The following is a 126192-nucleotide window of genomic DNA, read 5'->3' on the forward strand; positions in this document are numbered from 1 at the left end:
ATCTTATTTTCCTTTTTCTTTTCTTTTTTTTTTTTTTTAAATTTTTATTTATTTATGATAGTCACAGAGAGAGAGAGAGAGGCAGAGACACAGGCAGAGGGAGAAGCAGGCTCCATGCACCGGGAGCCCGACGTGGGATTCGATCCCGGGTCTCCAAGATCGCGCCCTGGGCCAAAGGCAGGCGCCAAACCGCTGCGCCACCCAGGGATCCCTATTTTCCTTTTTCATATCATTATAAAGCACAGCTCAAAAGTTGTGCAGCTGGGAGTTGTCTTTGACCCCAGTAGGAGCAAACTTAACTGTTTATCTTATAAAATCTATTAGTTTGGCTACTATTAACTCTTGTTTCCTTAATTAGGGCTGTGCCGTGACTACAGCAATTACTCTAGTTCAACATGAGTAAAATAATGGAAATGTACACAAGATAGCCATGCCCATGGAAAATCTGTTCTTATAAATGGGTAAATGTCAGATTAAAAATAAAAGTCACCAGTTTTTGAACTTGGAAATTGCAAAGCAAGGCTGGGGCAATAATTTATAACAATTAAAAATTTGAGATCAGACTATTATCTGATGGGATGGATCACCTTTAAAAGAATTTTAGTGGTGATAGTTTTTATAATCTGTTGACTATTCAAAATCACTCATCTTATGGCTAATGGTTGATGTAATTAATCTGATTCCAAATCAAGCAATAAGAAATCCTTGAGAATAAGCTATCCTTTCAAGTATTATAATACAGTATTTTTCTAGTCTGCAGGTGCATGTGTGCATGTGCACATGCCTAACACATTTTACTGGGAATTCGTGTACTGTTGCTAACAATGCAATCATCTCTGTAAATGCTCTGACTATAACATCTTAGGATATTGTATGAAAATAGAAAATGTTACTATCTCTGGTAATATACCATGAAGGACAATGATCAGACTCTAATTCTTATTTATTTGCTTAAGTAAAGTCACTTCATCAAACAGGTTACCTAAGTCTTGTCCTGTGACTGTGATGACAAATTAAAAATGGAACTGCTTAAACCTCCAAAATATGCATAACGGTAACTGAAAGAACGTCACTGTAATGACAGTTAAAACCATCCATCTTCATGGGCTAAATGTAGATTCAACTGGAAGCTAACCTTGGCTTTCAGGCTTGAGGTTAGGCTAGCAGGACTTGTATTGTCATCTGGACAGGTGGCAATAACCTTAGCCGGGGATGTCAGAGCCTCCCCAGTCTTCTTTTAGATCTTACATCAAGCCACAATGAAACCTGGCTTCAGAACAAATTCTGAATGCCAGAAAGCAAAGGTGAAAGGTTAACCGCTTGTTATTTTTTATTTCTCAAATGCTAAAATATTTTAAAAAGCAAGGACAGCTCAATTTAGATTACAAAAAGGCGCTCTGATGAAAAGCAAATGTGTTTCTAAATGTACTTTGAAATAGATGGTTAGAAAGCTAACATAGAGTTTGTGGTCTAAATATATCATTCTTTTAGAGGCAGAACATATCGCTGGAGGGGGGGGGAAATCCTCCATCATAGGACTTATGGCATATAGTAACTAAAATGTTTTTCCATCCTTTGAATTTTCAACGTTGGGAAATATTCAGTGGACCCAGAGAGAAGTCCTACATTGGAAAAGCAGCTGCATCCAAGGTCATCTCTCTTGTTTCCAAATATATCTTGAAACAAATGCAAGAAGGGCACTTTGCTGAGTGTTATCTGGACATATATAGTTTCAATCAAATTCTTCAAGAAGTGTCAGAATAAAAGTTGAACATTTGTTTGACATTGCCAAGTCACTAGCAAGTGGGTCTCGTCAAGGGTGGAGGCTTTCCTTGGTGACTTGGCAATTAACTACAACAAAAAGGAGTTCTTTTTCCTACTCCCAAGAAAAAGAAATCAAGCACAGTTCTACATCAGCTCTGAATTCTTTCTCACATTTTTTAATATAGAGAAAATCATGTAAACTTATAAAAATGCCTCTCAACAGACGTATAACTCTTAAATATACTGTTTCAAAACCTGATTCCTTGGAATTATCAATTTTTTTTCACACCTCTGAAAATGTTACACGGAACAAAAGAGTGATGGTAGAGAGGACACAGTGTTGTAACCTGAATCAAAGAATAAAAGGCTGATTTTCTGAATTAGTGTAAAAAAAAAAAAATCCCCCTAAATGCAAAGAAATAAGTAACTGGCTTATTGCCTCTCCTCTGTCATGAAAAACAAAACAAAACAAAACAAAACAAAAACAAACTTAGTCCATGATAGCAGTCTCCTGGGGGCAGTGATCAGTTTGTCATTCTCTACAATGTAGCAAGTCTCTCATTTCACCAAGTGTCCAAGGAGAAGCAGGGATATTAACAACTCCTGATTATCATACACCATAAGGACATGACTCCCAATTGCACCACCTCAAAACCTTCAACAATTTGGTTTCCATCTCCAAATTAGTCCCAGTTCCCTCTAGTATTGCCTGGCTAGCACTCGAGGGGCATTCCTTTCTCACTTCCTCTTCCTCACGGAATTCTTGCTTCCTCCCTGAGCCACATTCTGCCCTTGTGTCCAGAAGGATTTTAACTTGTACCTGCATCTCCTTCTCCAGCCTGCCCGAACTGTTCCAGCCCAAAGTGTTTTCTCCTTTTGCCCTTAGGTCTGTTAACTCCTAATCCTATTCCAGAAAGCTGCATTGAAACTTTTAGAGATCCTAAACCCTGAGACAAGTGTAAGGAAGTCTAATAGTTCAGATTTTTCTTTTTTTCTCCCCGAAGATTTATATTTCTTTGAGAGAGATTGAGAAAGCACAAGCAGGGGGAGTGGAAGGCACAGGGAGGGCAAAAAGCAGACTCCTCACTAAACAGAGAGCCTGATGTGGGACTCGATCCCAAGACCCTGGGATCATGACCTGAGCTGAAGGCAGACACTTCAGCTGAATGAGCCACCCAGGTGCCCCACTTATTATTTTTCTAAAGAAAACTTCTTTGATCTCTGAAATATTAAACACTTTCAGAAAATTCAGTGTGTCTCAGTTTGCCTACTGGATGATCCAGTGCTAAAAACTGCTTCAGTTGTTGGTTACATTTCTCATCTTGATAACTAGACTTCAAGTTCCTGAAAGGGGAGGCTATGCCTTTTCCTGCTTGATGTGCTTGATACGGAGTTGGATGCAGGAAAGGGCCAATGAGCACCTGCTGGTTTCATCCATCTGCGTTCCTCACCTGTCCAAATCCTCATCTTTTCAGGCCCCCATCATTCTTCCTTCTTGAATGAGACTTCCTGGGACTCCACTTTGACCCTTTAGTCCTCTTTAGGTCTCTGTTGTGATTGAACTTTGATAGCACCACAGAATGTAGCACTTGATTATTGGGTTCTAATATGTTTGCTGCCATTCAATGTATTGTTAGTCCTGTTAATGATGGGGCCATGTCTTATACACTTATTGTACCTTTTCAGAGAGTCTAGCTGAGTACCCAGCACATCAAATTACAGAGCTTGGCACATGATAGAAGTTCCTTCCTCTCCCTCATGCACCTGGGTTACTTTCTGAGCCATACTAGATTTCTTGTCATTTCCTGAGCATGCCATGTTCTTACACACCTTTATGTCTTTCTCCTCTCCCATGACTATCAGAATCTTAACTTATCCTTACAAACCCAGCTGGAGTCCTACCTCTTCCATTAATAGTCTTTCCTCAGCCCCCCATGTCAGAATTAGTTGCTTCTTCCTCTGAGCTCCTTGTTTTTTTTTTTTAAACATAAAAGATCTTTAATTTTTGTCTTCTAGACAGTGAGCTCTTTGAAAGTCAAAACAGGTCACATTCACGTTAGATTTTAGCACTGAGCACAATGTCAGGCACACAGAAGGTAATATTTGCAAATAAATAAATGAATGAATTTACAATTTCATTCTTCAGTTAATCAAGTAAAATCTTGCTAACTTCTTTGGTTTAGCCTTGGCATTTTCACTGAGGAAGGCAAGAAATGTCTATAAAACAATTCAATGGGGGCGCTGGCATGGCTCAGTCAGTTAAGCATCTATCTGCCTTTGGCTCAGGTCATGATCCCAGGGTCCTGGGATGGAGCCCCATGTGGGGCTCCCTGCTCAGTGGGGAGCCTGTTCCTCTTTCTCACTCTGACCTCTGCTCATGCTCTCTCTCTCAAATGAATAAATAAAATCTTAAAAAAACACAACAGCTCACAATTCACTGGATTCTGGATTCGACTAAATCAAATAAATTTAGTGGTTTTGCTTAATATTGTATTTCAAATTAAGTACTGTATTCAATTTTTAAGTTCCATTGCAGCATTATTCATAAAATAAAAAACTGGAATCTATCTATATGTCAGCAACAAGACATATATGATTTTAACACTTCTACGGAGATTTAAATTATAACCTATAAAGCTTACATTTGTTCTATATCTAAAACTATTACTCCTTTCTTTTATGTATTTACTTGACATTCATTTTTAGCATAATTCCCAAATCTGGATGGTAGTTTATTTTCACTCATTTACTAAAATTTTTTCTTAGGTACATTAAGTGAACAGATTTTTTAAAGAAGAATCATAATTTCACACACATTATAGTTCTTTAAATGGACATCAAGCTGCCTGCACATATTCAACCAGTATATACAGGGGTCACACTGTAGTTCATAGAGCAGAGGAGTGAAGAGCATAGGTTTCCAGTCCTGGCTCTGCCCACAGTGATTAGCTGTGTAATACTGTGAAAGCCTATCTGTGCCTGTTTCCTCTTCTATTGAATGGATATAATAGTATGTACCTCCTAGGGTTATTGTGAGAGTTACATTAGTTCAGACCCAGAAAGCACTTAGGACAGTATCTGGTCCATATTAAGTGCTCAATAATGATTATAGTTACAAAGCTTCATAGAGTAAAATTGGTTCAATCTTGCTTTGCCTAAATGATATTTAAATTTTTTTCCCCTCTCTCTATAAGTTTGATTCATTTTTAGAACCCAGAAACTAATCAGTGCTCTTTAACAATGAAACAGGCTCCCTCGTGAGGAGTGAGCCGCATTGCGGTTACTCCACTGAGGCTGGAAAGTGATTTGCTATAAGTGGTGCAGTTCTGATTTCTGCACTGTTGAGAGGATGAAAGAGAGCTCTCAAAGGTCCCAATTTGATAAATGACTACACAAATCATCCTGAGGTTCCTTGCAAGCTCCAAAATTCTATGGCTATTTACCAGGTTACCACGTGCAGTACTAAGCAGCAGCCCTGCCAGGAACTTGCTGCTACACTCTGAACTGAGGTGGAAACCAATACTTTCGCTGAAAAACAGAAATCTTTAATTTCCTCCTGTGTTCTGTCTGAAGAGTGAATTTCCATAGCAGTAAACCGAGTTTGGTGACTCAAAGTCTCTCAGTAATCCTAGAGAGGAAATTGTGAAATTAACTGTTTGCAGAGAAAGTACTTCCACTTTGCCAAAAGAGGGAGCATGGGAGCAGAAAGCATATGTTTGTCCAAGTCTTTTAAAAAATACTTGCTTGGATTCTGTGTTTTAGTTTTTTATTTCTTTTGCAAGGATGGGATGGGACTGAATGACTGTTACAGCCAACTTTCTCTTTTTTATATTATCTTAAGATGGGAGAGTCAAAGATCAAAAATATACAGATAACTTTGGATGGTCTCTATCCGTCCTGGACAAAATGCTCACCTCATGCTGGGCTGCCATATACTAAACAGCTCTAATTAAAATGTTATCATTAAAAGGAAAGGGAAAAGGAGCCGAGCCAGTAGCTCCTTCTGGATAGAGAAACAATTTTATATTTAATAAAAGTGCAACTTAAAAAAAAAATCTCCTGGCTGCTACAGATTGTTTAAAAAAGGATTTATTATATATACAATCTAGATCTTACTTTCACTACAACAATGGATAAGTTATTGAAATAACTAAGTTTAATGGAAGTTAATCATCAGGTTGCTTACTTACCCACTCCCTAGGGCTAAACACTCCTTCATGCCAAACAAGAGGAATGATGTAAGTGCCTAGAATCATTTGTAGAAACAAACCTTTGATTCATACTCATTAGTCACTAATGTAGGGTAAATGCCTGTGTATGACAAGGAGATTTCTATAAGACACACATCTCCATAGGAAGTCATTTTTCAATACAAATTGGATTTTGCCTTTGTAAAGGCAGCTTTGTCAAGTTATTCATTTGTGCATATTTTCAAATTCAATTCAGAAGAATTCACTATATTTACACATTTTTAGTTTAAACAATATATTCATTGTCTTATTTTTACTCCAATTACCAAAAGCTGCTCTTATCATGTTAGCTTAAAAGTTAAGAAATAATCAAACTTGGAAAATGCACAGAGCTTAAAATTTTCCAGAAAATTTATATATATTATATAAATAAGGCAGAGTGATACATTTGGATTTGATATAGTTTAATGAAATGGCATATTTTATTATTGCTGCCCATTGAAACGAAGCAAAATGATAAAAAGTATTAATCTAAAGAAGGTTAAGTGTTCTGTAACTTCCTGAGATCTGGTTTGATTTCCACAAGCCTTTAAACAATGTTCTAACTAACATTTTTCTGGTACACTCTCTGGACCGGAAAAATACAGAATCTTGGATTTAATTGTTAATAGACTTAGAAAAGACATTATCCTATTATAAGATTGTTCTTAAAGGAAAACCTTTAAAGTCGGATTATTTCCTGAGCTAATATAGAAAGGAAGATAAGCAGTGGCCTTTTGAAATTTACAGTTTATACAGTCAGTCCCATGCAATAGTTGGCAACACCATGTCCTAGGACAAGCAAATCCATGAACGCAAAAGCAGATTTCACAGGCTACATTTTTCTTCTTTATTTGGGCCATCATGTGGAAGACAGATTATTTTCCAAAACAATTAAGTACTCTCATCAATTAGCCAGCTAGAGTATCAATCCTGAAGGAAAAATGTAATAGGCTCTTCTGTAAGTGCCAGTTGTCAAAAACTGTCAGAGTTAGTCAAACCTTTTTCGTGTTCCAATCAAATCACAAAATGAGTGGAAAGTCACTGTATAAAACCCATAAAGATGCATTACTAAATGTCCAATGTTACATAAAAACTATAAATAACTCTGTACTTTTAGGGTTTGCTTTTTTTTTTTTCCAGCTTGCTTTTCTTGAAGTAATAATGATGTTCTGCTTCAGTTAATAAAGTAATTTTGGAGCTGCCTAGCGTTTAATCCACATATACTTTCTGTGTGGACTAAAGATGGCAAGTAATAATCAAATCAGAATTATAAGCATTCCTTGGAGTATCTGTCATTAACAATTTTTAAAATTAAGAGAAGAGTATCAAGGATAGTGAAGGCTAAAAAAAGTAATCACCAAGCTTAATAATCTTACAAATTGATTTTCCTTAGGGGAATAAAATGTTGTTTCTGTGAGGGACATCTAGTCTTTTTCAAATATTTGAAAAGGAATTCATACTCTGGTTAAAGGAACATCACTTGCTACTAGCTTAAAAATAACAAGCCAGTAGCCAACACTGAGCAAATGCATCTACCTTAATGTTCAAAAACTGATTTGTTGAATTAAGAAAGGTTTGTTTCCAAACTGAAACACAGCCTTTCCTCTTTTAGTATCTAGTGGATCTAATTGTTGATCTAAAGGCACAAATGATGGGCAGCCTGGGTGGCTCAGCGGTTTAGTGTTGCCTTCCGCCCAGGGCGTGATACTGGAGTCCCAGGATCAAGTCCCACATTGGGCTCCCTGCATGGAGCCTACCTCTCTCTCTCTGTCTCTCATGAATAAATAAATAAAACCTTTAAAAAAAATAAAGGCACAAATAAGAATTCTGGTAGCTGATACTTGTCCAAATAGGAGGATAAAGTAACCTAAGGACCAGATTCAAACCACATAATAATAATATTAAAATGCTTCTTTTTTTCTTGAAATTAATTAAAAGAAGTTTCTTTTTTTTCCCTAACATTTTATTTATTTACTTGAGAAAGAGAGTGAGCGGGAGGGAGAGAGTGAGAGGGAGGGAGAGCTCAGGGAGAGGGGCAGAGGTAGAGGGAGAAGCAGGCTCCCTGCTGGTTAGTAAGCTCTACTGGATGCCAGGTCTCCATCCCAGGACTCCGGGATCATGACCTGACCCAATGTTAGATGCTTAATTGACTGAGCCACCCAGGCGCCCCAAGAAGTTTCTTTCCACACTTTATTGGTAAGTTCTTCCTTGCTCTGATGGATCCCATCTCTTCTTGCCATAGCTCCCAGAGTTACCAATAGTCTCCCATGCTGTAAGTTTCTCTGATGACCAAGAAAGAAGCTTTCAAACAAAAAGTAAGAGTAGAACATACTTGGAAACAAAGAGATCCCATAATCAAGTTTGTATGTTTTGTACAGGGTAGAAACAACTTTCTTCATTGAAATGTTTTTTGCCTCTTACTGCCATCCCAGGATAGAGAACTAACCCAAGACTGACATGCTAATAATCTAAAATAATCTGAAATCTGAGTTTTCAAATCTAAAGGGAAGACACTTCATTTTTTAAAAAAGATTTATTTATTTCGCTTTTTTTTTAAAGATTTATTTATTTATGATAGACAGAGAGAGAGAGAGAGAGAGAGAGAGGCAGAGACACAGGAGGAGGGAGAAGCAGGCTCCATGCCGGGAGCCCGATGTGGGACTCGATCCTGGGACTCCAGGATCGCGCCCCGGGTCAAAGGCAGGCGCTAAACCGCTGAGCCACCCAGGGATCCCAGATTTATTTATTTTAGAGAGAGAAAATAAGCATCGGGCAGAGGGACAGAGGGAGAAGTCTCAGGCAGACTCTGTGCGGAGCGTGGAGGCTGATGAGAGCTCAGGACCCTAAGAACATGACCTGAGCCCAAATCAAGATTTGGATACTTAACCAACTGTGCCACCCAGGCACACCTAAGGGAAAGACATTTAAAAAAATACAATGAAACTGAAATGAAAGGTACCATATGAATTTCATCTTTCTTTAAGGAAAAATCAAAGAAGTTTTCAAGTACTCTGTCCAAATGAAGCAGAAATTAGAAGCACTTTGGACTCTTGAACTTTACTTGGAATCCTATTGTAGTTTTTTAGCACATGATAATTTCTATATTCTATTACTATTTTTTATATTTAAAATAACAGTCCATAAGACCTAAATACTATAATAGATTTTGAATGAAAATAAGTAAAAATCCTTAAATTTAATACTAGAACATGAATAGTTAAAAAATAATTTGACACAATTATATAATTAAAAAATAAATAGCCATCATATGTGCACCAAGTTTTATTTGCTTTAAATAATACAGACAGAACAAATATGCTATTTAAAATAGTAAATTTTCTTGAATTTTACAGAAGAAAGAGAAACTGAAGTGAAACTGTAGGAATTGCTGAACTTCAGATAAATGTTTCTTCAAAACAAGAGATACTAGTTCCTAAAAGATTCCTCTAAAGTTAAAAAAAAGATTAAGAAGAACATTAAGCCATTGGGTTATTACATTAAAAAGAAAACTACATGCTTCTTAATGGACATATGCTTACATTTATGGAGAGTAAACGTAGTCTCCTGTCTCATAAAACTCCTAAGACACCATTGATATCTAAACTAAGCAAAACAATAAAAGTTGTTTTTCATTTTAAAAAACTTTAAAACCTAGATCTAACTTATTAACATTTTCTTCCAAGGAAACTTAACAGGGAATGCTAATCTGAAAGCAAAATGTTGTACAAATTACTTTCCAGAAAATAAATACATTATGGGATTGTGCTTACATCTAGTAATATCAACTAAAACCTCAAATGATGGCACATGAATTCAGAGTATCAGCCGGTCCTCTCCTCCCTCCTGAATTACCTGACCAATGGAAGTTTGGCTTTGTTGTTTCAGAAAGCACTGTTTCTTACATTCCATCAACTGTTCAAAATCACGCCACATTTTTGCTTGTTTCATGTTTGGACCATGACTTTCTCGTACAGCTTTTTGTTTTTCTCGGAGTTTCTACCATTAAAAACAAAACAAAGCAAGAATGATTAAATCTCAGTTACAGGGATTTACTTCTATTGTGGTCATCACAAGAATATGATATGGTATACATCTGATGAATAACAGTTAATGAAACCAGGTTCTCCTGAAGATGTATGAAGACTAAGATGATAAAAATTAAACTGATTATAGACGTAGGAAGCCTTAAGTTAAAAAGAATATGAAAATAGAAAGGGAGGGAAAAATTAAAGGAAATCAGCAAAGTGAACAGTATCATGATATGTTAAAAAGAATGAGAAGTTTGGAAGTCAGAAGACTTTGGTTTCAAATGTGGCTTTGTCACCAGCTGGTATTACTTCCAACAAATGGAAGTAATACCATTTCTCTGGAACTCAGTTTTCTCAATTGTCAATTAAGGTTGATAATAGGGGATAATTATAAAATTATCTGCCTTATAAGATTATTTTTTCACATGACATAATAGATCTGGAAATACTTGATAAACTATCATATATGTTGTTATTATTATTAAATATTGTATTCTCTCTTGAATCTGTGTGTGCTCTGTATGCGTCCAAATAAATCAAATTGTATGCATATATTCCTCAGGAAGAAGGTTTTGTGATTTTTAAAAAAAGTACAGTACTAAATAGGCCAAATCCTTCTCAGAATTTCTTTTTTTTTAATTTATGATAGTCACACACAGAGAGAGAGAGAGAGAGAGAGGCATAGACATAGGCAGAGGGAGAAGCAGGCTCCATGCACCGGGAGCCCGACGTGGGATTCGATCCCGGGGTCTCCAGGATCGCGCCCTGGGCCAAAGGCAGGCGCTAAACCGCTGCGCCACCCTGGGATCCCCTGTTTTTATTTATTTTTAAGTAGGCTCCATGCCCAGCATGGGTTCGAATTCATGACCTTGAGATTCAGAGTCTCATGCTCTATCAACTAAGTGAGCCAGTTGCCCCCAGAATTGTGTTACTAATAGCCTATATGATTCCCTTTGTCAAACCTGTTCTACTCAGACTCTAAAATTATAAACAAGAAAAACTTCAATAAATTGTAAATATATACTTTGGTTCAATCTCAGGGCAAATTCAGAAAGGGTGACTGAAAGGAGGCACAGCAGAAAGTCAGAGGCAATGAGAGGAAGGAAAGAAGAGGAGAAAGTAGGCAGGTAAGCAGAGGAAAACAGAGAAGATGATAGTGCACACATCAGGAAACGCAGTGTGACAGAAATGCACACAGTGACACTGAACGTGAGAAACCCCCAAGCACAGAAAAACAAGCAAAGACATGGAAACAGGTAAGAAAGAAACCTCCCCATCCTTTCCTCTCTTGGCATATGATTGATCTCATAGTTAGTTGATTTAAGGGCACAAATGAGAAGTCTGGTCATTGGTACTTGCCCAGATAATAGGCTAAACTAAGCTGAGGACTAGATTCAAAACACTCTACTGAAGACTGCCTTCCCCAGCTATGGCTAATATCAGCAAATAGCAACAGAAAGCAGAGCAGAATTAAGAAAACAGAATTTGGGGGTACCTGGGTGGCTCAGTCAGTTAAGCACTTGCCTTCAGCTCAGGTAGTGGTCCCGTGGTACTGGGACCAGGGGTCCAGTCCCTGCTTAGTGGGGAGTCTGCTTTTCCCTCTCCTTCTGCCCCTCCCCCATGCTTGTGCTCCCTCTCTCTAAAAAAAAAAAAAAACTTAAAAAAAATAGAATTTAAATATAGCCAGCAAATTTTTAACACAATACCTGGCATGCAAATACATCTATTTAAGTCTATGTTACAAAAGAGAGAGAGAGAGAGAGAGAGAGAGAGAAACCAAGAAACAGACTGAACTATAGAGAACACAGAGGGTTACCAGAGGGCAGATGGGTGGGAGGATGGGTTAAATAGTTGATGTGATGGGGACTATGGAGTGCACTTGTGAGGAGCACCAGGTAGTGTATGCAGTGCTGAATCATTGTTGCACACCTAAAACTAATGTTACACTGTATGTTAACTGGAATTTAAATAAAAACTTAAAGTATCTGACAAATATTTTTATCCTAATGAACTAAAACAAAAGTGGTAAGTCAGATCAAGAATTTTAAGAGTTCTTAGAATGATTTTAAGATTAAGGTACTACTTAGCTATAAATGTTCTTATGTTATTGGAATAATTCTTTGCCAAAAATCCCAACAACCTGTAAGTTATTTAAAGAAACCAAAGACAGGATGTGGGTACTGTCTGTGTCAGAAACATTAAATTTAATGTGCTTCATAACCATGTGTATTTGAAACCTTTAAATTTATGAATGCAATTGCCTTAGTATATAATTTATTTTTAATATTACTGTTTTGTTGATAGCTGTACAAAAATACTCGTCACAGATTTCATTGCTCTTTAAAGAGGAGGCGGTATAATAGGGGTGAGGGAATTTATAACTTTCAGTACAGTATTCCACAGTACTTGATAAGGCAAATTCTAGTATATGGTAGTGTGAATCGTAGCACTATTGGCTGGTATAATTCCAAAAACTCGGCATGAGGAGGGCTGTGGATGTCCAGTCTATGCTGGTTTCAAAGACTTTGGCTATCATGACTTTGAAAGGCTAGGTTTGGTGTTTTAGATCTACTCTAGCAAGGAGAGGATTGAGGAACTGTTTCTTAAACGATACAGACTGACAATTGGGGGATGAGCTAATCAATGGCTCCTTTTGCTAAAATATACTTGTCAGACTGCTGCTACCACTTTTGCAAAGATCCTGCAGTAAAACACCACACTGTAATTAGCAATTACATTTGGGTCTTTGAAAGGATTCAGGTTTGATAAATATTTCTCTACACAAAGCATCTATCCACATACTTTTCAAAACAAAAGAGAGGAACGTTTTCATATGAGAAAATATATTACCTAACATATGAAATGTTTGGATGAAAGCTAATTCTTGATAATCACACTAAATCTTAAAACCCAAAAATCTCTAGTGATTGTTTACCACTTGATTAAAATATATGCTTTCAAACATGAAATTATTTCTTTTTTTCCTTTTGAGTGTGACATGTCATCCCATAAATGGAAGAAGGTGCACAGAACTCACAATATCTCTGATAGAATGAAGGAATCAGCTTTAAGGTTTCCTTTCATTTTTTATTTACATTAACATGATGGGCATTTATTCACAAATCACAAAGACAGAACAGATGAACACTTTTTTAGAGAAATGTCCAATTCCAGGTTTGGAACAAGACATGTGCAGGACGACTCTGGAATGTTTTGTCATACCAGAAAATAAGCCATCAAAGTCTAGCAGGATAGTTTCAAAAAGATTTCAAAAGGATTCAAGAGACTTCCAGTAGCCAAACATGGTACAATTTGAGCACTGACAGGAATAGTAATTAAAATAGATCAACACATATCTAATAAGTTAAATCTAAGATTCATAAAGATACTTGTCAAGGATGTTTAAAAAAAACTCATCATTTTGAAAAGCAGCAAATAAGCAAATCAAGCAGTTATTCTGCCTTTCTTATATGAACTGTACCTTAGGGTAATTAGATAGTTGATAAGGAGTTGTTCTTTACAGAATTATTCCAGCCAATAAATGAAGAAGGAACAACATAATTAGAAAGTCATCCTTTTGCAATCTCTAATGACTTAATGGATCTAGGAAGTGATTTCATTGGCTGCCTACATTATAAAAACAGAGCTTCTGGACAGAGTATATACTACCACCTATAAAGTATGTTTTCCAAATATTGAATCATATTTAATCAAGCCTATAGATCTACCTACCAATTCACAGGACATACTGGGGACAGAAGAATATGTAGTTGACACCACAGGGATGCATTAGCAAAGTTCAGGATGTTGGAAACTCATCAGGACAATAACCAGTTTTTTTTTTTCAACTTTCCAAAAAATAAATTGTAAAGAAAAAGGATGAAAGAGTAACCTAGAGAAAGAGACTTAAGAGCTATATTAACTAATAGCACTGTATGAACTCTTATTAGGATCCTGATTCAAACATATATACCATTAAGAAATTGTGAGATAATTAGGGAAATTTCAACATTGGGCATTTGGTATTATGCAATTATGTTAAATTATTTTTGGCATGATAATGGCATGTGGTTATGTTCAAAAACAGCCTTTATGATACAAACTGAAATATGACCAAAAAAAATAATAATAAGATCTCTGAGATTCACCTAAAAATGAGTTGGGGTGGGAATGGATGGGACTATAGAAAAAACAAGACTGGTCATGAGTTTAATTACTGAAGTTGACTGATGGTTACACATAAATTTATTACATTATTTCTCTACTTTTATACAGACTTGAAATTTTCCATAATAAATGTCTTCATATGGTTTTCTAGAGATTTTATTTATTTGAAAGAGCATGAGAGCGAGAAAGATCATAGAGGGAGAGGGAGAGGGAGCAGAAGAAGCAGACTCCCTGCTGAGCAGAGAGCCGGATGTGGGGCTCGATTCCAGGACCCTGAGGTCATGACCTGAGCAAAGGCAGGCACTTAATCGATGGAGCCACCCAAGTGCCCCCATTTTTTAGTTTTTAAAGGAGTCTTTTTCAAAAGACTTTACAAGAGTCTATTTAGTAATTATGTTATTGTTTTCCATACCATTTATTTTCTAAAGTTTAACTTTAGAATATTACTTAATAGGTTTATGGGAGCCAATTCAGTGCTTATGTAAAAGCAGAGATACATGTATATTTTTTAATTAACAATTTAAACCAGCAAATGTAAATAAAGGGGCATCTGGGTAGCACAGCTGGTTGAGCAACCGACTCTTGGTTTTGGCTCAGGTTGTGATTTCAGAGTCATGAGAATGAGCCCCACATTGGGCTTTGCATTCTGCGTGGAGCCTGTTTTAAGACTTTTTCTCTTTCTCCCTCTGCCTCTCTCTGCTCCCTCTAAAATAAATAAATAAATAAATAAATAAATAAATAAATAAATAAATAAATAAATCTAAAAACCAAAATGAGGAGTGCCTGGGTAACTCAAGTAGGTTGAGGTTCTGACTCTTGATTTCAGCTCAGGTCACAATCTCAGAGTCATGAGATCGAGTCCCACTTGGGCTTTGTGCTGAGCGTGGAGCCTGCTTAAGATACTCTCTCTCCTCCCCCTCTGTTCCATACCCCTGCTTGCACTCTCTCAAAAAAAGAAAAAAGAAAATGTAAATAAGGATGAATAATTTTGCCATCAATCCAGTCAGACCAAGAGCTTAATTATACAATGCATTAAAAATGAAACAAAGCCTTATTTTTCATTTGTATTTCAGAATGGGCAAGCTTCAGACTCATGATCATTTGAATAGAAATTCCATATATAGCCATTACTTTTAAAGAAAAACTACAGCTAAACAATCCCTAACTAGGGTGCTACAAATTTGACTTTCTTCTTAGAAAAACTAATAAGAAATCTGGGATCCCTGGGTGGCGCAGCGGTTTGGCGCCTGCCTTTGGCCCAGGGCGTGATCCTGGAGACTCGGGATCGAATCCCACATCGGGCTCCCGGTGCATGGAGCCTGCTTCTCCCTCTGCCTGTGTCTCTGCCCCTCTCTCTCTCTCTCACTGTGTGCCTATCATAAATAAATAAAATTAAAAAAAAAAAAAAAAAAGAAAAACTAATAAGAAATCTCAATTTTCAATAGTGAAACTAAGAAACATAAAATGGTGTTTAGTGAAGTGTGGTTAGCCTTCACTATGCAACTCAGATTTAAAATCATTGAAGATAATCTTAGAACTCATGTAGGTAATTTAATTGAAAAATTTTAAACTACCTATTTCAGTTTGAATATGAGGAAGTGAACTCCAAAGTGGTTAAGGGGCTTGTTCAGAACTACAAACCTAGGACTGAAGCTAGCCTACTTGATGACTGGTCCTGAGTTGTTGATAAATATAGATTTTTTAAAAAAGATTTTATTTATTCATGAGAGACACACAGAGAGAGAGAGAGAGAGAGCGAGAGAGAGTGAGAGAGAGAGAAGTGCAGAGGGAGAAGCAGGTTCCATGCAGGGAGCCTGATGTGGGACTCGATCCCGGGACTCCAGGATCGAGCCCACACCCTGGGCTGAAGCAGGCGCTAAACCACTGAGCCACCCAGGGATCCCCATAGATGTTTCTTTTTAAAAAAAGAATGACAGAGCTGGCATTTTTAAAATTAATGTCAAATGTGTTGCTTTATGAAGTCAATTAAAATAATCAATGAATTAGGTCATTTAAGTCCTGGTGGTCAAGGCCTTTACTATCTACCACCTCTTCTACTAGGAGTGTCTTAGAGAACTGAGAAAACAAGACTTAATCACATATTCCTGCTTTTATAAGACTGGCAGGGAAGGAGCTGAATATGGAATAATAAGGAAGGTTTTTTGATTATTTGTGTTAAATGAATCAATGTGAAGGACATGGACCAGTGTCTGGATCACAGTAATGAGCTTTGTGTATATTAAATAAATAAATTTATACTTATCTCATAAAGAGATACCTGAGTATTATCTAAAAAGTTATAGTTTATTACACGTGGCAGTTTTGTTTCTTATCCAGAACTATCTCATAAACTCCTTGTTAATTAAAACTAGATTTGTTTTTCTCCAAAAATCCATGTGCCTTCACTTTTGTATACACACACTCTACTCATAAATTCCTGAAGAAGAGTCTTCATTTTTGCAAGAGATTAAGAAAGATGCAATTTCCCTTTGAAAACTGTACTATAACCTTTTAAAAAGAATGATAATATTAAAATCATGTGCTAAAAAAATAAAAAATAAAATAAAATCATGTACTAAAAGCCTGAATTAGACACACTTAAAAAATAAATAATATATTCCTACCTTGCCAAGGTTTTCCTGTTCAGCAATATTTTTTGTATACTGCTCCCTAGGAAATCAACATAATGATTTAGCTTCAATTTTCTTCAATTGATTTGATCATACAACTAAATTATAAATTAACTTATCAATATAAACATATTAGACAACATAGTTTAGAGTATTGGAGTCAGAATGAAAACCATTACCAAACACACTCTTTCCCCATCTTTTGTCAATTCTTCTAGTAAACAGTAATTTATGGGGAAAAAACCTACAAAACACTGCATAAGAAATTAAGAGAATTAAAATGTTGAGTACTATTTCTGGTTAATTTACACTTAAAACAATGGTAACACATTTGCTTAAGTTACACTTTATTTTTTTAAGTTCTTATTTATTTAAGTAATCTCTACAACCAAGGTGGAGCTCGCACTCACAACCCAGAGATTGAGTTGCATGCTCTTCCAACTAAGCCAGATAGGCACCCCAGTCCCACTTTATTTTTGAAGAGGTTTGTAGAAAGGAGAAAGGATACACATTTTATTTTTTATTTTAGTTTTTTAAAAAGATTTATTTATTTATTCAGAGAGAGAGAGAGAGGCAGAGACACAGGCAGAGGGAGAAGCAGGCTTCATGCAGGGAGCCCCACGTGGGACTTGATTCCTGGTCTCCAGGATCACACCCCAGGCTGTAGGAGGCGCTAAACCACTGCGCCACCGGGGCTGCCCTTTAGAATACACATTTTAAGTAAATATTATATAACATCTAACCCTGCAATTCTACTTCTAGGAAGTCACCCTAAAGAAAAATTCTCATAACTAAAGATATATGTAAAGACTGTTTACCTCACCATTGCTTGTAACAGTGAAATCTGCAAATAAACTATATGTAAATAGATGGGGAAATATTTAAATAAATTATGGTACATCCATTCAAAGGAATAATATAGACTTGTAAAAAGGAAGGGGTAGAGCTATAAATACTGAAAGAGAGAATTTTAGATAAATAATTAAGAGAAAAACTGTAGGGGATCCCTGGGTGGCTCAACGGTTTAGCACCTGCCTTTGGCCCAGGGTGTGATCCTGGAGTCCTAGGATCGAGTCCCACATCAGGCTGCCTGCATGGAGCCTGCTTTTCCCTCTGCCTGTGTCTCTGCCTCTCTCTCGTCTCTCATGAATAAATAAAATCTTAAAAAAAGAAAAAAAGAAAAACTGTGTAAGTAATTTAACCTGATTTTTGTATACATATACATACAAGATTTTCCCATGCATTTGCTAACACACACACACACACACACACACACACACACACACACACACAAATGCATGGGAAAGGAATATGGAGTAATTATATGTCAAACTTTATTTATTTATTTATTTTTATTGTTTAAAGGGTATTTATTTATTTATTTGAGAGAGAGAGAGAGAGAGAATAATGCAAGTCAGGGGGTAAGGAGCATGGTAAGAGGGACAAGCAGACTGCACTGAGCCTAGAGCCTGACAGGGGCTCAATCTCACAACCCTGAGATCATGAGGTCAGCCAAAATCAAGAGTCAGATGCTCAACTGACTGAGCCATCCAGGTGCCCCTACACCAAAATATTAACAATAGGCATTTCTGAGGCATGACAATATGGACAACGTTCAGTTTTTGTGTACTATACTTCATAATGGTTACTATTATTTTTACAAGCATTTCTTTTGTAAGCTAAAAAACCCCCTATAATTTTCAAGTAAAAATAAAAAGATAGAAATAATATTGTATTGGATTTTTTTTTAAAGATTTTATTTATTCATGAGAGACACAAAGAGAGAGAGAGAGAGGCAGAGACACAGGCAGAGGGAGAAGCAGGCTCCATGCAAGTAGCCTGATGTGGGACTCGATCCTGGGTCCCCAGGATCACACCCTGGGCTGCAGGTGGCACTAAACCGCTGTGCCACTGGGGCTGCCCTGTATTGGATTTTTAAACAAAAGTATAATTATGCATATATTTTTTTTAAGATTTAAAATTTTTTAAAAGTAATCTGTACACCCAACATGGGGCTTGAACCTACAATCCCAAGATCAAGACTCGCATACTCTACCAGCTGAGCCAGAGAGGCGCCCCAAAAGTATAATTATATTGTAATACTCCATAAGACAAAAAGTGATATTCAAAGTGTTAAGGACAAAGATTGAAGGATGAGGACAAAGGAACCAATAATAAAAAGAAGATAAAAGAAATTTTAGACTTCAAATTTAGAAAAAGACAGTGTTTCTGTGTAAAGCTACATCGTAGTAAGAAGTTAAACAGCACAAAACTGGAAATGTAAGAAATCATAAACCACAAAGAGAAATTCTAGCAGCTTAAAATGAAGGAAGATTCACACTCATGTAGAAAGGGAGGTAAACGTGACTAGACTGGAGAGAATGGCAATCAAAAGTACTCAAAGTCCTTGGAGTGTCTGGGTGGCTCAGTTGGTTAAGTGCCCTACTCTTGGTGTTTTGGTTCAAGTCATGATCTCAGGGTTCTGGGATCCAGGCTCCCCTCGGGCTCTGTACCCAGCACAGAGTCTGTTTGAGACCTTCTCTCCCTTTCTGCCACTTCCCCTGCTTCCACCCTCTCTCCCTCAAATAAATAAATAAATCTTAAAAAAAAAAGTACTCAAAGTCCTTAGAGAGCTGGATTGAAGGCAGAATTTGGACATGGAAATGAGAGTGGAGGGGAATAAACACAAACTTGATGAACTTTTATTTTGACCTTAAAATTTATGAGATACTAAGTCAAACTGTTTACCTTTCCGTCTTTCCAGTAAAAATAGCTAGGAGATTGTAAATGATATATTCCTTAAGAACTTACTGATATAGTTTGGATAGCTTTATTTATTTACTTATTTTTTAGTGAGGGAGTATAGGGACAGAGGAGTATAGGGAGGAGTATAGGGACAGAGAAAATCTTAAGCAGGCTTGAAGCTTAGGGTGGAGCCCAAGATGGGGCTCAATCACACAACCCTGAGATTATGATCTGAGCTAAAATCAAGTCAGTGGCTTGAGTCACACAGGCACCCCAAGTTTGGAGAGCTTTAAATAATTCAATTATTACCCTAGGACTGAGAAATGTCCAAACTGTTTTAGAATTTTCATTTATATTTTAACAAGAAGACAAAAAGCTCATGCTCTTTTACCATATTACACTAATATGTAATTATTTTAATTTATTTCATGAATTTATCCAAGAAATAATTATGGAGCATCTGTTACATACCAAGCATGCCCTGGGGTTTCAGGAAGAGAACATAACACAGTGCTTGTCCTGTTTCCTGTCCAATTTCCAAATAACTGCTGCATGTATTATATTTAATTTGATCTTTGGTAGTATAAATTGTTCTCCTTATTTTATAGATTAGGAAATGATATGCCCAAGGTCACAAAACTCAGGACTGGAAAAACCAGGTTAGAAAGAAAATTTTAGGAGTCCCTCTTTAGTACTTTGAAATAAAACATGCTGTCCCTTCAAATAAAATTTGTAGACAATTTTTCAAAACCATGCTAATTTCTTAGATCTTTGGTCTTACTCAAAAATATCATAAAAGTAGAAAATGGGATAACAATAAAAATATTGTGTCTATAATAACAGTATTTTAAACATGTATTTATGAGTTTAGAGTATAATTAATTCCATTTTATTTATTTATTTTTTATTTTTAAAAAGATTTTATTTATTTATTAGACAGACAGAGAGAGCGAGAGAGAGGAAGAGAGAGAGAGAGAGGCAGAGACACAGGCAGAGGAGAAGCAGGCTCCATGCAGGAGCCTGACATGGGACTCGATCCTCGGTCTCCAGGATCACACCCTGGGCCGAAGGTGGCTCTATACCGCTGAGCCACCTGGGCTGCCCAACTGCATTTTATTCATAATATTCTTATGTACTACTCTCGTCAGGGCAAAATATTTTTCTTTTCTTTTTTTTTTTAATTTTTATTTATTTATGATAGTCACACAGAGAGAGAGAGAGAGAGAGAGAGAGAGGCAGAGACAGGCAGAGGGAGAAGCAGGCTCCATGCACCGGGAGCCCGACGTGGGATTCGATCCCGGGTCTCCAGGATGGCGCCCTGGGCCAAAGGCAGGCGCCAAACCGCTGCGCCACCCAGGGATCCCCAAAATATTTTTCTATAGGAAAACAAAAGAATGGTAAAGGTTTATGATGACTTTTCAAATGATGAAGAAGAATATCTGGCCAGAAAACCAATATAGTTCAGGGGGAATATTTCCTTCTTTATTATTTATATTGTAATGGAAGAAATGGAACTTAATTTCTAAAACTTCTTTTTTCCAAGAATAAAAGTAACTTCTCACATTTATAAAATGTTACCACTGACCATACAAATTTATTTGAGCAAAGGTTATATTCAAAGAATGTGAATGAGTACATTTAATATGTGTAATATGTCAGAATACTAGAAAAAATATTGTTCTATTTATAGGACATTTTCAGTTTGGCTTGCATTCCAGGGCATTTTAGGTTTAAAAAATTAGACTCTGCAACATTCCATTTACTAGATTCCTTTTTTATAACATTGATATATACGCCACTAAAAATCTCAACTGCAATCTAGAATAAATGTGAATCCTTTATTTTAAGTTCTTACTGGTTGGTAAAGTTAAACATCTGAATTGTGGTAAGGGGCAAAGACAGCTTATCTTGTTCAATTACTGCATTTTGTCACAGCTAGCAATTCAACTATAAATGTATTTTTTTTAGGCAGAATTTGATTTATTACAGTATGTTACTAGCTTGGATTATCAAAAAAATCACCATATAAGGGCTACTGGTATTTACACATCCTTCCTTGTTTTGAAGGCTGGCACACTACAAACACACAGCTTCTAGCTGAAATACAAGTCACACACTACACAATGAGCAGGCAGATGACAAGAGTCCAGGCCATGTGGGACTTAAAAATAGATCAATTTTCGGGCTTATAAAAAAGGAACCATGAAATTATATGTATTCCTGGGGGCGGAGAATGGGGAGTTATTGTTTAATTATTACAAGAGTTTTTTTCTTTGGAATGATGAAAAGGGGTTGTTATTATATACCAGTGATCGTTGCACAACATTGTGAATGTAATCAATGCAACTATGTATTTAAAACTGGTAAAAATGGCAAATTTCATGTTATATGTTTTTTTGACATGATAAAAAAGAAAAGTAAGCAAGCCAACAAGAAAATTATGTGTGTTCCTACTTAGGTAGTAGGGCTGGATTATCCAGAGGATGTTCAGCAAGATTTAATCCTTTTTTTTAAATAAAAGATTTTATTTTTTTGAGAGAGACAAGGAGAGCACAAGCAGAGGGAGAGGGAGAAGCAGACTCCCCGCTGAGCCCCCACCAACACGGGGCTCGATCCCAGAATCCTGGGATCATGATCTGAGTCAAAGGCAGACACTTAACCAACTGAGCTACCCAGGGGCCCCAACAAGATTTAATCCTAAATAATATCTTAGTATCTGCTTATTTAAGTACCCGTAATCTTAGTAATTTAGTAATTCCACCTTGTTTATAAAGCTTCTATAGGAGACAGCCATAAAATAGAATGAAATCTTGCCATTTGTATTAACATGGATGGAGCTGGAGAGTGCAATGCTAAATGAAATAAGCCAGTCAGAGAAAAACAAATGCCATATGATTTTACCCATATGTGGAATTTAAGAAACAAAACAAATGGAAAAAGGGAAAAAGAGGGAAAAAAAAGCGAGAGACAAACTAAGAAACAGACTCATAACTATAGAGAACACACCAGAGGAGGAGGCAAATGGGGGATTGGGTGAAATAGGTGATGAGGACTAAGAGTATACTTATCATGATGAGCGCTGAGTAATGTATAAAATTGCTGAATCACTATGTTGTATAACTGAAACTAACAGAACACTGTATGTTAACTATACTGGAATTTAAATTAAAAATTTAGTAAAGAAAAAGTGTATGGGTGGAAACATTAAGTAACTCAAGGTAGAAACAACAAAATTACTCACCTAATTGCCTTTCTTTTTTCTTGTTGATCAGAAGAGACATATGCCTTCATTTCATCGGTAGCTCGACGAAGCTGTATTTCTAGGTTCTAGGTGGAAAGACTAAGGTTTAGTTAAATCCTTGATCCAGAAAAATCTCAGAAAAGTTTTTGATCCACTTTCTTTGTTATACCTTAATCATACAATTTGTGTAATGGTATCTACTTTCTTCTTGAAGACATTCTTCGCGGAGTCCTCTGACTTCCTACAATATATAATTTTAAATGGGCAACATTATTGAAATAATAATAAAATATAGAGAGGATGACCTTAAATGTACAGTAAAATGCCATAAGCATAATTTTTTCTTTTTTGATTACAATTTTGTTTACCAGAGGTTACAATCTTTTCTAGAGACTACTCATAACACTCTAAAACTTACAGCTTCAGTTATTCATTTATTAAGTACCTACTGTGTGCCCAACTCTGTGCTAGGTGCTGAGGACACAGTATGAACAATAACACAGATTCCTGCTGTCATTCAAGTAGAAGAAACAGGTAATGAAGTTACTTTCAGATGGAAGTGAGTACTATGAAGAAAGGCAGCAGTAGAATGTGATAGGGTGACTGAACGGGCAATATTAGATAAGGTGATCAGAAAAGACCTCTAGAAGGAAGTAGCATTTAGCCTGAGACCTGGTGATGAAAAGGAGAGATCAAGGCAAAGAGTTGGAGGCAGAGTGTTCCAGAGAGAGAAGAGCTATAAGCAAAAGCCATGAGGTGAAAATAAGCTTGGCTTGTTTGATGTGCAGGAAGGTGGCCAGTGTGGCTATGGCTCTATGGATGAGGAACAGAGCACATGGACCACAGTTTAGAAGTTGGATTTTAAGAGTTAATTGGGAAGCAGTGGAGGGTGGCCTAAGATTTCTATAGGTTTTTTTGGCTCTCTATGGAGGAAAAAACCTTAGGAAGGCAAGGATGGAGGTGGGAGACCAGATCTGGGTTACTGTGGGAATCTAAGAGATGCATGATGGGGACCTGGACTTTGTGGTTGTGGTACAGATGAAGCATTCAGTGTGCTCACATCAAGCCTGAAGAAATAAAGATATCTGGAGCTTAGGAGACTGGCTCAGGGGATGAGGGTAAAGATCTGGGAATTATTTGATATTGGTGTAGTGAAAACATGCATGCATAGGCAGTTTCTGCTAAATTGTTAAAATAAAAACTATCTTCTTACCTGTTCTAATTTGGACCGATTGCTTTCAAGGCCTGCTGCACAGCTATCATACTGGGATTTCTTTTCATCACACTCCTGGGTTAGTTCCTAGTATGAAGGATAAATGATTGAATAAGTGAAAAAAAAAAGGCCTACAATGTGGCTCTGAAACAAAGCATGCCCTTGTCAGTCTTGTAACTTAACTCAAAGCTTCTTGGCATACTTAAGAGTTATTTATACAACAATCAGACATTTGAGAATTATGACAGATGAAGGTGCTGATAAAAATAATAGCTACCATGTATTGAGCTGTGTGCCAGGCTCTTTATTAGGAGCTGAGGATACAACAGTGAGCAAAACAGCCAAAATCCTTCCCCTAAAGTATGTTCAGACAAGTAAACAGCCTGTGGAGTGCTGTGATGGGCAAATGTTAAATGTTATAGGAGAACGCAGGGCTCTCACAGGACCTAACCCCAGCTTGGAGATCAGCAAGGATAGAGAAACTGATATCTAAGTTGAGGGATGAAGGATTAGTACAATAGTTAGGGGGAAGGTGAATACGGGAGGAGAATGTTCAGAAAAAAAGAACACTATATATAAAGGCTTGGGAGTCAGAGAGAGGAACAATAATTTAGGATGAACAAGTAGGTTATTATCCTGGAGTATGTCTGGGAAGTGTGAGAAGACGCTGAAGGCTTTGGCAGGGGCTTGGTTAGAAATCTGCAAACCACAGTGGGGCCTTTGAGCTTTACCCTTGTCAATAATTCAACCTCACCACAACCCCCTGAGGTTGGTATTGATATCCCCATATCATGCTGGGAGAAATTTCATGGAGGCCAAGTACCTTGCCAAAGATTATACTGCTAGAAAGGGTACAAATTATACTGTCAGAATTTGAATTCAGGCTGTTTGAGTAGTTTCAAACTTTCTTCTAATGTAGTATTATTTTGGAATAGGTAACTTGAAAAATCTTCTATAAATACTTAGAAATGTTAAAAATATCTACAAATGCTTGATAAGGTGGAGCAAACATCTTTTCAAATCCAGAGCTGAAATGAACTCAAGAAAGTAAGAGGAATGACCAGGGCCAGAAACAAAGGAGGACACTTTGTGGTTGCCCTTGGTGAAGGAAGCTGGAACCCTCAATCTTGGTAATGGAGTGATTCTAATGTTCAGGCAGGGCAGAAGACAGAATGGAAAGTTAGAACTGAGAACTCCATAGAATCCAAGCTGTTTTTCAGCTTGGGAGCCTGGATGGAAAGGGTTAACACCAGGCCTGGAATGAAGCAAGCCAGTCTCAGAATGACCTTGGTTTCACATAGTAGTTTCCATGGGAACGGAGAGTTAACATAAACGTGTGCGTTTCCTTTGTTGTATGGGGCAGCATCTGGTTTGGGGTGACTAGCACAGTATAAAAGACTAGTGGGGTGCTTGCTACAGAGAACATATACTAAAACTGGAACGATCTAGGAGATTAGCAATGGCTCCTGTGCAAGGATGACATGCAAATTCGTGAAGCATTCCATATTCGTAAAAAAACAAAACTAGTGGTAGCTCTCTCCTGGACCCAAACCTAGTTCGGGGTGACATGGCTAAACACATCAAGAAGGTCAGAATCATCCGTAAATATGGGACTCGTTATAGCGCCTCCCTCAGGAAAATGGTGATGAAGATGGAATTAAGCCAGCCCGCCAAGTACACTTGCTTCTTCTGTGGCAAAATCAAGATGAAAAGATGAGTTGTGGGGATCTGGCATCATGGCTCTTCCCTGAAAATTGTAGCCAGTGGAGCCTGGACCTACAGCACTACTATCCTCACAGGAATGTCTGAAGGAATTGAAAGACAAGTAGAAGCGCTATCATTTGAAACACTGCTTGCCTATGATAAACAGGTTAACTTATGCATCAAAATTGCTTTGCTGTTAAATTTATTAATTGCATGTTCTGATTTTCATTGCATTAACTTTGCTTTCTCAAAAGAGGCTTGGAGATTAAAATCTTGTAACTTTTATTGGAAAAGAAAAACTGGTGGTAAAAAGGAGCTATGACTTTTCTGTATCACAGGGACCTATAGATACCTAAGGCTCTCATGGGTAACAGTCATACACACCCTAAATGGGAGAAGAGGCAACAGAGGCTGTGGCTGCTGGGCCTCTCAATGAGATGAAGATACTATAGTAGACGACAGCTTTTTTTTTTTTTTTTTTCGGTCCATGAGTCTGATGGCTAAACTAATCCGCAAATGCTCGTGCTACTGCAGAGGTAGCTGGAGGAAAGGGCCTGTCCTCAGGCAGGTTTGGGGTTTGAATTTACCCTTACCTGCATGAACCGCCAAGCTGAGACAGTAATTCAAACTTAGCTCCAAGTTTGTAATATTTCTAAAACACCTGGCAGAGCTAACTGCAAAGCCACTCTGGAGGGACACACCCTCCATCCTAGCTGCTGGGATTCAAAAGACAAAACTGTACTAAAGCTCACAATCTAAAAGTATAAACCTACAAGGAAACAATCAATCCCTAGGACTAAAGATCAGAAGATCTAAAAAAACCCAGTAGGACGGCACCTTCAGGAACTTCGGATACTAGAAATAAACCTATTAAATAAATTTTTTTAAATAAATATTTTTGAAATAAGGATATCAAGGAGGAACTGAAAACAAAGGCTAAAAAAAGTAAAATAAAGCACAGTGAGTAAAAATAGACAAACATGAAAAAATAGTCATTGAAATTAAAAATTAAATGTCATAAACATAGGATTAGACACAGCTCAGAAGATAAAAAGAATGAACTTGAAAACAGAGCTGAGGAAATTATTTAAAATTCATCACAGAGGGATCCCTGGGTGGCGCAGCGGTTTGGCGCCTGCCTTTGGCCCAGGGCGCGATCCTGGAGACCCGGGATCGAATCCCACGTCGGGCTCCCGGTGCATGGAGCCTGCTTCCCCCTCTGCCTGTGTCTCTGCCTCTCTCTCTCTCTCTGTGACTATTATAAATAAATAAAAATTAAAAAAAAAATAAAATTCATCACAGAGAGACAAGAAGATAAAAATATGAAGGCGAAGTCATGCAAAAGGGGACAGACATTCCCTGTCATTCCCCCAGGGATGTGATAAGTATGCGTAACATGCATCTAATAGCAGTCACTGGAGATCAGACTAAAAAGAACAGGGGAGAGAATATTTGAAGATATGTGGAATTTTCCTAGAATTAATGGACACAAAAAGCACAAATTCCAGCAAAGCAAGTAAGACTAGTGACATTGGACAACACCAAAGACAAAGAAAAAATATTACAACTAATTATAGGGAGATATTACCAATATTTTTAATGATAATTAAACTGATAGAAGACCTTTCAACACAAGAGAAACCAGAAAGCAATGAGCAAGCTATTATTTAAGGGGGGGGGGGAGATGGCTTACTTTACAGAGAGAAATACTACAAGAAAAGAAAACAAAGAAATTTAATTTTAGGAAGAATGAAACAGAATCCAGAAGGGAAGGGTCAACCAACAAACAAGCAGCAATGGTGAGAACTGTTAAATATGTGGGTAAATCTAAACAGGAAATGACTGTATAAAATAGTAATTATAAGTAATGACCACCCTGGCAACTGCTTTTAGAGATGAAGAAAAAAAAAAATGGAAATAAACTACCAGAGGATAACAACACACATGTAAAGCAGAAGAGGATGTTAAACTATTCTAAGGTCCTTGTATTGTTTGGGAGATGCTGATTAAATTTAGTGTTTGTTAAATCAGGAAAATAGACATTAAAAATTTAAGAGTAAACAGCATCAGAATAGAAGATAAAAAAGGAAATAAGGGGAATAAAGAAGATAAAAAGAAACAGTGCAATGAAGAGCAGGAAGAAGAAGCTCAGTAAAGAGGATGCACAAAATAGAAAACAAATACCAATGTATCAATAATAAATAATCAAAGTAAATGTAAATGGGATTAAATTCACCAATTCAAAAGACAGAGTTTCAAACTGAATGAAGAAACCACCCACACAAGATCCAGCTATATGCCATTTTACGAGACACATGACAAAAGGGCATAGAAAACTGAAAGAAAACAGAAATAAAAAGAAGACCAAGCAATCTTAATCATAAGAAAGCTGGTGTACTTACGTTAATAGCAGACGAAATAAAAATCTTAGACCAAAAGCATTAGCAGGAATAAACAGAATAAAAAATAACGATAAAATTAATAATTTCCAAGAAAGTTTTTTAAAAACCTGGAATCTTTTTCCTAATTGTTGCAAAATAACATAAAATGCACCATCTTAACCATTTTTAAGTGTACAGTTAAGTACTAAGTACACTCACACTGTTGTGCAACAGATCTCCAGAACTTTTCATCTTGCAAAACTGAAACTCTATACCCATTAAACAACTCCCCATTCACCAGGAAGTTTTAAATGATACATTTGAGAAACTGGATCCCCAGTACCCAACAACTGGAAAAGACATTCTTTTTAAGATTGAGGCACTAAAAAAATTAGGTTGGCCTCCCATCTCTTCATGGTCACACTTAACCCTAGAAGACAGTGAAGCTGTGCTTTGAAAATTCTCAAGGAAGATTTTATGTTCAAGTTAAACTGCTTTTTAAATATTTAAGGTAAGAAACTCATCAGGGAATATTGTTCTTGTGAGCTTTTTTGAGGATCCTCCTCGAGGACAAATCACAGACAATAAAAATTAGGAAAAGAGACAGTGAAAGGATTGGTAATGAGTACTGAATCTAATTACAGGTTGAACACTGAAAACAAAAGTGGCAATCAGGGTAATAGAACAGAATGTAAATGTTACATGCCCTGACAATGTAGAAATGATACAAAAAACAGGGAAGGGAAAGGTAAAAGAAGGTGGAAGTTAGAATAAATAAGCTGATTTCCTCAATTTTTAATTGCTGGGGATGGGTGGGGGGAATGTCAAAGGATAATTTAAAGCTGATGAATCAAGTAATAAGTATATTAAAAGTATAAAGGCAAACTGTAAGAAGACACAATTGACTAAAATCGGGTGATAAAAGAAAGAGAAGGGAATGAGAAGGAAGAGGAAATATACTAATTTCATCACTGCTCCCAACAGGGATTAATAGATACTACCTATAGAAATGGATGATTAACAGTGGGGTTACAAATAGAACCACCAGGGATCCCTGGGTGGCGCAGCGGTTTGGCGCCTGCCTTTGGCCCAGGGCACGATCCTGGAGACCCGGAATCGAATCCCACATCGGGCTCCCGGTGCATGGAGCCTGCTTCTCCCTCTGCCTGTGTCTCTGCCTCTCTCTCTGTCTCTCATGAATAAATAAATAAAAAATATATATAAAAAAACAAAACAAAACAAATAGAACCACCAGAACAGAACCACAAGCCAGAAACACATACATGGAGAGGGAGAGAGAGAACGAGAAGACAAATGGGATTTTTTAAATAGGCTTTAAAATCAAAAGCTATACATAAAATGTACTAAGATCAAATATGTCTGCATATCAATAGATATAAATGAGCTAAACTTACTTATTAAAACAAACCCTTCAGATTATATCACATACTCAAACCCAATTCAAGACCTATTCAGACACAGCTAAAAGAGGATAATTTTCAAAAAGCTAAAAGCAAAAGATGAGCAAAAGTACAGTAGGCAAATGTAAACAAAAGGAAGAAGAAATTTTGTTAATATCAGTTGAATTCCACCACCAAAAAAGGCCTTTGTCTTTGAGAGAGTAGAATAAAAGTATAGAGAACAAACTTTAGGCAGCCAATAAATAACTACTCATCCATTAATTCTCAGAAAATTTCTGGAAAACACATAAGGACATGTTTTACTTCTGGAGAGTGTAGAGAAAGAAGTAATTTCTATTCTTTCCCTTAAACAATTCTTCACAGTTTGAATTCTTACCACGAGCGTGTTTTTACTTTTATAAGATAAAATGATCAATAAGAAATATTTCAATGAAATCAATAATTGTATTATATAATCTAAAATGAGTATTTTAGCTTTTCCCATATATTAGCAATTATATGTACTCTGACATTTAATAACATAATTTATAGAACTACTCCTAATAAACATGAAACTTTTCAAGATCCTATTCTACTTCCAGGTGACTATAAAATATTTATTTATTTATTTATTTATTTATTTATTTATTTATTTATTTATATTTTTAATTTTTATTTATTTATGATAGTCACACACAGAGAGAGAGGCAGAGTCACAGGCAGAGGGAGAAGCAGGCTCCATGCATCAGGAGCCCAACGTGGGATTCGATCCCGGGTCTCCAGGATCGCGCCCTGGGCCAAAGGCAGGCGCTAAACCGCTGCGCCACCCAGGGATCCCTATTTATTTATTTTTAAAGATTTTGTTTATTTATTTGAGAGAGAAAGTGAGTGGGGGAGAGGGAGAAGCAGACTCCCTACTGGGCAAGGAGCCCGACGCAGGGTTCTATCCCAGGACCCTGAGATCGTGACCTGAGCTGAAGGCAGACGCTTAACCGCTGAGCCACCCAGGCACTACTAAAAGATTTAGATAAATGTAAATTATATATCTGGAGCTGTGATGCTCTAATTTTCAAACAGTTGTTAATATTCAAATTTATAACATGCAAACATGCAAGTATAACAGAAAGAAAATGTATTAACACTTCACTATAAAATTTCCTAAATATTTGAGTTGCCCATTAGAGCTAGATGTATAATGTATTTTTCAGTAGTCCTGCACTTCACCAATATACTGTATCTATGTAGTTTTGAGTGGTAAGTGCCTGAACATTATTTTTAACTTGTGTGTCTGGCTTCCCGCATGGAGCCTGCTTCTCCCTCTGCCTGTGTCTCTGCCTCTCTCTCTCTCTGTCTCTCATGAATAAATAAATAAAATCTTAAAAAAATAAATAAAAAATAATGTTCAAAGTAGAGAACAATTAAGAATTTCAGTTAATATGTACAAAGAGTTTATAATCAATGACATGGCTAGCCTTTTTTTTCAGTATACTTTTTATCACAAAAGGTTTCTGGATAAAAATAGAACTATACATGGATGCAGGAGATGGACATATGGAGATAAACAAAATGAGCATTATGCACTCACCAAACAGACTGAACTCAGACATTTAAAAAAACAACAGTTAACGCAAATATAGACAAGTCCTGCACTCTTTTTAAAAGATTTTTTTAGGGGGAGCCTGGGTGGCTCAGTTGGTTGAGCATTTGACTCAGTTTCAGCTCAGGTTGTGATCTTGGGGTCGTGAGATCAAACCCCATGGCAAGTTCCACACTCATCAGGGAGTCTGCTTGAGTTTCTCTCTCTCTCTCCCTCTGCCCCTCCCCCCTCCTGTGTGCATGCTCTCTCTAAATAAATAATCTTTAAAAACAGAGTTTTTATTGTGGTGAAATTTACATAAAATATACATAAAATAAAAATTACCACTTAAATCATTTTTAAGCGTCCAGATGAGTGGCATCTGCACATTCACATTGTTGTGCAGCTGTCTGTATCCATCTCCAAATCTCTTTTCATTTTCCCAAACCAAAACTCTGTTCCCATTTAACACTTAACTTTCTGTTCCCCCTGCCCCTCACAACCACCATTCTACTTCATGTCTGTGAATGTGACTACTCCAAGTACCTCATATAAGTGGAATCATACAGTCTTTGTCTTTAGCAGTGTGAGTTTTCAACACGGCAGAAGACAGAGATGAAAATGTTGATAGGTACCCCCTCTGACTTGATGATATGTTATGTGGAAAGAACTGGAGAGTTGTATTATTTGGGAATGGTGGTAAAATAGTTACATCTCTTTGTGATGGGAGAAGTAGGTAGGGCTTCATATACAGAGAAATCTGGTTAAATCACATGAAAATGAGTTTCAGGTTTGGTTATATTATAATAAATGACTGTAGATTTTAAGATCTGGTATATGATTTATTTAGAAAACAATTTGGTTGAAAAGCAATAATATCCCTTCTAAAACTATCTTTAATAATTATAATGATAAATACTTTTTTTTAAAGTTCTAACATATTAGTCATTGTTGCCAAGTGCCTTATATGTGTTATTTCATCTAATCTTTATAACCACCCTCTAAGAAGAGACTAGAGGCAGATGCTTAACTGCTTAAATGACTGAGCCACCCAGGCACCCCCATCTATATTGTTCTTAAATTGGGTTATCTTTTGTCTTTCTTGAATTTTTTCTCATCTCACCTGTGAGTGTATGGACTCCAGAGAACAGAACTTGTCGCTTCCATTTCTTTTGTGATGGCAGTAGTGTGTAATGGAATGAGCAAGAGATGGGAAATAAGATAATACAGATGTTGGAGTCAAGCTCCAACTCTCTTATTGCCTATTAGTCTATTTGGATAAGTCACTAAACCTGTCTCAGACCCATGGCATTTTCTATAAAAAGGAAATGATGTGATTTTTCACTGTGCTCCGTTGGATGGCATTCATGAAGAATTTTATAGTTCCATAACTCAGGCACATGCAGTACAACCCACATTCAAGCCTAAAATTACTACACGGAGAGTGATAAAATAACAACTGCTAATGTCAGATGGTGGAGGCCATCTGATCTGGATTTGTGGAGGGCATTTACCTTCTAACAGTTTTGCTTCAAAGTGGTGGTTAGAGTCAGCTTCCAAGCAACGGTATTTCATCACTTATCACAAGCTTTTGTAGTTTGCCCCTGGCCCTGCTCCCCAGCAAAGCAAGTCCATTAATCTAAAGTTAACTTGTCAGCACTCATTGGCAGACTCTGAGCTTTTACCTGGCCACAGAAGAATGTGACTTCATATTTATACCTCTGATATGCATTAGATTTAAAGCAAAAATCTAATCTAACTGCATTTGTGATCTCAGCCTAAACTCTTCTCCTTCTCTCTTCCCCCCAATAATTTGACAAAACAAACACCATAAATTAAACAAAAATTTCATAGGTCATATTATTACTCTTTTTTGTGGAATTATATCAATATAATAATAATAATAATAATAATAATAATAATAATATGCTTTCTATAAATTACCCAAGTAAAATATTCAGAATTCTAACTAGTATATCCAAATAAGATGGGATGCTGAAAGTACTGCAAAACCAAATTCACTTACTTGACATTTCTGACGCAACTGTCGTAGTTCTTTTATAACTGGGGCTAGAGCTGACTTCTTTTCAGATACCAATGAATTCAGTTTTTTTACCTGTCATTTAAACAAAATTGATGAGAATTTAAAAAAGAATTCAAAAGAACAAAAATAACTACATGCATAAATATATTTATTAAAGTGTTATATAAGAGAATAAAAAAACTGTAAATTACTTCAAAACCAAACTATGGGGAAATGATTTAGTAAATGTTTCAGTAAGATGGAATAGCACTTAACTATTCAAAATGTCAATTATTAAGACCATAAACCATATAAGAAAATATTTGTAATCTAACACTGAATGATAAAAACAAATTAGAAAGTTCCATCTACAATCATGTTGTATTATTTTTAAGATATGTAATTATGTAGGTTATACAGTATATACATAACATAATGAAGTGATATTGAAAATATATAATAACCCAAAGGATATAAGTAATGACCAATCAAAATGGACACCAGCCATAGAGACTAATGGGGTCTTGAAGGCCTCTGCTGTGTTAAATGCTAATCTTTTTAGGACTCAGATTGTAGTGAGATCCTGAGGGTTCTGGGCAAGTGGCCAATGTGGAAAAAACAGGTGCAAGTGGGCATTCTAAGAGTCTGAGGCAGCAGCTATTTACCAATAAGGAAGGAAAGATTTCAACATTGTAATGTCTGATGAAGCTGCATCAATGCATTCAGGCTGAACACACATTCAGCTCCAAATATGGAAAGATACTAAGGACATACACAAAAATGAAGTAATTTTATTAGGGTGGTATGATTTGGGAAAACTTATTTTTTATCTTAAATATTTCCTTAATGTTCTGTGACTTTTACATACTTCAAAAACCAAAAAGATAAGGCAGGCATTTCAGTACATAATTCAATATGATATTTAATAAACTCATGTTTCCTTGGAAAAAAAGCCCTGCAAAATGCATAAATTATGACAAGTTAAACAAATCATTAGAATGGAAGCATTCAGAAGTGATTGATAGAGACAGATGAAAGAATATAAACAATGTGCAGAAATGAAAATTTGAATGTTTCACTAAAAACAAAACACAAAAACATCTGCCTCTAGCTACACAATAAAAAAAAAACTATTAAAAAAGTATAATCGGGATGCCTGGTGGCTCAGTTGGTTAAGTGCTTTCAGCTCAAGTCATGATCCCTGCATCTTGGGATCAAGCCCTACATGAGACTCCCTGCTGAGCAGGGAGACTACGACTCTCCCTCTGCTTCTCCCTGCCCCATCAGACTCTCAAATAAATAAATAAAATCTTTAAACAAGTGTAATCACCATTTCAGACATGTCGTCGAGTGTTCGGCCTTTCATCTCATCAACTTCGGTCTTCAGTGCAGACACTCGTTCTAGTTCTTCCTGGGTGTAACTATATCCAGATATACCCTTTTTATCTTCAATGGTTTGCTGCAAGTAAAGAATAAAAATAGGTGTAAAAAATGGAGTCCACAAAATGGGTATCAAAACCTTGATGATTCCATAAGAAGTGTATAGATTTAATACTTAACAACAAAGTTATAAATAAGACAAATTGGCTTAGAATCATAAAGAATAATTTTTATTGACTTCAACAATAATTATATACCTTTATATATTTTTCTTAGATTTTATTTATTTATTCATGAGAGACAGAGAGAGAGAGAGGCAGAGATATAGGCATAGGGAGAAGCAGGCTCCTCACAGGGAGCCCAATGTGGGACTCAATCCTGGACCTCAGGATCATGTCCTGAGCCAAAAGCAAACGCTCAACCACTGAGCCACCCAGGTATCCCCATACCCTTAAGTGTAATAAAGTTGCACTAAATTTTACTTTGGTAACCTCAGGTGCATAGTAAGTATTTCTAATTTTAGCACTCAATAAATATTTGGTGACTGAATGAATTCTCAAATATCAATATACTTATATTCATTCACCCATCCAATATATTTTTTAAAGACTTTATTCATTCATGAGAGAGAGAGAGAGAAGGGCAGGCAGAGACACAGGCAGAGGGAGAAGCAGGCCACATGCAGGGAGCCCTATGTGGGACTTGATCCTGGGACTCCAGGATCATGCCCTGGGCTGAAGGTGGTGCTAAACCGCTGAGCCACCCGGGCTGCCCTCCAATATTTATTATATACCTAAATGTGCTGAGCATAGTTCTAAGTACCAGATATACTGCAGTGAACAAAACAGGAGGGAAAAAAAGCCCAACTCTCTCACAGAGCTTACTTCTGGTGAGAGAAAACAAGCAATATGTAGATAAGTAAAATAGAGTGTGAGGTGAGAGTGGGATTGGAATCTTAAATAACAGTGTGGTTAGAGAAGGTCTTCCTGAGAAAATGACATCTGAGCAAAGCCCGAATGAAGTGAGGGAGCAAGTCATACAGATATCCAGGAGATCAGCAAGTGTAAAAGATGTGCGGTAGGAGCAAATCTGTCCTTTCTAAGAAATAGCTAGGAGACTGGTGGAGTTGAAAACAAAGTGAGAATGAGGTTAGGGGGCAGGGATCATATAGGACTCAGATGGTTTGCTGGAACAGTCTCAGTTAATGTCTATTGTCCTTTGCATTTTCAAAAGTGTCCTACTTTAGATGATAAATTATATGGTTACTTTATTTTTAGGCCAATAGAGTTTGGGTTTGTTTTAAATGAACTGGGAGGCTTGTTGGGCAGTTTAGAATAAAGGAGTTTTTAAATGGCCACTTCAACATCTGTGCTGAGATCAAACTATAGAGGGACAAAGGAAGCCAGTTAGAAGACTACTCCAATAATTCAGGTTTGAGATAATGGTAGCATGAATCAGATGGTGGTGGTGAAGGTAATGAGAAGTGGTTGTGTATCTATTTTAAAGACAACAAAATATTACAGCAGATTAGATGTAGGGTGTGAGGGAAAATGAAAGATAAAGAATGACTAAAGTTTCTGGCCTGCAAAATTGAGGGGATGGAGCTGCCACTTGTTGAAATGAGAAAGACCTGGTAAGACAAGGTTTGAGGGAGTAACGAAGACTAGAAATTTAGTTTTGGACATGTTAAAAGGGATCCCTGGGTGGCGCAGTGGTTTGGCGCCTGCCTTTGGCCCAGGGCGCGATCCTGGAGACCCGGGATCGAATCCCATGTCGGGCTCCCAGTGCATGGAGCCTGCTTCTCCCTCTGCCTATGTCTCTGCCTCTCTCTCTCTCTCTCTCTCTCTCTCTATGACTATCATAAATAAATAATAAAAAAATTGGACATGTTAAAAATTTGAAATGTCCAGTAGATATCCAAAAAGAGGTCAAGATGTTATAGAATGGGATTTAGGAAGGAATCTAAGAGATATAAAGTTGGGAGTTGTCTGCATAGATAAGGTCTTTAAAGCCTTGAGACAGGATAAGATCACCAAGGGAGTGAAAGAAGAGAAGAGATCCAAGGGCTAAGCTTGAGGAACTCCAATATTTAGACCTTGGAGAGAAATGAGAAGAAATCAGCCACTGAGTAGGAATAGGAGTGCTAGTAAGGGAGAAGAACAAGGAAAGTATAGTTTACTAGAAGATAAGTAAAGGAAGAGGGAGTGATCAACTATGTCAAACACTGCTAATAGGCCAAGTAGGAAATGGACCAAGAATTGCTCACTGGGGATCCCTGGGTAGTGCAGCGGTTTAGCGCTGCCTTTGGCCCAGGACGTGATCCTGAAGATTTGGAATCGAATCCCACGTCGGGCTCCCGGTGCATGGAGCCTGCTTCTTCCTCTGCCTATGTCTCTGCCCCTCTCTCTCTCTCTGTGACTATCATAAATAAATAAAAATTAAAAAAAAAAAAAGAGAATTGCTCACTGAATTTAGCAATGTGAGGTACTGGTGATCTTGATAAGAGAAATTTTGGTGAAATGACCTGATTGGAGAGAGTTCAAAAGAGGATGGAAAAACCAAAAGGAGAGGGGGAATGGAAGAAGAGTTGGAATTTGGGGCTGCCAATAAAATTGAGACTCCTAAGAAAGGAATAGAGGGAACTATAAAGTATTAGCCCCAAATTCTGTATGTAATTTCCACTTTGGGCATTACCAAATCCTAACCTGTGCACAAGGAGGGTAAGACTCCTAGTAACCAAATGGAGATCAATAGATGGGTGACTAAAAAAGCTGGGCAAAGATTTCAGTATCTCATAGTGCTAGAGAGACAGAGGTAGGAATTCAAGACTAGCCAATAGCTCTAGACTATTAGCTGAAATCCCAGAAAGGCTACTCCTGAGGAGTATGGGTTATAATCTAAGAGTAAGAGCTAGGTGCTAAATGTAAGGACTACTTCCTAGGACTAGAGTTTCTGATACAGGTATAAGGGCTGCATCTTAGGAATAAGAGAAAAACTGGAAAAATATCAGCTCTAACAAAACTGAATCAAGATTATCTATGAGGAAAAAAAATCAAACACTTCCTTTTAAGGATAAAGGAAGTGTTTCCAGAACCTGACATTCAATGAAAAAGTACTAAGTAAGCAAAGTAACAGGAACAAATGTCTGACAATCAAGAGAAAAAAAATACAGATTAATAGAAATGGACACTCAGATGAATTTATCAGACAGGACATTAAAAAAAGCTGTGATTATTTAAGACAATAAATGAAACGTTGGGGAATGTTACAAATAACTGGGATCTATAAAATAGAATCAAATGGAAATTCTAGAACTGAGATACATAATAAGTAATATTCAGAATTCAATACATGGATTACATAGCAGATTAGACACAGAAGATTAATGAATTAGAAGATAGCACAGCAGAAAAAAAATTCAGATTAAGTCACAGAGAGCAAAAATAATGGAAAATGGAGGGCGGCAAAACAGGGGTGCCTGGGTAGCTCAGTCTGTTATGCAGCTTACTCTTGATTTCGGCTCAGATCATGATCTCAGGATCCTGGGAAGCAAGCCTCACCATTGGCTTCATGCTGAGCACTCTCTCTCTCCCTCTCCCTCTGCCCCTCCCTCCCCACTCATGCTCTCTCCTTCTCTAAAAATAAATAAATAAATTTAAAAAAAAAGCAAAACACAAAACCCATAATAAACATGGTAAATAGTGAAAAAGCCTAACACACACAAAAAAGCCTAACACATATGTAGTTGTCACTGTAGCTCAAGGAAAGAAGAGGATGGGATTATAATATTTAAAGAAATACTGGATGAGAACTTTCCAAAAACTGACAAAAGACATTAAAACCATAATTTAAGAAGCTTCACAGACCCTAAGACAGACAAAAACAAACAAACAAACAAACAAACTAGGAATATCATAGTAAAATTGCTAGAAAACCAAAGACAGGAAAAAAAAATCTTACCAACCAGAGAGCAACATACTACCTTAAAAAACAAGCAATAACAGAAGCCAGCAGCCAATGGAATTAAATCTTTAAAGTACTGAAAGAAAATAACTGCCACCCTAGAATTCTATATTTAGTGAAAATGTGCTTCAAAATGAAGGTGCAATAAAAATGTTTTAAGAAAAACAAAAATTGAGAGGATTTATCACCAGCAGACCCACACTAAATGAAATACTAAAAATGAGATCCTAGTAGAATAATGATGATGATGATACAGGAAGGAAAGAGTCATGAAGCAGGTACATAAATCTAGAATAATATTTAATATTATTATATTTAATAATACTTGAATCCCACATAAATATTACTATATTTATGTGGGATTCAAGTTGTATTTAGAATTTAAAAATATATATCCACAATAGCACAAAATATGAGAAAGAAGTAAATGGAATCAAAGTATTATAAACTTCTTACATTGGCTAGGATACAGTAAAATAGGGAAGACTGTACTCAGCCAAAGATGGATGTTATAGTTTCTGGATAAGCATTCAAGAACAACAGGGATACCAAAAAGAAACTATAACCAGTAAGCTGAAAGAAGGGAAACATGAAAGATAAAAATACTTGAGTAATACAACTTTCAAAGGGAAGAAAGGAGAAAAAAAGGAATGAAGAACTAATGGAACAAATAGAAAACTTTGAAAAACCAGTAATTACATTAAATGTAAAGAGATTAAATACTTCAGTGAAAAGAAAAAGATTGCTGGATAGAACTAGAGTGTATAATGCTAAGCGAAATAAGTCAGAGAAAGACAAATACCATATGATTTCACTCATACATGGAATTTAAGAAACCAAACAGATGAACATAGGAAAAGGGAAGGAAAAATAAAATAAGATAAAAACAGGGAGGGAGGCAAACCATAAGAGACTCTTAACAATAGGGAACAAACTGAAGGTTGCTAGAGGGGAGGTGGGTGAAGGAATAGGGTAAATGGTAATGGGCACTAAGGAGGGCACTTGTAATGAGCACTGGGTGTTAAATGCAAGTGATGAATCACTAAATTCTACCCCTGAAATTAATACTACATTATATGTTAACTGACTACAATTTAAATAAATTCTTAGCAGAAAAAAAAGACAAAGATTGCCACACTACATAAAAATATAAAGCTAGCTATATATTTCTTATAAAATACATACAATAATTATAAAGATGGAGAAAGGTTGAAAGGATGTAAAAGATATGTGTCTTTTAAACATTAACTAGAAGAAAGTTTGGCTGTATTAATAATAGATTAGTATATTATGAGAGATATATATTATGAAAGATTAAAAAAAAGGGTATTTCCTAATTATCAAAGGGCCAATTTAACAGGAAGGTAATGATACTAGATTTGTATGGACTAATAACATAATCTCAGGATATTTGCAGTGATACTGTGGGTGCTCTGTCCTGATTTGCTTACAGGGCCAGTGTACCTATCCTTTAACTGTTGTGAGAATTGACTATTAATGGCTTATAGTTATCCCTTCTTCAAAATGTGCCCTTGGCTGAGCAGGAATTGCATCACACCACCTTCTGGGTCCATAGCACACGACTGACTGAAAGTGGGGTACAAAAGGGTAATTTTCTTGCCTCAAGACAAGACTAACTTTGTGATGCAATTTGTATTCCAGAGCTCCTCGTGAGATCAGACTGAAACTGGACTCCAAATGAATCCACTTTTCCTCACTGCTTCATTCTGGTTCCTCACTTCCTTTCTCCTAAGAGCACTCTCTGACTTAATCATGTGAAGAGGAATAAGAATTCTTGTTTTAGGTTCTGTTTCTAGAGAACCTGACTGAACTATAAAAATGGGCTTCTAGAGTAGGATTGCTCACTGGCTGAAGGAGCAGCCAGTGAGGGCTCCATCGCTGGTAGCAGGGTGAATAGTGTTAGACCCATAAATGTTATAGCAGTGCAATTGTTAATACTTGTGGTGAACTGAGGCAGAGTGTCAGTGGAAGGTGACTATAGTGGTTGTGAGAATGGAAAGCTCAGATCTCCTTCAGGAGAACCTGCTAAAAACAGACTTGACTGCCATAACTGCATCCACTATCAGGCTCCTATGAAGTCCATGCTTCCCCCAGGCTGTTCCTAGAATGACTGAGCATGGCAATTGTACTAGGGCTGGCCTGTTCCTGCCTGACAGGGCACTCCTCTAGTGGGTGACTGGTTTGGGAACTCCCCTTTATCCAGACTAAAACTTTCCTAAAACTGTGCAGCAGTCTGAGGCTCTTCCTATACAATCCTCCTTCCTTTTCTCTCCCTTCACGGGTATCAGACTTACTCTAGGGTCTAATGGTCTTCCTTGCCTCCTCTTGCTCCCTTTATCTTTCACAGTATTTACTCCAGCAAATCTCTTGTACATCTAATCCCATCTTGGCATCTGCTTCTTGAACCATCACAGGGATGCACTAGCTGGTACAATGTTGCTGCTGTTTAAGAAGTATGCAGAAATAATAACTATAAGGACTGCGGATCTGGGGTGGATGTTGCTAAGCTCCATTTATAGTTGAAGAGATAAAATTATGGGCTCAAATATATTAATCAATAATTTTTTAAAAGATTTTATTTATTTATTCGTGACAGAGAAAGAGAGAGAGAGAGAGAGAGAGGCAGAGGGAGAAGCAGGCTCCATGCAGGGAGCCCAACGTGGGACTCGATCCCGGGTCTCTAGGATCACAACCCGGGGTGAAGGTGGCACTAAACTGCTGGGCCACCGGGGCTGCCCTATTAATCAATAATTTAAAGCAAAGTGATAAGGTCAGAAAACTTTCTTTGGAGCTATAAAGAAACCCTCATTTCCTTTTTTTTTTAAATAATAAATTTATTTTTTATTGGTGTTCAATTTGCCAACATACATAATAACACCCAGTGCTCATCCCGTCAAGTGTCCCCCTCAGTGCCTGTCACCCACTCACCCCCACCCCCCACCCTTCCACCACCCCTAGTTCGTTTCCCAGAGTTAGGAGTCTTTATGTTCTGTCTCCCTTTCTGATATTTCCTACCCATTTCTTCTCCCTTCCCTTCTATTCCCTTTCACTGTTATTTATATTCCCCAAATGAATGAGAACATATAATGTTTGTCCTTCTCCGATGAAACCCTCATTTCCTATGGCTGAAGGGCAAAGGGAGCTGAAAACCAGGCACACAACTTAATTGTTACCAGGGCAAAACTTCAGAGAAGTCTGAATATATTCTAGGCCAAAGCCAGGGCTCTGAGAAAGGGTACTGAGTCTGGGATGGAATATCTGCATAGACTCACCTGAGAGCCTTGAACCTCTAGATTATCTTATATCCTTTGGGCAGTGGCAAGAGGCTTAGCTTGTTGGTCAGGGGCCTAGGAGAAGTAGGTACCTGGATTGGAAGACTGGGGACAAGAAGGTCTGGGGAAGAGGCACGCAGATAGACCTACGAGAATAATACACTAAGTGTAAAGATCTTTTCTCTTTTCATCGTATGCTAATGGCCACTAGAGAATGTCCAAAGCAGAAGAGAGCACTAAACAACCAAGTGGAAAGGATGATTTGGCCAGTAGACAGCAGGCCACCCAGTGCTTAGACAATGGGCTCATGAACATAATGGCTATGCTGGCAGAGATGGAGGCTAAGCTAGGGCCAAATAGCACAGGCTCCCTCTCACAGTGCCCATCTAGCTACTCCCACTGCCAAATGTCTGACCCGGCAAAAACAGAGACCAATCCTGAGTTCTAAATATGGAATCATACCTTGAGAAAACCAATCATCTTTCTGTCTCGAAAAGGACAACATTTCATCCTGACTTGGACTGACTGGCCCATATTCTGGGCAAGTATTTGCTTTTCTTTCCCATAATATTTCAGCCAGCATCACTATCCAAGGGCTCAGAGTATCTGGTCTACTGATGTGGAATTCCACATAATATCATTCAGACCATGGGATTACTTTATGGCAAAGGGGATATGTGGTGGACACAGGACCATGGGATTCAGTCACTGTGCCACATACCATACCATCCAGGAAGCTAATAACCTGATAGACTGGTAGAAGGGCCTTGTGAAGGTACAACTAAGGTACAGCTTAGAGGCCTCACAGGCCTGTGAGGTTGATTTCTATTCTTAAAGATAGAGTATACATTTTAAACCAATGCCCACCACTTGGTGCTGTGTAGCAAACAGAAAGAACACATGGGTCTTGGAACTATGGAATGAAAGTATAAGTGTCACCACTCACTAGGATGCCCACTTATACACTTAGGAAATTATGTTTCCCTTCCTGACACTTTTAGGCTCTGTAGGTGTAGATGTTCTGTCTTCCAGAGTGGGCATGCTTTCACCAGATGCACATTAAAAGGCCTTTAAATTTAATGCTCTGGCTATACCATCTTGTCATTTGGGCTCTTCATGCCCATAGACCAGCAGGCAAAAAAAAAAAAAAAAAAAGTTATAGTGATAGGACATACTAATGGTATACAAATGCTGCTATATAATAAGTGCAGATAGGAATATGTTTGGCACTCAGGTGATCTATTAGGGCATATGTGGGTACTCCTATGCCTAGTTTTAACAATAAATGAGTAAGTACAGCAACCACAGTCTGCTAAGGTACATAGAGTCTCCCACCTTTTAAAGATAGGGGACTGGGTCATCCCATCAAGAAAGTCATTTAAACCAGTCAAGGTGCTAGCCAAACATGAGGGAAATCTAGAATGGATGATAAAGGAAGAAGACATTGAGTATTACTATGCTCTTGGGATGAAATGTAGCAATGAGAGTTTCCATTTGTCCTATTAATTTTCTTCCTGCAATTTTTCCTAGAAATTGTGACCAACCAGAATCCTTTAGAAGCTATTCCTAAATGGAGTCAATTTGACATGAGAAACAGGTAGATCCCAGCATTGTAAGGGGTGGGTTGTAATGGATGTTGTTGGTGCCTCACTCAGACCTCATCTGCAACCTGCCATGACTTGTTGACTGCTAAAGGTTCACAACTACCCCTCGTCCAGGGGATGCTCTCCCATTGCACTAGGGGGTTACTCTCTCTGCCACAGCCAATGACTGATACAGGAGTATAAAAGGCCAGCCCCTTTGCCTCAAGATGGAATCAACTTCACGCTGCAATTTGTGCTCCAAAGTTCCTCACAGAATCAAAATGAAGCTGTCTAGTCAGGACTACATCCCTGCTTGGCTCTTTTCTCCTGCTGTATCTGCTTATCTCACTCCCCTTCTTCTGAAGGCACTCCCTCCCTCAATAAACCACTTGTACAAGTATTCCCTTTTCAGGCTCCACTTCTAGGGAACCCAACTTAAGATAAAATGTAAAGAAAAACCAATGGAACTAAAAAAAGAAGCAGACAAAGCAATAATCATAGAGATTTTAACACACCCCTTTCAATAACTAATGAAACAAGCAGACAAAAATATCAATAGGAATATGTAAGATTTGAATATTGTGGTTAACATACTTGACTGAATTGACATATAGAGAACACCATCCCCAACCACTGCAGAATATATATTCTTCTCAACTGCACTGGGACAATTACCAAAATAGACCATTTGCTGGACCATAATGCAACACTCAACAAATTTTAAAGGACTAAAACTGCACAGAATGTTCCTGGTCACAGTGGAAATACGGTAGAAGTCAGTAACAGAAAGGTAACTAGAAAATGCTTGGTTTTTAAAGCAATAATCCATAGATCAAAAAATCATTATGGAAATTAGAAAATATTTTTGAAGTAAACAATAACACAATTACTACCTATCAATTTTGAAAGTAGTGTCATTAGATTCATGGCTTAGGGATGCCTGGGTGGCTCAGCGGTTGAGTCTGCCTTTGGCTCCTGGAGTCGCGGGATCAAGTCCCATAATTGGGCTCCTTGTGGGGAGCCTGCTTCTCCCTCTGCCTGTCTCTGCCTCTCTTTCTCTCTGTTTGTCATAAATAAATAAATAAAAGCTTAAAAAAATTCATGGCTGATGCACAGTAAATTAAGTTTTCTATCTTACATTCCCTAAAAACAAACAATATTCAACAGCATGAGACAGAAAGTTCATATTGCCAGCTAATCAATAACTGGTTGAAACTTCATTCACATCTACCAGATTAATGCTAGTTGGTAAACCAACATCCTGATAAAATAATTTCCTCATGGGTAAAAGGATCAAAAATCTAAATCAAGAAAATTCTGAGGATCTGGCATCCACAATGAGAGGTTTTGTTGTCAGAGAGGCTACTCTGGGCTTAACTTTTTTTCTGACGACCAAGGCACAAATGCATAAGGAACAAGCCTGGAGGCAAACTTCCATATGGTACCTTCCCTAGATATTTCTTTCTAGAGCTCCACAGAAATAGCTGCTTAGAAATTTCTGCCCAGCAGGCCATGATAAATAAATATTTTACAGTCACTCTCTTGGTATGATCATTATTGCTACTTGGAATTCAATCTCTATTAATTACCCCAAAGTCAGCACAATGAAAAAGCTAGTGCTTACTGCTACATTAAAAAATAAATTAGGGATCCCTGGGTGGCGCAGCGGTTTGGCGCCTGCCTTTGGCCCAGGGCGCGATCCTGGAGACCCGGGATCGAATCCCACGTCAGGCTCCCGGTGCATGGAGCCTGCTTCTCCCTCTGCCTGTATCTCTGCCTCTCTCTCTCTCTCTGTGACTATCATAAATAAATAAAAATTAAAAAAAAATAAATTAAAATAAATAAAAAATAAAAAATAAATAAATCAGGGGGCACCTGAGTGGTTCAGTTCCTCAAGCATTAGACTCTTGGTTTTGGCCCAGGTCACGATCTCAGAGTCATGAGAGCAAGCCCCACATCGGGCTCTGAGCTCAGCACAGAGCCTGCTTGAAATTCTCTCCCTTTCCCTCTGCCCCTCCCACTGCTTATGAACATGTACACAATCTTTCTAAAATCAAATAAATAAGATCTTTAAAATAAATAAGCTTATATGATACCTCTGTAATTAATCAGAGAACATTAATAATTTTTTAGTGCTTTCAGTAAAAACAATGACCTCAGTATATAGTTATTACCCATAAACCTCCCATCATTTATATTTCTAGCATCTCAAGATAATATTGTATTACCAGTTGATGTTGAATATTTTCATGACGTTGCTTAAGAAGTTCTTCTGTCCTCTGTAAGAGACCGAATTCAGCTTTAAATTCAGCTATTATTTGATGCTTCTTTTTGAAAACTGTACTCTTGCTTCGAAGTTTACTGACATATCGTTTGAACTATAAAAGAATACAACATATAACCTCGTAAGTAGAAATGTCATTGCCAAACATATATAACCTCAATGTATTAGGAAAGTGTTATTGTCTCCTGTCCAAAATGAGTGTCACAGGTATATAAGAATAACTTAATTTCATTAGAAAACTTGGAAAGACTAACTGCTCAACTAAAATTTTTTGTGTAGATTTTAATTTTGGAACTCTTCGAAATATTATAAATCTTCATGTAAAAGCTATTTGTTCTGGGCTTTTCAAATAAGGATAAAAAAACAGAAACTCAACCCTATAAAGGAAAAAGGTTAAGAAAGAAGGAGGAGCAGGAGGAGGAGAAGGAGGAGAAGTAGGAAATCGATTCTGGCTGTGATCTTATCATGATATCTCTTGCATACTCTACTATTTTGGTAGCACTGCATCTACGGAGATTAATATAGACAACCAGAATAGTCAACAACTGTATTTATCATTTAAGAAATGTACTGTGACCATATACACTAAGCAGCATCTCAGACATTGGGATGAAACTCATACCAAACCTTAAAAAGCTAAGAATATTCCAAGTTAGATTCCACTATTAAGTAATACCAACTATAGTTTGGAAAAGCAAATGAAATGAATTGGAATTAAAGGAATTCATTTGATAAGCACTACTTACTATTATCTACTAGTGCTAGACACGGAGAATACAAGATACCCAGAAGTCCTGCCCTCACCAAGCTTAAGGAAATAGTGGCAAAACCAAACATTGAACTGATGTGTACAACCATGGTGAATATTATAAAGAAGTAAAGGGGCCCTTAGAATGAATAAACAGGAGTTTAACCTGGGTTGGGATGAAGGCAGAAAAGGTGGATGTTGGGGATTTAGGAGAGGAGAATTATGGCAAGCTTCTCAAAATAATTACATTTAAACCAAGACTGAAGAAGTAAGAATGTGCTAAAGGAAGAAGGAAGAGGCAAAGAAGAATATTCCAGGTAGAGGAAACAGAAGGTGTAAAAATTCTAGCTCATTAAAAGTATTGCTTGGAATAAGAAGCAAATGCCAGCCGCAAATGTGAGAAGTTTCTGAAACAGAACATAATACTTAAAAAAAAATCACTTCCTCTTATGTACCATTATACTAATAATTTTAAGATTTTTTTAAACTACATAAAATAATTTTTCTTTCTGCTCTATCCTTTTATTAACTACATTATAAAGAAAACTTCCAAGTAAGAATTGGAATATAACATTGGAAAATGTTATATTTGAGCACGCCACTTCAAAACAAAACTAAGTTTCCATTTTACCTAATACAAGGTAATTCTTTTTTTTTTTTAATTTTTACTTTATTTTTTAAGGATTTTATTTATTTTAGAGAGAGGAAACATGAGAGCAGTGGGAGGATAATAGAGGGAAGGAGAGAAACTCTCAAGCAGACCCTGTGTTGAGCATGGAACCTGACATGAGGCTCAATTTCATGCCCTTGAAATCATGACCAGAGCCAAAATTAAGAGCTGGATGCTTAACCAACAGAGCCACCCAGGTGCCCCATTACTTTTATTATTTATAAAATTATTTAGAAGTCTCTTCTCAAGTTAGCCTTTAAAAGGATTGGGTATTAAAAAGGCTAAGATTCTCAAAGATTTATCTCGTAAGGGTGTCTGGGTGGTTCAATTGGTTAAGTATCCAACTCTTGATTTTAGCTCAGCTCATGATCTCAGGGTTGTGAGAGTGAGCTCCACGTTGGGCTCTGCGCTGGGAGCAGAGCCTGTTTAAGATTCTCTCACTATCCCTCTGCCCACTCCCCCTCTCTAGATAATAATAATAATAATAATAATAATAATAATAATAATAACAACAACAACTAACATATTACTGAAATTTTGGAAAGCCGAAAAAAAGGAAAAATTCACTTAAAGCCACTATTCTAATAGAAGCTCTACTACCATGTTGCTATTTCTCCTTTTAACTTTTAAGGGTAAACATAAGGGCAATAATCTAAATTATAAGGTAGTAAAATAGGAAACATAGCATTCTAAAACTTAGGTGATTTTTTTCCTTAAAGACTTGATTGATCTTTCAGGACATAAAGAATGTTCTCAAAAATAGTAAGATTAAAAATTCTTCACATAAAAATAACCATCTAATTCTAGTTTAGACATCTTTTAAAATTTGACTTAAACTTTAAAAGAAATGAAGAACCCACTGTGTTTTAAAGGAAGGATGTTCAAAATATTTTTGTTCCATGAAAGTTAGTTTTAATAGTAAGGAATACAGCCCACACACAGCAAATTATCAATGGCTGGGGATTACAGGCATGGTTTAAAAAATTAAGTCATACCAATGTACCTAGAGTCCAATAACTTGCGATTTTTCCTTTTAAAGAATTAATGTGTAAGTCTGACATAATCACAGACTCAGAATCCCTAGAGTAACTATATGTTCTATTAAAAGTGTCCTGGGCAAAGTGCCCAAAATGAAATCAACCCTGTTCATCTGTTATCTTCTGTATTATCTAGGCCAATTTTTCCCTTCTTTATCTTGCTCTGTTCCAGAATTAGTTTTAAAAGCTAAAAGCTATAAATATTTTTGGTGGAAGAACAGACCCACCAATTACCCAATATGCTCTATGCTGATTGGTTATTATTTGACATTCACAGGACAAACTAAGGGTAAACTAAGGGAAGGTAATCAGAGCATATTAATGCTGGTTAAGTACAATAATTAAGCAATAGGTGGCCATCAAAGCCCTCTAAGGCATCCACTACCCTGGATGAATTAGAGGAAAGAAAACAATTTTTTTAATCTTATTTATTTATTCATGAGAGACACACACAGAGAGGCAGAGATGTAGGCAGAGGCAGAAGCAGGCTCCCCACAGGAAGCCCAATGTGAGACGATCCCAGGACCCTGGGATCACAACCTGAACCGAAGGCAAACGCTCAACTATTGAGCCAACCAGGTGCCCTGAGGAAAGAAAATATATTATCAATGTTTTACTCCATTGGAAGTTTCTTCTCGTTATCATTTGGATTTTAGGTTATTTCTGAATTTTCAAGTTATCAAAAAAAAAAAACCATGATGAATATATTGAACTAAACCTTCAGAAACATTCTTAATGATTTCTATAGGACATACTTCCAGAAATGGTCAGAAGGAAATAAGGATTTGATATATTTTGATATATTTTGTCAAACTGTCCTTCAAAGGCTATTTATAGTACTTTTAATAACTGTCAACTTGATAATTAAAATAGTATTTTACTTTTCATTTGAATGTCTTTATTAAGGAAATTCACTTTTTTGTCACGTTCATTATTCATCTGGGGTAATTTTTAAAAGTGATTTGCCTGTGTTTGGTCTTTTTTATTGGGGCTTTTAACTTTTTTCTGTGGATCTATAACAGTGATTCTCTTTTTGGTCTCAGGAACCCTTTATGTATATTTAAAATTATTATTTTTAAAAGATTTTATTTACTTGACAGAGAGAGCACAAGCAGGGGGAATGGCAGAGGGAGAGGGAGAAGCAGACTCTCTGCTGAACAGGGAGCCCAATGTGGAACTCAATCCCAGGACCCCAGGATCGTGACCTGAGCTGAAGGCAGAAGCTTAATTGAATGAGTCACCCAGGAGCCCCACAGTTTTAAAATTATTAAAGCACTCAAGGGGATTTTGTTTATGTAGACTGCTACTGTGTCAAATTTGAGGTAAAAGAAGAGAATTTCCATTACTGGACCCCTCGTAACAAATAAAAATCAATTCCAACTGGATTACAGACTTAAATGTGAAAGATAAAACTAAAAATCTTTTAGAATATAGGAAAATATCACCATAATTTTGAGGTAGGAAAGGATTCTTAAATAAGACATAAAACCACAAACTGGGCAGCCCAGGTGGCTCAGTGGTTTAGCGCCGCCTTCAGCCCAGGGCCTGGTCCTGGAGACTCGGGATCAATTCCCACATCAGCCTGCCTACATGGAGCCTGCTTCTCCCTCTGCCTGTGTTTCTGCCTCTCTCTCTCTCTCTGTGTCTCTCATGAATCAATCAATCAATCAATCAATCAATCTTTAACCCCCCCCCTCCAACAACTGAAAATAGATGATTAATAAACTTGACTAAAATCAAGAACTTTACTTCATCAATATATAAAGAGATTAGGAATATATATCACATGTTGGGAGAACATATTTGTAACACATTAAACCAATAAAGGATTTGTATCCAAGATATATAAATTAATCCCTAAGTGAAAGACAAATAATCCAATAGAAAAATGGATAAAATACTTGAACAGTCACTTTACAGAAAAGAAATCCAAGATGGCCAATAAATATATTAAAAGATACTCAACCTCATTAGTAATTAGTAATAGAAATTAAAACCACAGTAAGATACTATTTTAACACTCACCCAATTAGCAAAAAGAAGCCCTTTAATACTAAGTGCTGGTGAAGATATGGAGGCAGTGGAAAACCTGTAAACCACTGGGAGTGAGGGATTTGGCATTTAGAATAACAGTTTGGAAAACATTTCATATCTACTTTAGTTGATGTTGTGTTCATCCTATGCCCCACCAACTCCACTACAATGAATAGCACGGCTTCTCAAACCTATCTATGGTGATGGAGCAGTTCTAAAAATTTCTAATCATTTGTAGAGTGGACACTTATATAAAACAATAAAAATATTTAGGAAATATCACATTACTACAAATCTTTCTAAAAATGCCTCTGCTCAACTTATGTGGTCACGAATTAGTATAACTGTAGGCAAGAACTGGTCTTCAGACGATTCTTTGATCTCTTTGAACAACTCCAGAGCAAAGCTTTGTAAATGCAGTATGCTCCAGTGCACTCATCTGACACAAATATTAAGTATATGCCAAGATATTAATCCACTAAGACTTTGCAGCAGCTGGGCAAGATATTATAAAGAACTCCCAAGTCAGTCATCCTCAGCTATAAGCAGCCTTGTCCTTTTACCTCAGTATGCTAAACAATGATCAATTTTATTCAAATGTCATATTGTGAAAAAAGTTAAGAAACACTGCTCTGGAGCAATTCTGTTCATAGTCACATACATAAGAATGTTGACAGAAACACTGCAATGTGAAAAACTGGAAAACAAGCTACAACAAATTGTATATTCAAATAGATATCTACATATATATACATATGTATGTATACACACACATATATATGTCTGCACAGTGAAAGTAAACATTATAAATTCAAGAAATAATGTAAAACAAAACAAGCAAGTTACAGGATATATAGAGTATGCTTCCATTAATATTGCTTAGGAAAACTAAGCAATATACTGTTTAGGGATACAAATATATGGTCAAACAGTAAGTAAGAGTCAGAGAATGACAAATACCTAACTTGAGATGGTACATACCTCTGAGAGGGGTGGAAATCAAATAGGATAAAGAAAAGGCACACAGAGAGCCTCAAAGGTCCTTTTTTAAAGCTGAGTTCTAAGTATATATATGTACATGATCTCATTGTTCTTTATTTTTCACATATAGTACACACATACACACACAAACACACATAACACATTGTCACCTACCTTAACACATTTTTAGAAAATAAACATTTGGAAAGTAAATAAACATTAAACAATCAATATAGAAGGTCATAAATCTAATTAAAGAGTTCCAGAAGAACAGAATTATTTTTAAAGGGTAGAAATAATACAAAAAAATCTCCCAGAACTGAAGGATATACAATAAGATTCTAAATTGAAAGGACCAATAGAATTCCCAGCTCAATAAAAGGAAAGAGTTACATTTAAGCCCACAATCTTAAAAATTTAGAAAATCAGAGGTAAAAAGGGAATCCCAAAAGTTTCAAGAAGAGGTAAAATAACAATAACAATAAAAGGTCACATCAAAGGACTAGGAATTAAAACAGACTCAGACGGCAACAATGAATACTAGAAGACAACAGAACAGTGTCTTCAAAATTCTTAGGGAAAAATATCTGCAACCAGAATTCATCATTCAAATTATCAATCATGTATATGAATATGGAATGAAGACAGTTTCACACATGCAAGATTCTAAAAAATGTACCTCTTTTTCAGGAACATTCTCTATACAACAAGAAAATAAACCAAGAGGGATACCTGGGTGGCTCAGTGGTTGAGCATCTGCTTTTGGTCGGGGAGTGATCCTGCGGTTCTGGGATTGAGTTCTGCATTGGGCTCCCCCCAGGGAACTTGCTTCTGCCTCTGCCTATGTCTCTGTCTCTCTACGTCTCTCATGAATAAATAAATAAAATTTTTTTAAAAATTAAGGAAAGGAGAGAATCCAAAACAGGAGAAAGGTTAAAGAAATTTCTGGGATGATGACTAGGAAGCCCTAGATTACAGTTTATAGCAAGCCTATAGCTCACAGCATGTCCAGATATAAATCTTCCCAGACTGGAACAGAAGAATGAAAGGGACTCCAGAAAGAATATACCTAATGTTTACAAAATATAATTAATAGGTTACTGTATATGAACATATGCTATATTAAGATAAATTGTACAGTTCCATCAGAAGGTCTGCGGCTGAGTAGGTGGCAGTTACACACACACAAAAAACTTAAGCAAAACAATGAGGTCAGTATTAATTTTTTTTTAAGTGTACAAGAAAGGATATATAATCTATGAGCCACATAGTATACTATGTGGCTCAGCTGTAAACTGTTTCTACAATTATCATAATGGATATAATAAATAATGATTTAATCAAAAAATAAAATTATATTGGGAGTCTCTAAGGAATGGAAGGATGAGTATAGGGGTAAACAGAGAATTGCTAAATCCTCATTACCAATGGTAGTATATCCAGAATTGAAAAAAACTTTTAGGTTTCAGCACAAACATGTTATTTAGAAATGTAGAAGTAAATACCATAAGAAACAACCAAAGGAATTAAGAGTAGTTGCCTCAAGGAAGCATGACTTGTGAATAAGGGATCATTATTTTCATTATGAACTTTGTAGTATTGTTTTACTTTTTAAACTAGATATTTATATAAATCTAAAAAACTGTAATTATTTTTTTAAAGATTTTATTTATTTATTTGACAAAGCACAAGCAGGGGGAGTGGCAGAGGGAGAAGGAGAAGCAGACTCCCCACTGAGCGAGGAGTCCAATATGGGGCTCAATCCCAGGACCTTGGGATCATGACCTGAGCACAAGGCAGACACTGAACCAACTGAGCCACCCAGGTGTCCCTAAAAAAGGTATAATTCAATTAAAAGTACAACTCACCTCAAAGAAAGCCTGTCACCAACAATAACCTAATAGCTGATAGATTTTATTTTGAATAGACTTTGAGCACTAAAAATTAAATTTACTCATAATTCCATGTTGTAACAATGTATATGAGCAAAGAGTTACAAATAATTTCATTTAGAACTTAATCATTATGGTACTAGGAGCAGTACAACAAGGTCACAGAAGTAGTTCAGAGGTGTTAAGATCTGGGCTTTGGAGTCAGAGAAATGTAATTTCAAATCCTGTAATTTCAAAACCTTAGGCAATTACTGTTGTGTCTTTATATATCATTTCAACTGGAAAAAAAAAAAGGAGGTAACAATACTTATCTCAGAGTGATATGAAATGCAATTAGCATGATGCCTAGTGTAGCATTCAATAAATAGGAGCTATCATGGTTATAATTAACTATGCCACAACGGTTTAATAAAATAAAGCAAATTCTTGACCTAAACATCTGCAATTATTAATAATCATAATTGCCACCACACAGTAGCCAATTCTTGAAAATAAAGGGTTTTTAGAACCTCTGACGATCAAAACATACAATATTACTATTATAAAATGATTATTTGTCTAAAATAAAACTAGGTAGTTTTAAAATAAAATTTATAAAATATACTAAAATTCTATAAAAATTGAATAATGGATAATAATAATGTCATTCTGTTTGAATATAATTAAGTAGTAACTAGAAAATAAGAGATGATTACTGTTTCTTCTAAATAGTACAGAAATAAAGAAATGTCAAGTAATTGGGACGCCCGGGTGGCTCAGCAGTTGAGCATCTCCTTTGGCCCAGGGTGTGATCCTGGAGTCCGGGATCGAGTCCCACATTGGGTTCCCTGTGTGGAGCCTGCGTCTCTCTCTGCTTCTCTGCCTGTCTCTCTCATGAATAAATACATAAACTTAAAAAAAAAAGAAAAGAAATGTCAAGTAATTAGGATAAGTAGAAAAGTATAAATCAAGGTGTGATGCATGCTCTTTAGAACTAAAATAGAGGGGCAGCTTGGGTGGCTCAATGGTTTAACGCCGCCTGCAGCCCAGGGTGTGATCCTGGAGACCCAGAATCGAGTCCCACATCGGGCTCCCTGCATGGAGCCTGCTTCTCCCTCTGCCTGTGTCTCTGCCTCTCTCTCTGTGTGTCTCTCATGAATAAATAAAATATTTTAAAAAACTAAAATAGAGTAATTACTACTGCAATTATAAATCTATATACTCTGAGTACAGCTATGTAAAAATTTTGTATATATATTTATAAGCCAATATTGGGAGAGAATTAATAAATAAAAATAGCCATTGTATTTGGCAGATAAGAGTTAACTGAATTTCTTGGGATTTATTTTTTAAATACTTAATTTAAAAATATTTTAATTTAAAAATATTTTAAAAATAATTTTTAAAGGAACTCTGACATAGGAGATAAGCAACATATCCTTGGAACATTAAGGAAAAGCTTTCTATAGTGCACTATAGCAGGTCAAAAAAGCAAATTTGTCATTAAAGTGAACTATGCAGCTTGCCATTGCACAGGAAGGCCCATTATAGCAGCTATTACTAATCATTTGGACCAATGTACATTTATAACACAAATTTGTCATTTATGAAAGAACAGCCATCATTTAAAATGCTGGGATCAATAAGATTAACACTTTATAGTGCTAGCTTCTAGCTTCAGGACTAATTTTACAGATTCCTTTGTGATCAAAATGGAATTTGCCAGATGTTCTTTCTCTTTTTATCCATTTAATATATTTTATAACCTTTTTTTTTTTTTTTTTTTTTGGCTTTTGGAATTCTTATTTTATTTTATTATTTATTTATTTATTTATTTATGATAGTAACACAGAGAGAGAGAGAGAGAGAGGCAGAGACACAGGCAGAGGGAGAAGCAGGCTCCATGCACCGGGAGCCCGACGTGGGATTCGATCCCGGGTCTCCAGGATCACGCCCTGGGCCAAAGGCAGGCGCCGAACCGCTGCGCCACCCAGGGATCCCATTTTATAACCTTTAATAGTAATGATCAAAATCTGGGCTAGCTTTTTAAATGGACAAAGCAGTTTATTTCCTTAAGTATATAACCATTTACAAGTGCTTTTCAAGCTTATCTGGAACTCAAAGCATTATTAGATTCCAGGCATCATTCTGGATATTTAAGCGGAAACAAGAATCTCTCTGCTCCTGCTGCAAATTTTCCACCTTGGTATCTGGCATCAGAACTATTTCCACAGTAATTTGCTGTGAGGACTTTACAAGACAGCCATATAATAAATGCTTTATATTGTCAAGAACCACAAAGATAGGTTATTTTTTTTTTTAAAGCACTCTTTCCCTTTTTTTTTTATTTTTTATTTTTTTTATTTTTTTAAATTTTTTATTGATTTATGACAGTCACACGCAGAGAGAGAGAGAGGCATAGACACAGGCAGAGGGAGAAGCAGGCTCCATGCACCGGGAGCCTGACGTGGGATTCGATCCCGGGTCTCCAGGATCGCGCCCTGGGCCAAAGGCAGGCGCCAAACCACTGCGCCACCCAGGGATCCCCTCTTTCCCTTTTACAGAGAAGGAAACCTGTAGAGAAATTAATACAACTCATCAAAGTACAGCAAGTTGGAAAAACTGGACTAGAATGAGTACTTTTGTCCTCAAATCCTGTTAGTCCAATATGCATGCTATTTTCCATTTCTTAATTAAATCACATCTTTGTCAGTTACTTCATCAGCTGATTTTTAAGCATGGAAAACGACAGAGAAAGGCTCAAGAGAGTTAGGTGTCAGATGAGATAATACCAACTGTTCCAAAGTAGCATGAATTTGCCCAATGGCCATGATTTTTTCTCCCATTTGTCAGTGTCTTCCATTCTGTCTGAATTCAGACTTGTAGAAAATCTGAAGAGGTCGTTTTTTTATGTTATACTTCAATAAATCATTTGTACTCCCTGAAGTCTAGACTCAGAGTTGCTATTTGTTTTAAGGCAGGAAAAAAATGTTTCAAAGCAACTTTTGTTTTCTGTTAAAATGATAGTCCTTTCAAATCACTAGTGCCAATGTAGACACACATACAAATACTATTCTAATCTTTCGTAACCTGTTAGTATTAGGTTTTTAACTTTATATTAGAAAAATTTGGGGCACCTGGGTGGCTCAGTTGGTTAAGCGTCCGACTCTTGACTTTGGCTCAGGTCATGATCTTAGGGTCCCTGGGAGAAAGCCCCACACTCAGCATGGAGTTAGCTTGAGATTCTCTCTCTCTCTGCCCCTCCCCACTGTGATCACTTGCACTCTCTCAAATAAATAAATAAATCTTTAAAAAAATTTTTTTAAATAAATCAGATAATTTTACCAACCAAAGCATAAGCAATGTAATTACCTATAAATGGTAGTAGATAGTTAACTGCTAATTCTTTTGAGAGAGTCTATAATAAGCAATATGATATATGCTGGTAGAACTCTGTCTTAAATGAAACTTGTGGCATAGGAACACCCATCTGTGAAACACAGTTAATCATACCATCCATCGTCTTTATGCTTCTATTATAAATCAAATCACCACCGCACAGCTGTTACTATATTAGAGATAATGGGTTTTTCAACTGCTGTCCAAGCAGTTAACTCTCAAAACATTTTGCTATGAAAAGTTTTCAAATTTGGGGTTGCAACTGTAGTATTACCTAGATTGCATGCATAATTACATTACTTCTGTTACAGTGAACTGAACCAAATTTATTTGATTCTGTTTTGTTCCATCTCTTGGGAAATTTTAGGGGCCTCAGGTCCTGCTATGAACTCTAAAGAGTGTAATGTGATTTGAAAGGTTCTAAAAATATCACAGGTTTGCCTGGGCTCACTTAGAAGGGTGGATGATTCAATTACAAGTGTCAAAATTTGATTCCTCATTTTTCGGGATCTGACAGCTGCAGCAAACCTTGCCAGGATTCCCTTATCTTCACAGTGCTTCTCTTTGAAGTATTTAAAGAAGATTTCATAATCTTTGCAATTTAGCTCTAGGATTTCTATCGGTAGCTGTAGAATGAATTGGTGGGACCTTTCTAAAGCTTCTTATAAACATTATTTGACCAAGCACATTTTTAACTGCAAACATAACTGCAAAACAGGTGAGCTTCTTGTAATGGTTAGGGAACAAAATACAATGGGCTCTATACACATACACCATTAACCAGGGGTGACCTTTCAATGCATGAAGTGCCAATGGAACCTTAACTAGAGGTTCATTTGTTACTATAAAAAAGTTCAGACGCTGGGGCGCCTGGGTAGCTTGGTAGGTTGAGCGACTGACTCTTGGTTTTGGCTCAGGTCGTAATCTCATGGGTGATGGGATCAAATCCTGCATCAGGCTTCACGCTCAGTAGGAAGTCTGCTTGAGATTTTCTCCCTCTGTCCCTCCCCTAGCCCTTCTAAAACAAATAAATCTTAAACAAATTTCAGAATCAAAAGGCAGGCATTTATTTGAATGACAGCTCTAGGAAGGGTACCATCATTGCATCATCAGGGCTGATTTTTTACTTGCTTTTTCAAATAATTAAAGCAGAGATTCAGAGATATCAAGTTGACTAAGATGGGAAAGATCCGTAGCTATGAGACTACTACAAGAGGCATAGGCTCGATCCTTTGCTCTTCCATTAAGAGAGATAGTCATCACACTCAGATTGCCACTTGTGAAACAGCAGAATTTTTATTTACCAAAGAATTAATGGAGGCTACCAGATTAAATGGCAGATTTAGGTTTATGGTCAGGTGTCTAAAAATAACTTTATTTATACAAAGAAATACACAGCTACGGTTAGGATGAAGAGTTAATATATATCATTTTTCTTATCAACTGAAGCCTATTAAGAAGTGCCAAGACATACATTTTTAATATTATCACTTTTCTATGGAAAACATACATACATCTAGATTACACTATATACTTTCAGATTTCCACACATTTATTAAGTGCCTGTTACATGTCAGGTATTAAGTAAATGATGGTGAACAAGAGATAAGCCCCTGCCACCGTGGAGCTTATTACTTTCTTAGGGGAAGCAGAAACTGAACAAGTGATCTTAAGCGTGTTGTTGTATGTTAACAATACACAGGAACAGAGTGCTATGGGAGTACACCTCAGGGTCATGGGGTATGAGCTGGGGAAATTGTAAGGGTATTATTTTGGAAGACATGCTCCTTAGTTAAGTTCATTATGTTATCTTTAAAAAATCATACCACCGCAATCTTTTATTAACAACTCAGAGCCAAATATATGACCATTAACTATTATGCTTTACTATAATACTATATTTTTCTGTCTCCTCTCACACTGAATCCTGCATAAAGTTAGATAATTCTATGTAAACATTTTAAGAGCACTCCAAATTATAGAAAGCTAAGGTCACTTAATATTAAAATTCTGTCCAAATAATTCAAGTTAACATAACTTAGAATAAGAGCAATAGTTTGCATTTAGAAAGACCTAACAGAAAACCACATGAGGATTCTAACCTCGGAGAGGAATTTTTGGGTCATATGGTAATTCTGTGCTTGACTTTTGAAGAAGTTATACTTTTTTCCACAGCAGTTACAGCACCTTATAGACAAGGAAACTGAGGCACAGAGGAATTCAGTAACATGTCAAGGCTGAAGAGCTGACAGATGGCAGAAAAGAGATCTGCACAAAGGTGTTCTGGCTCCAGAGCTGATTCTTTTAACCTCTACAGAATTCTCTTAACCTCCTCATTTACTGACATGGAAAAATCTCCAAGACTTTTATTAAAAGCAAGTTGTACAATATGTTCAGCATAATATCATTTATATTTTTAAAAAACCCACAAAACAGAGATGCCTGGGTGGCTCAGTGGTTGAGTGTCTACCCTCAGTTCAGGGCATGATCCCAGAGTTCCAGGATCGAGTCCCGGATGGGGATCCCTGCATGGAGTCCACTTCTCCCTCTGCCCATGTCTCTGCCTCTCTTTCTGTGTCTCTCATGAATAAATAAAATCTTAAAAAAAAAACCCATAAAACAGTATTATCTATATCTATCTTTAGAAAAAAGGCTGAAATACACAAAACTGGAAGCAGTGGTTTCTCTCTGGTAAAGGGACTAAGGGACTTGGAGGTTTGCCAAGGAAGACTGTTACTTTATGTGAATTGTTTGATTTTCATACCATAAGAATATATTCAGGTATTACTTGTATAATCAGATTTTTTTAAGATTAGAAAAAACCCCAAAGCATTGATTCAGTCCAATCCCTTTTTTCTACTAAATGCACAAATTATTTCTAAAATGTCCCTCACCTAGCTTCTGTCATATTTTAAATAGTGAAGCACTCTACTTTACCAAAGCAGCCTGCTTCACTACTGAAGAAAGCTTAAGTTGTAGCAATTTTTCCTTGCAGTCAATCAAATATTTCTTTCTTACTACTGGTCCTAATTCTGCCTTCTGTCAAACAAACAAGAATACCAATCCATCTGTGTAGGGGTCCCCAAGATCATCCCCAGGTTCAATGGTTTGCTAAGAGGACTCAAAGAACTCCGCATATAGCCATACACTTGGCAATGCTTTATTACAGTGAAAACATAAAAGCAAAACCAGCAAAGGAAAAAGGCACATGGGATGAAATCCAGAGGAAACCAGGGGCAAGCTTCCAAGAGTCTTCTCCCTTAGTTCCTCCAGCAATGAGTTATAACAATATTTGTGAAATGTTGCCAACCAGGTAAGTTCATTAGAGACTCGGCACACAGGCATTTTACTCGGGGGCTGGTCATGGACGCACACTCTCTGCCCAGCCCTCACGGAAGTCCAGGCTCTGAGAAGGAAAGCAGGTGTTCAACATAAACTACATTCTTTGTACATGAGGCTTAGGCACAGTGAGCAATTCTTATCAGGGAATGGTGGGAATCTTTCTAAATTCCAAGTTCCTAGATGCCAGCCAAGGCCAAACTTGCAAACAAGATTTTCTAAGAATAGCAGTTTCAGGCCTGCTATGTTAACTTGTTCTGTACACACACCATCCTTTCCATAATCCTTTTGAAATGTAAAGGCAATTCTATTATGCCTTTTTTTTTGTTCTCAGTTAATACATAATCAATTTTTCCTATGAAAATTGCCAGACTTTTCATCCATTTTGGTCACATTCACTGGACTCTGCCTTGACTATGTCCTTCTTAAAACATATACCAAGAATATAAATAGTATTCCAGGTATAATTTCACCATAAATAGGATATTACATTTTTATTAATGGAGTATAATAATTTATTTTCTAATTCTGCATCACTCATGGGTGATGTATTGAGATGGCAGACAAAACTTGCATTCTACAACATTGTGTTCATAATCCTGTTAATGGGATTTTGTTTGTTTTAGCACACTGCTCCTACCTCCCAAGATGACTTTGAACCCTAATTCTATCATCTCTCTCAGGCTGACTATACCTTTAAGCTTCCTGTTATGTGAAAATTATTAAGAGTTCTGGAGGGAGACCACCTCAATTCAAATCATGGTACTACTTACTAGCCATGTGATCTTGGGTAAGTTAGCACAAATCCTCCATGTGCCTCAGTTCCTGTATCTGTACAAACTGGGAATAATGATCATAACTATTTTGTAGAGTTGTTCAAGAAAATGAATGAGATAATGTATATAATAAGCCTAGGATTTCTCTGGCACATTGTAACTACATAATAAACATTAATTAATCTAAATTATTGATAATAATAAACAGGTTGGTATCAAGGACAAAGCTCCATGGCATTTTTTTGGGTAACTTCTCTCAGAGATGACAGCATTTAAAATTCTTTGAGAATATCAATTCAACAGATTTATACTTACTACATACTAAAATCCAATATAAAATACCTCAAGATATAAAAAAGATACTCATTATTAACAATTTTTAGTTATGTGAAGAGACTACAGTCTCTAAATTTAATGTTCTTACACCTACCAAATACCGGTGTGAAGAGAAAGAAATCAAGATAGACTAGACTGGCAAGAAAATTTCTACGACTGAGAAGATAATTTCATTAGTTCAAGAAATTCCTATCCATGTCAGAAGTCTGGCACAATAAAAGATAAACACGTTCCTGCGCTTACTGCCATAATTAAGGCAATAAAATGAAAATAAAATGTTCAAGTGATACAGTACAATGAAAAAAAAGGAGTATTTTTAGACACTTCATATTTTATTAACAAGAAACACCCAGGGAATACTAATGAAAAAGTCTAATGAAGAACAAATGCCTGTAGCACTTATTATCTGCAAACAGAAGAGCTAAAATTCTCAGACAAATTGTAACATCTGGAATATTAAGTTTAATAGGAGTAGGAAGCATCAAAATGCATACTTCAATATTGAACTTTAAAAACTGCTAGCTGACCTCTAAAAAGAAAATGACAAAGGAATATATTACTATATGTATAATATTTGTTACATTTATCCTTATTAACACAGTCACATTTCTAAATTCTTCCAAAGAAAGATCAAACAACCACATACGGATAATCAAGGAACAAAGGTTTACATCCAAACAAATGGCTGACATACAGTTTCTAGTAAGCTAACAGTGACTGTCAGACCTGCGTTCAAATCCTTACTCTGCAACTCACTAACCATGTGATTTTGGGCATGTTACTTAAATTTTTCTAAGCCTATTTTCCCAATCACAAAATGGAGATAATATGGGATCCCTGGGTGGTGCAGCAGTTTAGCGTCTGCCTTTGGTCCAGGGCGCGATCCGGGAGACCCGGGATCGAATCCCACATCGGGTTCCCGGTGCATGGAGCCTGCTTCTCCCTCTGCCTGCGTCTCTGCCTTTCTCTCTCTCTCTCTGTGTGACTATCATAAATAAATAAAAATTGAAAAAAAATTTAAAAAAAAAACCAAAATGGAGATAATATTTACCTTACAGGTTTTTTGAGAGGATGAAATTAGGATATATTGCATGTGTGTTTTACTGTGGTTAAACACACGAAGTATAAAATTTATCCTTTTAACCATTTTTAGGTGTACAGTTCTGTGACACTAAGTATATTCACACCATTGTGCAATTGTCACCAAGAATGTGTCTCTGCCTCTCTGTGTCTCTCATGAATAAATAAATAAAATCTTTAAAAAATAAAATAAATTAAATAAAAAATTTAAGATTTTAAAATAAAAAAAATAAAGATTGAGCACATGGTAACTGCTCCATGAATAGAGTAGCTAAAATGACTTTCATTAATGTTCTTATCCTGAGTCTGTGTAAATTATCCAAAAAACAAAAACTATTTCATATGTACTGCTACTGAATTGTACCCAGTTTGGGAAATATTAATTTCAAGTTTTAAGCTGTAAACTATATTCTTAGCTTTCAAATTCTTCACTTAAGTGACTGACAAAAATATAAAAATATCAAGAGCTAACGCTTAAGTGAGCACTCAGCATGTGCTGTGCTATTCTAAGCACTTTTCAGGTATATTAATTCATTTAATCTGTACAATAATAATTCTAGGAGGTATATTTTACAGGTGAGTACAAAGAGGTTACAGAATCTGCCCAAGGTTAACTAGCTGTAAGATGATAAAGCCAGTATCTGCACTCAAGCAACCAATTTCTAGAGCTATGCCCTTAACCATTCCACTCTATCACCTTTCACACATGTAGTAACATGAAGCTCATGGGAATGATGACTTCCAGATGCCAGATGTTATATGATGACTAAGCCTTCCAGTTTCTTGGAAGCTTTGACATTATTTCATGTGTTCTTTATAATGACAGTGAAGAGCAATTACCCCCATTTTATAGACTAATTAATGATTTGTTCAAGGTCAACAGGAACATGTGAGAAAGACCTGGACCCCAGCTTGGCCACTTATTACTTATAAGTGCATCTATAATCTCCCTGAGCTTCACCCAATTGTAAAACAGAAATAACAATAACAAAAATATAAGAAATAAAGAAGTACGTGTTTGCAAAGCATCTAGCAGAGAGCCTTATATTTATACAAGTGCGCAATTAATGTTAGCCCCTGTTTTTCTTCATTCTCCTATTTGCGACTCTGGTATACTTATTCTTTCTAAATGCCATGCTACTACTTGATACTCTCTCACCAACTGTGTTAACATATGGGTGGCAATAAACATGATTTTTGGTGATTACCATGTGATACCAAATGAAACCTCACTGAAGTCCAGCTATATTATATAATTTTAAGTGTAACAAACTTCCTCCCTTTTGTCCATATGGTCTATCACTTTAACAAAGTAGAATTTAAAACTGGTCTACCAAGATTTGTTCTTTACAAAATTATGCTTAATGTTCCCCAATACCTTCTGTTCTTTTAGGTAACTGCCAAATGATTTACTTGATTTGTTCTAGTTTCTGACCAGATATTGTTTAAAAATTAAATTGACCTTATGGTTTCCAAAATTATCTTTTTGCCTTTAAAAAAAAAGTATGCTTTTTCTGTCATCAGATACTTCTCTTATTCACTATAATTTATCAAAAATAAAACTGAAAAAAAAAATAAAACTTAATAGGTTGGCACTATGTTCTTTATCCTCACATCTGCATAGAAGGAATATCTAATGCTGAATTTATAAGCACTATTCATGCCAAATGTGGCCATGGCTATTAGTATTTCTTGTCAATTGGGCAGCATTTTCTTAAGACAAAAATGGTAGGAGGTAGCATGGTCTCTTATAAAACAAAACTGCTGCATAATTAACCTCCCTCCCGCCTCCCGCTGGATTGCAAGGATGTCACGAAGCACACCCTGTTGGGTTCCAAGTAACATTTAAAATATTCCCATCTCTTAAAGCAATCTGGAAGTGGATATTAAAAGCCAAAGGAATTTTTCAGTCAAGTGATGACTGGTGAAATCTGCTACTTCCCAAAAAGCTAAAGGCATCCTGGGAGGCTAACAATTGGAAACACCACAGAGAAAAGTGGTATCGTGGGAACAACTCACTTGTGTTTGGCACTGTGAAGGTTCACTGCCAATTTGTAACAGTGTGAATTTGGTAACTATTCAAAGCCAAAAATGAAGTTCAGATATGAGCAGCTTTTCAAAGTAGCTTTTGCTGAGGCTTAGTAGCTAAGTAGCTAATAAAATAAATGATTTATAAGAAGTGGTGAAGTACAGGCAATGATTGGGAATTAAAATATAATCTATCACTTACTTAAAAAAAATCACTGTGCTTTAAGACAAGATATTGTGCTTCATTTATTCATTCTTTCTTGAGCTAATTTTATGAAAATGAGATGAGGGATTTTATTTGTGGTACTTAAGTCTAGCCGGATATATAAATGGCAGTATTACTTGTCCTACTAATCTCACAAGTCTGACAGAAGGATAAATCAAATAACAGCTTTTAACACATTGTTCAAAAATTTAAGTTTATACCAACATAAGATTGAGTTGTATTTTTAAAATTTATAAGCATCTACAGTAAAGTCATTTAAATGGTGCCAGTCTCAGTGGCCAAATACACATTACTGACAAAGCAACTTCGGGATATTATTTTCTCAGCCCTTTATGGAATGACATTTACAAATGAATATGAATTTTTGTCTTATCTGTTAGTTTCTATTCATTTTGTCTTACTTTTATAACAATATTTATAATTAATAAATCCAATATAAATTTGCTTAGTTAAAAAGTAAAAATTTGGAACATTATCTCATAAAATTACTAAGATCTGTCATTATAGAGCAAGAACATCTTAATATAATTGCAAGGACTTTTCAGTCTCAAACCCAGGTTTTATAAAATAAGATTAACTTTCTACTACTGACAACCAAACTAAAAGTCAAAAACATGAATGTTTTCAAATAAAAACAATACTCATATCACACCTCAACTTACATCATCTCCCTTCAAAACTTCGGTGCCATCAAATTCACGGGTCTGATTTGTCTTCACTGACACTTCTCTCTCTAGGTTGGCTAGCTTCTCCTTTGCTTCCTGAAGTTCCTCAGCTTTGGCTTCTTTTTTACGAGATATAATGGATGCCTAATTGAGTATTAAATATGAATGTAAAATTAGACACACAATCAACTTTCTATTATCTTGTAAAAGTATTGATTTTTAAGATTTTACCAAACTAAATTTTCAATATCAGGTTGGCTTCTCCTAACCAATACCATTTGCCCTCCCACCTATCATCATCAGTTATCTGTTTAATATGAGTATACAATATATACTAAATATCAACCCAAAACATTTGAAAGACAAAAGCCCTGAAAATATAGCTACATCAGCAAGAAACAAAAATACAGTAGTAATAAAAATATTAAAATACTGTCATGTAACACTCAAACGTTAATGAAGATACTTTCTAGTAAGTAAATAGAAGCTCTCCTTAAGTCTATTCATGGTAGGTTTCCTTTCATTGAAAGAAAACAATGTTTTATTCTCAAAACTACAACATAGGCATCTTACCTAAAATCAATATCCATACTCTGAAAATGAAATGTTCAAACATTTATTATATTTGGGGCATTCTAATAAATAAAGTGTAGGTTTAAAATCAAACATGTGACTCTCCAGAATTAGAGAAATGTTTACACAATCCAAATGGCTGCTCTTAGCCATGAATGTAGCACTTTATATTACTTAGCAACTTTTGGGGGATTTCCTTAAATTACTCATGGCTGAACTAGTTTAAGAAAAACATTAGCCAAACTCTTAAGTGAAATAGTACAAATATTTTCTTCACACAAAATTGGCAGAGAGGGGAAATCTCTAATGCAAACCCTTTAAACAAGTCTATTTTCTCTGTTTAAAAAATGAAAAGATAGATTATGAAGGAATGTTTCTCTCTATGTAATTATTCTAGCTGAGAGAGAGAGAGAGAGAGAAGGAATGGTAAGAGTACCAGAACCATACAGGAATTGATGGTATACTTCCTTAACACAAAATAAATAAAAAACTCAGCCCAAACCAGTATCTTATTTTTTTTTTAAAGATTTAATTGAGAGAGAGCAAGAGCGAGCATGAGCTGTGGGGAGGGCCCGAGAGGGAGAGGAAGAGGCAGACTCTCCAGTGAGCAGGGAGCCTGAGGTGGGACTCAATCCTCAGACCCCAAGATCATGACCTGAGCTAAAGGCAGATGCTTAACTGGTTTAGCCACCCAGGTGTCCCCAGGATCTTATTTAATAGAGAAACATAAGAGTATATCCTACTAAATCTGGAACAAGGTAAAAATACCCATTATCTCCACTATAATTTAATATTGTGTTGAAGGTATTTGCTCATACCATTAGAAGAGAAAGTAATTAGAAGTGTAAGAATTTGACAGAAAAAGTTGGAGTTTTCATAGTGTATGATTGTATACCTAAAAAAAACAAGAGAATCTATGGGAAAACAGTAAACAAATCAATAGCACTTTTAGACAAATCAATCAGAAGGCATAAGGAAAGAAAAGCCCTCAATTATTATATTAAGAGCAAAAAATAAAATATGTAAGCAAGAGAAATTCCAAAACCTTGAGGAAAACAAACACTCCTAAAAAAGCAAAAAATAAATTTGCATAAATGGAGACACGAAGACTCAAATATCATAAACACGTAAGCTCTGAGGTAAAGAATAAATATAAAGCAAACCCAATAATTAAAAAATTATTTTTTTTCAAGAGCTGGATAAGTTGATAATAAAGCTTACTGAAATAACATACAAACAAGAATTGTAAGTAAAATCCTGAGAAAGTAGAGCAATTTGGGGATGAACATAGCTACTTTAATCAGTTATTTGAACTTGATTATAAAGCTTCTGTAAATGTTAATATGAATACCTGAACAAAGGCCAATGGAAAAATAGGAAATCCAATAGTATTTTTATTTTTATTTTTTTTTTTTTAAATTTTTTTTTTTTTATTTTATTTTATTTATGATAGTCACAGAGAGAGAGAGAGAGAGAGAGAGAGAGAGGCAGAGACACAGGCAGAGGGAGAAGCAGGCTCCATGCACCGGGAGCCCGATGTGGGATTCGATCCCGGGTCTCCAGGATCGCGCCCTGGGCCAAAGACAGGCGCCAAACCGCTGCGCCACCCAGGGATCCCACCAATAGTATTTTTAAATTAGAACAAACAGAATCTCAAAGCCATAGGGGAAAAAATGGACTTTTTACTAACTGGCATTAGGACAGTTAGATAATTGAATAGCTATATACAATAAATAGCACAGCCCAGAAAAAATTCTAAATAGATCAGAGACTTAAGTATAAAAAATTAAACATAGAAGTTCAAAAAGAAAACTTGAATAAATTTCTCTATAACTTACAAGAGGAAAAAACATTCCTAACTATGCCTCAAAACCTGAAATAACAAGAGAAAAAACTATTAAATTTGATTTCATAAAAATAAACAACCTTCTCATGGTGACACAACACTGTAAGCAAAGTAAAAAGGCAAATACCAAAGTGGGGGAAAATGTTACAATTGTAAGTAAGACAAAGAGTAAATATTTCTTTTCTTGTTTTTTTTTTTTTTTTTTTAAGATTTTATTTATTTATTCATGGGAGACACAGAGAGAGAGAGGAAGAGACACAGGCAGAGGGAGAAGCAGGCTCCATGAAGGGAGCCTGACATGGGACTTGATCCCGGGTCTCCAGGATCAGGCCCTGGGCTGAAGGTGGCGCTAAACCGCTGAGCCACCTGGGCTGCCCTGTTTTGTTTTGTTTTTTGTTTTGTTTTGTTTCTTAAATAGGCTCCACAAATACCCACCATTGGCTTTGACGTGGATGGACCTGGAGGGAATTATGCTGAGTGAAATAAGTCAATCGGAGAAGGACAAACATTATATGGTCTTATTCATTTGGGGAATATAAATAATAGTGAAAGGGAATAAAGGGGAAAGGAGGAAAAATAAGGAGGAAATATCAGAAAGGGAGACAGAACATGGAAGACTCCTAACTCTGGGAAAGGAACTAGGGGTGGTGGAAGGGGAGGTGGGTGGGGGGTGGGGGTGACTGGGTGGCGGGCACTGAGGTGGGCACTTGACGGGATGAGCACTGGGTGTTATTCTGTATGTTGGCAAATTGAACACCAATAAAAAATAAATTTATTTAAAAAATATGTAAAAAAAAAAAAAGAAGGGGAGGTGGGTGGGGGGATAGGGTAACTGGGTGATGGGCAGTGAGTGGTCACTTGATGGGATGAGCATTGGGGGTTATACTATGTGTTGGCAAATCGAACTTAAATAAAAACGAATGTTAAAAAAAAAAAAAAAAAGGCTCCACACCCAGCACAGAGCCCAATACGAGCTTGAATTCGTGATCCTGAGATCAAGACGTGAGCTGAGGCCAACAGTCGGATGCTTAACTGACTGAGCCACCCAGGTGCCCCAAGAGTAAATATTTCTAATATATGAAGAAAAAAAGGCCAACAACCCTATAGAAAAAGTGAGGATATAGACATAAAGGGACAATTAAAAAGGAATTAAAACGACTGTTACTCATGTGAGAAAATGCTCAACCTTGTTTACAAGATAAGCAAAATTAAAACTATCACAGGATACAATTTCTCATCTACAAAGGTGGTAAAACTCTAAAAGTTCAACAACAAACTCTACTGGGAGGCAGTGAGGAAATAGGCATCTCCTGCACTGCAGGTGGAAACATGAAATGCTATAACTTCTATGGAGAAGAATTTGGCAATATCTAGCAACTTATATATGCATTTACTCTTTGATGCAGCAATCTCACCTCTGGAACTATATCCTGAAGATAACACTGGCAAAAATATGTAAAGACATAAACAAAAAGCCATTCACCGAAGCATGATTTGTAATAGCGAAAGAATGGCAACAACCCAAATGTGCAATTTGTGACTGGCTGCGTGAACTGTGGTATAACCACTCAATGGGGTAGTATGTGATTGTGAATACGAATAAGCGTACAACTAAGATGGCTATAAAAAAAACCCAACCAGATAATAACAAGTGTTGGCAAGGATGGGGAGAAATCAAAACCTTCATACACTGTTGGTGGGACTGGTTTGGGAAGATTCTGGCACTTCCTCAAAATCTTAAACACAGAATTATTATATGAGCCAGCAATTCCACTCCTAGGAATATACTCAAGAGAAATGAAAACATATTTTCACACAAATACTTGTACAAGAATGTTCACAGAAGCATTATTTATAATAGTCAAAAGGTAAAATTATCCAAAAGCCCATTAACTGATGTATGGATAAACAAAATATGATCTTTTCATACAATAGAATACTATTCAATAACAAAAAGGATGAATTACTGATTCACACTACAGCATGGATGAACTTTAAAAACTATGCTAAGTGAAAAAAGCCAGCCACAAAGGACCACATATTGTATGAAATGTCCATGATAGGTAAATCTATAGGGAAAGTTTAGTTGCCTAGGGCTAAGGGTTGGGGAGGAAATGTGAAATGACTGCTAATAAAAGGTTTCTTTTTGAGATGGTAAAAATGTTCTAGAATCGACTATGGTGATGGTTGCATGACTCTGAATATACTAAAAGCCACTAAATTGTGCACTTATATAAAAAGTGAATTGTATGGTATATGAATTGAATCTCAATAAAGTTATAAAAAAAGAAATAAAGATTATTCTTTTTATTAGTATATATCACTAAGAATTTTAAAAAGCTTGGAAAAGTGTATATATTATGCTCTTCCCTAGAAGGAAAATATATGAATCTATGTATATGTATTATGTATATATGAATGTATATGTATTATTATTAATGGAATAATAAACTATAAAATTTTTAAATTTTTATTTATTTATTCATGAGAGACACAGAGAGAGAGAGGCAGAGACACAGGCAGAGGGAGAAGCAGGCTGCATGAAGGGAGCCCGATGTGGGACTCAATTCTGGGACTCCAGGATCATGCCCTGAGGAAGAGGCAGATGCTCAACCACTGAGCCACCTAGGTGTCCCTAAACTATAAAAATATTTAAAAATTACCTATGAGGGAAGGAAAGATTAGAATGGTTAGCACCAGAGTAGATGCTAGAAACTTCTTTGAGTATTTCTTGTTTTTTGGATTTGACTTGGAATCATGTAAATATTTTAAATAATTATAAAACAAATTATCCCCTAAAAAGTAATCCCTAGGGGTGCCTGGGTGGCTCAGACAGTTAATTGGCCAATGCTATATTTCAGCTCAGGTCATGATCTTGGGGTCCTGGGATTGAGCCTTGCATTGGGCTCTGTGCTTAGCGGGGAGTCTGGTTGAGGATGCTCTTCCTCTCTTACCCTCTGCCCCTTCCTCTACTCCTATGCACACTTGCTCTAAAATAAATACATTTTTTAAAAAAAGTAATTCCTAAAAATAAAAATAAACATGTATATGTACCAAATTTAATTTGTACTCATATAGAACTATTCTAAGTGACTTTAAAATAGTAATTTGGGGACGCCTGGGTGGCTCAGTGGTTGGGGGTCTGCCTTCAGCTCAGGGTGTGGGGCCTGCTTCTTCCTCTGCCTGTATCTCTGCCTCTGTGTGTGTGTCTCTCATGAATAAATAAAATCTTTAAAAAAATAAAAACAAAACAGTAATTTATCTATCCCTAGTGGGATATATACTTAAGATAAAATAAACTAAAAAACAATTTTTAGCAGCTATCATATTTTTGGTGGTAGTATTGTTACTTCTTTTTTGAAACGATTGTGTGTAAAGTGTGGATTAAAGCAAATAATTAAATTATGTTAGTGTTACTGAGAATTTTCAATGTGGGATAAGAAGAAAGATGTGAGGGCAGCCTGGGTGGCTCAGCGGTTTAGCACCTGCCTTCAGCCCAGGCGTGAGCCTGGAGACCCAGGATCAAGTCCCACGTCAGGCTCCCTGCATGGAGCCTGCTTCTCCCTCTACCTGTGTCTCTGCCTTCTCTCTCTCTTTCTCTCTGTCATGAATAGATAAAATCTTAAAAAAAGAAGAAAGAAGAAGAAAGAAGAAGGAGAAAGAAGAAGAAAGAAGAAGAAAAGAAAGAAGAAGAAGGAGGAGGAGGAGGAGGAGGAGGAGGAGGAGGAGGAGGATGTGAGATTGATAGAGGCCCAGTAGCCTTGAATTTGACCTGGAAGGATAAATATGAACCCATGGTGTACATTAGGAAGACAGAAAAAAACTGTTTCCTAGCTTTGTCCACTAAAAAGATCTAAAATAATGGTCACCCAGGAGCAATGAGAAGTCCTAATACTCAGATTTCAGTCTCTAGATATTATTTCCTACTAAAACAAATCAAGCTCATAAAGTCTAATTCCAAGCCCTAGGGTAGGAAATATAAAAGATGAGCATATAAATATCTTAGTCATACCAGAAAGCAAGGACATTATCAAAGACAAATAGAATCTTAAAAAGGAATCAGAAGTTCCTTGAAAAGCCTCCTACTAGCTAAAAATGGGACAATTTGAGCATGATTAAGGAAAATGTTTTAAACTTACCAAATATAATTACATCTATGATTTATAATGACGTTAAGTAAACAAGCAACTAAAAAATGAAAAACTACCTTAAGTGATCACTTTTACTGTTGGAGAATGAAAATGAGTTGAAGGAAATCACTCCTTTTTGAAAACTGATAAAGAAACAAGCATGTAGCCTGCCTTTCCTATATGACTTACAGCTCAGTGTAATCAAATTGTTGATGAGAGAAGGTTTCTCTTTATAGAGGCAATCCAGCTAATAAATGGAGAAGGAATCATAGTACTAACATTTTATAAACTCTAATGAAATTAATGGATGAGCAATGGTAATCAAAGTCTGCTAACACTACAAAAAAAGAGATAACCAGATATTATCACCTCCAAGTGGATAGTACATAACTATCTAGAACATATTCTTGCCAAAAACCAAACCAGTGTTCAAGCTTCTAGTTGTAATATATGGGAAATATAGGAAACAAAGGAACATTTTAAAAGAATACCACAAGGCAGAGCACCTGGGTGGCTCAGTCAGTTAAGCATCTGACTGTTGATTTAGGCTCAGGTCATGATCTCGGGTCATGAGATCCAGCCTGGGCACCTGGGTATGCATATGTGCGTGCTCTCTTAAAAAAAAAAAAAAAGAACATCATACCATCCCAATCAGTAAAATACAAACTATGGAAAATGTTATAGGATAAACAAGTTTTTTCAATAAATCAACTGAAAGAAAATTATTAAATAGATAAATAAGGGGCAAGAAGAATCTATAGATTAAAAAAGACTTAAACAGATCAATCAAATGCAGTGCATGAATCCTGTAAGGATCCCAATTAAAACAAAGTAATGAAAGAGAGAGAGAGAGAGAGAGAGAGAGAGAGAGAGAGAAAGAAAGAAAGAAAGAAAGAAAGAAAGAAAGAAAAGAAAGAAAGAAAAGAAAAGAAAAGAAAAAGAAAGAAAGAAAGAAAGAAAGAAAGAAAAGAAAGAAAGAAAAGAAAGAAAGAAAGAAAGAAAGAAAGAAAGAAAGAAAATCAAGGAAATGTGAACACTGGACATTTGCCAATATTAAGGAATTATGACATTTTTCAGGTGTGGTATGCTGTTAATTTTTTTAAACTTTTATTTTTTAGACATACATTCTGAAATATTTATAGATGAAATGATTTAAAGTCTAAGATTTTAATCCAGTTAGGTCTAGGGGTATAATGAAATAAGAATGGCCATGCTTGTTATAGCCTTGGACACATGAGGGTTTATTGAACTATTTTCTCTACCTTTATATATGGTTGAAATTCTCCAATATAAAAATATTTTAAAAAATTTTAGCATCTGTGAAAAATCCTTTGTTATGTAGCTCAGTATTTTCTGATGTTACAGAATGCTCATCACACTAAACTACTCCTGACTGGGTTCTTTTCAGATAATACATGGTTTTCATTTGAACCTTTTGTCTAGAAATACAGGACATTTATACTCTCACAATCTAATAGTTGTGGATAAAATGATAAACGCCTTAGCACTAAGATTTAACTTATTCTATACTTGCAAACTAACTTTAAACCTGAAAAAAGTATATTGCCTTTAATTCATTAAAGATTACAAATATTTTTATTTTATACCACTTAAGCTTTCATTTAAAAAAGCAAGTTTCACACTCACAGAGATAAACACAAATAGCTCTATCACCACAGTTGGTAGATGGTAAGGAAACTAAACATGATCAGGTATATTGAATTTCAAACTTGAACATACATCTTTTGTGGCTTTTCCACACATTTTCTGTTATAATCTGGAGATTAGCAATAACAGAAGAGCATTTATTCTTTACTTCCTTCTTGCTTTAAGACTATCCACAACACAGCCTGGGGGATTTACAAAGATGTCCACCAATAAGATGAAAGATCTAAATACGAGGGCCCAAAGAGTGGTCTCACCTGTTGCCTATATAGTGAGAGTTTGCCTTCAATTGGCTCATTTCTCATCATTTTCTTTTCAATCAGTTGATTTATCTCTGTGTTTATTTCATTTATCTAAAACAGTATGACAGTAAAGAAGTTTAAAACTCTTTCTATGATTACACAAAGGGACAAGCTTTGAATTTATGTTCTTACCAGTGATTTCTCACAAGGAATAGGTTAATTATAAGTGGATTGTTATGATTATTTTTAGAAACCATTTACATTTCATAGATCATGATATATATTTACACATTTTGATGACATATAACCATCCATGTTTAAATTATCCTAAAGCATTCTATGTGAAATATTTATACATTATCAAAAAGACAATTTCTACAAATCTGAAGTTATCCCTTACTTTAGCTTTTGAGTTTCAAGTCACTGCAAGTGATAAAGTCAGACTAACATTCCCCAGGGATTTAGTGCAAGGAATTCATGAACCCAACTGAGTTGACACAGATGACATCTAAAAACCCTTCCTATTCTAAAGATCTGTGATTCAATGATAGCTGCCATTTATCCTACTCATTAATTCTTTACCAAATGTAACAAGAGTGAACAAAGCCAACAGAAGCATATAGTCCTTCAAGTAATACAAAAATTACATGGTTTTCAGTATATCCTTTAAAAAGTCTAGATAGAGTTCTGTTAATTCTATGACATTAAATTTGAGGCAAATCTCATTTGGACATCTAATTTCTATAAGTAAATTAAAAGAATGAAGTGGTCAGAATTATGTATAATTATCGTGGCTATTAAGCACATATTAAACACATTAAAGGATTAGCAAAACAAAATATTTCAATTATAATATTTGTTATTTTTTAAAAATAGGTATCTGCTTGATGCTTTATTTCTATGGAACAAAAATATTATAACATAAAACCAGATTTCAGTGAGCATTAAAAGAAAGTTTAGTAATTCCAAAGCAGTCATAAAAGGCTAATATAAATATTAACTTTAAATATAAAATTGCTATATTATTTTTGAAAATTATTATTTTTATTTTATATTAGCTTTAAATATAAAATTGTTATTATTTTTGAAAATTATTTTTAAATTTTTTATTTTATAAAATTAATGATATGCAAAATATTTTAAAATTTACCATTTAAATGATTACATTATGAATACATAAACCTATGAGTCAATTATATGCATTAATTTACATACCCAAGCTGCTTAGTTTTCTAATCAGTTGACTAAGTCTTTACAACATCATGTGGATTAAATAACAGCATTACATGCTATAATTTCTCACAAAGAACTCATAAAAGCTGTCAAATTCAGTACAGATTAATGTAAGAGTCAAGAGTTGGACACTATAGAAAGCAGTTCACATAATTTTTACAGGACTGGGGATGAGATAACATTGGGAGCTATAAAAAGAAGATGGTTATTACTTACTTTAGATTCAAGCTCAAGAAGATCAGAATGGCCCATGGCAGGCTCTGAAACCACTTTTTGTAAAAAATGCAATTCTTTTTTCTTGCTCTCTAATTCTTTAGGAAATTTTTCAGTTACCATATAAGAATTAAATTTTATCTCCTCCTCTAGTCTCTTCATTAAACCTTTAAAAATAAAATAAATACTCAGCCCAAGAGTAGGGATAGTGATACTTTGTGCATTTTAAAATAGAAGACCTGAAAAATAGACACATCTATCAAAAGTAATCTGCATAATGAAATATTGACCATTGAACTTTTTTTTCCATTTTTAAAGCATAATCTCTACACCCAACATGGGGCTCAAACTCACAACCTCCAAGTTTAAGGGTCACACAATCTTCCAACTGAGCCAGCCAGGTGCCCTGACCATTAAAATCTTTTGATATTAATTAGAATGGTAACAAAGGGCAATTTATACAGAACATTAATATAATTATAGAAAAAGTAGTATCTTTCCAAATTACTACCTAATTCTTTTTATACTTTACAACATACAAAATTAATATCTGCAGAGCCAGATAGCTTTTGGGTCATATTTTGCCTAGTTCTAAGTATTTAAGCACTCCACAAGACAAATGGCAACAGAAATGAAATCTCACTCAGATTCTTTCTTTCATAAGTGGCCATTTGCTTTTTCTTTCACAATACTTCTGGTGCTATTTATATTTCTATCATAAATGGTAATACATTATACATTGTCAGCTTCAAACCAAAGAAAATATTACTAAAGGTACAAGTTAAAATGCAAAAAAAAAAAAAGAAATTATCTACATTCATAAACATTTTTGGTTTTCCATGTTTGGTAGTTTTGATATAGTAAAGTATTAGCTTACAGTAAGTGGTAACTTAAATTATACTTTAAATATTTAATAAGTTTTCTTATTTTGGTAGAGTACACAAATATATACACACACACAGATTTTCAGTGAATAATAGTTTTGTTATAAATTCCCAGCCTAGAGAGCTTTAAGAAGTTTATTTCAGATCTTTCCGTTACACATTTACAAATTCTGGCTTGACTTTTTAAAACATTGGATTTCTGGTTTAAGTAATCTATGAAGGTAGATTGCATACTAAGTTTGGCCCAGAGCATTAACATTATTTTTAGTTCTGTTGTGCTAACCATATATTAACATGTAAAATTTTATTAATGGCAAAATCGCAAGTTTTCCATTCATCCCTATATTTCCCCTTCTTTTTAGGGACTGGGGAATGGGAGGGAAGAGAAAGTGTTTAATGAATCAGATTATAATTAGGCAGTCATTCCCATGTGGTTTCTGACTAAATCTACATCCTGGCTTCTTTAGCTATTAGCTGACTAGTTTTTCTATCTTCAAGTTCTTAAACTACATATAATTAGAGATGTAAAGAATCAAATCTAAAATGCTTTTAAAGATTTAAAATTCTTAAATATTATTTCCCTATTTAAAAGATTTGAGACACCTGGGTGGCTCAGTCCACTGAGAATCTGACTCTTAAATTTGGCTCAGGTCACAATCTCAGTATTGGGAGATCCAGCCCTGGGTCAGGATCCATGCTCAGCTGGGCATCTGCTTGTCTCCCTCTCCCTCTCCCTCTGCCCCTCCCCTGGCCCCTCATGCGGGCTCCCCCACTAGTATGTGCTCTCTCAAATAAATAAATAAATAAATAAATCTTTAAAAAATAAATAAAAGATTCAAATTTTAGAAAACACAAACAAACAAAAAACTCACAAACTCATCTATAGTAACAGAAAGCAGATCAGTGGTTGCCTGGGAATAGGTCAAAAGCAAGATTTTACACAGGACACAAGAAAATGTCTGGGGGTGATGGATATAATTGTTATCTTGATTAAGGCTGATGATTTCACCAGTGTGTATAGTATGTCAAAACTTACCAAGGGTATACCTCAAATATGTGCAGTTTATTATATGTCCATCTTACCTCAGTACAACTGTTAAAAATGTAAATATAGGGTTTCTGCCACATTTTAAATTCTTCTCTTAAAAATTTTAACTTAAGATCTTGAAAAGTAGTCATATGTTCTATGTAGCTTTTAAAAAATTACCTTTCAAAATCCTGGTGAAATTACATATAAGGTCACTAAGATCTCAGCAAACTTTTTGATTAAAAACCCTCTGAAAATATCTTACTGGTCCTACTATAGTTTAATGAGTAGCTTCTTTTATATAATAAATCTTATTAAAGTGTAGAGTATAAAGATGAATTAACTTCTGTGAGTGGTTTATAATATGGCTGTTACTCTGAAAAAATACAAAGCACATTCCTACACTAAAAATACTTTTTATGTTATTTATGTAAATAGAAACTTTCCCTAAGTCATTTTTGTTACTTAGAAAATTTAGGTAGACCTTCTTAAAGAAAATAGCTGGATCAATTAAACATGTGTCATGTACTCTTTTCCCAGGCTGCTGAATACAACCCTTAAGACTGTTTCCCACTGTCTGGGTGGCTCAGCAGTTGAGGCTCTGCCTTCAGCTCAGGGCATGATCCTTGAAGTTCCAGGATCTGAGTCCCACATCAGGTTTCCCAGGGGGAGCCTGCTTATCCCTCTGCCTGTGTCTCTGACTCTGTGTTTTTTATGAATAAATAAAATCTTCAAAAAAAAAAAAAAAGACTTTCCCAGAAAGATATCAACAAAGCAATAACTTAACTTGCTGCTCCCCACACTCTGTCCACCCCCAGAGAACACACATTACACACCTAAGATCTTATTTTTATGTTTTCAGCCCTTTTTTTCTTACTTGACTCCCCTCCTATCTGTGGAAAAGATCATTTTCTTCCTTTCCAGGGTTTGGGCCTCTACTCCTATCTCCTAACTAGTTAACAGACTATTTACTGAAGGCCGGGTGTGTGTAATTTAGCATGCTTTGGCCTGGAAATAGAAAGACCAATTACGACTCAGTGATTAGTCTGGAGTTTAGTTGAGTCAGAGTCAGATATGCCAACAACTAACATATTGTGGTAATTGCTGCAGAACATTCAGTGCACACAGGAAAGGCTGCTACCACTTCTCACCTTTCCGTCCTGGATCTTCAGTCTCTGTTTGTCTGGCTGACTCTCCCCTGCAGCACACAATCACCCTGCACCACTACCCTCCCTCAGTCTAGGCACAGTACTGTCTTCCTCATTCATTTGCACACTCCCTTTCTCTCTTGTCTTCTTTTCAAGACAGGCAGTCAGAAGAAGCCTACTGTTTTCTCTCTCCTTCATCTACTACGTTTATGTTCCTTCAGGTCACTGTGCCTTAGCATGGAATGTCTTCTTCTCCTTCACCTTTCCAACTTGAACTTAACTCAGGTGCCACCTTGTCCAGGAAGCCATTTGATTCTGTGCTAGGGTTTGGTGATTTGCCTCTTTGTTCTCATAGAACCCTGTGCTGAGTTCCATCAGCAACAAGTCTGTAAAGCTGCATGATCACTGTTCACTGCCTGCCCTTCCTGTATTCAATTATGAGAACCTAAGGTAACTTTTGCTTTCCATTCCTAGCACTCAGCACAGCACCTGACATGTAGTAGATATTCAACAAATATTGAATTAATACACTGTGGGTTTGAGCCAATTATTTCTCTTACTACTTAACAATGCAATTGATTTTATTATTTAGCAACATCTACTAACATATTACTTATATCAATATTTTACATCAACATCCCAAGAAATGCATAAAACACAATTTTTTTCATGAATTTTATTACTTAGTGAATAATTATTTATTTTCTGGCCCAATTTCTTTTTAGGCTAGAAAGCCAAAGCCAACTAAAGACTATCAATTCAAATAAAAAATGAAATACTACTAATACCATAAGTATCTTTGGATATTCTGTTTAGTTGTCAGAATTAAAACATAATAGCAAGAAATATTTAACCTAACAAGATTGAAGACAGATACTGCAGAAACACACTTCCAGATGAACATTTTAATTGCATTAAACTCCACTGATCAACCAATTGTTTTTCTGCATACCAAATTTTACATACATTACCTACATTTCAAAACATTCACTATTAATGGTACATTTCTAATACTTTCTTAGTAAGAATAGGCCTATACAAATTACTTATCGATACTAATTTTTATTTTATTATTATTATTTAAGATTTTATTTATTTGACACAGAAAGAGAGAAAGCACAAGCAGGGGGAGAGGCAGGCAGAGGGGGAAGCAGCAGCAGGCCCCCCATTGAGCAGGGAGCCCAATATGGAACTCGATCCCAGGACCTTGGGATCATGACCTGAGCCGAAGGCAGACGCCCAACCAACTGAGCTACCCAGGCACCCCTGATATTAATTTTTAAATAGTTATGATTTAACGGGTTTCTTTTGAGATTTATCTTACCTTTTTGCAGTAAATTGTGAAGGAACCTACATCAAATCCAAAGCACATACACTAAAAAGATATAGATTATACTAAGGAGAAAAAAATCATAAAAAAGGTATTTTCTTTGTACTGAAAAAAGTGTATAATTCAGTGGATTTTAGTAAATTCAGAATTATGCAACCATAACCACAGTTTTAGAACATTTTCATAGGCTCTGAAAGAAGCTCTATACTCATTAGCAGTCCCTTCCTCCTCAAACAACACACACACACACACACACACACACACACACACAGCCGTTCTTTCCTACAACCCTACAGCCCTAAGCAATCACTAGTTTGATTATTATCTCTCTAGATTTGCTTATTCTGGACATTTCATACAGATGGAATCATAAAATATGTGGTGTTTTGTGATGAGTTTCTTTCATTTAACATGTTTTGATACATGTAGTATATGTATCAATAGTTGATTTCTTTGCATTCCATTGGGTTGATATACCACATTTTGTTTATTTGTTCATCAGTTTGGGACATTTGGGTTATTTCCACTTTCTGGCTATTATGAATAAGGCTGCTGTGAACATTCGTGTACAAATTTTTGTGTGGACACAGGTTTTTAATTTCCTTGGGTAGATGCCTAGGAATGAAATTACTGGGTCATGGTAACTCTATATTTAACATTTTGAGGAACTGCCAGATATGTTTTTCAAAGCAGTCATAACATTTTATATTCCCACCAGCAACATATTAGAGTTCCATTTTCTCCATGCTATCCCCAACACTTGTTGTTATCTTTTTTATTCTATAACTTATAGCTTAGATTATAATATTTCATATAATATTATAGAAAGATTAATTAACCCTTGAACAGCTAAATTTTTACATTACACTTATCCAGTACCAATTAGAGCTTTCTACTACTCTTTCAGTTTACATGGTCTTTCTTCTGTTGAGCAAAAACACTAAAAATGCCTAGGATGGGTTTGGTGGTGTAATCTGGAAATATCAGAACAATTTATCTTCTAAATAAAGCTAATATAACAATAGAGCCAGGATTACCCATGCCATTAGCACAATCGAATAATATGAAAAAACACTCAGCTTTAAGGGTCCAACATTTTATTTCTTTACAACAATTATTCGCTCTACAACAATTATTCGCATCTTTTCTATCCATCCTAAGTATTTTAGATGCTCACACAACAGAGAGCCTCCTTCCACCGTGGTTTTCAGTCCCTTCACCCTCTGACCAAAGAGTGAATGGAAATTATAAAACCAGGTAAAAACTTAAGGATGTCTCCAACAGGGCTCTCATGCATTACCTAGGAAATGCCATTCTAAAATGCTTAGCTATCACTAGATGATAATTAATTCCCATGAGTTGATTGTTTTAAGAATAACTACTAACTTAAACTAATATTCTCTGATCATCTGTATCATGTAATAGTTTCCACTTACTTTCAGGCTTTGCATCTGCTGCTGCATGGCGCATACTTTTCAGCTGATTTTGTATTCTCTGCAGTCTCTGCACTGCATGAAATAGCTTTAAAATACAAGTAGATCCATTATTTGCTTAATCTATTGAAACCTACCACTCACATAGACAAGCAAAGAAAAATACAAGTTCCACATAATTCTTGCAATTTAAGAATAATAAGAACTAAGAAAATTACTATGTTGAACCCAAAATGTAACTAATTTTCTCAATACCTTTTCATGTAAAGCTTTTTACAAAAAAGCTTTCAGAAAGTTTATCTTCAGTTATTTGCTGTACTTAGTGATCAAGGAAAAATACTTGGTAAAGAAATACATATACTAGGCCTCCAGACTTTTCTTGCTATAACATGGGTTTCTTTCTTTCTTTTTAAGTAATCTCTATACTCAATGTGCGGCTTTAACCCACACCCCAAGGTCAAAAGCTGCACGCTCCACCAACTGAGTCAGCCAGGTGCCCTAACATGGTTTTCTTAATTCTAAGGAATACTAGCATTCTCACAAATGATGTCTTAGAATCACACACTGATGCTAAGTAACCATTCATAGCCCAAGCAATGCAGCTTACTGGTACAGTGGAACTACTATGATGCTAAGACAAGTTCCAAAAAAGTCAAACATCTCATTGAACAGGAAGTATATTCTTAACATATAAGTCTACTCAGTTTTAAGATAGATTTTTCAATACAATAAGCAATCCTTTCTAGCCAGATTATTTTTTCTTTAAGGCAAAGTCTAAAAATGTGGAGTATGGATGATTTTGAGTCTTTTCATGATTTGCTTATTTCCATGGGAATAAAGTATAGTGGATACTATGATCAGTGGAATAAAATGGATATTCTCATCACCCCAGAATTCAGGACACCCTTCAGAGATCTGACAAATTTTAATGCTCTGTAATGCTCTGTAATGCTCTGTAATGTTGTGTCAACATAAGTTAAGCATAGGCCAAAAGGTAGTATATAGATACATACTGGGTACAGAACTCAGTAGTATTATTGCTGTTGGTGTCACAAAATCCTCTTAAGGGATGCCTGGGTGGCTGAGTGGTTGAGTGTCTGCCTTTGGCTTGGGTTGTGATCCTGGAATCCTGGGATCGAGTCCTGCATTGAGTGCTCCGCAGAGAGCCTGCTTCTCCCTCTGCCTGTGTCTCTGCCTCTCTGTGTCTCTCATGAATAAATAAATAAAATCTTTTTTTAAAAAATCCTCTTAAGAGTATTCCATCATGTTAACAAAAGGAAACATGAACTTCTACAATTCTAGAATCCTTTTTTCTTTATATTCGAATGATCAAAAAGACCTATTTCTTTCATCATAAGAATATAAACTTTTATGAGGATACCTGATTCTTTTGTTCCTGTTTCTGTTGCACAAGAAATTCTTCTCTTTCTTTTTCAACTCGAAGTTGCCTTGCTATTTTAAGCATCCGTTGATGATTCTGAACTGTCTCCACCTACAGTAAGGGAATAAGTAGTACATGTTACTGTCAAGTTTAAGAAAGAAATTAGCATGTCATGTGATTCAGACATCCACTTATCATTTCTTTTTGGCAAACAGTACTCCCTAGAGATGACAGTAAAGTTCCAGACTCCAGGTCCTTAAAAATTCTGAGCTACTGCCTAGGGAGATTCCCTTTCTGTCAATGTTATTTGAGTCCATTCTCAGATGTACACCCATACTTTGCTTAATCCTTATTTCCATTCCTAAATCTCTGCAAGTCCTTGGGACTTGAGGCCAAAGTCTTAGAGTGCTAATTTTTGCCTTACCCTTTTCTTCAAACGTTCAACTCTCTTAATGAGCTGATCCTTTTCTTCCTCCATTGCACTGATATCCTAAAAAAGTAGTCAAGGACACATTATAAGAAAAAGCGTTCTTTGTAGAATTCAAATAAAGTTTTCATATGGTTTTTTCACTACTTATAACCAGAGCATTAAGGAACAAAGATACTCTTTTGGATAAAGGGCATTTTTATATCCACCCCCCCACCCCCGCCAGGATTCTTTATTCAGGATAATTTATTTGGCAGCTTAGTGTTCATTTAGAAAAGCAACCAAAACAGGTAATAACGTAGCAAGGTAAAGCTGCCAACCAGCACATTTGTGTTCTGCCCAAATAAGGGCACACAATTTTTCAAAAGTCTTCTATAATGGAAAGTGTACAGGTCTAAAACCATGAAAACAGCTGCTGACACTTCATCTATTGTTAAATACCAAACTATATATTCTGCCAATTTTCCATCAAAATTATTTTTAAGGTTGTGGTGTTTTCAATACATAAATTTGTGTCTGGTTTTGTCAATTAACCAATTCCCTTCCTTAAAAAAAAAAAAAAAGACTTCAAAAATAAACCACCTTCCTTTTAATCAGCTCCACATATTTTCTAGTGAAAACAAACAATCCTTCCTAAACTTAAAAAACTAATAGCCTAACTATCACAGTAATACTAAAGAGAAAAATATATGTAGTAGTCAGTATTGATAGGATCTGGGGAACTCTTATTCGCTATTGATGGCATTGTACTGAAGAAAAAGATCAAAAGTCTTAAACATATATACCATCTAGCCTGATAATTCCTCTTCTGGGAATTTGTCCTAATAAAATATGCATGGAAGGCCAAAGACTTCTCTATGAGGAGTCTCACAGATACTAATCATATCTAAAATTTGTAAATTACCAAATGTCTGAGAATTATTAAATAAACTATGGCACAATATAATGAAAGTCATTAAAAATTATGCAAAGGAATGTTTAATGACAGAAAAATGATATGACATTACTTCAAAGAAGCAGATTACAACATTTATATATAGTACAATACAAAGAAAAAGTATTAAATATATTCGCTAAAATGTCAATAGTAGTTATCTCTACAGCATGGGATTATGAGTGAATTATCTTCTATTTCTTGCTTTTCATATTTTCTACAAAGAATATGTTCAAAAATAGTTTGGCAATAATGAAATTAAAATGACAGACTCTCAGTCTTTTTATCATGTCAGTTTACTCACATGATGTAACAGAGGAACAGTGGATGAATATCCATCACTCTTCCTTCATACTATAAATATCCTACTTATGGCTCTCTCTCCCAGTAAATGTGAGCTCACCTTTTGTTCCCAATACACTCAACAAACTCTCATTGAGAACCTACCACATGCGGGCACTGTGATAGACACTGGGGATACAGTGATGAACAAAATAGAGAGACATGGCCCTTACCCTCACAGGGCATAAAGATAGTTGGGAAAATAGACATTAAGGTAATTTTAAGTGTGGTGAGTTTTATAAAACAAAAAGAACTGGGGGAACTACTCCATCTAGGGAATCAGGGAAGGCCTCTCTGAGGAGGCAACTTCTATTGTTTCTTGATTAAAAAGACAAAGATGGCATGGATAACTCAGGAATTCTAAAAATACAAAATTCATGAAAGTGGAATCAGTATGTGTTTAGGGAAAGAAGTTATATGCCTGGTGAAAATGATAAATTTTGGAGAACATTAAGTGACATGCGTCAAAAGTCCTGAAAATTTTTGTATGCCTTAATATTTCTAGAAATATATCCAGGGAAACAATTATAGATACCCCAAATAAATTTATGTATACAACAAGCATAGCATTATCTGTAACAGCAAAAAATAAAATAAAAACCAAAAATGGTTAACCTATCCATATGGAATATTATTTAATCATTAAAAATCATATTTAGGGGCACCTGGTTGGCTCAGCTGGTTAAGCAGCCAACTCTTGATTTCAGCTCAGTTCATGATTTCAGGGTCCTGAGACTGAGTTTTGCCTCAGGCTCTGTACTCAAGTGGGGAGTTCACCTGAGAATCTTTCCTCTCCCTCTTTCCCAACCCCCAAATTAAAAAAAAATCATATTTAGGGGGCACCAAGGTGGTTCAGTGGGTTAAGCATCCAATTCTTGATTTTGGCTCAGGTCATGATCTCATGGTCATGAGATCAAGCCCCACATTGGGCTCCACATTGGGCATGGAGCCTGCCTAAGATTCTCTCTCTCCCTGTCCCTCTGTCCTTCCCCCGCAGTCCCTCTTAAAAAAAAAAAAAAAAAAAAACAATGTGAATGTTTACAATGCAATGATTAAAAAAGCAATATACAAATAACTATGTATATAGCATGACCCCAAATACCCACCAACACAAATACACAAAGCCTGAAAGATAACAATTGGATGGTTTTTTCTTCTTTGTTCTTGCCTTTCTCTCTCTCTCTCTCTCTCTATATATATATATGTGTGTGTGTGTGTGTGTGTGTGTATGTATATATGATAAATATACTTTATATAACATACATTTTTTACTATATACACATAGAGAAAGATAGCCAAAATGTAATCTTTTATAATCCATGGTAGTAGTCTATACAGTACATAAGAACTCATTATGAATTTACCCTGGTATCATTAATTTCTTCAGTAAAGAATTAGCAAAGATTCAACAAAAGAAAATCTGACCCTTGTTATCACTGGTTCCTATGTAGTTTTAAGACTCATACTGAATTAACCAAAAACAAAAATGGGAAAATATTCAAATCTAAAAAAAATATTGTTACTATATTTTCCTTTCTTTACCCTTCTTATTTCTGCTGTAGAAAATCCAGATGTCTTGAGTTGTTCACATTCTTTATGCAAAGTTTTAAAGGCTTCCATCAGCTCTTCATACTAAAAGACAAGTTAAAAAATTATAAACTAATGACTAGGTCCAGTAGGCTTTTCTTCATTAGGTTACCAATTAACCTATAGTGATTACTTAAATTACATAATTACTTATAAATTACAAATTACTTATAGTGATTACTTAAATTACATAAGATTACTTAAATTACATAAATTACAAATTACATAAAATCATATCCTTTAACATTTATATAAGACACAGAAAAAGTGTGTATAATCTGGTCATAAGTACTTCTCCAGCTTCCTCTCTGGTTACTTAACTCATATTCTCTACTCTAGCTATGGTGATCTTTCAATCCTTGGAAAATTCTATGCTCTCACCTGCAGTCTACCCACCCTATTCCCTCTGAGAATACTCTATGACTTCCTCACCCCTTACTTGGATAATTTCAGTTCATCTGTCAGGTCTCAGCATAGATACTACCATTCTCAGAGAAGACTTCTCTAGCTTTGTACCTATGCTAGGTCAGAGTGTCATGATATCAGAATATAAACACCACATAAAATTAAAATTGCCTAGTTACTTGTCTGTCTCCCTCCATTAGACAGGGAGAGTCAAGAGGACAAGAATCCTGTTATCCTATACAATTCAGTGCCCTGAGGCCCAGCATGATGCATAACTGATAAATTCAATAAAAAGTAGGTGAATGAATGAAAAAAATCACAAATCTTACCCAAAATTCTTTAAAAATAGAATTTTTTTGTAAGCAATGGCAGGAAATTAATATGTTTTTTGACTGATCATATCCTAAAAATCTGTAAATCATTTATTCTAAAACTTCTCATTTAGAAGACAAGGTTCTGTGCTAAATGACTGGCCAAATGTAGAAGTCATTTTAGATATAAACCTCAGGTATGCTTCATGAATAAACATATCTTTATCATTAATTCTTCCACTAATTATCTGGGCATATTTAGTAAAAGCTATTAATAAACTTTCTCCAGAGCAATTAGTTTTTTATCAAGTTTATTGATGAGGGAGTGTAAGGAGGAGAAAATACTTCACATTTACATTTCTCTATTTCGTACATTATGTAAAGCCTTCAAATGAAGGGGCTGGAGTTGTCTCATTCTGCTGTACTTCTCCTATGACATCTACTGTAACATTTGACATGATTATTTACATAAATCTTTCAATACCCAAAATGTCTTTAGAGATCAAGATTGGCTCTAGTGTGAGTGACTGCGATGGCTATCCCAAATAACCAAATATATGGAGATGCCTGGGTGTCTCAGTGATTGAGCACCTGCCTTTGGCTCAGGTTGTGATCCTGGGGTCCTGGGATCGAGCCCCACATCAGGCTCCCTGTGGGGAGCTTGCTTCTCCCTCTGCCTATGTCTCTCCTTCATTCTCTGTGTCTCTCATGAATAAATAAGTAAAATCTTTTTAAAAAACCCACCAAATATATGGATGAAAAAACATTCAGTTTTGATTGTTCCGATCCAATCCCAATTTTGAACACATAGTGTATTTAAGCAACTCTACAAAACCCTGGAGGAAAACAAAGATGGATACACATGATACCTGTCTTCATAGACCTCATAATCCATTGGGTAGACTGACAAACTATTCACAACAAACTGCACAAATCAACATATGTATATAGTATAGAATAAAAGCACAAAGAGCTAAACAGAGGCACTTTTTAAAAATCAAAATCCTTTGAAGTCTTAAGCCTGAATCCTCTTTTTCCATAGTCTTTGATGAGCAATGTGCTTTGAAATCCCAGGGCCAAGATCCAGACCAGCCAGAATCCTCAGTATTGTGAATGGGCAGAGGAGGGAGCAAAGGAGGAGGGAGAGGGAAAAGGAGAAAATCCCAAGCAGACTCCTGGCTGAGTGCAAGCCTGACCCCACGACCCTGAGATTATGACCTGAGCCAAACAGAGTCTGAGTATGCTTAACTGACTGAGAAATCCAGGAGCCCCCAAAGTAGTTAGGAGCTTTAAGGACAAAACCTAATAACATCCTAAAAATCTATGAGGAAAGTACACTGAGATTTCAAACTCCTGGCCCTTTCTCTACCTTCTGCCTGATTGGGAAATCCTTTGAGATCTCAAGCCTAGCTTCTTTGCCTGTATCAAATCCTCTCAGGGGCTCACAGGTCCTGATTTGTCAAATTTACATTCCTCTATTTCGTACATTATGTAAAGTCTTCAAATGTAGGGGGGTTGGAGTTGTTTCATTCTGCTGTACTTCTCCCATGACATCTACTGTAACATGTGACATGATTATTTACATAAATCTTTCACAAGTGTCAATAGTGTCAATTATCCCACTTTCACAAGTGGGATAGTGTTAATTTATACCTTTGCTTTCTTGTAATTATTACGATAGTCCCTTTCTCTCTGATTTAGATGACAAACCGTATAGTTATCTAAGTGATCAGCAAAGTGCTCTGCAGTCCCAAACCTAAAATCCTATCTACCCACAATTCTTAAGTAATAAATTATTCTAAAATCCTAATCTCAGGGTTTTATTCTATCTATATACCTCTATCACTGAAATAGTATTTGTGTGCAAAAGTCAGTATTTTCATACATGATTACAGTTGAACAATATATTTTTTAAAGATTTCATTTATTTATTCATGAGAGACACACAGAGACACAGAGAGAGAGGCAGACACAGGCAGAGGAAGAAGCAGGCTCCATGCAGGGAGCCCAATGTGGGACTTGATCCCAAGACTCCAGGGTAATGCCCTGGGCCGAAGGCAGGCGCTAACCGCTGAACCACCCAGGGATCCCCACAGTTGAACAATATTAATAACTATTTTACCTTTTGGTGCCACCTGGAAATATAGAAAGCAAATAAGCTAAAGAGAAATTAACAAGTATTTGAACATGTGCATCTCGATATACATTACAGATAGTTTAAAAATACCATTTGTGTATTGTATACCTGTTTATTGGTATCAGCCACAGTTTCATCCTGAAGAAACTCACTTGGTACCTCAAGCTTTATTAAAAAACGAGCTAAATATGCTCTTTTCTTCAGTTCATTAGTCCTCTGAAGAAGCCAGTGGAGCACTGGGTAAATTACAGGTTTACTTCCAATCACCAGACCCTGACGAAAGGTACTCCTATAAAAAGAAAATAAACACGTGCAAGTGAGCACCACCCCTCTCTCCGGCTTATAACAAATAAAGCTTGAGAAGAGATAAAAGCTCAAACCCTAATTTACAATTCTTGATGGCCTTCCATGACTATTAAAAAAAAAAAAAAGAAAAAGAAGAAGAAGATAAAACCAAGGCTATTCTGAAGTCATTCCATATATCAACAATAAATATAAAATTAGGCCCACAATATATAACTGTACTATATCGGGGGGAGGTTGTATTGGAACCATTAATTGGTATAGTCTACCTTAATAACTTCATTGGCTGGGCATGTTTAAGTTACTGTTTTTATTTAGGATGGCAGATAATTGGGCAGCCCGGGTGGTTCAGCGGTTTAGCGCCACCTTCAGCCCTGGGTGTCATACTGGAGACCCCGGATCGAGTCCCACATCGGGCTCCCTGTGCGGAGCCTGCTTCTCCCTCTGCCTGTGTCTCTGCCTGCCTTTCTGGGTGTGTGTGTCTCTCACGAATAAATGAATGAAATCTTTAAAAGAAAAAAAAAAAAAAAAAAGGACGGCAGATAATTGATAAATGATAAAATAGAATAGTGGGATTTGCGTGACTTTTTTGTTTAGGGGGAAAAACTGATCCACTTAAGACTTCTACATGACAAAATAATATTAAAAGTTCAAGATTATTTTGAAATTCAGTGATGTTCTAAAGCCATTGACAGGAAGACCAGGTATTGTCTAGGAAGACTAACTGTAGCCCAAGAAAGTCTGGATATTCAAGCATTGCTTTAAGAAAGCAACACATGGGGGTATCAGTCAGTTAAGCTTCTGCCTTTGACTCAGGTCATGATGGTCTCAGGATCCTGGGATTGAGCCCTGTGTCAGGCTCCCTGCTCAGAGGGGAGCCTGCTTCTCCCTCTCCCTCTCTCCCTGCTTGTGCTCTCTCACTCTCCCAAATAAATAAATAAATCCTAAAAAAAAAAAAAAAAAAAAAGTGCAACATGTGATCAGACTCTTACATGTCTGTGGCATTTCCTGGAGGTTTATATTTAAGGATACCAAGAAGGCTCAACATCCTTTTGGCTGTTTGCTCTGGCATCTCCTCTCTGATATCAACAACTTGCTAAGAGATAAATAAATTGAAAAAATATGTTATTGTATATCTAACAAAGAACAATATTTAAACTGACAAAACTGTTCTACTAGAGCAAAATAGGTACAATGGTCTCTTCATAAAACAGATTAAGTATGGAGGCCCCAGATTCCACGTGAGGGTACATACAAGTCAGATCAGGATTTGTATTAAGAATGTCAAGCTTAAAAAGCATCCAGTGGAAAAGACCAGCGTATAAAAGACATGACCTAACTTGCAATACAATAAAACCTTTTGTAAAAGCATTTTGATTCCAGGACCAAGTCAATTTATGTTTGGAGTAGAGGAATAATTTCTAAACAACGTACAAGTACATAATTTAATTTTTAAGCTAGCAGAGAAACCTTAAAGGTCATTTATTATTATTTTCCGAGCATGGAAAATAAGGCCCAAGACTCATAGATATTTAGAGCCAGAAACTAGCTTTCCTGCTACCTTTGTCACAAGAAAGAGAAAACTCTTACCTTTGGGTCAATCTCAGCCAGAACATCATTGAGAACTTGCAATAGTTGCATTGGCTCCAGGGAATCAAATGTGATTAAATTATAGTTCTTCCTAAAAGGCTCTTTATTGAGATTGTCCACAATGAATTTGATTTGATCACTCATAATTAGGTCTTATAACTAAAAATAGAGATAAAATTCCTCAATACTGAAAACAAACATTCTGGAAAAAATTAGTATTAAGTTTATAGAAAGTAGAAATGAAAAGTACAATTCTCCATGGCACACAAAATGCTGGGAAAAGTATCATTTTGTCGAAAGAAATCAGAATATGAAGACTTCACTATGAATGTTACAGTATATACTACTAATATTGAATACCAAATGTTTTTTATATACATCTGGTAAGATAGCAATCATATGAATTAGGCTACAGACATGCTTCGAATTTTTTTAGAATTAGCAGCCCATGTTTAAAAATTGAGAGGTTTTTTTTTTTTTTTTTTTTTTGAGAGTTTTTTTTTTTTACATTAAAATCCAGATACCCAGGAGCTCAGGTGGCTCAGCAGTTTAGCACCTGCCTTTGGGTCAGAGCGTGATCCATATCCACTTTCTCTTCAAAATCAGGTCTGGCAAACCTGGATACACATTTGTGTACAGCCACACCCAAATAAAGCTGAGCAGAGGCTGTAGGCTTTAGCCTGGGCATGCATTCTTTGGTTTGGTTCTGGTTTCCTCCACCAAGCATTCTTCACCCATTGATGTTACGTAGGCATTGACTCTGCCATCCTTGAGTAATTCAGACCTATGTCTCCTTGTGCCTTCAATAAGGTAACAGCCTCAAGTTTTCTGGCCTCTGCCTCTCCTATTCCAAATCATTTGTATGATTCTCATTGCTCACAAAACAAAGTCCAAACTTCTTGGATTTTGATTGCTTTCAGATCTAACTCAATTTAGCTTTCCTGCTTTTATTTCAAAATTGTTACCTTTTACTCTTTTAAATTTTGCAGGACTGAAAGTTACTGCTCCCTAGTTTTTCCACCTCTGTCATCAGTTAATGCTGTTTTCTTGCCTAGAAAGACTGTTCCTCACCTGACTTCCACAGGTGCAAACCCTAACGGTCTTTCAGGATCTGCCCTCCAAATGCACCTTCCTCTGGGAAGCCATTCTCAAGCTATCTCCCACATTCTGCACTAGAATATTGCCTGCCCTCCAAGTTAACCACACTTTATCTGCCCTGCTCTCCTAGAGTTACTTTTCTGTTTTCTACCTGGGACTTAACCTACATTTCCTCTTCTCTACCAAAATGTAAATTCCGTGAGGACATATCTGTGCCTAATTCCATCTGTGAATACCCACTGCATCAAAACAGTGATTTCTTCCATAGACTAGAGAAATGTATTCACAGGCCCAAAGCCATAAAAAGAAAGATAAGCCTAAGTAGGTTGGTGGTGATGTGATCATGACCTTTTTAAAAATTAAATATCTAACTATTTAACTACTGAAGCAGCTTTACCAAGGTTCCTAGTGTTTCCTGCATGAAGGTATCAATTGTTTAGTATGGGAAGAAGTGGTAGAAATTTTGCAGGCAGGCAATTTTTTTAAACCAGCAATATTAAAAAAAGGAATTAAAAAAATGAACTGCTAAAAAAAAGAAAGAAAAAAATCACTTTGGTGCCTCCTAATAGTTTTTAACTAAGAAATGAACAGATGCTATTTTATCAGACATTAGATGAAGGTTGCATGCATTTTGCTCTGAAATAGATTTTTTTTTAATTGGATGGGTGGATCTGGATATTTGGAAAACACGAAATTAAAGATATCATTTCTCCATAATTATGATAAACTTATGAGTAAATGATCATTATTTTTAAAAAAATTAAGTCAGAAGACAGTAGAAAGGATAACCAATGTGGCTGAAAACTTAGAGGTTTCCTTTCATCTATAAAAGGAAAACTTTCCCGTAAATAAAAATCCACATCGGAAATGCAAGTTTTTCATCATTAAAAGTATTTTAAGTAAAAGTACTCATCGTAACCTTCACATACATATATAGTTAATTTTAATGACTTAAAAATTATATATATAATACATAACATAATACACATGTATAATTTTTTTCCCTTTTCAAAAAAAACCCCCAAACACTTGGATGCACGAGTAAAACGTTACCAGGAGAGGAAAAGAAAAGAGCTGGGTTCCCCCTAGGTGCCACAAGCTTTTGGATGGTCACCCGCTAAGGACAAAGATGTACAGGTAGGTTGTCTATGCCCAGTGGGCTCTGCGCTCTAAAATTAGCAAAAGCAATTACTCTCCCTCTGCCAGCGGAAAGTCGCCACACTAATTCCCGAGCACTTACCCACATGAGAGGCCAAGGGGGTGGGGGGGGGGCGAGAATTAAAACCAGGACGTGCCTTTATCTGGCACAACTCGGGACGGGAACGACGCTGCCCTGGTCCCAGGCCTGCACAAGCAGGGACCAGCAGCCTCTTAGGATTCCCCAAAATAGTGTCCCCTCCCACCCCCCACGTCCAGGGGCTCGGGACACAGGACAGGGGACCCCACATCCGACCCATGTACCTCGCGGGGGGGTGACGTGGGTTCCCCGACCGCTCAACCCTCGGGGAGCGGCCTGGCGGGCATCGACCCGGGTGTCGGGGGCTTAACTGCTGCGACCCTCCCCTGGCGAGGAGCTGCACTGAGAAGGGCAGGAGGAGGAGCTCGTTCTTTTGGGGGGTCTCGGGGGGAGTTTCCGAACGCGTGTTGGCGAGGTTACCTCAAATTCTCCTCAAGAAACCACTTTTCCCCCCCGCAGGAGGCATCCAGGCTCTACTGGGTTCCTAGGGACACGCTCCTTGGCAACGGTTGCTAGGCCGTGGAATTACGTCACTTCCGGCGGGTGGGCCGGGGCGTTTCCGCGAGGCCCTCGGGCGCGCGCGCGCCGGGACCGCGCTCCCTGGCGGTAGTTCCCGGCTCACGTGCGCGGCGCGTTCGCGGGTCCTGAGCCGCAGCGAGGACTGGGGACCGCTGTGCTTACATGTCAGCTGGCGAGGAACATCTGAAAGAGGAAAAATGAAATTCCTCTTGCCCTGAAAACTTGGTTGCCTGTTCAAACATCTTGGAAGAAACCAACTACAGATTTAGCATCAGTCTTAGAGCAAAATAAAACAAAACAAACCAAAAAAACCCCCCAAATTCCGTATTAGGCATCTCCTGTTTGCCTTGCCCTGTACTGGCTGCTGGGGGTGCAAGTGAAGCCAGGAATTACTGGGCTCCTGTTCTCAAGGAACAGAGTCCAGTGCTGATAAAGAGACGATTGAAAGGCAACTCCAATACAACTATCATAAAAAGGCCCAGTGATGGGGGAGCCCGGATGAAGTATCCCGAGTTTATTTGAGACTGAAGGGACTGTACTATCAGGAAAGTTTCCATCAAAGTGATGTTTAAGGATCAGTAAAAAAAAAAAAAAAAATTAGCCTAAGGGCAGAGGGATCAGTAAAAATTAGCCAAATGGGCAGAGGGAACAGAACATCACAAGATTAATCAATCCATTGCTGGCTGCCTTCTGACTATTCAACCATTAAGCAGAGGCATCCTGGGGGGCTCTTGGAGGAAACAGAAGACCCATCCCAGCCCACAGATGCTCATGATGAGTTGAAGGAGGCAACACTTAAAAACTTTGAAAAGGTAAATAATTTAAATAACTTTGGGAGAAACAAAAGATCTGTACAAGTGATTGCATAATTAATTGATCCTGGTGGGTGTATTAGGAGATTCTCTGGGCCACCTGGATTTGAAACTGGGTCTGCCATTTTGTGGCCTCACCTCTCTGAGCTTTCCTGTTCTCAACTATAAAGTGTGGCTCTAGAGGCCCCTGAGTGGCCCAGTTAGTTAAGCATCTGCCTTCAGCTCAGGTCATGATCCCAGGGTCCTGGGATGGATCAATCCCTTCGTGGGGCTCTCTGCTCAGTGGGGAGCCTGCTTCTCCCTCTCCCTCTGCCTGCTGCTCTGCCTACTTATGCTTTGTCAAATAAATAAATAAAATCTTAAAAAAAAAGTATGTCTATAATAATACTTTCCTCAAAATGTTGATGTGAGGATTAAGAGAATCAATACAGGTAAAGTGATTAGGGTATAAGTGCCTGACATTGGAAGAGCTAAGGGCATTTTACCTTTTTTCTTCTACTTTTTGAAAAACAAGACGGTTAGATATGCTCCTTCTGCAGAGTCTACAGATGTAGGCTATCGAAAGATAAGTGTGGTTTATCGGGTAGTTTTTAGTTCCTCCTCTGCCTGTTACAGCTATTACAGAAACACTATAATTTTCAGTTATGAGAATGTAATCATGTGTAAACTGGAGTAAGCAACAGAATCCACTCTTTACACTCAAATGGACTTTATGCTTAATGCGGTTGCTCTGGAACACAGGGAAGAATTTGAGGTCAGTCAGCATGCTTCTTGGGATCCCTGTATTGAGAAACACTTTTTTTTTAAAGGTTTTATTTATTTGAGAGAGTAAGTGAGCACAAGCTGGGAGGAGGGGCAGAGAGAAAGGGAGAAGCAGACTCCCCACTGAGCAGGGAACCCGACACAGGGGCTCAATCCCAGGATCCTGGGATCATGACCTGAGCCGAAGGCAGATGCTTAACTGACTGAGCCACCCAGGTGCCCCTACTGAGAAGCTTATATTCCAACTTGAACCAAAAAGGAGAGACATAGAGAAGCCTCATCATATTAGGCCTCTGCCTATCTATAGGGCCCAGATACAGACCAAAGGATAACTTACCACCACCTGATTCACTTAAGATAAAACTTTAAATGGATTCATGAAGGGTCCGAGAAGAACTTCTCAGCAACAATTCCAGAACACTGAAGGCTGATTACATCCCAAGTCAATCCACCCTCGTGAAGACATTTTTTTTCCCTCTTAGATGCTTTGTTTTTTTCGTTTTAAGATTTTATTTATTCGTGAGAGACACAGAGAGAGAGAGAGAGGCAGAGACACAGGCAGAGGGAGAAGCAGGCTCCATGCAGGGAGCCTGACGTGGGACTCAATCCCGGGTCTCCAGGATCACACCCTGGGCTGCGGGCGGCGCTAAACCGCTGTACCACCCGGGCTGCCCTCCCTCTTAGATGCTATATTGAGTCTTCCTTGTAAACCCCCAAAGATGCCTCTTGGCTGAACTGTATTTGACATTTTTAGTAGATGAAGGAAAGTCCAGTTATATGAGATAGTCTTTCTGAAAGATTCCCACCCCTACCCTGACTCTATCAAAAAAAAAAAAAAAAAAGCTTCATCAAAATTCAAATACATACAATTCACCCATTTAAAGTATTTAATTTACACTAATCCAAAAGGATATGTGTTTATTGCTGTTTATTGCAGCATTATTTACAATAGCCAATATATGGAAGCAACCCGTGTTTATCAATAAACAAATGGATAAAGAAGATACACACACACTAGAATATCACACCGCCATGAAAAAGGATGAGATCTTGCCATTTGTGACAACAAGGATGAACCTAGAGGGTTTAAGTGCTAAGTGAAGTAAGTCAGACTCAGAAAAACAAATATTTCATTCATGTAGAATCTAAAAAAACAAAACAAATGAATAAATAAACAAAACATATCATACCTATAAATACAGAGAACCAAGTGGTAGTTGCCAGAGAGAAGAGGGGGTGAGGGAGTTTCACAAAATAGTTGAAAGAGAGTGGAAGAAACAGGCTTCCAGTTAAGTAACGAATAAGTCATGGGAATAAAAGGCATAGGGTAGAGAGTATATAGTCAATGATATTGTAATAGTGATGGATGGTGATGGATGGTAGCTACACTTGTGGTGAGCATAACATAACATATAGAGAAACTGAAGCACTATGTTGTACACTTGAAAACAACATAACAATGTGTGTCAACTCTTCTCAAATTTTAAAAATATTATAAAATATAAAGTACACAACTTAATGGCTTTTAGCATATTGTGCACCCATCACCACTATCTAATCACAGAACATTTTCATCAGCCCAAAAAGGAAGCCTGTACCTTTTAGTCATCATCTCCTAGTTTGCAATTTTAAAAAAAACCTGCCACCTCTCAGACCCTGGCAACCAACAATCTTCTTTCCTTCTCTATGACTATACCTTTTTTGGACATTTCATATAAAAGGAATCATAAAGTACGTGGTGGCTCTTTGTGTTTGGCTTCTTTTCGCTTAGTATGTTTTCAAGGTTCATCCATGCTGTAGTGTGTATCTGTACCTCATTCCATTTTGTGACAATAATATTCCATCGTTCATCCATTTATCAGTTGATGGACATTTGGATTGTTTCCATTTTTTGGCTATAATGAACGATGTGCTATGAACATCTGTGTACATACTTCCACTGTCTTATGGACAGAGCACTTCTGTTGGCTACATCAGATGAGCAAAGTATGTACATCAGGGGCATGAGTAAGTGGGAGGTGGGTGGCCATTCATTCTTGGGTGTCTTTTCCTTTTAATTCTTGTTAATTTTAGCCTCTTGGGTGCTCTGTAGTTGTAAACCATAGAACCAAAGATGTGGATTCCTTAGAAGTTTTTGGTTATAACAACAAACTGTTGTTGAAACCTACTTGTCCCTTGCTACCAAAACACTAAAACACCCAATCTGCTTCTCACCTGAAGCCCTCTGATAAGATGCTGTCACATGAAAGTGTGCTTTACATGTTGACCAGCCTCTAGTGGAGAAGAAGGTGGGGACAGGTGTGGAGGAGGTGAGAGAAACTAGAAGCTGCCCCTTACAACTCCCTTATTTAACCTTGTAGATGCTGCAAGTCCACCCACAGTTGTGAAATTCTACTCTGGTTCTTCAGGGGAGAAAAAAATCACTCCTGGTCAAATGTATTTTTCAAGACCCAGTTTAGTACAAAATTAAAATAAGGAAGGTGTCATTATTTCATGCATTTGTGAAGTCCAAGGATATCTGTCTTCAGGTATGGCTTGATCTAGGTCATCTTGACATTGTTTCTCCCTCCATTTCTAGGTCTCTTATCTCCACTTTCCTCTGAATGGGCTATTAGTAGCAAGAGGTTTATATTCTTCCAGCCTAGCAACCTCACTAAAAGAATCTTTTCTCCAACAGTTCCAGAAAATTCTCAGGGCTGACCCTCACTAGTTTCAAGTATGTCAGACTGTTCCTGAATCAATTGCTATGACTTTGATAGGTGAGTCCGGTGAGGGCTGCCCCCCAAAAGGAAAAGCTGCCCTCAAAAAAGGAAGAACTACCCCCAAAAAGGAAGAGCTCTTACCAGAGGTAGAGATGCAGTGGAAACAAGAACAACAGATGTCTCCTACAGTAGTCAGGGAAGGTGTTTAAATCTTAAAAGCTGGGTAAGCAAAACCAGAAGATGAAGAAATGAGCCTGTACTTATTCTGGGGAGTATCCATATCAGTGCAAACCTCCTCCCTGATTTCCTCCCAACAAATCCTCTTTATTCAGTGTAGGCTTCTGTTGTGGGGCCAAATGAGGTCCTGAGATATCAGCAGACTTCCCAGGTCCCCACAAAAATCTAAGGATGCTATGAACATAATGCCTCCAGCCTCTTCTCGTTTCAGAACTTTCAAACAAGAACTTCCCTGTGCAGAGTCAGGGAAGCCAAGCCAATTTTCTGTTTTTGGTATTAAATTTAGACCTTTCATCCTGACCATGAGATATTTCTGGATTCTGCATGAGTATTCTGAGAATGCCAGTTTTCCAGATGCTACCCCATCTGGGGCTACTCTGCACACTGCCCACTTTATCTCATTCTTTTCAAACTGGGAAAAATGATCCACACACAGGGACAAATTCAGAAGTGGGTTATTCTGCTATTCATTAATTGTCACTTAATGCCATTGCCATCTAGGTTACTTGGAGAGGAAAGAAATTGAATTTAAATGGAAACCTGAATTGAGTTTTGCATATATCCTAAATTGCCTTGGCTCTGGCAATTTAATCTTGTGGGTGTGTTTAGTAGCAGAACGTGCTTTCCTAAAAGGTAAAAAGATAAATAATATGTGAAACATTCAACTGGTTGGATGAGATTCCAGAGATCCTGTTTTTTTTTTTTTAAGGTTTATATATATTTTTTAAATTTTATTTAAGAGAGAGAGAGAGGCAGAGACACAGGTAGAGGGAGAAGCAGGCTCCATGCAGGAAGCCTGACTTGGGACTTGATCCCAGGTTTCCAGGATCATGCCCTGGGATGAAGGCAGCACTGAACCACTGAGCCACCCAGGCTGCCCAGAGATCTTGTTAAATATGTGTGTGGTACTACATTTTTGTAAAATGGTTTTTAAATGGATTTTGTGAGATTAATGGACAATGTAGAGGAGTCAAAATAGTAATGCAATTCATATTAAGTCCTTGGGTATGAGTTTATGGATTGTAATATAGGATGCACCTAACACTTTCACTGGGCTCAAATAAAATCATGTCACCTCTTACTGAGTGCTTACTGTATGTCAGGAACTCTGTTAAATACTTCACATTTGTGTCAGAATTTATTAAAATATTAATTTATGTGTGTGCTCCTTCTGTTTCTCCTCCTCTGGAAAAATCTGCGCTGCCTTGAGTTCTGCAGGCTGAAATCAGAAGTTGTACTTCCTGCCTTTTGTAAAGGTCTGAAGTCCTTTGGGGGAGATTATACTGGTTGTCCTCAAGGGGGAAGCGGAGAGGAATTCCTTCCAAAGCAAGGAGAGAGAAGAGAGTTGCTAAGAAGAATAAGAAAGGATCACAGGTTGATCATTCTGGGGCAGCTCCTAAGAAGGGAAGAAGATGAGGAAGCCACATTGTGAATCCAGTAGCTTCTGGTGCGGCCAAAACTCCTTGCCCCAGGCCTGACGTGGAAGCATTGGCAGTATTAAACCTGAAAGGACCAGGCAGTCTGGGATGATGGGTAGGTGATCAAGGAATCACTGGTATGAGCCAGTGACAGAAGACTGCAAGTGACTCTCTGAAGCTGTGTCCCTGCAGAATTTCCCAGGGACTTGGCAACCCCCAGGATGTGTGTGAGAAGGAAATGACCAATAATGACAGGATGGGATCTCAGGTTTCAGTTGATGGATAAAATAATTCCTTTCCTCTTGCAAATCTGAGTGGTAGACTAAAATGGCTCATCTCTGTATCTATCAGCTTCTGGGGAAGGTTGCCTAATAGGACCCATTAGATGCAGCCAATCTTGACCTCACTCTTCTTCAACCCTCTGATCTCCCACATGGCCTCTAATTGGCTAAACCCAATAGGGTGCCAAAGTAAGTAAGCAAACCCCTTGAGGTCATCAGTGCAGGACACAAGAGCCAGGAAGAAAATGTCAGAGTGGGGATCCGGAGGGGGAGACTGGATGAATTATAAGTTGAATTATATATCGAGTGATACAATCCAAGTGATGGGCAGAAAAGTCAACTGGTGAGGTCAACTGCACTACCTGCATGTATCCAAGCTCCCCTTGGCTCCCTAGCTAAAGCTCTGGCATCCTTGAAGTTAGGCCTAATTTCATTTTAGCATTCTGCCCACATTCATATCATCTCATTTAATCTTCACAACAAGTCTGCAAGGACAGTATTGTTTTTTTCTATTTTATAATTAAGGAAATCGAGGCCTGGAGAGTTACTAGAGGGCCCAAGGTCACAGAACTAGCAGCTGGCTAAGCCAAGATTCAGACAGGGTCAGCCTGATCCCAGAGCCATTTTCACCAACCTACTAAACTGGCTCAAAACCGGCTCAGCAGAATCTGAAAGAAGGACCATAAATCAGGCCACTGAAGCAGGAGGCAAAGGGATTTTCTGTGTGGGAGGGCCAGTGTTAATAACATGCTGTCTGGCCTTCTCTGCCTACAAGAGCTTTGCCAAAGGAAAGTCTTCTCTGATCCAGGTAGGGCTAATGGTTTAAAATCCAAGTACTTATCCTGGAATCACAGAGGGGGAAAACAGAGAAAACACTTGGCTTATGATGGGAAAAGAGTGTATTTTCATTTCAAATGCCTTTCAAGTTCTTTTTTTCCCAGCTGAGTGTTGGTGTATTTATAGAATTCAGGGGGAGTATTTAAGGGTAACCAGCAGTGGAGCTGCATTTTGGGCCATTAGGAAGCTCCGAATCATGAAGGAAAAGGTTGACTGGAGGGGACAAGTGAAGGCCAAGATTAGCAGGACACAAATTGGCCTTCTCCTTCATGTTGCCAAGAACTTCTCTCTCTTCTGGGCTGATGACGTCAAATCAAAGTCTATAAGTGTGCTATAGATGGAATCACAGAGCCAAACTGATGGGCAAACAGATGAATGGCTAAACAAGTTGTGGTATAAATATACAGCACAATATTATTCAACCATAAAAAGAAGTAAGTATGGACACATGCTACAACGTTGATGAACCTTGAAAACATTTTGTTAAGTGAAAGAAGCCAGACACAAGTCAACATACTTTATGATTCAATTTATAGGAAATATCAAGGAGAGGCAAATCCACAAAGGCAGATGCAGATTGGTGATTGCCAGGAGCTGAGGGGACAGACAATGTGGAACAACAACGTATTGGCTATAGGATTTCCTTCTGGAGCGATGGAAATCTTCTGGAGATAGAGGTGGTGGTTGCACAGTATTGTGAATGTACTCAATGTCACCGAATTTTTCTAAGAAGGTTTATTTTATACAATGTGAATCTCACCTCAATTAAAAATAAAAGATGGGCAGTCGGGGTCTTGGGAGGTCAACCATCCATCCTAAGTCTTTTAGGCTGTCTTTGTCAAGTCCCAGCACCACATGCCATAAGGCTTAATTTCATTCTAGGCTTTCCTTCTCTCTCTGTCTCTCCTCCCCAACCAAAGGCCTCCCTTCTGTGGCTCACACACACCAAACCCATCCCAGCCTCAAGACCTTGGCATTGCTCTTTCTTCTGCCTGGCTAATCTTCACCCAGGTCATCCTCTGCCTGGCTCTGCCTCCTCACTCAGGAGGAGGAAATGAAGTGGAATAGAAAATATCATACAGAATAAGGTAAACATTTCTGTCAGAAACCACTCCAAATTTATTAGCTTAAAAAAACAACACTTTTTTTTTCCTCCCCCTCACAAGTCTGTGGGTTAGCCAGGCTCAGCTGGCCAGTTCTTCTGCTCCACGTAGTATGTGCTGGGGTCAGCTTATGGCGGAATGCAGCTGGGAGTTCATCGGTGGTTAGAACATCCAGGAGAGCTTCCTTCCTTTCCAGGGCCTCAGTGCTGGCTGCTATTTCTCCTTCACATGGACACTCTCTCTCCTTGTGGTCTCTCCTCATGCAGTGATCCAAACTGAGCTTCCTTACATGGCAGCAGGGTAGCAAAAGTGAGAGCCACCAGGCCTTGTAAAACAGAGGCCCAGAACAAGCGGTGTCATTTCTGTTGCATTCTGTTGGTGCACGATTGTTTTGTGAAGGTTTTATTTCAATTTGATAAAAATGCACGTATGTCCTTTGGGTCACACAACAAATATATTCTTGTTGTGAGTCACAGTCAAAAGATTAAAAAAACACACTTCTTCTGCATCCCTTTTTATATTTCTTCCGTAGCACTTAGTACTCTCTGAACTTAATTTACTTGATTGTATATCTCTCCCATTAGAATATAAGCTCTCTGAGGGCAAGGATCTTTTCTGCCTTGTTCACTTCTATGTCCCCAGCACCTAACAGGGCCTAGCACTTAATAGGTGCCTAATACACATCTGCTGCTATTAAATAGGTAGAAACAGCTCTCAGATATTGGGTGCTAAGCATGTAAAAGTATTGTCTCATTTACTTCATTCAACACATATTTGAGCACAGACTTTGTGCCAGGCACTATTCTAGGTACTGGCAAAATGACAGTAAACATAATCCCTGCCCTTACCGAGTTTACATTTCACTATGATACTAGAATAGTATCGAGTAGATTTGTTGATACTGTTTTGACAGATAAGGAAACTGAGAGTCAGAGAGGTCAGGCAACCTGCCCAAGGTCACACAGCTAATCATTTCAGCCTGACCTGGCTCTACTCCACTCTACTGCAATCACTGGGTTTTGCCCAGAGATGGGTCTAAGTGGTTACAGATCTCAATTCCTGCAATTGCTTCTCTGAAGCATCAAACTTGTCTTTCTGGAATCAAGCACAGGCAGTGGGAAAAGGTGAGTTCCATGACCTCACAGTCCTGCCCTCCCCCTCCAACCCCCCACTTTGTGACAATGGCTCACACCTGGGGTGTTGCAGATTTGAGCCATGGCTCTCAGTCACCCCCACTGTCTTATCAGCATGTGACATCCCCAAGTGCCTGGGGCCTGCAGGCCTGGCAAAGAATGCAGCCGGAACAAAAATAAACCTGCCACATTCCTTGGCAGCCCCCTGCCCCTTCCCGCTCTCCAGCCATCCATCCTCACAGCAGAGCCTGCCAGGGAAGGCCAAGAGAGGGAGAGCAGGGCGGAGGAAGCCAGTGCTGCTGGCCAACCCCTGGAAAGAGAGGGAGAGGGGAAGAGAGGAAGAGAAAGAGAGAGAGATCACCTTATATGGGAACGTGCACAGACAATGTGTGGCAATGCCTTCGAGTGCAGCAGAGGTCAGATACCAGACAGATGGAAGAAATTAAACATGGGACAGAGCGTGTTCCTGGGCCCTGAAAACAGCTCTTGTTTCACAGCAAGTTCGCACAAAGCCTGGCCCGTTTTCCTTTTTTGCCTAAGCCGAGCAAGATGTGCGTCCTAAACTCTACATGACTTTGACTCAGGCCCCCTGACTCTGGCTTGGCTGAGGTCTCATCCTTTAAAGTCATTTCTTTGATGAACAAAACTCCTCTCCAAAGTACATAAATTAATGGTTAATGAGTAAATATGCCTTCATTTCTCATTTTTTCATTCATCCATTCAACAAATATAGAGGACCAATTATGCCTCAGGCACTGAGCCAGGGACTAGGAAGACAACGTCAATGATGATGATGATGATGATGGTGATAGTGACCGTTTGTTGATTTGCACTCATAAATATTTCAATTCATAATAATTTATTCAGCACTTCCATGTTCTAGTCATTGGTAATACAGAACATTGCTCTAGAATAATCTGATCCCTGTTCTGTGGAGTATGCAAGGCAGGTGAGGGAAAGTAGAAATGGCAGATATTGAAGACACAATTCCAGAGGCCCCTTATGACAGCATTTTGAATTAGCTACCATTACATTTCCATTTATCCCAGGATTTTTCAACCCCAGCACTATGGATATTTTGGGCTGGATCATTCTTTGATGGGGGTAGGTGGGTGGGGCAGGGGCGCTACTCTGTGCATTGTAGGACATTCAGCAATGTTCATGGCCTCTAGCCACATGGTGTCAGTACCAATAACCCCCTCTCTTTCTAGTTCCTCCACTTGTGACAACCAAAACATGTCTCCAGACACTGCAAAATGTCCCCCCGGGGGAGAGGGCAGGGATGACAAAACTGTTCCTGGTTGAGAATCACTAATTCAACAGATGAGGAAGTAGAGACTCAGGGTGGGTTAAGAAACTTCCTAACGGTCAGACTGCTGGCCAGCAGGGCTCAAACCCTGATCACTCTTGATTCAAGGCCCCTGGGCATCATCATGACAGTGTGAAACTCTATTTCTGTGATAGCAGATAAACTATAAGTTTGGATGGTCATAGACTTCACTATCTCATTCCACAAAATGGAAGTCATGTGTGTTAGTTCAGATCTGCCAAGAAGCAGACACCAGGACAAATCTGAACGTGCATTCACCCAAGATTTACTGAGGATTTACTTGTGCTCGTGAAGGATACAAAGGAAGGGAGCTGAGTAGGCAGGAGAGTCTTCAACCTGTGATGCTAGCTTGACACCTGTGAAAGGTGAGAGGGAAGGAGGATGGGGCAGAAAGAGCCTTAGACAGCAGTGTAACTGGAAAAGTCTGGCCATGCTGATGGGAGTTCCCAAGCCAAAGTAAGGCTGTAAGAGGAATCCCAGGCCCAGCAGCAGGGGAATTGCACTAGCACCCCCACTATGCTTGGTCGTTGGCTGGGAGCAGCTGGGGGAAGTTGGGGGAGCCGGAGGGGCAGGACCCAGGACTGTCAGTCAAACATGTTCCTCGAGGCAGATTCCCTGAAGGAGTTCTCAATGTTGTGCACTCGCGGCTGCCGCATCATCAGAGAGGCACTGCCCTGTGCTTACTTTCACTTTAAGGCAAAGAGATCTAGAAGGCACTGGAGATACAGTGGGTTACAAAGCCAGGTTGGCATCCTTTAAGCAAAAGGGTCCATTTTCCTTGGAATGTCTTGAGCTTATTAGTGGACTTCAGTCAGCTCCAACTTGGGTACCCCCAGCAAGGAGGTAAGGAGAGCTGCCTTGGGGAGCTACTTTGTAGTGTGTGAATGTGGATACTCCCTAAAATTCTGTTTCCCCATCTGCATAATGTAATCAACCTGCCTTATCCTGTAGGGTTGATGTGAGGATTGAATGAGTATTTATGGAGTTACTTTTCAGGAGAAGATGGAGGTCCTCCTGCATGAACTTTCCACCTAACCCTTAGTTTTGTACAGATAGCTCCCTGCTAACCACCCTCTCTCATCCTTCCAACTGAGATTCATCTTGGCATCTACACAAGGGATTACAAACTAGCATTCCCAGGGCTAAGTTTCACAGATAGACAAGTTGTGTTTGGCTCACAGAATGTTAAATAAACTAACCAATAGGATGAACCAACGTTTGAAAATTGAGATGTTTCAAAATGAGGCCAATCAAAACCAATGTATCTCAATTCCATTTGTTTGGGCTGTCTGGATTTCTGGGTTCCCTTGAAAATGTGGGAAAGCTAGATATGCTGGGTGGCAGATTGGCTAAAGTCGAGGAGAGGCTGCCTGCTTCAGATGAGACTTGCTCTGACCTAGTTTCTAGTCCTCACACTCCCATCATCTGTCATCCTGAAGCCAGCGTCAGTTGCTGATTATCATCAGGTTTGTGCTGTCATTTTTCTTAGAAAACTATTCCTTTGTCTCATGTATTTATCAAAGGGAAAAAGGTAGACCAGGAGATCTTGATCCTTCTTGCACCTGATCCCACTCCACTTCACTGAGATTACCACCTGGCACTTCCAAGTTTACCTGTAGACCTGCAGCATTTTAAGCCCTTCTGGAATTTCCTTCCTAAAATTATCCCTGCAATTTCATAAGAATCCTCTACATTTTTATTTCCCCTTAGTTCACAAAGCACAGTCATTCACCCAAGAGGCATATATCATTTCCTTCATTTTAGAGAGTAGTGTAGCCCTGGAAGATGATGTGATCTGCCCAAGGACACAGCTGGTTAGTGGCAGAATGAAGTCCTACTGACCCTAAGTCTGATATTTTTCCATTACTCTAGGCTGCAAAGTGTATTAGAACTTTCAGTTGCAAAAGACAGAAAATTAATTGAAACTGGCTTAAGAAAAAAAAAGCAACTTATTAGTACATATAACTGGACAATCTAAAGGAGCCATATGCTTCAAGTACAACTGGATCTAGGAGCTCATATATTGTCCTCAGGACTCCTGCTTCCCTACCATGGACTCCTTCCCTCTAGCCTCCCAATATGCACCAGTCTTCTCTGTTACCTGGGTGGCTAGCTGCTCTGCCTTTATTCCTGGAACATTCCCCTCCTCTCATTGGAGGGCCAGCCTTATACACTCTTTTCTCATTCTAATGGACTTCAAGACCCATGAAGCCTCCCCTATTCAACCATTGTGAGCTAGAATGAAATTCTTGCTCTGTACAGTTAGAGTCTGAATTGGCACTCAGCTCCACAGCTGTTGAATGAATGAGTGAATGAATGAATGAGGGGAAATTTTGCATGAAATGCAACAATTAGAAAACAGGGCCTAGATTAGCAGAAAATAAACAAGAGTGTTAGCAGTGGCTATCTTGATGGGTTATAGGTGATTCTGGCTTTTCTTAATTCCTTTCAGTATTTTCTATGATTTAAAACAACAACAACAACAAATGGTAATAGAAAAGGGAATTAAGAGAAGTCTGGTTTAAATAGCTGGATATACACAAGATGAGGGCAAGGGCCAAGTATTGTTCCTTTCCATTCCCCTAACTCCCAGAAGTGGGGTACACTCAGTGAAAGAGTCAGCTTGAGCTTCTTAAGAGCTAAATTAACAGTGTCAGGACTTATAACAGACTGTTGATTTCCTTCCCAAAAGCCAATCCTCCTTTCTTCTTTCAGGCTCTCCAATCCCTATTGTGTGTGGTGTCTCCCCACCTCCTCCCCACTGCCATGTGTTTCACTGAGGCAGACCCCAGCCCCAACCCCTCCTCTAGAAGCTGAATCCTGTCTGGTCTAATTCAGAGTTTCTTAACCTCAGCACTATTGCCACTTTGGGGCAGGATAATTACTGATTTGTTGAGTTGCTTCTGAGCCACCTTAGAGTTTACTTGTTATACGAAGTAAAAATTTTCCTTACTGTTTAAAAGTTAAGCTAATTTGAGTTGTATCTTTCTATTACAGCATCTTAACCAACCCAAGGGTCTGTGAAAGACATCGCAAAACATACAAATAAAGCAGCCATCAAAAACAGGGATTCTGGGATGCCTGGGTGGCTCAGCAGTTGGGTGTCTGCCTTCAGCTCAGGGTGTGATCCTGGAGTCCCTGAGTCCCGGGATTGAGTCCTGCATTGGGCTCCCAGCATGCAGCCTGCTTCTCTGTCTATGTTTCTGCCTCTGTGTGTGTGTGTCTCTCATGAATAAATAAATAAAATTAAACAAAACAAAACAAAACAAAAACATTCTCTTAGTGGTCAGGAGCGGATGTCAGAATCTGGAATGGGGACAGATGTATCATTTGACAGTCCTTTTTGAGTACCACTATTGATCTACAACTATTCCATTTCCACAAGAAATTGTTAATCGCCCATGCTGAGACAGAGAGAGGGACTTCATTCCTTTTGTAAAACAACACAATATTTGGACTAGAACCCACTACATCGTATCACGTAAAAAATGTTGCAAAACACCAAGTTCTGTACTTTTTAAGCAGATAGTTCTGGGAGTCTACCCAACAACCTCTAAAACGAAGCTGACTGAGGAAATGGTAAGCCAAAGGGCATAACCTCTAAAAGCCTCTGTTTTGCTCAACTGTAAGCTGGAGAGAAACAAGATGAGAATTACTCTGATATTAAGTAGAAAATACTTCATGAACCATAAAGCAATAATAGATTATCTATACTAAGCAGACCAGACAGGCAGCAAAACGTTGCCAGAGTTGGAACCATCTAAATTTAGGTATGGTGGGACTGAAATTATCAGTCAATTATTTTTATGTGGCCCTGTTCAATTCCTTATGCTTCTGAGCTCTGTTTCCTCATCTGTGTGCTGTGGCAAGACCTTATTCTGACTGTGCATCGATCATAAAATAAGGCTCTTTATTATTATTCCCCCACAGTTTTCTGGTCTGAGTCAGATAATAGCAACAGAGCAACTAGAACTAGCCTTGGAGGCAGATACTCCACAGTGAATATTGGGGCATCGCTGCCCTCTGCTGGTCAGCTGCAGTGCCACAGTGGTTACAGACAGTAAGAGGGTCCCTGGACCAGGACCCCTGGGATAATGAGAGGCATGGAGGTTAAGGGACTTGCCGAAGGACACGGAGTCAGCTTTATATAGATCACCCGGACTCCTGACTCTAATCTCTTTCTAGAGGGAGAAAAATGAGGACTGGAAAGTTATCCAATGTGGTTTCACTCTTGCTGCGCTCTGAGCTTTTCTAGATAATCTGATTGGAATGTTTTCTCTCATTCTTCCTTTACTACCCAAACTGCTTAGACTTCCTTTACCTTTTCAAGGCAGCCACCACTGGTCCTGATGTGCTTTACAGAAATGATCTGGATCCTTACAACTGCTTTGGAAAGTGGTCCAGGGAACTAAAGCTCAGAAAGGTTAAGACACAGGACCGAGGTCCAACAGCCAGGAAGCACAGGAACCAGGATATGAACTCTCACCTGAGACCCCAAAGCCCACATTCTACCTGCCGAACAAAACAAGGCAAAACAACATAGTAACTTGTGAAGACGTGATTAAAGGTAACGTGAGTAATGATTAATTAATAAGTAAAGGTCATTTTGCATTTTTTTGAATGCCCGAAAACAGTATTTGCTGGGAAGACATATGATGAAATGGTAAGAGGGAAGTTTTTTGAGCATCTGTCATATCCTGGTGACATTCACATACAACATCTGTTAAATCTATTGACACGTATATGATCTGGGATCCTGTCTACCATACTGAGGCACAAACGAAGAAATTATGTTCAAGGAAGTTAAGAAATTTACCTAATGTCATGGTGAAAGCTGGCATTCAGACTCGAATCCCCCTGCTTAATATGAGTATATAAATAAATTATGCTGTTAACACAAAGAGAGGGGGTGCCTGGGTGGCACAGTTGGTTAAGTTTCTGAATCTTGATATCAACTCAGGTCATGATCTCAGGGTTTGAGATGGAGCCTCACTTCAGGCTCAGCACAGAGTCAGCTTGAGATTCTCTCTCTCCTTCTCCCTCCACCCCTCTCCCCACTCATGCTCTCTCTCTCTCTTCCTCTCTCTCTCAAGTAAATAAATAAGGAAAATCTTTAAACAAACAAACACAAACAGAGGAAAGTGCATGTTAGCCTGGGTCAGGCTGGCCTCTCAGCTATGAAACCCCTCAGATTCTCCTATAAACCATTTCCTTCCTCAGGGCCTCAGGATTTGAAGTCCTCCTAATTAAAACCCTTCATTTCCCTTTTTTAAAGATTTTATTTATTTGAAAGAAAGAGAGCACGAGTGAGGTAAGGGGCAGAGGGAGAAGCAGACTCTCCACTGAGCAGGACCAATGTGGGGCTTGATCCCAGTACTCCAGGATCATGATGTGAGCTAAAGGCAGTTGCTTAACTGACTGAGCCACCCAGGCACCCCCAATCCCCACATATCTGAGCTTACTATGTGCCAGGCCTGGGTTGGGTATATTAGGTATATTATTTCATTTCATTCTTTGTGAGAGGGGCAACCCCGGGTGGCTCAGCGGTTTAGCGCCGCCTTCAGCCCAAGGTGTGATCCTGGAGACCCAGGATCAAGTCCCACGTCCGGCTCCCTGCATGGAACCTGCTTCTCCCTCTGCCTGTGTCTCTGCCTCTCTCTCTCTCTCTCTCTCTCTGTGTGTGTGTGTGTGTCTCTCATGAATAAATAAAATCTTAAAAAAAATTCTTTGTGAGAACACTGTGAGGTAGATAACTATAGGGATCATTATCCCTATTTTACAGATGATCACATTGAAGCTGTGAGAAGTTATGTATCTTGCTCAAATGTGTGTGGGTGAGTCCAGGGGTTAATAATTCATTAATATTCTATGTGATATTATCTTCACAGTCTTATCCTTGTCCATCTGCAGACTGGAAAACATACAGACAAGTGAAAATGATTTGCCTCAGGGCCTTTGGACTTGCTATTCTCTCTGCCTGCAAAACTCTTCTCAGACATTCTGGTGGTTCACTCCCTCAGCCTCTTTAGGTCTTCACTTAAAAGTCATCTTCTCAAGCAGGCTTTTCCAACCACCTTATTGAAAAGTTCAACCACCACTCTTACATGTCAATGACAAAAAGACAACCCAATGCAAATGTAGGCAAAGGTCTTAACTAGACATCTCTCTAAGAAGATATACAAACGGCCAGTGAGCACATGAAGAAATGCTCGACACCTAATGACTTACATTAGGAAAACACAATTCAAAACCTCACCAGATACCAGTACTTACCACTCAGATGGCTGTTATTTACTAAATGGAAAATAACAAGTGCTGGCAAGGATGTGGAGAGATTGGAGCCTCCATACACTGCAGGTGGGATCAGAAAAAGGCCTGTCCACTGTGGGAAACAATTTGGCGATTCTAGTCTTAGGTTTTTACCCCAAAGAAATGAAAACAGGGGACGTCTGGGTGGCTCAGTGGTTGAGCATCTGCCTTTGGCTCAGGGCGTCATTTTAGGGTCTGGGATCAAGTCCCACATTGGGCTCCTTGCAGGGAGCCTGCTTCTCCTTCTGCCTAATGTCTCTGCCTTTCTCTGTGTTTCTCATGAATAAATAAAGTCCTTTAAAAAAAGAAATGAAAACGGGGATGCAAATACTTCTACCTGAAAGTTCATAGAGACACTATTCACAATAGCCAAATGTCCATCAGCTGATGAATGGATATATCAGATGTGATCTATCCATAAAACAGAATATTATTCAATGACACTAAATTGTTCACTTTGAAATGGTTAATTTTATGTTATGTGAATTTCACCTCAATTTAACCAACAAGTTCAACCCCAAACAACCTTATTTTCCTTCCCTGCGTGGTTTTTCCCCATCAGGCACATTGCCCCCTCCCTCACACACTATATATCTGACTTACTTATCAATTGTCCATTTTGTTTCTTTAGAATATAAGTTCCAAGAGAATGGGTATTTGGGTCTCTTTTCTTAACTCACATATCCTTAAAGAGTCACTGGCACTCAGTAAATATTTGTTATATAAATGAATTAGGAAGGATGTGGCACAGTGGGTTAAGCATCAGACTCTTGGTTTCCCTTCAGGTCGTGATCTCAGAGTCATGAGATTGAGCCCCACGTTGGGCTCTGTACTCAGCGCAGGGTCTGCTTGAAACTCTCTTTCCCTCTCCTGCTGCCCCTCACCCTGCTTGCTTGCTCTCTCAAATAAGTAAATAAGTCGAAAAGAAAAGAAAAGAAAAGAAAAGAAAGAAAAGAAAAGGAAAAAGAAAGATGTGGTGAAGAGTCCTGCCTCTCGAGCTCCACCTCATCTCCCTCAAATATGTTAACAATAACCCTCAATCTGAGCTCTTTTTTTTCCCTCCCTTTCCTGAGGAGCTGAATTCACAGGTTCTCATTTGGCTGAGCCCTTTAAACCTTCTCTGCTGGGAGTATGAAAGAAGAAGGACAGGAGAGGAGACAATGAATCCATCACAATGTAGAGAAATACTGTCTGCTCCTCTGCTCTGTGGCTTCCCACAGCAGTTTATGGGAGCCCCAGACCACAGCTATGAAGCCATCCTGTCCCCCAGCCAGGAGGACATCATCCCCAGCTGTACACAAGTGGCTCTTCAGAGGGTAGTATTTACAGGAACAAGTCAATAACCATTTATGGGACAGCTATCTGACACCGCCTTGTACCAGGCACTCAGCCAAATTACAAATGAAAGATATCATTCATCCACTCATGTGGTTGACAAACATTCATTGAACACCTACTATATGCCTTATATTTTGGCCCTTGATTTCACAGTTTACAGTTGAATTTACAGCTTAGATGCCAACCCTGTATAAACCAGGGTTTCTCAGCTCAGCACTATGGACACTTTGGACAAGACAACTCTTTGTCATGGGGCACTTGTCTAGGTCTTGTGGGATGGGATGTTCAGCAGGATTCCCAGGCCCTTGCACATAATAGGTGCTTAGTAAACACTTGAATGAAAAGAATGGGGAAAGGATTGTGAGAAAGGCCTGGAGAAGCATAGGCTGATACTTCAGGGCTTAATGTTCAGGAGAGACATGTATTATCTTACTTCTTTCATTGTCCATCCGTCCAACAATCCATCCACTCATTCACCAAACATTCCCTAGACATCTGGATTGTGCCTGGAACCTAGGAGACTCTAGTTTCAAGAACTTACAGTCGGCCAGGAGACATGAGATAACTTCAGAACTTCAGAACTCAGAAATAACATCAACACGGGATACAGAGTGGCAAGCCATGGTTTGAGGGCACATATACATGGTGTACTGGTCAAGACAAGGACAACAATTACTCTATGCCCAGGTTCAATAACCCAATATTCAAATATTTAATTATAGAAGAGATCAACAGATTTTTCTGCCACACCTAACTCCTCCTTCTAACTCAATCTGAAATCAGCAGGCCTTCGTAGGCCTAACCATGGCTGATTGGACAAGGATGGGCATCTGCCCAAGCAAGCCAGACCATTGGCCAGTTGTCTTTTCAGAACCTATATCCTCTTCTAATTATTATTATTACTAATAGTATTACTATTATTAGTAGTAATATTACTAATAACACATCATTTTTTAACAGATTTTATTTATTTATTTATTTATTTGAGGGAGAGAACACACATAAGTGTGTGGGAGGAGAGAAAGAACCCTAGCAGACTCCACTGAGCACAGAGCCCAATGGGTGCAATCCCATGACCCTGAGATCACGACCTGAGCCAAAATTAAGAGTCAGACCTTAACTGACTGAGCCCCCAGGCACCCCAATAACATATCATTATTAATTAATAGCTGCAATTTACTGAACATTATTATGTACCAGGCATGGTGCCGTTAATGAGTAATCTGATTTAATTCCCTTAAAGAAAATCAGTCAATCAGAGACCTTTCATCATGTATGGTAACCCCAAGGACATTTAGGATTTAAGTGATGCACTTTGAGGAAAGAAGTGTAATTATTCAACTTTCACTTAATCAGAGAAACTAAGTGGTAGGTGGTGTTGTAAAGGAAGGCGAGGCACTGGGCAGGCAGATGCTAAGTGGGAGACTGTTCCAGGCATAAGGGAAATGGGGGTGGGTATGAAAAAAAAAAAGCAAGAGTGAGAACCAAGGGAAATAGGTTTGACTGGATAAAATGGACAGTGAGACTTTTGATAAGAGCAATGAAATGGGCAGGAGAAGTACAGAAATCTTCAAATCATGGACTCTACCACTATCCTCTCCCTCTTCTAGCAAGTGAGAACTAGAGTGCTCTCTCTAGCTCTTCTTCCTGGAGCCTCCAGAGACTCTGTGCTCAGCCTCTGGTCTGCCCCTTGGCTGTAGCCCTCATTTCCTGTTTGCTATACCTGTCCTATCTCATATCACCATCTCTATGCTTCTGAGCTCAGTCTGGTGACCTGACCCCAGGTCCTCTCCATACCTTTTTATTTTTTTTTAAAGATTTTATTTATTTATTCATGAGAGACAGAGAGAGACAGAGAGAGAGAGAGAGAGAGAGAGAGAGAGAGGCAGAGATACAGGCAGAGGGAGAAGCAGGCTCTATGCAGGGAGCCTGATGTGGGACTCGATCCTGGGACTCCAGGATCACGCACGCCCTGGGCCGAAGGCAGGTGCTAAACTGCTGAGCGACCCAGGGATCTCCAATCCTCTCCATTTCATTGGCTTCTCCATGAACCTTGATGCTCTTGAGCTGAACTGAGACTACTCTGATGAGTGCTCAACAAAAAGAATCAAAGCAAGTGAACATCTTTGACATGAGGTACTGTCAGTTTGACAGGGCCAAGACGATGAGCCTGTGTTTTAGTTGTTTGTGAGGAATAAATAGTCATATTATGTCACTGTGGCATAATAAGTAATAAATATTTGGTCTCTGCTCCTGATTCCTGACATGGGGCTCCTAAAACCATTGGAATTTCCTGAGTGAGAGGGTGCTAAGGACATCTTTTAATATTTGGTCCTTAACCCTGGTTCTTGACACAGAGCTCCAAAATCCCTTAAAATTTCATTGGTGATAAAAGGGTCTTTTGTCCTAGTCAGGCAACATTTGGTGGGCTCCTGGAGAGCTCCAAAATGGGGAATGGTCACCAGAAAGACCAAGCCATCACTAGGAGCTTAGAACTTTCAGCCCCAGCCCCCATCCTCTGGGGAGAAGAGGAACTAGAAATTAAGTTAATAATTGATCATGCCTGTGTAATGAAGCTTTTGTAGAAATCCCTAAACTATGGAGTTTGGAGAACTTCAAGTTTGGAGAACACCTCCACTTGCTGAGACAGTGGTATACTCCAACTCCATGGAGACAAAAGCTCCTGTATTCAGAACTCTTCCAGCCAGATGTACCTCTTCATCTGGATGTTCATCTGTATCCTTTCTTAAATCCTCTATAATAAACTAGTAAACATGTTCTCCTGAGTCCTATGAGCCACTATAGCAAATGATCATACCTGAGGAAAGGGTTGTAGGAACCCTCGATTTATAGCCAAGTCATTCATCTGGGGACCCACTACTTGTGATTGCCATCTGAAGTGGGGGCACTCCAGGGGACTGAGCCCTTCACTTGTGGTGTCTACACTAACTCTAGGCAGCTAGTGTCAGAATTGAATTGTAAGACACCCCATTGGTGTCCAGACATAGTCGGAGAACTGGTTAGTGTGGAAACCCCACCCATTTGATGTCAGAAGTGTGTGAGTACAGAGACAGGTTTTTCCTTTTATTCACATAAGGGCTTACTATGCACATGTTCAGACAGAAATATGAAAGATGGTATTTCATGAAAGAATAAAAACAAACCAAGAAGAGAAGTTGTAATTGGGACAGGCCTCTTGGGAGTCCAGAACTAGGGAGTAATTCTCTATTCTGGATCACTCTAGGGACCCATGAGAGTGATGGGTCTTCATGCCACAGCCCCGCCCTCTACTCCTCTCTGCCTTCCCTCTGTCTCTCTGCTTTTGCTTTTTGTTTCACGCTCTAAATTTCCACCTTCTCAGCACAACTTTATTCTCCTTTCCTCCTCTATTATCTGTATCTGAATGTCTTGCTACAATTAAACAAATGGTTTTTATCTCTGCTTTAATGACAGAGATGGTGATTCACTAATACAAGGAAAGTATTTCCCCTTCCAAGGGTGATGATTTCAGCTTTTTTAAAAATATATTTTATTTTTTAGTAATCTCTACACCCAACGTGGGGCTCAAACTCACAACCCAGAGATCAAGAGTTGCGTGTTCCTCCAACTGAGCCAGCCAGGCACCCCTGTATTCAGATTTTGAGTTTAAAAAGAGAAGCTATCAATCAAATGTGGATATCTTTGTAGGTAGAAAAAAATTTTTAAATAAGTAAGTAAGCAATAAACTTGGCTCCTCAGAATAGTAAATAGAATTACGATATGCTCCATCAATTCCACTTCTACCAAAGAATTAAAAACAGGGATGTGAACAGAAATTTGTGCAACCATGTTTGTAGCTGCTTTATTCACAATAGCCAAAAAGGTGGAAACAACCCAAATGTCCATTGGTGAACAAAAAGATAAACACAATGTGCTCAATCCACACAATAAAATATTATTCAGCCTTAAAAAGGAAGGAAATCCTGACATGTGCTACAATATGGATGAAACTGGCAGACATTATGCCAAGTGAAATAAGCCAGACACATAATGACAAATATTGTATGACCCCCGATTACATGAGGGTTCTAGAGTAGTCAAGTTCAAAAAAGACAAGAAGTGGTTTCCAGGGGCTTGGAGGAGAGAACAAGGAATCAGTGCTTAATGGGAACAGAGTTTCAGTTTGAGGTGATGAAAGTTTACAAGGGGGATGGTGGTGACAGCCGCACAAGCATGTGAATGCACTTAATGCCACTGAACTGTATACTTAAAAATGGTTAAAATGGTAAAAAATTATGTTTATTTTGCCACGATGTTAAAAAAAAGTTTTTGGATTTTGGAAAGTTAGAGATAGTTAACCAACCCATCATTTGCGTGAGAGCATCTCTTATGTTAGTTGGACTAAAAGAGAAGCTGTCAGAACTGTCATGAGGGGAATGAGAAAAGGAAAAGAAACTGAGGCTTTGGGTATACAAAGTAGCAGGTACCTGAGCCACATGCAAGAGCATACTTCATGATCCATCTATTAGCACGAGATGCCAGGGCAAGGACACCAAGGAAAAGAAGGCAGAAGTGGTAGCCTGCCAAGGTGATAAAATACCTCCCAGCACCCAGGAAGGCTGCCTTTGGGCATTTAGATCCTTGCTTGTCTCTGTACTTCAGGGAATGCTGTACACTGTGATCCCACAGAAGTTGTATCTCTGCCTGTTTGGGAATTTTAGAAGTGTTGTCTGCCAGCTTCCCAATGAACTTCACAAGGATTCGCCAGCAATGCTTCATAAAACAGAATGCTTCAGGTCTGAGTTAAAGAAAGCCCAGTTAAAATTACTTAAATGAGATACTTAAATGAGATAAAAAAAAAAAAAAAAAAAGAAGCCCCAGGCAGGGTGGCTCCAGAAGTAGTTAACCCAGAGGCTCTAATCAAGTTCTTTGCATTGTTTTGCCCTACCATCCTGAGCACTTCACATTAGAAAGACCATTTCTCCTCTTGTCTTTTTCTCAGGAATGACCAAGGAGGTCCCTTTTTCAGAAGATCCCTAAAAAACTTTACCTCATGTTTCAGTGGCCATAATGGGTTTGTTTCCCCATTCCTGAACCAGTCACCTATAGGTAGAATGGGATTAACATGATCCACCTGAGTTGAGGATAGAGTTATCTTTCCTGAGGATTTGAAACCTGAAGAAAATTGGGGACAGTATTAACAAAGAAAAAGAGAATAGATTTTGAATGGACACTTGAGTGTCCTGAGATACTGATAAGTTCTGGGGAATAACTGACACTTGGAAAGAGTTTGGACTTAACTAGTGGGTGAAGAGTATGATTTCTGATACTCTGGGTCAAAGTTGGCTCACCTCCCGGTTTCATTCCAACCTGTGAGAAGGAGAAAGAGAAGAATGGAGGGCATGCTCTTTTCTTTTTTATGTTGTGACCTCAGCACACAGAGTCCCTTCTACTTGCTGCCCCAAGTATAACCTGGGTCCCTGATGAGAGTCCTTAAAGTCCTCCCCAGAGGATGCTGATCCTTTTCCCATTCCCTGGTGTCCTCTCCACCTCTAGTTCCAGATCAGTGATCCTCCAACTTGAGTAAACTCTGAGGCTCCCGGCATCTGGCTGAACCACTTTCTGTGCCTTTTCATTGCTGATATCTACTAATCAATCAATCACCCTTATTCTTAGCAGACTTAAGCATCTAGCTTATCCTTCCTCCCCACCCCAGTTCCTACCACCAAACTGATGACTTTATTGACTGTGAGATTACCCAAGACCCGGTCAACTTCCTGACTCCTTGGTTCTTGTCCATCCTCATTCCAATGATCTTCGCCTTCATGCTACTTTGCCCACCACAGTCTTTGACCATGTCCTGGACGTCAGTTTCTTCTAGAACTAATCTTCCTCTAAGGTCTTAAATTTCTCTGGCCACAGGCTGTATCCTCTATTCTTTCAGTTATTTCAGGCTTTTCAGTTCTTTGAAGTCCAGGATGTCTTGACCCTTCTACTTTCTCCTTCTTAGGACTCTCTTTCCTTCACTTCCTTCCCTATCCATCAGAGATTCCCTGGTCCTCATTATAGTTCACTTTTAGATTTATTTATTTTAGAGAGAGAGAGAGAAGAGAGCACATGCAAGTGGGGGATGGTGGGGTGGAGAGAGAGAGAGGGAGGGAAAGGATCTCCAGCAGACTCCCCATTGAGCAAGGAGCTCAACTCAGGGCTCAATCCCATGACACTGAGATTGTGACCTGAGCTGAAATCAAGTCAGGCGTTCAACGGACTGAGCCACCCAGGTGCCCTCCTGGTCTCCATTTTAGCCACTTTCTTTCCAGTGTTTGAGTAGTAGATATTGTGGGTGACGGCCCAGCATCTACTCCAACCCATATGATAAATCCAAGCTGATCAGAGTCATTTCCTCTCTCTCTTTCTAGGGGAGGATCAGGTGTGTGACTCACTTCTAGCACCAGAAAGTAGAGTGAGGTGAGGAGAAAGGGGTTCCAGAAAAGATTTTCCCATCAAAGACAGAAGAACTGACTATCTTTCTGAGGATGAATCAATAAGGGTGACCACATAGACAGGAAGAACCTGGATCCTTGATGATGCTTTCAAGCCACTAAATCAACTCCTAAATTTTGTCCTCTCTCTGGATAGCCTATATATGAGATAATTTATTTTATATTTAAGCCATTTTGAGTCTGGTATACTGTTACCTTTAGACAAAAACACTCCAGTAACACAATTCTCAACCTCCAGCAAAAGTTCAGCCCTGGATCAATGTAAATTTATTTCTATTTTCATATTTGTCCTGCTAAGACTGATAGGTCCTTGGTCCTGTAGAAACCTGAGACCTCTCTACCATCCCCCATTAGAAGGAAATCCCCAGTTTTCCCTACCCATCCCCAGCCTCTGTGTTTAGGGTCACAGAAGACCCAGTTATTATATGAAGTGGCCAGCTGTCTTGACTAGGAAATAGATTTTTAAAGTTCCCAAGAAGGATGTGTATATTGGGCTTAGATGGAATGGAGGGAAGAGGAGATCCTGGGATTTTTTTTTTTTTTTAATTTATGATAGTCACACAGAGAGAGAGAGAGAGGCAGAGACACAGGCTGAGGAAGAAGCAGGCTCCATGCACCGGGAGCCTGATGTGGGATTCGATCCCGGGTCTCCAGGATCGCGCCCTGGGCCAAAGGCAGGCGCCAAACCGTTGCGCCACCCAGGGATCCCGAGATCCTGGGATTAAAAGAAATCAAGCATTTATGAAAAATATAGCACGAGTTTACCCAGAACAAATTGAGTGAACAACCAGTCATTCCTTGTGCCTGTGTTGAGTTGGGAAACAAAGAAAAGCTTTCTGCCCTATGTTGTGGGGCTAGCAAGGGAGGTGACTTAGGGAGAAGGAGGTGACTTAGGGGGAAGGAGAAGCAGAGATGTAGCTTCACTCACACTGATTCAAGAACAAATGTAAAAAACCAAAATAGACATAGTAGATACCAATGATTACAAATTCTAAAACTATTTGAACCACTTGGCAAGACCTGATGGGTCCTTGAAATGTGGAGGTGAGAGGTGGATCCTATAGGTGGGAAGGCCCCAGGCCCTTATTATAATCTCAGTCGCATAGGCATTGCAACAACCAATTCATGGTTTTTAATTCTCAGTGGCACCCGGGAATTCCTGTTTTCCCTGTTGGCTCTCTTCTGTTCACCATAGCAACTGTTTTGAATCTTCTTCACTCTCATTGAACCTCCCACTCTTCAGCCTTGACTTTCTCTCTCCTCAGGCACATCTGCCTCTTATTTCACACAGAAAATGGATACCTTCTGATTGGGCCAGCCCTCACCCTCCTCACTTACCTGCAACTGTACTCCCTTTTCCTCTATCTCACAAATTTAGTCAGCGATGCTGGCCAATAGAACTTTCTACAATGGTGTAAATGTTCTGTATCTTCACTGCCACATGTGGCTATTGAACACTTGAAATACGGTGAGTAAGAATGAAGAACTGAATTTTAAATTTCATTTAATTATAATTAATTCAAATTTAAATGGCCACACGTAGCTATTGCCTACCCCATTAGGCAGCACTGGCTTAGTGTAACTCGAAGAAAAACTGTTTTGAATACTAGAGCACTGGAATCTCTCTTACCTCTGTGACATCCCTAAGCAGTAGACTCTTGACCAAATTATTATAAGAATTCTGAGTTAGATGATGAGACGTAAGGAAGAGAGGGTCAGAAAGGCATGTTCACAAGAAATTGCCATGGAGAAATAGAGGGAAAAAAAATCACTTGACATGCTTTATTTTAGTAGCTCCAGTTACCAAGAGAGAAACCGCAGTGAGTTCCCAGCTCAAACACTGTACTCCTGAAGGAGATTAAGAGGCTCCTATAGTATCTTTACTGCAAATCCACACTGGTACTGACACCAACATAGAGTTTGGTAGGCGGAAGAACCAAACACCAGCCAGGTGAGAGTGTGGTGTCAGCTGAGTTATTTCAAAGGGCATCCAGGGGCACCTGGGTGGCTCAGTCAGTTGAGCGACTGACTTAATTTGGGAGCGACAGACGTGATTTTGTCTCACATCATGATATCAGGGTCATGAGATTGAGTCCAGCAGCCTGGCTCCTCACTCAGCAGGCAGTCTTCTTGAGATTCTCCTCCTCTGCCCCTCTCCCACTTTCTGTCTCTTCTCTGTCTCCCTAAAAATAAATCTTTAAAAAAGGGAAAAAAGAAGGGGGGAGGCATCTGGTTATCTTTGTTTGGATTCTCTACCCAAATGCAAAATGTGCACAACACAAACACGAACAGAACGGTGACTGGCATGTCTCTTTGTGCAGCTGATTGTGCTCAATTTTGATCATTCTACCACATTTCAAACAGTTACATATCTGTTAAAATATAGAAAGTTAGAATACCATAACCTCCTGCCTCCACACACTTCTAAATGGCTAGCCAATTGCTCTGAGGTCCTATTTTGAGTAATTTTTCCTCCTTGATTTTAAACGCTTCTGTCATTCGCTAAGTACTCACCTTTGTGTTCAATTCTTGATTCTGTCCTATTCCATTAACTTATCTGTCAATTTTCTTTTCTCCTGTGGCTGCTGGCTTATTTGGAAACCGCTCTCTTTTTCTGATTTTTTTTTATTGGAGTTCAATTTGCCAACATATAGTAAACACCCAGTGCTCATCCCATCAAGTGCCCCCCTCAGTGCCCGTCACCCAGTCACCCCCACCCCCCGCGCACCTCCCTTTCCACCACCCCTTGTTCGTTTCCCAGAGTTAGGAGTCTCTCACGTTCTGTCTCCCTCTCTGATATTTCCTACTCATTTTCCTTTCCTTTCCCCTTTATTCCCTTTCACTATTTTTTATATTCCCCAAATGAATGAGACCATATAATGTTTGTCCTTCTCTGATTGACTTACTTCACTCAGCATAATACCCTCCAAGTTTCAGCCACATCAGAGCAAATGGTGGGTATTTGTCGTTTCTAATGGCTGAGGAATATTCCATCATATACATAAACCACATCCTCTTTATCCATTCACCTGTCGATGGACACCGAGGCTCCTTCCGCAGTTTGGCTATTGTGGATGTTGCTGCTAGAAACATCGAGGTGCAGGTGTCCCGGCGTTTCACTGCATCTGTATCTTTGGGGTAAATCCCCTGCAGTGCAATTGCTGGGTCGTAGGGCAGGTCTATTTTTAACTCTTTGAGGAGTTTTCCAGAGAGGCTGCACCAGTTCACATTCCCACCAACAGTGTAAGAGGGTTCCCCTTTCTCCACATCCTCTCCAACATTTGTGGTTTCCTGTCTTGTTAATTTTCCCCATTCTCACTGGTGTGAGGTGGGATCTCATTGTGGTTTTGATTTGTATTTCCCTGATGGCCAGTGATGCGGAGCATTTCCTCATGTGCGTGTTGGCCATGTCCATGTCTTCCTCTGTGAGATTTCTCTTCATGTCTTTTGCCCATTTCATGATTGGATTGTTTGTTTCTTTGCTGTTGAGTTTAAGAAGTTCTTTATAGATCTTGGAAACTAGCCCTTTATCTGATACGTCATTTGCAAATATCTTCTCCCATTCTGTAGGTTGTCTTGTAGTTTTGTTGACTGTATCCTTTGCTGTGCAAAAGCTTCTTATCTTGATGAAGTCCCAATAGTTCATTTTTGCTTTTGTTTCTCTTGCCTTCATGGATGTATCTTGCAAGAAGTTACTGTGGCCAAGTTCAAAAAGGGTGTTGCCTGTGTTCTCCTCTAGGATTTTGATGGAATCTTGTCTCACATTTAGATCTTTCATGCATTTTGAGTTTATCTTTGTGTATGGTGTAAGAGAATGGTCTAGTTTCACTCTTCTGCACGTGACTGTCCAATAGGGAACCGCTCTTCTGTTGGCTTCTGGGCACACGCTCCCTCCTCATTTTTCTCTCCTTCTCTGATGCCTCTTGGTGTTGGATCCTTCAGAGATCCGCCTTCAGCCCCCTTACATGTCACCGTACCCTCTCCCTGGGCAGATCCCCTGCCTCCACTCCTGCCCCCCTTCTATCCGCTATCCACGGTGCACTTTAGTGATTTTACTAAAGTGTAAAGAAAGTCATACCACAACTCTGCTTACAGATGCACCTATTGCTTCCAGCATAAATGCCTGACTCCATAACAGCAGCCACAGGAGGTTGAAATAGACTGAGTTTCCCCAAAGTGGACTCTAAGGCAAGAATTCAGGTGCAAGTACTTCATTAGGGGAGGTGAGGCCAGGAAGGTGGGGAAGTGGGACAGGGAGAGAAGGCAGCCAATACAGGAAGCATTGAAGAACAGGTCACTGCTGTAGGCATCTGGGTCTCAATCTCACTACGGACCTCTGAGAAACTGCCTAGACTGCCTCAGTGTTGTCCCATGAGAGCAGAGTATCTAACCTGAGTCTTCCAGCCTAGGAGCCTCTGTCCTTTGAGAGTCACACTTCTTTCTTTCTCTCCCTCCTTACTTTCTTTCCTTCCAATCCTTTCTTCCCTCTCCCTCCCTTCCCTCCTTTCTTCTCCCCCCTCCTACACCTTAACACCCCCCCCCCCCCCCATATCCCAATAGGACCCTGATGTCCTGTTTCTTCTTTGATCCCGCCCATAGCTTTAGGTAATTGGACCAGAGATAGATAGCCAAACCAATCAGATTTACTCTTCTGGGACTCTGGAATTAAGCTGTGGGTCTGGGGCCTCACTTGAACTGTGGCCACTTAATGTGGATGCTATGATAGCCTTGTTTGGTGACATGCCCCCAGAGGGGCAGAGAAGTCCCATGTTTATGGAGATGCACAGTGGGTGCAGAGAGAGACAGACAAGGAAGGACCACACAGCTTCAGACAAACCCAAATTGCAACCTCAGTGTGGGACATTTTAATTTCCCTATTAATAAGTTCTCACCATGTTTCCTGCATTTGAGCTCTGTAAGACAACAGTGTTTCCTCAAAAAACTACCTTTTCTGCTGAAGGTCACTTGATTTTCTGGCCTGTAACCAGAAACATACACACCCTTGACTAAGAGAAATTCACCCAAGCCCTCAAGCCCCATTCAATTAATGATTTGACTTCCTACTGCACAAAGAAACAGAGACCTGAATCATTCTTGACATTCCACTTTGAACATCTTTGAATGGCTCAAATGTTTCCATCTTAACCACCTCCTCTCCCAATCTTCCCTTGACACTACACCTCCCATTAAAAACCACCCTTCCTTGGGGCGGCCCGGGTGGCTCAGCGGTTTAGCACCACCTTTGGTCCAGGGCCTGACCCTGGAGACTCAGGATCGAGTCCCACGTCAGGCTCCCTGCATGGAGCCTGCTTCTCCCTCTGCCTGTGTCTCTGCCTCTCTCTCTGTGTGTGTCTCTCATGAATAAGTAAATAAAATCTTTAAAATAAAATAAAATAAAAACCACCCTTCCCCTCAAGCTGAGTGTAAAGGAAAAGTAGTCCACTCTCCCCTTAATCACTCCCTATATGCACTATTATTTTGTGGAGAAGTGTGCCATTCTGAAGATGTGATTTTAAGTATCTATGGGAATTTTAAGTCTGAAGGCTCATAGACTGTACAAGTGTGGTACTTCAGAAGGCCGATTTGGTCTGGAAATAGAAACTTTTAAAATCTATCAGTGATTTTCAAAAAGTGATGGATGGGTATGGTAGGAAAACTTCATAGAAAAGTGATAAATAAGTCATTTGACAAACACTGACAAATGCCTCAGTTCCCTCCCCAGAGATCATCTTGTATATCCTTCCAGACACAGCAAGCTTCACAGATTTAGGAGGATAACTCGTGCAGTTACATAAGAATCTAGAACGGATCTGAACTTGATTTAATGCTCTGCTGTTGCCATCTTGAAATTCTTAATCTTGAGTAAGGGACCCCACATTTTCATTTTGCACTGGGCCCCTAAATTATGTAGTAAGTCCTATTTCCAGCTGTATTCCATGCATAGTTAAAATATAATATATACATGTATCCCTCTTTCTATCCCCTTTTCTTTAGTATTTGATGATTCTTAAAAGAATGTGTGTGGATGAAATTTCCCAGGGAGAAGACAGAGAAGTCGTTAGTGCTATTTACCAAATATGTCTGCTTCTTCTGTTTCTGGATACTGGGGCAAGGGGGATGGGGATATTTGGTGAGATTGCATTTTCTGGTCCCTTGGTGGTTAGATGGGGCCAAGTGACGAGTTTTGACCAATGAGTTAGGGGTAAAAGGGAGTGCATCATTTCTAGGTCAGAGTTTTTTGTTTTTTAATATTTATATATTTTAAAGAGAGTGTGGTTATGCACATTAGTGGGAGGGCAGGGGAGGGACAGAGGGAGAGGGAGAGGGATAGAATCTCTCTTTTTTCTTTTTTTTTTTTTTTTTTGAGGGATAGAATCTCTAGCAGACTCCTGGGTGAGCACAGAGTCCCACCTGGGGCTCTATCCCAGGACCCTGAGATCATGACCTGAGCTGAAATGAAGAGTCCGACGCTTAACCAACTGAGCCACCCAGGTGCCTCAAGTTCAGAACATTTGAATACCACTGTAAGATCTGCCAGATTTCTCATTCAAGAGTTCAAGATAGTAACTGTTCCACGAGTTTTGCTTTCCGAGTGACTACGATGAACAGAGCTTCCTGGGTGATCCATGGTGAATATTTATTGTGGATGAGAAATAAAATGACATTGTTTTAAGCCATGGGATTTGGAGGGCTGTTTGTTACTGTAACATAACCTGTTCTATCATGATTGATAGAAATATAAAAAATACTGAAACAGAATTTGCTAGAACTGATACATAAAAGGAGAAGAGTCACGGAGGTAAAGATGATAATCTAGGGGTGCCTGGGTGTCTCAGTGGGTGAAGCATCTGCCTCTGGTGCAGGTCATGATTCCATGATCCCCACATTGGGAATCCCCGCTCAGCGGGGAGCCTGTTTCTCCCTCTGCCCTTCCCCCCACTTGTGCTCACTCTGTCTTGTATGCTGTCTCCTTCTCTTAAATAAAATTAAAAAAAAAAAAAGATAAAAAACTAGAAGAAGGGACCCAGTGGAGTAATGGAAATCAAGGGAAGAAATTGCTCAAGAGGTAGAAAGTGAGGGGTGCCTGGATGGCTCAGTCAGTTAAGCATCTGCCTTTGGCTCAGGTCATGATTGAGTCCTGCATCCAACTCTCTGCTCAGCAGACAGCCTGCTTCTTGCTCTGCCTACCGCTCTGCCTGCTTGTGCGAGCTCTCTCTCTCTCTCTCTCTCTGTCAAATAAATAAAATCTTTTAAAAAGGGGGGCGGGGTAGAGAACAGTACATGATGTTTGTCCAAAAAGTCAAATAGGATAAGGAATAAAATATATCACTAAATATGGCAACTGAGGATCCCTGGGTGGCGCAGCGGTTTGGCGCCTGCCTTTGGCCCAGGGCGCAATCCTGGAGACCCGGGATCGAATCCCACATCGGGCTCCCGGTGCATGGAGCCTGCTTCTCCCTCCGCCTGTGTCTCTGCCTCTCTCTCTCTCTCTCTCTGTGACTATCATAAATAAATAAAAAATTTAAAAAAAATAAAAAAATAAAAAAAAATAAATAAATATGGCAACTGAGAACTCATTGGTAAGCTTATTAAGAACAGTATTCATGAAGTGGTGGTAGGAGAGATAGTACACAGAAGGTGGAGGAAGTAGAGGGGAGAGCATGTGGGATCAGCGTAGGAGTTCAGCAGTAAGACCAGGAGACCTACCATGTGCACTTGTGAGAAAGACCAAGAAACTTTGCATTCAATCTCACCTTCCTCCTGCTCTCCAGCCTCCTGAACTGAGAGCCAGGAGGTAAGGTAGCTCCTGGTGTAGCTCACATGAGTGAAAAAGTAAAATTTAGTTCAGACTAGAAAAGTAAAAATTAGTGTGGCCACTTAACAGGTTGTAAGAGCAGAAATGGATAAAGTCAGCTGCAAAAATAATAGGAAACAATATTTTATTAGTTAAAGTGATAATGCCACCTCTCCTCATCTTTTTTGAGTGATTGCCACTTTCTTACTAGAAATGTCATCCTCTAAAATCATAGACTATCAGAACATTTGCTATTGGAAATTGCATCAGTAAGAAAGAAATAGTCCACTTTTGCCTGGAGGATCTAAGTCACCTGGCCACAGAGAAACAGCCTCCATTTGGACCTTTGGTGCAGAGCTTCAGATAAATGGTTTCTAGACACAACATTCAACACCTGCCTTAGCTTTATTCCTTCCAAGGAATCAGGGCCCTGGGTCCAATCTGCAATCCAGATCTGGAGTTGACCGTTTTATACAAATCTGCTTTGTTTTGAGCCTATCAAAAAATGCTTTCACTTAAATTTAATCTAGACTCCACCATAGTCCATAATCCTATGATAACTCTGTCCCTTTGATGATGATCCTTTGATGATGACTCCTCTGGCATGAGCTCTGTCTCACTGAATGAGGCAATAAACCAAATTTCGTTGAATGGCAAGTTTGTTTCTGCTGGTCTTAGGCTGATTGGCCTAGGTCATGAGTGGAATTCTGGGGGCAGAGCAGAGATTGGATCTTAAGGGTCATGCAGGAAATCTCCAGGATAGAAATAAAGTCTTCCTCCCCTCCCAGCCCCAGCAATTCTGATTCCCCCCACCATCTACAGACCAGAGTGCTGTGGAGGAAGTGTGCAGAGGGAGAAGAG

The 126192-nt window shown here is 38.1% G+C and overlaps 1 protein-coding gene and 1 non-coding gene across 6 annotated transcripts; one reads left to right on the top strand and one right to left on the bottom strand.

Moving 5' to 3' along the window:
* Positions 1–9265: 9265 nt before the first annotated feature.
* Positions 9266–92805, bottom strand: IFT81 (intraflagellar transport 81). 5 transcript variants are annotated; one of them, XM_041729450.1, is made up of 19 exons: positions 92694–92805; positions 89939–90097; positions 89341–89444; positions 88154–88334; positions 85148–85237; positions 82327–82392; positions 81903–82013; positions 80525–80609; positions 74703–74866; positions 73269–73364; positions 64795–64941; positions 45552–45701; positions 34435–34563; positions 33108–33197; positions 24021–24107; positions 22977–23048; positions 22808–22893; positions 16816–16861; positions 9266–9992 (listed from the first exon to the last, which is right to left on the bottom strand). In XM_041729450.1, exons 2-19 carry the CDS (start codon positions 90080–90082, stop codon positions 9810–9812), a joined length of 2031 nt encoding a protein of 676 aa, XP_041585384.1. In that variant the 5' UTR covers positions 90083–90097; positions 92694–92805; the 3' UTR covers positions 9266–9809. The 5 variants fall into 5 exon arrangements, with proteins under 5 accessions (XP_041585384.1, XP_041585385.1, XP_041585386.1 ...); XM_041729451.1 differs by lacking the exon at positions 92694–92805 and adding an exon at positions 92090–92171; XM_041729452.1 differs by lacking the exon at positions 24021–24107.
* On the top strand, positions 25427–25531 carry LOC121475882. The gene has a single exon (XR_005983833.1). It is a non-coding gene; the product is annotated as a U6 spliceosomal RNA (small nuclear RNA).
* Positions 92806–126192: the final 33387 nt, after the last annotated feature.

This window comes from Vulpes lagopus, chromosome 14 (genome assembly GCF_018345385.1).
Source record: "Vulpes lagopus strain Blue_001 chromosome 14, ASM1834538v1, whole genome shotgun sequence".
Taxonomy (NCBI): Eukaryota; Metazoa; Chordata; class Mammalia; order Carnivora; family Canidae; genus Vulpes; species Vulpes lagopus.

Excerpts from the sequence above, each read along its gene's own strand:
- IFT81 (XM_041729450.1), bottom strand. The coding sequence starts at position 90,082 with ATGAGTGATCAAATCAAATTCATTGTGGACAATCTCAATAAAGAGCCT. Across the intron at positions 23,049-24,020 it reads ATCGGTCCAAATTAGAACAG|GAAGTCAGAGGACTCCGCGA; the intron begins GTAAGAAGATAG and ends TATATATTGTAG. Across the intron at positions 16,862-22,807 it reads GAAAAAAGAAAGGCAATTAG|GGAGCAGTATACAAAAAATA; the intron begins GTGAGTAATTTT and ends TTGATTTCCTAG.